Source organism: Tetrao urogallus (assembly GCF_951394365.1).
Source record: "Tetrao urogallus genome assembly, chromosome: 8".
In the NCBI taxonomy this organism is placed as follows: Eukaryota; Metazoa; Chordata; class Aves; order Galliformes; family Phasianidae; genus Tetrao; species Tetrao urogallus.
In genome coordinates this window covers 24,955,044-25,096,869 of record NC_136821.1, presented here as the reverse complement: position 1 = coordinate 25,096,869, position 141,826 = coordinate 24,955,044, and the positions used below count along the sequence as shown (strand labels likewise).

Below are 141,826 nucleotides of genomic sequence, written 5' to 3'. Positions count from 1 at the left end.
ATTAGCATTTGCTTCTGATGCTGAGCAGTGTGGGGACAAACTGACACTCACAGAGTGTCCAACCATCTTGTTCCTGATTGACACCCTTCATGCTGGTGAGATGGTGTCGTAGGGTGATCACATCAACTTAGATGTTTGGGGATGTTATATCATGGACAAATCTCATAACCCCTTAGATCTACCAGCCTTTTGGATTTTGTTGTTTCATGTTCTCTTTGCACTTCAAATGCTTTGCAATGGGTTGAGCCATGAATATTGGTCATCTCATTTCACCACCTGAGAAGGTGGTGAAAAGCATCTCAGATAATCAGGTGTCACAAGTAAAACCAGACAAATTCTCTAAGGCAAGGAGTAAATTTCAGCCATTGTAAGCATAGACAAATATAAACTTTGTCATTGGGGCTGCAAACATGCTAAACATCTGTTAATGTTTATAGTTTATAAACTCTCTGTTTTCTATATTGAGTCTGAGACATTGGCCTCAGATATTAAAAATGAAGTTATGAGGCTCATCTAGAAAGCAAGAGAAGTCAGATAATAGTTTGTGTTAAGGACTGAATTTTAGACTGACTTGAAAGTTCCCAGATCTTTATCGTATAAATATACAATATGATGTGCTTACAGGTGAATAGGAAGGAATTGCTAATAATGCTAAACATTGTTTAAATGTAAGAAAGTGCAAGTTACTGAGTGCGTAAGAAAGTAATAGATGTAATCAGTGTGCACGGAACAGTTCAGTCTAAATTGTTTTCATAGCATGAAAGGTTATAAATTAATCTCATCTGTGACATACCTGAAGTATAGTGATGAAAGCTTGAAATGTAATCAGTGTCTCTTCACTGAATTGTGCCTTGCACTGTTAAGTAATCCTGATTTCTGTGAGCCAAGGACAGTCCTGTGGGAGCAAGGTTAGGGTAGAGGAACTGAGAACCCAGCACCATTCTGTCATCAGACATTGGCAATTGCTTGCAACCCAATTGCTTGGGTGGATGTTGTTTGTTGTGTGCTTATTGCAAAATGTCCTGTTCTGGCTTGGACTCTGCACTTTTGAAGAATGTTCATCTGTGATTTAACAGATGGCATGATCGGTCCTTTAAGCGTATACAAGTTCCTCTGTCTTCGATGAAAGCTACAGTTTTGAAAGAACTAGACCTGAGTTTTCAGTGTTTAGAGATGCGAGCTGTAGCAGGTTTATAAAATTGGTGGATTACTTGTAAAATCTGCAGGACTGCATGTTGTGTTCAGCACAGAGTTAACCCTGGGTGATAGCAAGAAAGGAAGAGTGAAATTACAATAAAAGTATGGGTCTCTACTGCAGATATTTACACAGTATTGACATTGTTAGGTGTGCTTAGAAATTTATGTCAAGTGTTACTGCACTGTCATAAAACAATAAAGTACTTCTGTGAAGGGCTTAGGGCAAAGGGAAGGCAAAGAAGTCTCTATATAAGGCCCTCCTCCAGCTCCAGTGGTGATCTGTGAGAATGTTTCCATAGCTGTCGACAGGAGCTGTATGGAGGCCTGCTAGGGGAAAGAGCAGAAGTGGCACGTTTGCTATGTTCCGAGCAGGTAACCAATGGCTTTGTTTCAGGGAGAATATTTTACCACCCCCTGGTTTTAGGAACCTAATGAATCTGCCCTCCAGCCAGTGGAGATGAGGGTTTCTGCTGCAAGCAAGCTTGTGTCTGAGTTGAAATACCCTTTTGGGTTTCATAGAAATGCTAACAAGGCCCATAAAAGCTAACATTAAGAAAAATAAAGTGCTTAAGTTTGGCTATGAAACTAAAAAGAATGGGAGCCCAGAGTCCCAGGATTTCTGCATTGCACATCCTGAACTCAGCATACTTTCAGCTCTAGGGTGTCACAGCTCTGCTTCTCACCCTAGGCTCACAGTAGGCATCCTCTTAACATTTTTGCTGCAGGACCAGACTTTACAGCTGAACTCAGTGTTTACATGCAGTGGAAACTGAAATGCCAGTCCCAATCAGTCAGAGTGCTGAGGAGTTTGGATCTAGGCACAGTGCTTTGCCTGTTCATGGATCTGCAGCTTCACTTTGTAGCCCCTACCCATCTCTACCCTTCTGGAGTTGTGGCAACATTTATTCTCCAAGCCATGGTCGTACATGGGACCTGTTAGCCTTGCTGCAGGAAAGTACTACTGCAGAGAAGTATTGCTCTTCCACTAGATGTGGTTCTCCAGTTAGATCCTACTACATGGTAATGCATTTTGCTTTTATCTTCCAAATGAAGATCATTCTTTTCCACCAGATCATTTAGCAAAAGTGTTTCCTCCATAGCAGTCTCACAGCTGTCTGCTGAGGGTTGGGAGACTCTGTTTCCTGACCCTGCTCTGGATAATGCTTCTCCAAAACGAGCCAGCCGTAAGAATAAAAACACTTCTGTTGAGAAGGGAGTTTTTGGAGGCCTTTGTAAACTTTAGTGGTGATGCTGGCCCAGCTTGCCTTGCTTTCTCTGCTGGAAACCAGTGCTCCTCTGTTTTCTGGGAGGGCTGGTACAGACTGTTTGCAAAACATGAGTTGGCAGATGTTGAGCCCTTCAAGATCTGACCCTATGTTTCTAAACTGGCTGAGCTAATTTTCTGCCTAGGCAACTATATGAGCCTTGCTCTCCGTGGCCATAATTTTCATATCCTATGTCAGCAGTGTTGTCCATCCCATTTCCTGACTCAGACCATACCTTTACAGCTAGAGACTGAGGCTGAAATCTGTCTCTCACATCAGCTGTATCAGCTTCTGAACTGTGGAGCTGGCTCTATACACCAGCATGCTCCAGCTGAATCTGTCTTTAAGACTGGGAGGATCTGGTCCCTCCTCTGAGTCCTGGCAGGTGCCCAGTTCTGTGCCACCTGGTGCCCCGTGCAGTCCTCAGATCTCAGCTCCACTGGTGCTGACGGATGTGATCCGGGCGCACTCCCCCCTTCTCAACAGTACCACAGGCTCTGCACCTCAGGTCCTCCCCGCTGCATGGCAGGGAGCTGTAGCACGCCCTGACCTTGCATCACACCAGCCTCGTGCAGCAGCGAGGGCTTTGAAGCTCCGTTTTTTCAGGAGAGAGCACTCTCTTGCACGTGTGCCCCAACATGGAGTGCTGCAGCAACAGCACCCCCGGCTTTGTGTGTGATTCTTTCCCATGAATATCTCAGCGTTGTCCGCAGCACGTGAACTCAACGGCCACGGGATGGTGAGAAAGCCTCGGAGACTGAGGAGACCCGTTTAGTTCGTATGGATCTTTCTCCGCATAGCCACCCATTACAGTTGTTAGCTTTGCTGTTCTCTATAGGAATTTCGGGGGATCTGGGGTCTGGTAGAGGCGTGCGTGCTGGAGAGCCGGGAGCAGAGCGTGTCTTGCTCCTAACACTGCTTCTCTTCTTTCTATTGACCCAGCTTGCTGATTGGAAAAGACCCGTGTCCCCCCGGCCCCCTCTTCCTCCCCAGCCGCACGATTGTCACCGCCAATTAGTGCATTGTTAGGGAACACAATGGCGCCGTGGCCACTGGAATGGGCCGCTTTTGTGTGTCTCCAGTCGGCCGTAGGGGCAGTCAAGATTCATTTAGGGCCTTACACAACGTGGACAGAAAATACTATCAGAAAAGCAAAAGGGGGAAAGAAAAAGGGAGAGAGAGGTAGCAAGAGGAGAAGGGGGGGTAGCCTGCTATTCAGAGGTTAGCCCAGCTGCATGAAAGCCCAAGAAGCAGTGCCACATTGAAGACGCCCCTTGGAACACAAAAAGGAACAGGGCTTAATAGTAATTAGTGGGCAAACTGCAAGAGCGCCGTGGCTCTCCAGCGAATTGCTGGCTGCCACCGCTTCCCCTTCCCCCTTCCCTCCGGATCCGGCCGGGCCGGGAGCAGCACAGGGATGGGAACTGGCGATCCTCCCCTGCCCACCGTGCTCTGTGGAGGCCCCATCCAGCAGCTCTTTGTGGTTAGTTATTTGGACGGCAATCTCCAAAGCTCAGCCGAATGCAGGAGGTGTTTTGCAGGATGTAAGGGTATGGTTTCATACCATATTGGCGCTTTGCCTATTTCAAGGACCTTTAAAAGCAGCCCTGTTCCTTTTTGCAGCCTGACATGGTGCACCTTGCGGCTGGGCTGCATTTGTCCACAGCCTGGCCCTCTTCCTCCAGCAGAACCTCAGAGATCACCATTGTTCTTCTTGCCTGTGTCCGTTATTTCCCATGATCATCCTTACATTTTTTGTGGTATATGTAGGCAAAGCATATCTGTAAGCTCAGCAGCTATGTGGAATTTGCTCAGACCAAGTGCTAAACCTTGCTCTTGCTTCCCCACGAAAACCTGCATGGTGCAGATGACACCTGCATCCACCCCTTTCCGCTCATTTCTTTTTCAGGTCTTAAACATCCCAAGGTTTGCACTGGTATTTTTGGTATTTCTTCAAGCACATTTTGACCTAGCATGGCTTGGGCTTGTCTTGGGTGTCTGCATTAGCGCATAGTTGAATACATTTAATCTCTACTTCTGAAGATTGTTGCTCTTGCAGCTTGCTGCTGTTACCATTGTCAGCTGATACTGAATGCTAGGTTTAGTCAAGAGCTGATGAGCCAAACAATTAGCTGTGTCTCAGGAATATGCCAAGGTAATAGGTTCATAAAGCATGTTTTACCTCACATAAATATGCTTATGTATTAAAGAATTTGGGGCATCCTAGCTTAAGTGAAAAGTACACAGAGACACAAATTCAGGAATGGTACTTTTTATGTTTTTAGAGGTTCTAAAGAAAATCCATGGAACTAAACTGCAGGACACAGTGTAGGTTGTTCTCAGATATAATGGGTGCATATCTTGGTTTTCTTTGGATATAGGAAAACATAACTGTTCTCTTTTGGATTCATCTCTGTTTAAATTGACCAAGACACTAACCAACCAAATTTAGTAGTGTCTGCTGGGAATTTTCCCAAACTGGATTGTATAAAGCTGATACTCATGCACTTATACACAATTATGGACCGCAGCCTCACTTCACATTGAGGCTGAAAAAAACTCCCCATTTTCCCCGTTAGCTGCAGCTACAACACTGCTCTAAGATACCCAAGCAAGCCTGGGAAATGCAGTTGCTGCTCCAGTACTGGTCATTTTTTTAATGTGAGCTGGAAGACACAGCTACTCTGTACATCTATACAAAATCAGTTTGATTCTATCAGAACAGTGCAAATGGGATTCACAACCAAGACTTTTGGTCCATCCAGAATCCCATCACAGGTTTCTCACAGAGCCGAGGGGAGCACAGCAGGCATCAAGGACTCAGCTGACGTGGCTGGGATGGCTCCTGCAATGCAAACATGATCGGAAAGCTCTCAGTGTACATGTCTCACAGATAGGGCTGATTGAAGACACTGTCTCGCAATACAGAACATGTCTGTCTCACACCAGCCACGACACATCCTCACTCTGCTAATTAGCAACATCTCTGCCAGAATCTCAGCTGAAAGGAATAAAATCTTCTCACCTTATTCTGCTCCTTCCTCATCCAAGGGGAGATGTTTAGTCCTGGAGGGATATAGCTGTGCTGGCTCAGGTAAGGAGGCAACCTTGTTCCCCCGTGACTGCACTTCTTCCAGAGGGGAATTTTATCTTTAGGGCAGTCAGTCTGCCCTGACTGAAGAGACACCCAGCCTTGGATCCTTGCAGGACAGCATTGGAGGTGATCGGTCTAACCTGCTCTAGGGGAATGGAAACAGCGCTGTCTGCAGCAGGAGCTGGTCTTTCTCTAGCTCAGGACCAAAGGATTGATTTCCCAGATCAGTGTGGTAAATCACATTTTTCTGTCTGTAAAAGCAGGAGAATTATTTGTCCTTTCTCCCATTTATTGTTCCTTGGTTGCTTAGCCCGAATGTTGTTAATACTGCCCAGTATCTTGAGCAGCTGGCACAGTGAGAGGCAAATAATGAAGCTGTGTAGTGGAAGCTTGCACAGTAACTTTTCCAAGTGCACCCAGAGGGGTCCTGCCTGTTTTATGGCAATGTAACTGCTGGGGCCTGGCAGGCATGGGAAAGAGCTCCGCAGCTGCCTGCCCCACGTAGTGCACAATTAATTTCACCAATCTAGGGAAAATACAACAGAGTGAATTCTGCTGTAGACAGGTAGACTTCTCTGAGCAAAAAGCTGAATCAAGCTACTCCACTGTTTATAATGGCATAAAGAATGTGTCCCATCTTTGTAGATGTTGTGCTACTCTTTTTGTCAGCCTGCTGCGTATAGAAAATCTGTTTGATTGCATCAGTTCGGTAAAAAAAGAAAAAAGGCCTTGTAAGAGAAAAAGGCCTAATGACACAACTTGGTCATTAGAGATTTTTTGAAACCCTTTGCCAGCACTTGTGGAAAGATTGAATATATTTAGAGTACAATTTTGTGTCACCAGGACATAGCCCAAGCAAGGTAGCATCACCATGTGCTTGACAGTAATGCACATTGCAGTGTGGTATAGGATTTAGAGAACAAATGCCATGTTTTTTATCCCTGCAAATCTCTTGATGTGCTCCAATTCTGTAACACTAGTCCCTGGTAAAGCTACAGCTTTTTAAGGTCAGGATCCATAGATTTTTTGCATTTCTTAATTCTTCACATCTAACTAATATGCAGGTCAAATATGTTTTGACTTGTATATTAAATCATCCTATGAATAACTTGCAAAAGAAGGTAATCAAAATGTATATAGTTCCAATCAGTGCTAACTGCCTTCTCATTCAGTTTCTTGTATCTTTTTACTTGTGTCCAGTAAATGTTGATTATGCAGCGAATTAAATCTATTTCTCATCATAATTTGGTGCATTCACTGGGAGTGACATGACTCGCTAAGCCCTAGCTCCAGATATTTCTCCAGTCTGTGTCAAGCACTTCAAGGATGTCAGAAGCACATACTGGGAGTCCAGAGGGCCTGATCTTAGCAAGAATGCCTCAAGGTCAGAGAGAAGACGTGGTTTCATAGTACCTTTCTAGGGTACTGTAGATCATTGGGTCAGTACGGCACATCATGGAGGTGCTCAGACTCCAGAGTACAGGTATGAAGCAGTTTCTGTAAATAAAGACCCCTTACAGTTGCCTCAGAAAGGTCCAGAGTTAGTGCACCTGATGATCACCAGATCATCAGTGCATCCTGTGATCGATCCCAGCACTTGGAGAGGCTAATGAAAAAGAGCAGTCAGAGATGTTTTCTGATTGTGTGGTACTTAGTATTCTCAAGAAAGGCCAGGCTGAATTCCTTCTTAACAGCAACACTTTCCACCTATTGATAAACTTTCAAGGCCAGGAGAGACCACTGGTGTCGGCTTTGTTCATACAGATAGTAGCTTCTCTGTAAGGAACTGGTTCAGCATAGACTGAAAGTTTACTGGCAACATTTCTGTTCTTTCTCTACAAGCCGCTGGGGCCGGAGGCAGCTGACCATGCTCTGCTGCCTTCTGGCTGAAGGCTGCCTGCTTCCCAGCAAGCTCTTGGTGTGCCAGCATTTTTGTGTCCCTGCTCTAGGACAGAGGAGGGGACTTCTAGACCTTTTCCATGTTGGAACAGGAAACTTCTTTGCTTTTCCTGATGCTGCAGCATTTTTCAGAAGTACGATCAGCTTGCCCTATTTGGCACAAACTGGTATGTTTTGCATTGTTTTTTAATGCTGGAATTTTCCACAAAACAGCTTCACTGAAGGCTGCTTGAGCATTTGTTCCAGAGAATTCTCACCTTGACTTGCATCCTAGCCCTAATGTGTTCGTAACCTTTTCAGCCTCACCTTGCTGCTATAGCCTTGTCCATCTCTGCTGGATTAGGGAGCTACTTAGGACCTTTGTCCCCAGGATAAAGTACTGCAACTGTAACTGATTTTATTTGAATTTGGATGTAGAGCAAACAAATAGAAATAGGTTTCCAAAGGTTATGGCCTGAGGCAGGGCACAGAAGGCATTATGTCAAAGCTGAACTGCTCCAAGCAGTTTCACCCCATAGGCATCTCACAGGAAAGGAGAGGGCAGAGAAAGGAGAGGCAGAGGCCTGTTTAAAGATGACATAGATCAAAACAGGACTAATCTGAAGATAAAGCAAGCAATAATTAGTGTATGTTATTGTTATTTAACAGAGGCGTTTAATGGCTCCCACGTATTAGTTGGGGTTTTGTTTTGTTTTACTTCTGTAGAAGTTAGAAGCTGACTCTAGACTAAAAGCAGGCAGTGAAGCCTCGCTGCCAGGAGCCTGGCCAGGGAGCAGATCCTCAGCTCTGAGCCGGCACTGGTGGTTCTGCACTCTGGCTGCAGTGATGTGGTTGTGGTGGTGCAGGTTAGCTGTGCCAGGTGAAAACCATGGCTTCATGGCTGTTCTGATCACCATTCAGCTGAGACTGGGCAGAGCTCTGGTAGTTTGCAGGAAATGCACAGCTCTCTACTAGGAAACAGCCTGAGCTGCTCAGACCGCCAGAGGGGCCAGCGCTGGCCCCTTGGTCAAGAAAAAATCTCAGATTTCATGCTTCAGGGTTGTTCATTTGGCAGCTTTCCTGAGCGCTGGATTCATTTATAGCTGTAAGTATACAAATGGATGTGCAGTACAATCGCCCTGCTTGGAAATCCCAGCAGAGCAAAGTATTTACCTCTGAAAAATGTTTGGAGTAACTCCTTTGCAATATATAGAGCAGTGAGCATTTCAGAAACAGTCTATGTATTTAAACAGTCATTACTGCCTTCTGGGTAAATAACACATGTTTTTAAAATGGTCTCTATACACAATAGGCACTAACACAATAAATCCTAATTGCTCTGAAGGACCCATTAGGCTCTATCAGGTCAAGAAATGGTGGAGGTTTTTTGAAAGTCACTCACCATGTTGTTACATAAGCCACAATTTGAAAGTCCATAAATAAGTATTTGCCCAATGAAGAGTGAGGGCCTTGCCAGGGCCATACTAATTTATCATGTCAACTTCACTATGGGGACTGTTTTCTTTTCAAAGGCCAGTGTTAAAAAAGAGGGGGGGAGGGGTTGGAGTACTGTGCAGTGTGTTTCAAAACGTACATACTGAGAAGATTCAGGCTGTAATGTGCCCACCAGGAGAAGCAAATGTAATGTTCCCTGCCTCCTCCTTAGCTCGGTGCTGTGTGAATCATGGTGAGATCCAGAGAGCTGTGAAGCTGCACGTCTGGGGCTTTTCCTCCTCCTACTGCTCCCTAGGGCTGTGGCCCCGAGGCCCCTCTGCCTGATGTGGGCTGCAGGGCAGCCCCTCAGTGCAGTTGCACCCCCAGTCCCTGTGGGGACAGACAGAGGCCAGTTGTGTACATTGTATGTGCCATGATATGCACAGATAAGTCATAATGGAATTGTCGAGGTAAAGAATTGACACATCTAGCAAGATGAGCTTTAAGTGCAGCCACTCCTCCTGACATTGCTTTAGCTTTCCACGTGTAAAGTTTTGGTTGCATTTTGCAAAGTGTAGCACTTAGGTCAGCTGTTGGTGCCACCTATGTCACTGTTAGAAACCACGTTTCGTGTTAATTCACTTGGAATGTGTCTATTCCATGGAGCTTTTTGAATATGACTGTGAGTTGGCAGGGTTTTGTTTCCCACACTATTTTGAGATGTGTAATTGTCCAGGTATCTGTATAAACAAACAGCAGTGATGAAAGTTTGGGTTTTCCAGGGAATTTCAGTAAGGCATGCATGGTGAAAGTGTTGAAGTGATTTAAATCCAAATTCCTGTCCGCAGCCCAAAGCTTGTAGATCATTTTGCTCATGAGAAAGTGCTGGCCTGCTGCTGCTGCACTTTGTGGGACTGGGTGCCAGAGTCCTGCCATGCTGGCAGCAGCTCGCAGCCTGCCTGCCCCTGCTGTCTCTCTACCTGCTGGCCCCTAGTGTGCAGGGACTTTGTGTCTTATTTCGCACCCCCACTGGCTCTGGCAGTGAGGGGAGGTCTGTGTGGGTTCCAAGGCTTGCAGCACTGGCAGCCCACGGCGTTGTGGCTCAAGTGGGAGTGCAGAAACACCACTCACTAAGCCACTGGTAGGGGGTCACTGCACGTGTGAGCACCCCCCCGAGTGGGGTACCCACAGCTGCCTGCGGGCATCGGGAGCTCTTTGCAGATGTCTGCTGAGCTCCCTAATAAGGGCAATGGAAGTGACTGGTCTTTACAAAGGGATCTCCCTTAGTCCTTTCCTCAAGTCCTTTAGAGGTGACCATATCCCCCAGAAAGGCAGTTTGCCCAGGTAAAAATTGAAGGCTGACAACACAGAACCAAGCACAGAAACACTTAACCACCTTCTGACTTTCTGTTCCTGCAGGAACCACTGAACCCCCTTGCTGGAAGTGCACCTATGGGGAAAGGTACACATGAGTGGCCTTGCTCCTGCCCCTCTCCTTGGGGCTGCAGCCCAGTTCCCAGGCACAGCTGTCGGCGTGGGACAGCTTGAGGAACACCTCTGCATGAGGATTGAAGGTAACGCAATTTCTTAATAATGTGTAGAATTTATTAATGATGGTGGAAAGGTCTCAAGTGCGAGGAATGCTTTCTTGTTTGTCAGGATTCAGCGTGGTAGGTTTGAGGCAGGCACGGGGTGTTGCTAACGGCGCTGTGTATGCATGCAGTGATGTGCTCGTGCTGTGCAGTAGGGATGGGTAGCAGCTTACCGACTGCACTCGCTCTTACACCATATTTAATCCTACTCTGGTTGCTCTGCTGCATATTCATAACAACAAAAAGGAAACAGAAACACAGATGTCTACCTGGCTCTTAATTGGGTTTCATGTATCCCCAGTGTAGCAAATGCAGTGTTATTTATAGCCAGGCCCTAAGAATTAGGTGCATCTGGAGCAGTGGCAGAACCCACGCCAGGCTGCAGGCTGATGGATGGGGTGGAGCGAAGCGCTGCCTCGCTTTGCCCTTCCTGTGCCCCCCTGCCTACCTGTCCCCACTGTGTGTCAGACCAAACTGATACTGCCAGAGGGAATGCTTACAGAATTGAAATACATGGGAAAAAAGGAGAATTTCTGCTCTAATGCAGCCGCATCAGCATTTTCTAATTGCACAGCGATGATAACAAAAAGCTGCCCTCTACTCTCACTGTAATTGGGGTAATCAGCTGAGGGCCATAATGAAACTGTCTGTGATTTGCCTTCTGCTGGGCTGTGACTTCACAGAAACGCAGTCGGGCAGAATTAAAAGTTATGGCTCCTGCTGCAAGGCTGTGCTGCTGCACACCAGTGCCCTGTGCCCGTACTGCAGGCTGCCGAGTGCTGTGGGGACCGGAGCGCTTTTGGCCTTTTTTAAGTTGTTCGGCAGCGGAGGTGGCGGCGCCGAGCAGAGCTGCGCCCCGGTTCTTGTCTGTTGGCCTTCGGCTGCTGCCGCGGGGTTGGGATGACCCGGAGGGGGTGCGGAAGGAAGGCGGCCGTGACGCGCAGGGGTGCCGGCAGCGGGGATCTGTGCGCTCCGAGGGAGTCGGTATGGACGGACAAGAGGCAGCGCGCTATCTGAGAGCTTCGGGAAGGTCCGGGCCTGCTCCACGAACAGCGCCGCGTGCTCGCGGGGCGCTACCCGCCGCGGAGGCGGTGCCGAGCCGGGGGCGGGCGGAGCCGACGTTGGGGGCGGGGCCGTAGGCGGTCCGGGGGCGCGGTCCGGCGCGGCGCGGAGCCGGGGCGCCCGCCCGCCCCAGAGCGCAGGTGGCGGCGGCGGCGGCGGCACGGCCGGTCCCGGCGGGGCTCGCTCCCGGCCCCGCTCCCGGCTCGGCGGCGACAGGGCGGGGGCAGGCGCCCGGGGCATGCGGCGGCGGTAGGACGGGCGGCGGCAATGGGCGGCCGGGGGCTGCCGGTCCCGCTGCTGCTGGGGCTGCCGCTGCTGCTGGGGCTGCCGGCGGCGGGGCGCGCCGCCTCCAAGGCGCCGGTGTGCCAGGAGATCACGGTGCCGATGTGCAAGGGCATCGGCTACAACCTCACCTACATGCCCAACCAGTTCAACCACGACACTCAGGACGAGGCCGGGCTGGAGGTGCACCAGTTCTGGCCGCTGGTGGAGATCCAGTGCTCCCCGGACCTGCGCTTCTTCCTCTGCAGCATGTACACCCCCATCTGCCTGCCCGACTACACCAAGCCGCTGCCCCCCTGCCGCTCCGTCTGCGAGCGGGCCAAGGCGGGCTGCTCGCCCATCATGCAGCAGTATGGCTTTGCCTGGCCAGAGAGGATGAGTTGCGACAGCCTGCCGGTGCTGGGGGACGCCGAGGAGCTCTGCATGGGCTACAACCGCACGGAGGCCACCACCCTGCCGCCTTTCTTCGGGAAGCCCACGCGCCCAGCCAAGGACACAGCCAAAAGCCAGCTGCCGAGCGGTAGGCACCTGCCGGGCACCGACTGCGGCCGGACCTGCAAGTGCAAGGCGCCGCTGGTGCCCATCTCCAAGGAGTCCCATCCGCTGTATAACCGCATCCGGACCGGGCAGGTGCCCAACTGCGCCATGCCCTGCTACCAGCCCTACTTCACCCAGGACGAGAAGACCTTTGCCACTTTCTGGATCGGCCTCTGGTCCATCCTTTGTTTCCTCTCCACTTCCACCACTGTGGCTACTTTCCTCATTGACATGGAACGTTTCAAGTACCCCGAGCGCCCCATCATCTTCCTCTCTGCGTGCTACCTCTTCGTCTCTGTGGGCTACATTGTACGGCTGGTAGCGGGACATGCCAATGTGGCTTGCGACCCCGAGCACCACCACATCCACTATGAGACCACGGGCCCCGCACTCTGCACTGTGGTTTTTCTGCTCCTCTACTTCTTTGGTATGGCCAGCTCCATCTGGTGGGTCATCCTGTCCCTCACCTGGTTCCTGGCAGCTGGCATGAAGTGGGGCAACGAGGCTATCGCGAGCTATGCGCAGTACTTCCACCTGGCTGCCTGGCTCATCCCCAGTGCCAAGTCAATTACTGTGCTGGCGCTCAGCTCCGTGGATGGGGACTCGGTAGCTGGGGTTTGCTACGTGGGCAACCAGAGCCTGGAGAATCTGCGTGGCTTTGTGCTGGCACCGCTGGTCGTGTATCTCTTCACTGGCAGTCTCTTCCTGCTGGCCGGCTTCGTCTCGCTGTTCCGCATCCGCAGCGTGATCAAGCAGGGCGGCACCAAGACTGACAAGCTGGAGAAGCTGATGATCCGCATCGGTATCTTCACCGTGCTCTACACTGTGCCTGCCACCATTGTCATTGCCTGCTACATCTATGAGCAGCACAACCGTGAGGCGTGGGAGCAGGCGCAGAACTGTTCCTGCCCAGGGGACCCCCACCGCCCCAAGCCTGACTATGCTGTATTCATGCTCAAGTACTTCATGTGCCTCGTGGTGGGCATCACTTCTGGCGTCTGGATCTGGTCTGGCAAAACTCTCGAGTCCTGGCGGCGCTTCACAGCCCGCTGCTGCCGGCCAAAGAAGCCAGCAGGTGCTGCTGCATACGGTGAGGTCAGCCCAGCACTGGTGGGCAGGACGGTGCTGCCCAGCATGGCCTCCTACCACAAGCAGGTCCCGCTGTCCCATGTGTGATTGGAAGGAGCCGTGGTGACCCCAGCATGGAGGGAGGAGAGGGTTGCAAAGACCCAATGCTGCAGCACAGGGAGTGGCAGCAGAGCCACCCTGCCACCCCAGTCCCACAGCAGAGCGGAGCAGCTCAGGACCAAGCGTAGCCCCAGTCAGGGCAAGAGAGGTGCCACCAGCAACATGGGGACAGAGGGTCGGTGCTGGGAGCCCAGCGCTACCATGAGCTGGGACACATCATGAAGTGATGTGTGGGCTGGGTAGGTGGCAGCAGCCCCACAGCCTCTGGATGGGTTGTGCTGGTACTGGGACGAGGGGGAGAGCTGCAGCAGGCATGGCTAGTGGCAGCCCTATCTCTAGTGATCCCCAGCACCAGAACTGAGCTGCTTGCCAGAGCTGGGAAGCATGAGAGGAGTTGGGATAGCAGGTCGGGGACATCCCACGTATCACCAGGCAGAGAGCTGGTGGCCCTGGCACAGGCTAAGAGGCAGGGGTTGAGCTGCACGGGTGCTGGCAGAACAGGAGGATGGGGCTCAACAAAGTCCTGCTGCCAGCCCACACAGAGCCCGGCATGCTGCCAAGAAGCCTGGGGCCCAGGAGCCCTGAGCCCCCAGCAAGCACACGCCAGCTCCCTGACAGGGCTGGTGCTTTGCACTGCTAGCTCTGGCACTTTGGAAAGCGGTTGGCAATGCTCTACACCTCTGTGTCAGGCAAGTTTGTAGCATCTCCCCCGTGCTGTGCAGCTGCCTGGGGCAAGGCAGGGGTCGTGTCATAGACTGAAATGCACTGTGTGTGTGTGTATCGGCAGCAGGAGGTGTGTGCGTGGGGTCTGTGAGGCAGGCGGTAGCTGCTAGTGCTGGGAAGCAGTGGGGTCAGCAGCCAGCCGGCTCCAGCCCTCCTTGCTGCTTTTTTGGAAGCTGCACCTCTGTCAGACAGCACCAGGCTCAGGACTGAGCAGGTAATTCAGGAATAGTCAGCAGAGCGCTCACACTTTCTCCCGCATCGCAGCCTCTTCCCAGGGTTGGGCAGCAGCAGGGCACTGACAGAAGCGGTGCAAGGCGTTACACTCTGGGGACATCTGGGCCTAGGTTGGTAGCACATGGGTGCTGTGTCAGCCCCTTGAGTGGGACAAGGGAGTGGCAGCAGGGATGGGCTGCTGAGAGGCAGCTGCAGCCAGCTCCTGCCTGCTTTTGAAAGAACCCAGGTGTTTAGTCTGGTTTCCCTGCCCCAAATGGGATCACATATGTAACTTTGCAGAAATGATTACGGGAGTCCTTTTGTCCCCTTCCAACCATGGCGCCACGACCCAGCTGCATTGCTCTTGCGGGACTGCCAGGGCCCCAGGTTGTTCAAGATGCCCTCAGAACACTTCACAGTCAAGGAGGTTTCCAAGCCTTTTAAAACCAAAGTCTGGGAAGCAGGGGACCCTCTGGTGGCACAGCTGGTGATACAGATGGTGCCAGGATGTGGCATGTGTGCAGAGCGGTGCAGGGCCAGAGTGCTCCGTGGGACCCTCTCACAGCTGCAGGGCACTGTTGCGACAGAGGTTGGCTCGCTTTGGTGTGTTGCAGTACTTCACCTTGGGCAGCATTGCACCATGTTCTGTTACAAACTGTAAATAGCTGTATATAGTTGTTTTGTACTTTCAGGAGCTGGGGTGAACTTTGATACAGGTTTGGGGCAGGTGTGTGCTCAGTGTGGGGCAGGTCAGGCGCGGCACTGTGGGCATATGTGTGTTGTAATCCTGGGCATTAAATAGCTCCAACCTGATCCAACCCACGCCTTGCTGGACTTGTCTCTTTCTATAGTGCCTTCTGTAGATACAGCTAAGCACACCATGCAATACAATGAACAAAACCATGGCAAAGGTGGTGTTTTTCTGTTTGTTTGCTTCTTTTTTTAAGTCTAACTGACTGTGTAAAACTTTTTTTTTTAAGGAAAAAAAGAAATCCAAACTCAAGTGCAGGCTTGCCTATTGAAAAGTTTCCGGGAGGCCACTCTGTTCTGACCTAAGGACAGGTTGGTGCCAGCAGCCTGGGGCTGACCCTAGCCTCAGCACTGCCCTGCAGGCAGGGCAAGGTGTGGAGCCAGTGCCCCTGTGCTGTGGGTAACTGACATGTTGTTTTGGCATTGTTGTTTAGTGGTGCTCTTCAACTTTTGTTTATATAACCATATTATATTTTGTGAAAAGCTGAAGAAATTTTATTCAAAGAGAAGTATAGAGATTAGTTATTTATGAGGAAAAAGATGTGTGTGCTGTTTTCTTTGCTTGTATGCTTATGCTAACCTGATAATTACCACAAAAAGCTTACTGTGGGGAAAGGGGAGGAGTGTGCGGGAGGGCTGTGCTGTCTTCTTATCGGCAGGGATCAGCGGGGACTTGGGAGGCAACCGCAGCAGCCCTGTGCAGATGTGCTGCCGAGAGCACCAAGCCCTGCGCAGCTCTGCCCTCAGTGTGAGGCTGTGCGCCCTGGCCCATGGCAGCAGCCCACCCAGCTCGGGAGTGAGTTTGGGTCTGCAGGGTGTTGGCAGCAGGTACTGCTGGCACCACCCCTGGCTTTGCTGACAGAGCTCCTGGGCAGGCCAAGGTCACACCTTCCTCGTGGAAGACAGTTAACGATCAACTTTTATTGGTGTTCTTGCAGTTTGCACGGTATCGGTCCCTCACTCTGCCTCGAGATCGAGCGCCAAAGAGTTGCCCTTTGGTACTTAGCAGGTGCCAGCTCTTGGCCAGGGAGGATGTTGTGTGCTGATTTAAGTGTCCTTGTTGCCATCTGCTGTACACTCTCCTGTGGTGGGAAGAGTGCGAAGGGAGGACAATGAGGGGTTAAGTTGGCTGTGCTGTGACTAATGGTGCAGGACTCTGCTATCTAGTTAGGTGTGTAGGCACACATGGGTCCCACTAGATAGGATCTCTTACCTGAAAGCAGCATTCCAGTGCCCCACGATAAAACTGATGGAGCCAGCAATGCACTGACTCACCCGAGCCCTCTGTGGTTAGGTACAGACAAAGGACACCCAGCAGCTGAGCCTGCCCTGTGCAGGGCAGCTGCTGTGCGGCTGTGTGGGCATGCCCCACCTCAGCATGAGGACTTACCTGGGTGCTGAAGGCACCTTGCCTGTTTCCAGCTGTAAAGCCTGCTTGGCAGCAGGGTTACTGCCAAAGCTTCCTGAGAAGCTTCTGTGTTCTCAGTGCCTCAGTAAGCAGGAGTTTGGCAAAGCTGCCATCCGCTGCCACCTTGAGATCGATTTTGATCAAGAGAAGGGCCATGGCTGCAGTCATTTGTTGGTGAACCACTACCAAAGGCTGCAGGACTTTGCACAGCTACACGCAGCCCACCCTGATGGTGCGGTGTCACACACCTGTGCTCTGTGTCCCATTGGGCCCATTCAGGCTGCCCTCAAGGCAAGAGCAGGCTCTCTTGGTATCAACTAGTGCAATGCACTTTGTGTGGGGAAAAGTAGTATCTGGCAGAACAGGGATCTGGCCCTGCAAATGGGGTTTTATGTGACAGGGGCAGGAGGCAAAGTGGTGATTTTGTTCCTGGAAATGCCTTGCTCCCTAAGGCTGCAAACTGGCCCATTTTCAGCGATGTGCTTTACCCAGCTATTAAACTGCATATATGTATGTGTGCATGGTAGCACAACAGTGCACTATATTCACTGCTACAGCACGACAGCACATATTTTGCCTCTTTCTCAGAGAACACTGTGAACAGTCAGGCATAAGCCCTGCTGCACTATGGGAATTAGCAGCTTGGGCCATAGGCAGCAGCCCGCCTTGTTCTGGGCTCTGACCCATCAGCCAACAGCACCCACACAGCTGCTACCCCCCCCTGCAAACTCTGACCTCAATTGCTCTTGTGCCCTCTTCTGCTTGTCAGGTTATTCCTGATGCGTATATTCTTACCCAGAAGCAATGTTCTTGACATTTATTCAGTCTCTGAAGTGCCTGTCCTCTTAACTGCCAAACCCACGCTGAAGTAGCTCTCGTAAAGTTCCCTTAGAAACAAAATGCACACAGTCCCCATACACAAACAGAAAGGCCTTCTGACTCCCAAAGGCATCATGTAGCCCAGAAACACATCAGTGAGTTGCTGCCCATATGGACCTGTAGCACACACTGCTCGCGTTACTCTTGATGGGTCACGATATAGCTATTGTCTAGGGAAGCCGTTAAGTGGAACCACCCTGGGACTGAATGCAACCGAAGGTCACCTCACCTTAGATTTACTCTTCACAAATGAGCATTCTCATCGCAGGCTGTTGTTGCTGGGTATTCTTCTAAGGCAACAGAGGTAGGTACACTCACTGTAATGCTAGTGTTCTAGAGATGATTCTATTATTTTTCATTTTGCCTTTGTACGAAAAATACTGCCAACAAATAAAGCACAGCTCAGCTCCCCGCAGAACCCACCCCCCAAATGCAGTTCCCTCTGAAATTGTATCTATCTTTGTTCTTCAACTGCACTCTTTTAAAAGTTTTACTTCCCACTGATTACCTAAGAAATGCTGTAGGTATGTTTTCCTGGATCTCTTTCATATGGCCCAGAATGTTAAGGGCAATTGCTATTTTCCCCTCTATTAAGAAATCATGATTCTATTGACAAAGTGCTCTGGGCTAAGCTACAGAAAAACTAAAACCAGTTAAAGTTTAGGCAAAATTAAGTTGGGAGCATCAGGTTCCTGGACAAGAGTACAGCTGTCTGAGTTGACACCCACCTGACAGGCAGATCAGCAGGACGAGCCTCGCTCTACTTTGGCCAAAAGGTGAGTGAATGCCACAAGTTCCTGCTGAGCACCTTAGAGCTGAACGGCTGCAGCTACAGAAACCATGTGCCAGCCCACAGTGAAGCGAATCCAGGCCCCATCACACAAAGTAAATGGTACCCAGTCGCTTGTAGATTCCTATTGAGTGCTCAAGGGAGGATTTAAAAACTTCCAGTTAGCACCAGACATACTGTAGAGGGCTGAGTCAAATTCCAAACTAAAACAAGTGGAAATAGCCAGGCTACAGAAGGCTTCTGCTGCTCATCCAGCTGAGGGCCCTGGCCCATCCTGCAGAGCAAGCAGCACACAGTTGCCCAATGACCTCTGCTGTGGGCTTCAGAGAATTCCTGAGTAATCTCAGCAAAATGAACACGAGGGGAAGGTACAGAGACAGGGGAGGCCTTAATGCACATTGATTCCACAGCCCCCCGCTTCCTCTCAAACACGAAAGAAGCTGTACAGCAGCAAATAGAGAGGGAATTAAATCAGAAAACTGTACAGAATGCACAATTTACCTTTAACTTTAATTAAAATAGAGTTTATTAGCTTTTCTTTTAATACAAACATGAGAAAGGAAAACCACCTGAAGATGTAGCATTATTTCCAAAATTCAGTTGTGATCAATACCTGAAGTGCCAAGTTCCATGGATCTGAGAGCCAGGGGCAGGCATATTTGCATACCACAAAAGACAAAATGCATCATTTTAACAGCTGAGTGTAGCCAGACTGATTGTTACACTCAGACCCCCACTCCCTACCCTCCACTCTCAAAAGCATGTGGACTCACCGTTTAGTGTGAGTTTCTGGACCTTGGCTAGATGAAGTGCACAGAAACTGTGCCATTTGGAGGGAGATCTGCTCCTAGACAAACAGCCTAGAATCTATTTGGATCCAAGAAGGGAAGATATTACAAAGGCATGTAACAGGAAGAGTCTAGTAATACTTATCCTGCTCAGAGTTCAGTTTCAGAGCCTGAAAGTAAGGTCCATTCCAAAGTCTCAGAAGGAACAAAAACCCAAGCCTTAAAAGCAGTTGCACAAAATAAAATTCACTTTGGAGGAAAAAGGAAAAAAAAAAGTTTTACAGAAATATTTTTGATAATTTTCAATTAATTTTTTTTTTTCAATCTACCTGGTTAGGTAGTCCAAGATTCTCAAACTCTATCTTATCATGATTGTAAATCCCTCCCAAGAAACAAAGCCTCAATGGGAGCCAAAAGGATGCACAATATCAGCTTTAGGAACTCCACTGTATATAGCACAAGAGATCTGCAGTAGAACTCGAGAAGCGGTGCTGCACACATGCCGTTCACCACTGGATTGCTATGCTGTTTGGGATGGTGATGATATTTCCAGACCAACTTTCTCATTCAATGCCTCAAAAAAATATACAGCTTGCGTCTCTTCCAGAGCAATAACAAGTATTAGAAAATGAGAGAAGCACCATAATTCACAAGAAATGCAGCATGGACCCTATATATTTTAACAATACAGAAAACCATCTCTCTGCCACCACTCAAAACATACTAAGTCCTTTGACAGTCTACTGGAGTGAAGTTGTTGGTGCAGAGTTGGGATTCCTTCCTGCTGTGCAGCTTCTTGGTTATGAACAGATCACCAATAATAGCAGCTTTTAGTAGCCAAACCAGGGAAAAACCATCAACACAAGTCAAGGCTGTTTGTTGTTTTCAGCTCCAGAATAGTTTGATACTTTAAAGAGTCCCACGTTCTGTTTTGTTTTTAACACCGCACTGACCTGAAGTACAAATGCGGCGGGACTCTGTAGGACAGGGGAGAGGAGGGAAGAACGTTGTAACTATAGTCATGTGGTTAGTGTTTAAATTCTAAAATTTAAAACTACTTGTTATTAAAAACCTCAAGAGTTCACAGCTATAGGCCTACATAGTAAGCAAACATCTGTGGGAAAAAGATGGAGAGAAGTTTGTTTTTGCATCTCTGGATAAATTAAAGAGGAGAGAGTGGATTTGACAAAGATCTTGTCTTGCACCAAGTATGCTCCTCAAGCTCTGGGCTCCCTTGGCTAATTTTACCCCTCCTCTCCTTTTGCTGGAAGACACCATCACCGCTGGCTTGTGTGCATGGAGTGGTGGTATTCCTCCAATTCATGTGGACGCTGGTTCATGGTGCTGCACCTTTCTCTCTCCTCAGGAGAGGATGGCATTAGAACGGCGGATACCAACTAAATTATCAGCACTGAAAGATCGTCTCATAGCAGCTTTTGACAAGTCTTTGTATTTATCTTCACACAGCCGGGAGATAGCCTGGGTATCACGTTCAGAAACAAAAGTACACATTAGAAAAGCTGGAACATTTCAAGGAAGTTTTTACAAAGCATCATACGAACAGCACAGGCACTCTGCAGCTGTGGTACTATTGGGTTTCTTACGTACAAAGTCAGAAAAGAACTACCCTTTGGCAGAAAAGTATTAAGGGGGTCTCTCCTCATGCTATCAAGAACCTTATCCATTAGGAATCAAGACGCTGAAAAGGTGAGTCTCATTACCTAATGGAAAACTTGGATCCATTTCAGACTTACGAGTTCATGTAAGTTATGTTCCAAATTGTACCTAGTAGTTAGGTCTGGTGTTTGGGCTTCTAACAGCACTAAAATGCACATAGGCATTTATGAGAGAAAAGGCTCAAGCCAAAATGGTTTCTGCAGTCCCACAAGAACCCTGCCCTTGGTCACTTGGTACAAGTGAGCGCAGAAAACAGAGGTGTACGAGAGGGCTCTATTTTCCCTTTACCATCTCTACACCTTCTCCTCCAGGCTGCTTTTTCCACCAAAGACCACTCATGTAGTCAGGTCAAGAAGGGAGGGCAGCTCTCTGCTCAATGGCACAGCAATAGCTGGGGCATTAATACAGCTATTACATATCCACACATGTGGACAACTTCGTATTTAACCGTTTTTTCAGCCACTTACTGGCTTACCTCTGCTCTGCTCTCCTTATTTAGCTAGTCAAGCTGCCATTATTCTGGTGCAGCCTTTTTAGTGCCAGCATAATTATTTCCCATATAACACACGATTGTGCAGAAAACGGTGCGTGTCCTCTCCTGCAGAGCCCATTTCTGACTGAAGCTTTCAGACACAATCAATGCAAATAAATAAGGATACCAGTAATAAAAGGCTGAACTGAATTTCAGTCCTGAACATTTACTGCCATTAATAATTTACCACCTATCAGGAGACAAACTTTCAGAGTGCTACAATCAGCTACAAGTCTACACCTTCCCTTTAAGGCAGCACCCATTCAGCACAACCCAGTGTTCTGGAAGTTCAAGAGGTGAAAAAGCACTCTGAGCATGAATAAACCCCTAAGTGTATTTTAAAATAATTATTTACATTTATTTCTGCCGACCTTCTGGAGGCATGCATTTGGCTCAAGAGTGGCATTCTTTAAGACACTGGCTGTATGAGCTCCCGGTGCAAGACCAGACAGACTCTCCATCCTGTTTTAATGCTAGCACATCAATCATAAGGCAACCTGTGTTGACATATTTAGCCCCAGTCACCCATATGTTATAAATCAGTTTTCAGCCCCTGGAATACTAATTCACTGCTTCACAGAGGTGCCTATCTGCTCCTCAAATACTTCTAACAGAAAGGTAGAATTAAAAAGTTTAGCAAACGGTTTAAATATTTATCACGTTTTAGAATTAAAAACCAAAGTGTCCTATGTATGCACATCAGTGAGTGTGTTACAGCAAATCGCATGCTGTAGGGAAAATGACTCTGCTTTTAAACACCAAGCCCCCAAATGTTAGCAAAGAAACAGGCTTACAACCTGTAAATCATCCACTTATGCCACAGGCTCTGAGCAGTTCAGTAAACAATTTCCAGTGGAATACGAACTGCCCTACAACCACATTTACAATTAGTGACAGTGTTAGCTTAAAGTGTGAGTAACAAGGGTGAAACAAAGCAGAAGAGCTGCGTTGCTTCACTTTAAATAGAGGAATTTGTAGGCATATCATACCTATCATTCCAAAGGACAAGGGGGGATAAGGCTTATTACCAAAGTTCAACCACCTCTGGGTGGAAATAGAAAAACTGGCGCTTGGCAGAATTACTGGAGGTGGGCAGCAGAACAATATAAGCCAATAATCCTGCAGAACATCCCTGTCTGAATGGGGCATCAGTGTACATGGGGCCCATGTTTAATGTCTTTGTTGAAAGGTCAACAAAAACACGTATGCACGGCTGTCAACTGACAGTTGAAAGGCTGCGTGAGTCAAGAGGAAAGTTTTGCCTAGGAACCCAGGTAATTTAGCTATTTTCAAAATGTCTTATGTGTCTCCACCAACTAGCAAGAAAGTTCAACGCTGCTTAAGTTCTTTAACATGAAGCCTCCACGTGAAAGAACGCCGTGGGGACTTGCACCAAGGCAGCCTTCTCCATTTAGCAAAAAGGGCCAGTCATCTGTATTTACGCTCCTCTGGGCATGCTGAAGCATTCCTAAGAAGCAACTATTCTAAAAGTTTGTCTCAAAATAACATTTCTTTGGAAAGGTGAGTTCTGAAGATTGTGAAAAGTAACATTAATTCTGCAGCTGTCCCCCTAACAAATGGTTTATTAAACCGTGAGAGCAGCAAGAGCACTCCCTCTAGATTTAAAAGCAGCTGTGCAGTGGGATGCAGTGGGAAACCTTCAGCTGGTAGTATTTAGAAAGGTCCAAGTGTGACTGTCTCTCAGTGCTCGGAATACAGACTGTGAGCAGGGAAAGACAGACAATCCATTACATATGACACTATTCTTTCAATCTTCAGTAGCCTAGCTGAACTATAGTTCCTCATATAACACCCACTTTATGCAGTGATCTGCTAGACTTCCACTCCTTCCTCAGAGAACTAACTGAGCCTAGGCATGGTTTTAGAAGTGCTAGCTGCAGCCAGAAAGGGGTTCAATCAGCCCGTAATACACTAATCTAAAAGCTTTTTGGTTTTTCTAACTGCCACTTAATATGATTAGCAACAGACGCTCCTAGTACACACACACACACACACATACACACACATGCAACAGTCCCCTGCTCAGGCAACCTCAGACCATTACCTCCAGTTTCTGTGCTCTCTCTTTACTAAGAGGCTCCAGCAGAAAGCTCAGGTTATTGTCATCTGCTAGGGAGCGAAGATCGAAGTAGTATTTGGCGTAAACACTGGCAGGAACATTGATATTAAACTGCAGTAGCTCCAAGAAGTGTCTTTCCATCTCGTTCCTAGGAGGGACAGAGAACAAAAGAAAAAAAATACTGCTTTAGCTGGGAAAAAAAAAAACCAACAACAAAAAAACCAACAGAACAACTGGAGACCTCTAGGCTATTTATAAAGCCAGCAACTTTGAACTAGTCATCGAGGGGCCTGTATTATTCATTTCAAGAGATGGTTCATTCACTGGTGCTCGAAACAAGGTGCAGCTTTTGGGTCCTGGCACTTTTAGCTGGGAGAGAAAGGTAGTGCCCTGTCGTGCACTCGCAGGGCTGACCAGGAGGCTCATTCTTCAGAGTTCCATTAGTGCAGCTGTACAATTCATGCGCCATTCTCACTCTCTCATACAGCCCCACGCTATAGTGATCAGATGAAAGGAATGATGTATGCTGTTTATTAGCTCTGAAGAACTTACAGACATTTTCACCAGGCTGATAACAGGAAGGGGGTTTATTGAAGTAGAGTTGGACTAACAAAAGCAGTAGGCAGATCACCACGGCAACAAATGGATCTATGAAGAGCTGCTGCTATTATCTCACAGAAAAAAGCCTCTTGAAGCAACATGGATTCATCTCCAATAAATAAATAAATAAGCAGCATTAGGTGGCAGAAGGAATTTTCTCCTCAATAGCATTAGGCAGGATAACAAAGTACTGTGTTAAAGGGTGCCATTCGGTTTTTACTCACTCGTCTGTTTTCACAGGGCAAAATATTTGGAGGAAAGTGAGGAAAACGCTGTGCCACAAAAAAAGGCCATTTCAGCTACTGTACTGTGGTCAGCTAAAAAAAGTTTTTCCTGATGTAAATAAAATCAACCTGGAAGAAATGAGTGGTACCCAAACCACTGGGAACAGACCTTCACCTACAGAATCTGACGACTCTGTAAGCTGGTCAACTGCAAATACACGAGGGAGTAAGGGACACTGATTCAGTGGGAGCTTTTAAAATGGATGTTTTACCTGTCAGAAGAGGGAAATAAATCAAAGAACCATCCAGGTTGTGTCCTGTACTGGATGATGGGTGTCAGTATCAATAGCAGCTTTGTGCTTGTTTCTAGTATAGTGGACTTGAGTACCATTGAACCTAGTGCCAAAATTAATTTCCTGTTCATATGGTCATAAGCCTATAGAAATGTAAATCAGATAATGTTTTGATGATCAGCTGATCAGAGCTTGATTTATCTGTGAATAAATGCTCTTCACTGCACCTTTTGTACTCACTACACTAGTTTAATTGTATAAAAATACAATTCTTCATTGGATTAACAATTCTATTTATAGTGGTTTAAAACCTGGGAAAGCATAATTCCCATGTGTTTCCTGTGCTTTATTTACAAATATATGTGTCTGAAAGAATGAACAGCATGTGTCCCCTTAACAAGCAATCATAGCAAGATTAGCAGCTGCACAGTTAATTTTTCAGTGATTATGGATTCATTCTCATCAAAGCAAGCAAGTTTTGACAAAGGATGACTTCCAAATATCAGTTTAATTTCCTTCTTTTTCTTCCCATTGGAATATGCAAATAAAACCAAGCCAAAAACCCTTTTCAGTAAAAACAAACAAACAAACAAAAACAAACCCAAAAACCCAAAAACCCACTGCAAAACTACAACTACAAAAGCTGGCAATTAAGCACAGTGCCAACCATTAATTGGAGGTAGTATTATAAGCTTAAAACTCAGTTTTGCTGAGTATTTATTCTAAGCAGTTTTCCAGGGTTCTGTCTGTGGCAAAATTATCCAATCTGAGATGCGTGAACTCTGCCCTGCTGCAGCAGTGCAGGCCTGGCTGGGCACCCCGGACACTGTCAGAAGGGGTTGTGCAGTTTCTGGACAAACCTAAACTCAAAGGTCGAAACCATTTCAAATTAGATGGGATCACAGAAAAAAAAAAATCCAAACTGAGGAGAAGCAGCAGCCTCAAGTCTTTTTTTTCCCTACCACCACCACTGCTTTGAAAACGTAAGTACCAACAATTTCAGGAGACCCAGCACCAGCAATAGACAATAAGCATCCTGCTTATTACAGATGTTTCAGTGCTATCAGTTTGATTTATTCCAAGGAGGACTAGAAGAAGACACATCAAAAAGAGCAAGATGTATACCCTGGCACTCCCAGCATCGCTGACCTCACTTCAGCCATCTCAGAGCTATTTGCAACAACGCTTCAAGTGTGTTCCTCAGAGAGATAAGCACTTGAGCCAGGTTGAGGGAAGATACACATTGTATAAAATCACTAATTATGCTTTCCTGAAAGCATGGCTGCACAGCCCTGGTTTTGGAGACAAAGAACTCCCAGACAAGGGGTACCTATAAAACAAGATGCTATGTTTCTTGTTGCTGTTTGCAAAGCAAAATAATTTGAAAAACCAAGAACTCTTTTGGAAACTAAAAATGGAAGAGTTTTCTGTATTTCCTTCATCCCTGAAAACTAGAAGGAAGAGCACGTTCCTCTTACTAAGGAGTCCTAGATAAATGCTGTATTTTAAACGTTAGCTCTAAGCTGAATCTAGAGAAGAAAACTTTGGGCAAGAGCAGAATATCTGACATAGGGAGCCTACCAGTGCTATGTGCAAATTGCTACTGCCTGTTTGCTCCTGTACTAGAACTGACTTGTACAGTGTAGGCCTGGACACACAGTCAATCACAGTGTGATAAAACTCAGAAACACACAGGGTATTTAATGAAGTTTAATAAAGCCAGAATGAATGATACCAAGTTAACCTAGTATTTCTACCACCGTCATAAAAGAAATACAGAAGGAAGCAGAGAGAGGGAGAGAGCTTCACAAAAAGGAATTTAACTGAAAATATTATGGGCCAAATCTACTCCCCACAAACATGCTTCTAGCCATAGCACTTGGCACAGAGCCACCATGATGCACACCCTCTGAACATCCTCTGAAACTGCAGAAACTATAGGACTTAACGCTGACTTCATAAAGAAAAAGAGTGGATTCCAAAGTTATCAAAAACTGGAACCTGTGTCTGAGACAAGAATATGTACAAGAAACAGCTCTACTTGAATAAGCAGTACTAAGATTGAGCATTTTGTTCCCAGCATTGTAGGCAAGTCTAAGAACACACCTGACAAAGAGGACCTGTCGCAGTAGTTGGATGCAAGACACACAGCCACAGATACTAACAGAAATGACACTTGTCTTCCAAGAGCACCAGCTAAGAATTCAGACCTTGAAATATTTATGCATTGGCTGGATGTAGGAGCAGACACTTAAGTCACAAGTTTCAGCTTACCTTGCAATTTTTCTAATTCTAAGCAAAAACACATGAAATGATAATTTTTATTTTCCAAAAAGATTTTTGATAAGACTTAAAAACTGGGCTCTTAAAGAGTTCTGCCAATGCAAAGCTGCAAGTCCCACGGCTCATCACTGGGGGAACGATGTTAACAAAAACTAACTTTGAAGTTGCTCACCTCAGTAGTTAGAAACGATAATAAAGATTTGTCTCAAAGACAGCTGAAGCATAGTTCCCTAGGTTAAAAAGAGGCAATGAAGCCTGGCACCAGAGATGCACTGTGTGTATCCTGTAGCACCAGAGAGAGGCATTCAACATAGCACTATCAGGACAACTGCTGTTTAGAAAACATCGTAGATTTGTAAAAACTTGCAACTTACATGTCCTCAACAGTAATGTCCTTTAATATTTGGCAGTAATCCACATTCCAAACAGCCTGATCATCCCAGACTTTAGAAGCCAGTAGAATAGCTCCTAAGACTATCCTCTTCCAGTTACTAGGGCAGATGTCAATCTCTGCATAGGTTAAAAGCCTTTCCAAGTAAACCTGTTAAAAAAAAAAAAAAACAAAACAGTTTTACATGTGGAATCAAGAGTTGAAGCTGATTTCTGAACAAACACTCCAGTCAAATATAACCATGTTATCCCATTATCATTAACTGTCTAAAAGAAATTATTGGTGATAACTACATAGGTTGTTTTGAAAATAATGCCTCCTATTCATTTCCAAGGAAACTACAAAAGATACAAAGGGCACAACAACGCTGTTTGATAGAGCAAATTCTCAGCTACAAGATACTATTTTTCAATACAGTCAGCACCATGAGCTATGTGTCTTCTCCAGCAATTAACAGGAGGCTGTGTGCTGTGCTTGTGAAAATCTGCACCAGCAGATGTGACCCAGTGTTGCTACTGCTGAAACGCACCACCCACTGCCTCACTGTGCTCACATCCACTGTTTGGTCTCCATAAATGCTCAGTGAGCACTGAGGATCGCCAGTGGGTGGTGTTTTTTCCGCATGGAGCAATTCAGTAACACATCTTTGCTCCATTCACACTTCCCTGTCAGATGCCATTTGGTCAGACTGCCCCTCTGTGGCTGTATGTCACACACAGCATGCAATGGAATATCGGTGGGAAGCTTCAGCCTCTAATGCCATACCTCTAAGATTTGCCTCTGATGTCATGGGCCAACAGAATAAAACAGCAGGCATTGCTTTTGGAGCAGTCGTTGTATTTACACTTCAGAATCACAACTTTCAAGAGCAACAGGTTCCTAGTTTTGTTGTTCTGTTACCTAAACCAGGTCAAAGGTCCCAGTGAAACCTCAGATAACCTGGTGGGTACAGGAAGCTGTTGTGCCCTTAGGTCTATGGGCAGCATCAACCCCTACTTACCAGGGTTTCCCTATGCTTTCTTCCCATCTTTTGCTTACAGTCTTCGAGAGGATTGAAAGCGTTCCCGTAATAACAGAGCCATCTAGTGGTAAAGACCACTTTAAAAAACAACTCCATTTTTAAAATACTTTAGATGTCAAGATTGCCTGGGACCATCATCCCATTCTGTCAAATTGCTCGCATGTCATTGGAAAAGCAGAAGGTGAGCCTGCTTAATCGCCACACTGTCTTTTGGTGATAGTTCTTTTCTGTTCTTTTCAGACTGTTCTGCAGACAAGCCACAATGAAGACTGAAGTCTAGTATGCAACAAAGCACAGTTTAAGAGACCTTCTAATGCAGTGATTGTATCGGCTGTGTTTTTTCCCTTTCCCTTCAGGTATTTATGTGCATGTGTGTGTGTGTGTATACGTGCAGGCATATAAACACATGTGTCTGCATAAAGATCAGTACTTTTTAAACTCATCTTGCTTTTGGAAAGCAAACAACACACTCTGGTGAGATGATTTTCTCTTACTACTATTCTCAATTTCCACGCACCTCCAGTCACATGGGGAAAATGGTCCAAAAAGGAAAAAAAAGAAAAAAGAAAAAGAAAAAGGGAGCAGACAGAAAGGTGTCTGTGACTGAAGGACATAATAGTAAGAAAAGTTAATCTCCTGGAATTCCTGCGCTATTGACTCTCAGCTCTTAGGGCATGCTATTTGCACTGTTCCAGTTAATACAAATTGTAACGTGCACCTTGTACCACAGAAATAAAACATGACTTTGTGTGTGATCTTAATACACCCCACTGTTTATGGTATCTCATGTTCTGCCTCTCTCAAGCTTCTTCAGTGAGTTATATATATTATGAATTTAATAAATATCTGATTGGACAAGTAATTATGTATTACACATTCAAATACAGGAAAGCTAAGATCCTTTTAAGTTATCCACTTCTGTAACTACTTGGAAATATTTTCTAATGAACTTGTCATATGGCGTCTTCATTATTAACATGGTTTCATAAGATAGTGTAATATCTCAGTCCAGCCCAGTTCATTCACTGAGGGGAAAGGTGTTTTCCAACAGCTTAAGAGTCAGTAATCAAGCATCTCTTACCAGCGTCACTATTGCACATTCAGCTGTCAGCTGTGCAGCGCTGAAAAGCGTCCGAACAAAGCGGTAGATGTGCTTGTGATCAGGGTCATGCTTGTAGTAGTCATCCGGAACTTCTTCCCGCTGAAATAAAGTCCTCTGAATTACTGAAAGTTTGTCTTACTACTAACCGAGAAGAGCAGTCACACACAGTTACTCCTACTGAACAAACAGAAGCTTATGCAATCTTTCCCATCTAAGTGGCAAAACAAAATCATACACTGAAAGAAACAAATAGCATTGCAATGTTATGAATGTTAGAAATGAACCTAAAAACACAATAGCTTTGGCTGATATATTTGTTGTCAACACTATTTGGATATGTAAGGCTAATGGGAAAGAGCATGAAAAGTCTTCACAGGACATTTTCTTGAGATATTCCAGAGAGATAACAAAGGTAACGAACAGCTAAATTCAATTCTGATGTGATGCTAAGCTGCTTCTAAATACAGCAAAGAATACAAGCTTAGAAATACATTAGTCTGTAAAAGCAATGCTAAAATGACTATTAAGCAATATCAAGGCCCCAGAAAGAAAGATTGTGCTCTCTCCAGAAATCTAATAGTGATCTTAGACCTAAAAACCTGTCAGAAAAAGAGACGAGAACAAGATACTGAAATTGAATCATAGAATTGTTCAGGTTGGAGAAGACCTTAAAGATCATCAAGTACCTAAGTTACATCTAGTAACCAGAACCTAACCATACTACCCTAACTCTTAACAACCTTCCACTAAATCATGTCCCTGAGCACCACATCCAAATGGTTTTTAAACACATCCAGGGATGGTGACTCAACCACCTCCCTGGGGAGCCTATTCCAGTGCTTAAACAACCCTTTCTGTGAAGAAGTTTTTCCTGATATTCAACCTCTACCTCCCCTGGCGTTGCGCCATTGAGGTTGGCGTTGAGGCCATTTCCCCTTGTTCTGTCACCAGTGAGAAGAGACCAACCCCATTCTCACCGCAATCACCTTTCAGATACTGGAAGAGAGCAATAAGGTCTCCCCTCAGCCTCCTCTTCCCCAGACTAAACAGCCCCAGTTCCCTTGTAGGCCGCATTCTCCAAGCCCTTCACCAGCCTTGCTGCCCTTCTTTGGACCTGCTCCAGCACCTCAATGTCCTTTCTGTACTGAGGCACCCAAAACTGAACACAGTACTCAAGATGAGGCCTCACCAGTGCTGAGTACAGGGGCAGGATGACTTCCCTGGTCCTGCTCACCATACCACTCCTGATACAAGCCAGGATGCCACTGGCCTTCTTGGCCACCAGAGCACACTGCTGGCTCATATTCAGCCGACTGTCCATCAGTACACCAAGGTCCCTTTCCATCAGGCAGCTCTCCAGCCACTCCTCCCCAAGCCTGTAGGGTTGTCTGGGGTTGCTGTGACCAAAATGCAGGACCTGAAACACTTGGCCCTATTGAAACTCATACAGTTTGCCTTGGCCCATGATCTAGTCTATCCAGGTCCCTCTGTAGTGCCTCCCCTCCCGCAGATCAAAACTCTCTCCCAACTTGGTGTCGTTTGTGAACTTACCGAGGGTGCACTCAATCCCCTCATCAAGATAATTAATAAAGATGTTACATAGGCGTCCCCCCAGTATTGACCCCTGGGGGACACCACTCATGACCAGCAGCCAACTGGATTTAACTCCACTGACCACAACTCTTTGGGTCCAGCCATCCAGCCAGTGTTTCACCCAGCAGAGTATAAGCCCATCCACACCATGTGCAGCCAGCTTCTCCATTAGGATGCTGCTGGGGACAGTGTCAAAGGCTTTTCTGAAGTCCAGGTAGACCACATCGACCTTACCTTCATCCACTAAGCAGGTCACCTTGTCATAAAATGAAGTCAGGTTTGTCAAACAGGATCTACCATTTGTAAACCCATGCTGACTGGGCCTGATCCCCAGGTTGACCTTTAATTGATCCACGATAGATCCCGAGATTATCCATTCCATAACCTTCCCTGGCACTGATATGAAATGATAGGTCTGTAGCTACCAGGATCATCTTTCTGGACAAAACTGACCACAAAAGTTGACCGGCCAAAATTGACCACAAGGTAGAAGTACCTGCACATGAAAGTGCATTTTTGCCGTCTGAAAGTGGGAGGAAAAGACTGAGAACATTATTTGTGATTAAGCTCTATGATGCTACTAACACAAAAGTTTGTTACTTCTGCAGTGAGGCACAGCAGAGGCAGGACAGTTACCTGGATTTGGACTTCCTTGTGACGGAATCTTTAGAGGACAACACGTGCAGCTAATTATTAAAGGAAGAACGGGTACTAGGCCCCAAACCCTATTGCTGGAGACACTGTAATTATTTCTTTTCCCCTCATAAGCATGATGCATGATCTCTACTGTATTTCTGTCTGTATACTGAACTATGATAGAAGAAGCCTTTAAGTGTTCCCTAAAGGATACAGTGATTTCCCTTTATTCATACTCACTAAAGAGGAGGTAAGCAATAGATCATAAGATGTTAAATAAATGCTAAATAAAAGAAATAGACTGTCTGAATGATGATATGACATTGTCTTCCATTAACAGTTCTCAAAGCAAATCAGCTGATACAGACAGTTTGGGACCAGACATTTCTGCTGACGTGCAACAGTGTACAAGAAACCTTCCATAAAGCTCTTCTCCTGAAGTTCATTACTTTCATTAGGTTACATTTATTATGTATAATTCCTTGCACAACGGGTCCAGTTTATGGATGAACCTCTATCAAAACTTTAAACATATAACTGTTTATTAACAACTGCTTATTAAAAAGTGAAGGAGGAGAGTCAAGTTAAGCTGCTTTCACTCTGGTAAGTCACAGAACAAACAACTTTTAAAGCTCTGTCAAATTCATTACAAGCGATAGACAAAATAAAGTAAGCAGTCCTGCAGTGCTCACATGGACACAAGGCACGCACTGCACTCCTGAGCTAGCTGTAGTGTCAGGCTTTGCATCCTAGAGACCATCTACAAAAGCCCCAACACCAGTCACGTTAGAATCACATACAGGATGCTCCTAGGTGTTAGTGCAAGCAGCATTACCATGCTGGTTTTAAAATTTTGCCTTTTAAGGCCTACTGTCTTGTACAAATACTACTTGTAAATATTCCATTTACAGTCTAAACGGCTAGGCACGTGCCTACTGTATTTTTCCCACACAAATGGGAAAGACTTTTAACTAATTAAAATATTGTTAAAAGAGGAAAACAGACAAGCAGTTTTCATTTGAAATATACATGAGTTAGTATGTGCTTGCTCTAAATACACCTATTTTTATTTCAGATAATGCATAGAAAAACATATATTGTACTATTGAGAAAGAGTGGTATAGCTGATAGCAGAAATCCACAGGACACCATCTCCACTGTACCTTCTATATAAAGATGTAATTTTAAATAATTTGCTTCTGATCTGGTGCTAATACATTTTTGTAACTTCTACAAATCCAGATAAAAAAAAAAAACGCATACACAGAGGCTCAAAAAAAAAAAACTTACTGTGAGAGGATGAGATTTTTCATCAAAAATATCCAATGATCTGTCTGAATCTCTGCAAAGCAAAGATCTGTTTTAACACCAAGACTTCATTGGCAATGCTATGCTCCACTAAAAAGTGTTATCCATTGAAGAATAAAGGAACATTTTGTATAGCTTTTCCTAGAACAACAGATAAAACTATACTGCATTTTTGCAAAGCATTTAATGATGAGATCTTACAACCGAATATTTAACAAGATAAACAATGAACCCATGTTCTCACCAGTAAGTCCAACCACATTTCCAAATACAGAAGCCGTCGCTTATACTATACTCAGCGCACTTCTCCGTTAAAATGTGACACCATATCATTCAATTATTTATTATTTTAGAAAGGCAGCTGCAATTTTGAAGTGTGTGCTGTAATTAGCTGTAATGGCAGTGGTTATTTGTACACAGGACATGGGGTTCCTTCAAACATCAAAACTAATCTGTCCCTCTGTACTCAGGTAAAGCGAAACCAAATCTAAAGGCTGGTTTGCAGTGAGTTAAGTGTATCTCCCTCACTCTCTCTGCTGTCTCACGCTTCTCTGCTGAAGAAGCATGTGCCTTTGGACAGGCATTTCACTGACCATTATGTATCAGCTCAAGAGGGGTACAAAGAGAAGGCAGATACATCATCAAGTTTCCAGATTTTTTCAACTCCCTTAAGTTACAACTAGTTGTTACTGAAACACCATGGCCATAACCCTGGCTCAAAAATAAAATTGATAAGTTTCAGAATAAAGCAACCCTGGAGTTTACTCACCTGTTCTTTATATGGTAGAATATTGCTAACGTTACGCTAAAAAGAAAAAGAGAGAAAAAGTCTTAAAGCACATTCTGTGCAGACTATTCCACTGCAGAAACTGTTGTTCAGGGCAAACTGTTCAAAATCTGTTAAGTCTTCTCACTCTCTTCTAATTACCCCAAGGCACATTTCCGTTCTTCACCGCCTGAACAGCATCTACCCAAATCAGATTTGCTAGCCAAACTGCTTTTAAATGTGGTACAGACATTTGTGCCATGAAAGAATTACACCAAATTTTAAGCACGTACCTTCACTGTGATTAAGTGACATTTATTGAAAACACAGACTATTCACAACTGAAGTATGGTAACAGTTCTATTTGAGGTTACATAAAGCCTTGTAGAGGCTCTGCTGGTATTTTAACTTTGCATCTCTGGCTATGTAGTTTAGGATATGTCTAAGTCTAAAAACAGAGCAAAATAAAGAATGCCAGCATAATCCAAGGAGGATTCAGTCTGTGCTGAGTCAACTCAGACAATAAAGCTGACACTCATCTAATGTGGCCTGATTTCCTATTTTTGTAGTGACAACAGGAATACTGCCATCAAAGAAAGCCATCATGGACAAGCACTGATCAATTGCCAGCTACGCAACACTTAAAAATGGCAATGGCACCAAAGGACAAGTGGCATGCTCAATACTTGTTTGAAATCTATTTGAAAGCAGCAAATCATCTTCGGTGTTTCCAATCTCTATTAAACTGTTAAGACAGTAAAGCTTTCTGGGCCTGAAGCTGCTGTTCTTCCTTTCACTGAGTACTTCTCATTTCTCACCTGGTATAGTTTACATGAAAAGAACAGTTTCTGTAGTATCCAACAGATAAAACAGTCATTTCCACTGGAGAACCAAAAAGGCTAAATAATTCTTTTAACTACCCAAAGTAACAATCATACCAGGAAAATGTAGACAGGCTGGAAGTAAAAATAAAACCAAAGCCAACAACCTACCTTTATCCACAACTAGAGGGCAGACTAACACCACTGGCAAGCAGCAACCAGTCCTATATTTTCTTCCTGAGACTTCCTACAAAATCCATTTCAAGTTTTCCCAGATGTACAATTTGATCACTGAACTCCTCCCAGTACGTACTTTAGAACCCAAAATGCCGACACATTTCTGCACTGGTTCTGGTTCTCAAGTGTATGGAAACTCATCTGAAATACACATTAGCTCTGTAGCTTTAAAAAAACCACCAACAACCCTGTTTCAGTAGTCTGCAATTACCCAGACTCCTACACCCCTTCCACAAGTAACCTGAACAAGCAAAGCTGTGTTCCTATCGCTCAGCTGTATGGCTAGCTTTGAAACAGACAACGCCACAAAATCCCAAACAGATGTTGCTTAGTCCCTGTCGATAACAAATGGTTCTTACCACTTTATTGTGCTTCTAAGATTAGGTTGACTGACTGTACTGTCATCTATAAATATTGTTGAGCACGAGCTGTATTTTTTTGTAAGCTGTCCTGGAGAAACCTAAGAGAGAAGAACAGGAAAGAAATTCATGAAGATTGATTATGTAAGCTTGGTTTACCACACTGAATATTGGCTTTAAAGCTACAGCAGCTACTGAGATCTTTGAAGATGACTGTCCTGATGTGCATGTGACCTCATAGCCATCAGGTTGCTTAGTATAACTTTGTATAACATAGGCTAAGTCATCTCTTGCAATACACATTTTCAGATGATTACTTTTCAGCAGAAATAGCTGCAGCTAAAGCAGCAAGTCCTCTGGTTTTCTCAGTTCTCCTCTACTCCATTCTTGTCAGATCTGAGGTCTCTGTCTTTCCATTATATATTTTCTTATAATTCCCTCTATCTCTATTTTTTCCCTTCATCATTCCATACCCTACACCCTTACATTTTCTGGTTATCCAGCATCTCTCCCTGCAAAGAAACAACTTTGCTTTTGGGGCTATGTTTTATTCCATTTTAGAAAAACAATAAAACTTTTCCTAATGTTGCTCTCTTCAATCATGTCTTGCTAAGCACCTGGAGTCTGGAAATAAAGACTGTCATGTTCCATCACCTACACTAATGCATAGATTTAATACTTGAAGAAATTTTCCTACCTTATTGTAACACTAACTCACAGGCTTCCTTGAGCAGTTTTAGCCTGGAACTCAGGCTAGAACACTGTAACTGAGGGAAGACCTTTAATCTAGCAATTGAAGTTTAATTGGTTTTGCCATCATCGTTTTAAATGCCCTTGTCTAAAAACATGAAGGACTTCCATATGAAAAGGCTGACACCCTTCAAAGCATAATGGCTGCCTGGGAGCATCTCCCACTTCAGTGGAAGTCTGCCAGCAAAAATGAACCAAACACAGTTCACCTTGGTGCTGGGAGACCAAAGCTGGAGTTGTAAGGGAAGAAGTTGGGGGGGGACACAACCTCACACTTGTACTCAATACAATAGTCGTGAAATAGTGCTATCTTACCAGTAACTTATCAGTAGACACTTCTGCTTGGCAATGTTTTTAAACTTTGTTTAGTAACTTTCACTCTTAGCCTTACTCATCAAAAATGTCTGTATCCACTTATTAATGACATTCCATCTTTTATATCTTCTTAAATCATGTCAAAGAAAAATATCTAATGTGTGCAGAAGAAGCTTGGAGCACGTATTCAGCTACTGGTTTATCATTTGTTCATGCTAATGATACCATTTATTCATTATTCTCTCAGTGCTGAACACATTTCTTACAATAAGCCTTGCAGTGACGCTCAAAGAGCAAGTTGTTTAAACTTGGCATCTCATCTAAAAAATTAACTCAGTTTTATTCCTGCTTCAAATACTAACAGAGGTGGTTTGACTTTATTTTATTCTGTACTGTTTTGGAATGCTCAGGAATGATATGACAGAATCCATTACTATTCATTCTTTTGCCATCAGCCGCTCTATGCTCTGTAATACTATGCTTGTTTCTTTTTTGTAAAGACAGGCAAAGACAATTCAGTTTTATCTTGCTAACAAGGATTTAGAATGAATGCATGACTACACTACAGCTGTTTCTGCAATTTGTCTTTATCTCATGTACTCAACATTACCTAAATGGCACACTACCTCAGAGTTTTACTCACGTGGTTGATGTGGTTACTCTTCCTCTTCTCTCGTACTAGAAAAATGGAGAAAGAATATCAACTGAGAAGTTTCTAAAATGTAATCCTGATACATTCCATTAATCTAGTCTTCTCAAGTACGTGAGCATTAAAAGTTTCTAATTTCACTGCTAGGTCTCTGGAAGAGTGAATTTTTAGCAAAAACGCCAAGTTTTATCAAGCTAATAAATGATGTACTACTTCCAGCTATCCACACGTATGCTCTGGAAAACTACCTGCTGCACTGAGAGAAAAGCATCTCAGCGCTGAAAAAGATATTACACATCATGGAAAAACTGGATTAAAGATAGTTTGGATAGACAATGTCTAATGCCAAACAGCACTTAGCAAACAGAAGTGAAAGCATCACACTGTGACTCTGCCAAAGACACACAAAGAAAGTGAGATGCCCAGCATAATACACGTGCTCTCCCCTATTAGACAGCATAAGGTAAAAAGGTGTTTCACTACAGAGAAGGTGCAGGAACAAGCAGTATTATCAGGTAACTGCAGCCCCTTTATCTGACCATCTCAAATTGTGTCAGACTTCCCCCCCAAACAAAGAGATGAAGGTTAACTTTCAGCCGCTGTAAGAGCATCAGAAAGCAGAACAGCGCTGTTAAGGAGAGCTGAGAGTTGCAGGCATGGAGTTTGAGGAGTGCAACAAGCTGTACGTGTGACCAGTCTGGGCAGGTGACAGACCCTCTGCACAAAGGACTGCCCTTAGACAGTCACCACCCGTAAGCAGGGCACATTCTCACACATTAGAAGCCACCCCAGAAGAGGCCTGCACTTCTTCTGTACCGTCTCCTCTGGGGAGTCAGACCACTGCCCCTTTCCTCTGCTCAGAGATTACCTGAGCGCTGCAGAGCTGATACAAGTGATGATTTCACCACTGGCAGTATTAGCAGCACTGAAGTGACAGACTGCCAAAACAACACTACTGCCCTGTGGGGAAGCTCCTACAAGGTAGAAGATTCTGTGGCTTTCCATCACCCCAAGTGCAACACTAGCTTAGAAAAAATGCTTCAAACAAGAATTAACTAAAAAAGGCACAGAAGCATAATCTTAAGCTCCTTTTTTGTTGCAGCTTCAAGTCCTAGTATTGTCAGAATTATTTTTTATTTATGCAATATGAAAACACCTCTACTAATAAAAGTTTTTTGAGTATGTAGCTATGGTAATTGCTTACAATTGACTTTCTGATTTAAATAAGGACTCTGCAAAGAAACTGAAAATCCCAGTATATCCATGTAATTAAAACAGGATTCAAGAATAATTATGCTGCTGAAGTTATTCATATTGCTTCAAACAACACATGCGGAAGCAATTGATTAGGACTGATGGCTTAGGCTTACAATTCCCCACATAAAACTTTTTTTTTTTTAAACTAAAACTATTTTTTTTTAAACTTTAACTTAAAAAAAAAATGTTTTTAAGAGTCCTTGGACATAAAAGCAAAAATGAAACAAAACCCCCCAACATTACTGCACGAAGCTTGAGTTCCACTTGTGAAGCACAAACACCTTGCTCACAAATCTCCTAATATCTAAGTCTTTATAATCACAAGTGTTTTTAAGCATTACATAAATAGCCTACAGATGCATTTCTGTGCTAACATGGAAATTATTAATCCCTATGCCTTGAAAAAATTAAATTAATTCAAATGCTCTCATGGTATGTAAATAAAACAGGCAATTTTTTTTCTGTTTTCCTCCCCATTTTTTAATTGGAAAAAACCTTTGCTTACCATCTGTTTGAGATTTGCTCAGGAAAATTGTGCTTGCTCTGGGATGATCAGACGGATTGGATTCCAAAGCTAAATCTGAAAGAGAAAGGACAGAAAAGGAGAGGCTGTCAGCAGAGGACTAAGATTACTGCAAGGTTCTCATCCAGCCTTAAAATGCTCGAGTGCAGTGATGGAATCAAGATCAGAAACACACAAAATGAGCTCTCTAAAGCAAAATCTCTTTTTTGCCAAGACAAACAAGAATCTGAAATTTCCTCTCAGAAAAAGGCCTGCGGGCTCATTCCTACCACCACGCTGCTCTCTGAAGTAACGCACGGTGTCCATCAGAACCAAGGCAGGGCAGGCAGCTGGAAGCAGAGCCTGGGCTCAGTACCAGGCAGAAAGCCAGAACCTCACTGAGGCCTGAATTTACGGACACGGACACTGCAAGCCTTACTCTTCCTCTATGCTTTATGTATCCAGTTGGTCAGTAAATAATCTTAGTGATCTTATAAAGAGTTCAGTAAGCAACATAGTGTGCTGATAAGTACCAAAACATGGATCTAATACTAGTCCTCTGGAATTTCAAGTAAAACTCAATGTAGCTAACACATAGCTAGATAAAAATAAAATGATGGCTTTACTCCTTTGCTGCAACAAACTAGTGGTGGCACTAGATAAAGATACAGTGTTCCCTTAGATTAAGATAGAAATGAACTACTAAAAACACCACAATGAATTTTGATCTGCATTAGCATAACTTCTGCAAGCTGCTGTTTTTGCTGTTGTTTTTGCACACACTAACTTCTGTAAGCACATAAGCAGAAACATCACTCGAACAGTAGGATCCTGGAAGGAGCAAATTCTCAGCAACTTACATTCTCATCTTCATGTGTGCTATTTATGCCATGCTAACCATCAAAGCAAGCAAGTTCACAAACCTGCATCAGTGTTCCAAGGCAGTATGTCAGTGTTTTTCTAAGAGCGTGACAACTGCAAAGTTATCAAAGAATCACCATCAACTTTTCATGGGAAAAAAACAACTTCAGAGCTTTTTATGCACGTGACAAAAGAGCGCTGAGTGAACAGCCAAGCACACACAAACCATCTTGCTGCTGCAATCCTTAGTGACAGGAATCCACAGCACAGCCACAGCCTCACGTGTCAGCGACAGAACGTAACTGTGAGAGAGCGTGTGTGCCCGAGAGAGTTCTTGTTCCACGTTCCCACTGTAACACGACATCAGTACCGAGGCCTGGATATTCTCCAGGTACTTGGCTTACATCACTGATGTCAGTCCAACAGCATCGTTCTGACACCAGTCCAGGATGCAGACCACCATAACCTTGAATCTCTAATACACAAATACAGCAGCCAGCGTCCATTAAGGAATGTGACAATTTTTTATCCAGGAGTTTTCCCTCTCAAAAAAGGCCACTGTCAGCTATGAAAGAAAATCATCTTGAGTAGGTTTTAAAAGCTAATGGGAAGTCAAGTCTAACCACCATGGGTTTGTGAAGGGTAGGTCCTGCTTGACCAACCATCCTCTCCTTCCACAATCTAGTGTTCTGCCTGTTGGATGAGGGAAAGGCTGTTGATGTGGTCTACCCTGACTTCAGCAAAGCCTTTGACACTGCCTTCCAAAGTATTCTCTTGGAGAAGCTGGCAGCCTGCGGCTTGGATAGGTACACTCTTTGCTGTGTAAAGAACTGGTTGGAAGGCCGGGCCCAGAAAGTGATGATGAATTAAATCCAGCTGGCGACCGATCACGAGTGGTGCTCCCCAGGAATTGGTACTGGGGCCTGTCCTCTTCAATATCTTTATTGATGACCTGGATGAGGGCATTGAGCGTACCCTCAGTAAGTTTGCAGATGACACCACGTTGGCTGGAAATGTCGATCTGCCTGGGGATTGCAAGGCCCTGCAGAGGGATCTGGACAAGCTGGATAGCTGGGCTGAAGCTAATAGGATGAGATTCAACAAGACCAAGCTCTAGGTCCCGCACTTCGGTCACAACAACCCTAGGCAATGCTACAGGCTTGGGGCAGAGAGGCTGGAAGACTGCATAGAGGAAATGGACCTGGGGGTATTTGTCAACGTTCAGCTAAACATGAGCCAGCAGTGTGCACAGGTGGCCAAGAAGGCCAATGGCATCCTGGCTTGCATCAGAAATAGTCTTGCAAGCAGAAGCAGGGAAGTAATTGTCCCTCTGTACTCAGCACTGGTGAGGACACACCTCAATACTATGTTTGATTTTGGGCCCCTCACCACAAGAAAGCCATTGATGCCATGGAACGTGTTCAGAAAAGGCCAAACAAGTTGCTCCAGAGGAGATTCAAGCTGGATGTTAGGAAATACGCTTTTCCAAAAGAGTGGCCAGGCACTGGACTGGGCTGTCCAGGGAGGTGGTAGAGTCACCAACCCTGGAAGTGTTCAAGGAACATTCAGACATCGTGTTGAGAGACATGGTTTAGTGAGAACTCCAGGTGACAGGTGGACAGTTGGACTGGATCATCTTGTAGGGCTCTTCCAACTTCAGCGATTCTATGATTCTAACACAAAAGCAGTGTTTCTATTTCCACTTTACTGTGCTCGCTCATGGCATACGGTAAGCATGTAAATGCAGTAAGGCATCATGTACTTAAAAATGTTAAGAGGTCCAGAAGTCCTAGAACAGAATTTGCCTTACTGCTTACACATAAAGTACCACTTGCACATATCTGGTTATCTGAAAAAAAATTCAGCATGTAATAGCATGCCACACTAGCACAGTCTAACTACTATTTGTAATATCTCAACAAATAGCATAACCTGTTTAAAACTTGTCCATAGTGTACTAAAATGAATTTGGCAAAATCATTTTACAAAGATAATATGGAGACCAAGTCTAGCTTTCCGTGTTAGCACCCTACCAAAAATAAAAATAAAAAAGGCCGATATAAATCAAAGAATTTGCTGATGACGGTAAATTTCAAGTAACTTCCTGAATTTGAAAGAGAGATTATTCAGAAATGGAAGTATTTAATAGATTGAGTTCAGTTTTGGGCCCCCCATTACAAGAAAGATATCGAGGCCTTGGAGTGCATCCAGAGAAGGGCAACAAAGCTGTGAAGGTCTGGAGCACAAATCTGATGAGGAACAGCTGAGGGAACTAGGATTGTTCAGTCTGGAGGAGACTCAAGGGAGACCTCATCACTCCCTACAACTCCCTGAAAAGGAGGCTGTGGTAAGGTGGGGGCTAGCCTCTTCTGCCAGATAGCAACAGGATGAGAGGGAATGGCCTCAAGTTGTGTCAGGGGATTAAAAAGGATTCCTTCTCAGAAAGAGCAGTGAGGCACCGGCACAAGCTGCTCAGGGAAACGGTGGAGTCACTGTCTCTGAAGGTGTTCAAGATCTGTGGAGACGTGGCACTGAGGGCCATGGTTAGTGGGCATGGTGGGGCGGGTTGGGGTTGGACTGGGTGATCTCAGAGGACTTTACAACCTTTATGATTCTGTGAGAACACCAAATGACCGAAGTGTTGCCAACACGCAGAGCACGATTGCAAAATGCATAATTAAAATACAGATCATTACTAGCAAGTCATGATGTTAACAGAGGAAATAATCTGCTATTTATTTATAGTTTAACTTCCAGAAGAACAGACAAAGTCAGGAGGGAACAGATCTCAGGAGGTCCCCATTCCAACCTCTTGCTCAAACAGGGTCAGATGCAAGGTGGAACAAGGCTGCTTGGGGCTTCAGCCAGCTGAATCTTAAAAGCTTCCAATGGTTTTAAGGCTGCACAGCCACTCTGAGCAAACTTATTCCAATGCTCAACCATAGTCACAGGAGAAGATGCTTCGTTATAACCAGTTGGAACTTCTTGTTTCAATTTATATCTCCTCATGTGTCACCTCCCTGCCACACACCAGTGAAAAAAGCCTGGCTATGTCACTCCAGCATACCTTGTAGGTACAGACAAACTCCTATTAGACATGCCTGAAAAATGCGGCTTTTTCTTCAGGCCAGCTCCCTCAGCTTCTCTTCACCAGTCACTTGTTCCAGGCCCTAGAGAATGCTGAACTCCCTCCAGTTTATCAGCATCTCTCTCTCGTACTGGGGGCCCAAACCTGCATGCAGTTTCTAATACAGTCCGGATACAGTCTAATAATAGCTGAGAAAAAGGGGACAATTGCTTCTTTCAAACTGCTTGCTCTCTCTGCTAACACAAGCCAGGATGCTGCTGGCCTCCTTTCTGCAGGGGCACACAGCTAGCTCAGGGTCAGTGTGCCATCCACCAGCACCCAGCTCCTTCTCCATAGAGCTGCTCCCCTGCCAGCCTGTCCCCAGCTGTGCTGCTGCTAGTTCTGCCCTCCAGGGGCAGGAGGTTAGGCTGCATGATTAAAGGCTCATCCTCTGCCCCAGGGAGATGTGAAGCCCAGTAACACAACGAGTGTGCATAGAGAACCCCAACCAGACTACTCTCCTGGTTACCAAAGAGGACGGTCAGCCCATTACCTGTGTACAGGAAGGGAGTCAACTCTGCTCAAACCACCTTACCCATTGAGGGACATGGATGCCTACAGGGCTCACTAAGGAATGACACAGAAGAGTATTAGGGAACTGTACAAGATCTATGTCATATTTAAGGGGAACACCAAAAGCTGGGAAAAGGAGGGAGCAAAGTACACTGGGGAGGAACAAGCACAGGGAAATAAAAGGGTCAAACACCTGTAAACAGGTTGTTGGTCAGCATGCTTCTCTGGCCAGCCCGTGAGCCCAATAACTACAGTCTGTCCTGTCTGTGCAGGTCTGAGCACCAGCACTTGGAGCTCGTGCCCTGGTGTCATTAACTGGGGAGGTACTGGACAGACAGTATGTCTGAGACCAGCAGGGTCCCATACCACATAAATGCGTCTGAAAAGGTAACAGGCTTTCAGCTAACAAGCTTTCACCCTGATCAGCCACAGAGGGGAACAGGATGAGGTAGCTGGCATTGATATGTCTGCATGTTGTGTTTTCTGTCTGCGTTGACCCGTATGCCAGCTGTGTAATTGTGCGTATGAATGCCTTTTGGGAAAGCACGCACAGACCTACAGCTGCAGAAGCCTCTCTTCTACAGGGCTGCTGAACGTGGTAGCTTCTAACATGGTGCTTTCTGCATTTCTCTCTGCAGAACTCCGCAGGACTCTTGCTGGCCCAGCCCTCCAGCTCAGCCCCTCTGAATAAGCAGCCTCCAGCATATTGACTGCTGCCCAGTAGGGCATCACCTGGGATTTGAGCGCCCTCCACTGCCTCCTCCAGCTCACTGATGAATACATCTAACAGGAATTCTTTTACTTCTTGGGAAGAGACAGTAAGATGTAAATAACACCCATCCTCCTTTACCCACAGAAAAATACACTGTTACCACTCGATTTCCCTGGGGTTTTGATTTACTTTGAAATGACGCTTCTTAAAAAAGTTTTCTTCTTGTGCTTTCCCTGAATCCATCTTTTGTAAGATGTTAGAAATCCGGTCTAATGCAAAAAGCGCAAGAAAAACACATACAAATATGACCAATTTTCACCCTGCAGAAGAAGGGTGTACAAATGGCATGCATCAAGGAACACAACACTGACATGGTCACATAAGGAAGATGAGCCCTCCTGAACCCAAGCAGATACACACTTCTGAAGAGGAACAGCAGAGAAAGGAAAATATTCTGCCAGGCACAAGATGCATTCTGCTGGACAAAGACAGCTGTACTAGCACCCATAACACACCAAGTCCACAACATCACACAACCAGGTAAGGTACAGCAGCAATCAACCCCAAAGTACACCATGTGGTTCCTGGTACAACATGCTGCAAAACGTGACCCAGACCAAATGTAACCAGGCTTCTTACCCCAGAATACTGCAGCATTAACAGAAGCAGCACAGCTAATCTGTCTTACAAGAGACAGCAACGAAAGACAGATGTATTTTGTAGGCTGCCTCCCTGTAGCATCCCTTTCCATAGCAGCCTGAGAATTTTAGCCCTCCTGTCTGTACTGTTCTCTCTGGACAATGCTTTCCCCCAAGCAATAGAGAAGTAAGTCACATGGTTTGCTCTTTCCAAAGTGCCAGTTTTGCTCATGAAATACCAAAAAGGAATAGCAATATGAAGGATGCATAAGACAAGAAGCAAATAATGATATGAGAATAGGCAAAATGCAATGGGAAATGCAGCAGAAGAAAAGCCCTACAAAGAGATTATCATCTGCAACGAATGTGACTCACAACAAAATACAACTCCTAATACATTATCACAGTAGAAGTCCAAACCCAAGATATTTACTATGAAAAGTAAGGACAAGTCTTGTTCAGGAGCAAAAGACGTATGACAGAGCACTCAGGCCACACAGGTAAGTATGGGATGCTACCAGATGAACAGAAGTTATGGGAATTAAAGCATGCAGAACAGGAATGAGAGAAGTGACAGAAGCAACAGGGTGATAATAATAGTAAAAAAAAGAGAAAACTCCAAAACATCTTAGTGGTTACCAATTCAGTAAGAGTAAACCCGCATTTTTCTATCAAAACCTGACACCTAGTGATAGAGAGGTGAGAGGTGAATATCCCAGCAGAAATGCTGTCTGTGGGAGCGGCACAGCAATGCCATGCTGCAATGGCCCTCCACCTCTCTGAGAACTGTATACCAGAACAGCCTTCCCCTCTATTTCTCCACATCCCTCAGTGCCATCTATCACAGGTGCTATCAACCTTGTCAGATGAACCCTAGAGAAGCCTGGGCTCACTCTCCCCTCACACCATTCCTCTTTCAAAGAACCTGCTGCAGTACACTTGCCCCCCAGGCAATCTCAGCCGCCCCTGCTGCACACTGATAAGGGCACACGGCCCCACGGGGCAGATCACCTTGCTAGTAAAAGCAAACCTCTGCTCTCAGCTCAAGTCCTCATGTCTTCCCTTGACATGGAGTTGGCATTACAGAGTACTTTTACTTATCAAAGTCATACAAGACCACGAGTAGGTTTGAACAACTCATGTTAGCTCACCTATTGTTTGATACACCCCCGCAGGTGATCTCTATGTAGGGAGAGCGCCCTTTACACTCTGCTGTCTTACTTGCTATCTCCTGAATAAAGCTGACAGTCAAAGAGGTTGCTGTTACTAAGACGTAGCAATACAAGCAACTTTGAATATATAAAGGACTAGAACTGTTGCGCAACAAAATCCAATTAAGCACAACCAGTTCTCAGACAGGACTCTATTTTGAGGGGAAATTCTTGGTAAGGACATAACCTTAACCAATACCTTCCTATGCATAGGTCTTTTAAAAACACCTCTAACTCTATAGGGTCCAAAGGAAACCAACTATTTATTTAAGCAGAAAAACAAATGAAAACAACCCACACAGCTGGTGCTTGTTCACTGAATGACAGGAAGGCTGAGGCCAGCAGGGACCCCTTTGCCATTGCCTAGTCCTGTGCCCAGCTCCAGCAGGAACAGCCAGAGCAGGCTGCCCAAGCCTGAGCCAGCTGCGTGGGGCTATCTCCTCCTGACAGAGACCTCACAGCCCCTCTGGGCAGCAGGCTCCAATCTCTGAATACACTCCTTGTTACCTGAGTGTTTCTAAGGTTCACAAATTTGGCATTTAAACTGCAGGAGGATCCACACTATGGTGGCCAGCCCCTGCACAATCCTATGGCATGCAGCTCACAGCCCCCACCACGGAAGCACAATAAAAGAACTATCACACTGCGTGCAGTGTCTGGCCTTTCTGAATTGAAGGAAATCAAGCAGGATTTCATGCACTACACTGGATACCTGTGAGTGTTGTAATCACTTATACCTGTTTCAGCTAGGGAGCAAGATGCCAAGAACACTCACAATTCCACAGTAGGCAGGACCAGTTACAAGGGAGGAAAACTACACAACTCTAGAAAGTAGATATTGGAACTAGAAGGAAAACTGTAGTTCGCAAGTTAAATCTTGAAAGTAGCTAACGTTTGGTTAGAAACGTCTTTGCAGACAGCACCCAAAGTGGGACCATTCAAATAGACAAGGAGAAAGATTCAGTTCCATGCTGCCCACTTTTCATTGCCCAAACAGACCTTTACATCCATCACAATTCACTGCCACGGGAACACAGAGCAGAACTCCACAGCCATCACCTTTTCACAGTCAGACAGAATACAAGCTTCTAATTACACACTGAGTGAGATCAATGCAATTTTACACCCCTAGATCCATGCTGTTAACTGTAAGTATGTAGGTAGCTTCAAAAGTAATGCCTCATTTATTTCCATGGAAATTACAACAGATACAGATACAAAGAGCACAACAACACTATTTCATAGAGCAAATTTTCAGCTACAAAACATGTTCTCAACTTTGCCACCACCATTAGCCAATTTGCATGGATCAGCTGATCAAGATGCTCTTCATTTCATTTCTTCATTGGCTATGCACAGCCATCTAGAACATGGCTTGTCTTTCACATCCCTGCCCCACTGCTGAAATGCAGCATCCACATCAACTGTTTGGACCCCATAAACACTCAGCAACCATGGATGAATGTCAGTGGGAACCATTTTTTCCGCACGGAAGAATTCAGTGACACACCTTTGCTTCATTTGCACTTCTGTGTCAGACTGCCCCTCTGCTGACAACTGTCACATGGCAACAACCCGTAATGGGATACTGGTGGGAAGGTTCACCCTCCACAGCCATACCACCAACATCCACGTCTGATGTCCCTGGCCAACATGATAAAATAGGAGGCAACACATTCAAAGCAGCTCCCATATACGGCAAGTTTTTCCTCTAGCTACACTTTGCGTGCACATTGCCTTACTTCTTACAAGACATGGTTGAAAAAGAAAAACAAATGAGTATCAGAAATCCCAACCTCTCTGCACATCTTCAGGTAATACAGTATGACACAGTGTGCTGCCTCTTACGCCACTCCATTGGGTGGTATATGCTTTTTCTCCTCTTCCAAATGAAAGCTTCACCTGAAGCTCTTATTACAGTTAACTGGGCTTCATTATATTTTTTGTGCCATTTTAGGCACAAACTAAAGCACAATCACTCTTTACTGTGGCTGTAGGAATTTCAATTTACCTGCATTTTGTTCAGTAAGAAAAAACAACAGCTTACAAACCATGCCTGGCATTTTGGACAAAAGCTTTTTTTGGCTTTGAAAGCAGCTCTCATTCAGCAATTTATTACCTAAGTCTGACCGACATGTCTGATGACAAGCTGGCGTTATTTTTCACACTGGAAAGAGAAAAAAAAACCCACGTTTGATCAGTAATGACTGAAGGCCCCTTCAGAACTCCAAATACAAGCAAAAGCTGCAGACACACAGCTCATCAGACACTGCGGAATGCTGCGGAGCTCTGTACACACTGTCAAGGTAACCCTGACACCTGCATTCCCCACACGTGGAACCTTCAGTTTTATTCATCTGGCTTTACTACACATTTAAATAAATACTATTGAGCTATTTTAGCACAGATGCATCTTGTTTTATTCCCTGAAGTGGAAACATTCAGAGCTTACTGCTGAAAACATGATTTTCATAGTGAAATATAAGCATACATTTGAACTCTTAATTGTAACAAAGACTAAACAACATAGATTGAGAAATTTCAACATTAGCTTGCTGGCAAAGGTCTACAGATCCCAGGTCTTAATGTTTGGTAGTGGCTTCTTCCTGCCTCGTGCCTCATTGAGTAACACCCTCCTTTTTCCTAGATGTGGAAGAAACCTTGTTAGAAGTCCTAATTTAATGCAACATGAATTTCTGGGAGGGAGTTTTCTTGCTTTTTGTTACCTCACACAAAAGAAATGGATAGAGGATTCCTGAGGTGTTAGCAGTACCCATTGAGAAAAGCAGACATAGAGACACGGCAATGTGTTTTCCTCTACTCCCAATTCCCAAATGCATAGGGCCCTTTCAGCAATGTTTGTAAAGAACTTCTATTCCATCACTGCCACTATGTGCACTTTTCAGGTCACTTCATAAAGGCTGTACCATTGGGCATCCTAAGGCAACAAGACTGAAGGTGTTTCAGGCTTGCGGATGGGCCAATTCTTTCACATTCGTTATGGCCACATTTTACTTGTAAGCACTACTGTATGGGAACTGTTGAGTCACAGCCTGAACCACTGAGCGAGTACCTGGGGAAAGGAGCCAGTCAGCCCTAGGAGCACAGGTGAAGGCAATTCGTCTGTATGACTGGAAGGGGTGGCTTCCACCCCTCCTGGACCTCATTTAAGGGCTGACTGCCATTGAGGAAGGATTCCTTGTTGGAGATCCCTCCTCTGTGGAGTTTGTTCTGCGAGCCTAGATCCTCAGAGACTGGTGAGCATGTCTCTTCTTTCTTTTGAAATATCTTCCTATTGCACTGGTCCTCCTGCTGTTACACTTCTACAACATCTTCCCATTGCACTGGTCTCTCTGCCCTTACAACTACAAACACCTTTCTAAATAGTTCCTGGTCACCAGTAAAAAAAAAATAGCAAGAGCACTTGGGGAAGAAGGGTGAGATTAAATTAAAAAGACAACAGTGGAAATAACAGAACAGGAGCAAAGGTGTCTATTGGTTTTCATCCCAAATTTCACATGTATCTAAATAGACAGCTAAGCATTCCTATAGGAAAAAGGTGATTCCTTGCCTTAACTTTTTCCCCCTCTCTCTTACTACGATTTTAGCCAGGATTAAAAAAAAGCAAAAATCACAACAGCCAAATGCTTATATAAGGGACAGACAGATTTTTTAGCCCTCTACAGGAAGACTCATAGACAAGTTGGTGAAATGACATCACAGATGAACAGATAATGGAATATACTGATTATCTCCAAACACTAGTAAGTGTGGCATGCAGACATCTTGCAGTTTGCCCCTTCAGCATGAGGCAGCTTCTGGAGAGCCAGACACTACCAACAAGAGAGAAAGGTAAGTTTACTGGTGCTTGAAGAGTTAAGGTAGGTGCTAGACTGACCTGTTAAAGCAGAGATCACTTCACTCTCTATTAACGCTCCCCTCTAAAGTCCTCTTATATTTGTTTTCCCATCAAAGTCCTGTGTGATTACCATAGTCCTCTGGACACCTGTGCTGGTCCTTACTTGCTTTGCCTCCTCATTCCCCACCTCCCAGCTCTTTGGGGGAGGTACCATGCAATGCTGTCCCATCAGATCAGCATGTCAGCAATTCTCTGCCTGGCTCTGGTGCATCAGGCAAGTCCCACCAAAACCACTGTGCTCAGCAAGCAGCAGAGGTGGACAGAAATCATATTTTCAAGAGCAAATGAGAGAAGACTGCCAGCAAGGCCTTCTGGTTTATTCAAAGAATCCACAAAGAACTAGACATATGTATGACACTGAGATCTGGAGAGCAAGTATCAACTGCAAGTTGTTACTCACTTGGAAGAAACAGTAATCAGCACAAACTATCCCAAATGGAACATTAACACCAAAGAGCTGCTGCTTCTGAAACCAGAGAAGAAAGCCTTCTGCTCAACCCCAGCTGCACAAAGAAGCAAGGAACACGGCACACAGCTGAGCAGCCAACGAGCAGCTCTAGGCTCACTTCAGCTCCTGATATTCAACATTAACAGAAGACAAAAACCTACTGAGAAGCTTTCAGTTCTCAAAAGTTGCATCTGTTCCACTTACTTAACACAACCTCTCCTTTGAACATCAAACTGTAAATGCAGAGTTTGCTCAACCAGAAAAGCTATGAGCAGAACAAGTTATATACCTCAGGATCTCGATAATAGCATTTAAATAAATCCTTCAGACTCTCACAACAAAGCCAACAACCTCTTCCCCTTTGAACCAACTTTTTTGAAACATTACATTTTCAGTGTATCAGCTTTATCTCCCTCCCTCTTACCCTTCCTCTTTTTTTTTTTAAACCTTAAATAAACATCTTTGTTTTAAAAAAAATACAAGATTTTTCTGGTTTAACCTGGGTTTGCTATGGACAATCCAGGCAGCTGTGACCAAAAGCCTTCTGGAGCCAGCTGGCCATCATCAACTGTACTTCACCCCCTGGGGTGTACTTCAGATAAGGATGCTGTTTCCAATTTTTCCATAGCCACTACTTTTCAGATTAATTTAGTTTAAGTAAACCTTAGAATTTGAACAATATAGCAATATATGTTAGTTTCTGCTGAAAACTGAACTGCAGAATTTAGTGCTTTAATTCCTGACCCTAGAACACAGTTAACTGCACTGCTTGAAGTGCTACTTCACTAAAGAAATTCATTTCACATTTACATTTCTGATAATAGTGGCAGCTGGCATGTTTGTAGCAATAAGACACAACCTCAGTCCTTAGATTTATACACTGTATTTCACAGTGTATTTGTCGTTTTCTACCCCCAAAATAAATAAGTTCAGAAGCTAAAAGTTATGAACTACAGAGCCTGCTAAGCAGCAAGCTGGAGAAGCATCACAAAGTATCCCAACAGCCCCTGTGTAACAGCTCAGACCTGTAAGGACTGTGCTGTACTTGCTTTTATACATATATATAAAAGATGCAAAGCACAGCTGGTAGCTTCTGCATTCCTGGTATAACCAAAACATTCAATTTTAGCAAAACAAGTGGAAAAGAATTATGACTTAGGAACAACAAACTTCAAGGACAGAGATGTAAGTTGTATTGTCATAAAGCTGTCAAACTTCGATGCTTTCTGCAGCCCTAAATAGTTCTATCAGCCAGAAAGCTGCATACAAGTAGCATTCACCAGCTGCAGCTTCCATCATGCACAGCACACCATGTACTGTGATCTTTGAAGCCATCTCACACCCAAACCATCTAAGCTCAGCCAGTCTGGGGGTCAGCTCTGGCCTCAAGATCAAACCTTCCACTGCCGCAAACTATGGTTTGAGGTAGACAGGCATCGCCTTGTGCTTGGGTTATACTCTTTCATTCAAATAAAAAATATCAGTACTTCCCTACTTTGAGGAAATTCTGATGTCTGGCTGATTTCAAAGTTAAGCCTAATTACTTAGACCCACCCACATGATCACGTAGTGAGGGTTCAATCAGGTATAACCCCTACTCCTGAGAACATTCATTTAGCTTAGGCATTTCTGCTTGACTCATTAGAATCGTTTAGTTCCTTTCTGCTTAACGAGTATGGGAGAGTTCTGACATTTCTGCAATATCTTTCCACAGGAATGAAATTTTATTTCTCCTGACGGGCAAATATAATTTCTCCTGCAGTGCTGCATGGCTGTCTCAGAGATGAGGGAGCCGACTGTTCTGCTGCACTTCGGTCACGGCTGCAGCACAGCGGCTGTGCAGAACGGGGCACAAGCGGTAACTCCGTTCCTCAGGCTCACCCACGGCTTCTCTCCAGTCACCAAAAATCTGTTCGTGCCCTCAGGATGAGCTCAGAGGGATGGCGCTAACCGTCACTGCGCCCACCCTACGCTAAGGATGTCAGACAGCTGTTTTCTCCCACTCGTTTCTTGTAGGTGTGGTTATACTCGGCGCAGCACCGAATTAAGCCAAGTTCCAACAGCAGAGCGGTGACCCCGCGCCACTGCAGCACCGACAGCCGCCGGCAGCGGACGGCGCGGCCCCACCTGTTGTGCGCCGGGCACGCCTGGGAGCAGCGGGCCGGGCCGGGCGGAACCGTGAGGCGCCATGGGCTCACGGAGGGCGGCGCGCCGCACGAAGGAGCGCATAAGGCACACGGCCCTCGCCAAGGGCCCGCACGCCGGGCTATAAATTACCGCGTCTAGGGTTGATGTCACGGCCCTCAACCTCCCCAGCGCCCCGCCGCCCGTTCCCACACACCCTTCCTTCCTCCCGCCCCGCAGCGATGGAAGCGCCGCTCGGCACGCCGATACGGCGCCCGGCCCGGAGCCACCCCCGCCCTCCGGGACCCCATGGCCGCCCGCTCCGCTCGGGGCACAGCGCCGCCGGGACAAAGGGGAGCGGCGGGCGGGACGGCTCCCCTCCGCTCCGCTCCCCTCCGCGCCGCCCGGGCAGCCCCGCCGCCCGCCGCTCACCATCCGGGAACTCGCGGTCGCTGATGTGCTGGAGGTGCGGGCCGCCGCCGCCGCCGCCGCCGCCGGGCTCCGAGTCCCCCGAGTCGGCCTCCGCCGAGCCCGAGCCGCCGCCGCTCGGCGCCGCCTGGTACGCGTCCGCCCAGCGCTCGGGCCCGGCCGCCGCCCCGCCGGCGCCGCCGCGGGCCCGGCCGAGCTTGGGGCTGGCGTCCGGCGACACGCAGCAGGTGACGGTGTTGCCCATGGAGCTCGGCGCTCCCCCGCCGGGCCCCGGCTAACGCGGCCGCCGGGTGGGGCGGGGGAGGGGGCGCGGAGGCACCGGGCTGAGGGAGGGAGGGAGGCGGACGGGCGTCAGCGCTCAGCGCAGCATCACCGTCGCCTCCGCCCCGGCGAGGCGCGGCCCACGCCCGCCCCAACGGCCGCGCGCGAGCCGCCGCCTCCTCCGCGCGGCGACCGACGGCCCTGGCGGAGCGGCCACCTTCCCCCGGGCCGGGGGAGGGGGAGAGGCGCGGCCCCGCCTCGCCGCCGGCCAATCGCCCGCCGCCGGCCCGCCGCGTGACGCCGCTCCGCCAACGGCCGCCACCGCCGTCACGCTCCGCCATCGCGCTCCGCCTCCCGCCCTCCCTGAGTGCACGCGCGCGCGCGGCACCGCCTCTCGCACCTCCCCGGGCTCGCGCCCCGCCCTCGAGCCCTTTCGCGGGGTCGCGGAGCTCGGGCCGCGCGGTCGGCAGGTGCGGATGGCTGCGGCGCTACTCGGCGGCCGGGTGCGGGCGGGGGTGCGGCTCCCAAGGCTCGCGAGCCGCTGCTCCGCGCTCCCTAGCGCCGTCTCGGGCGGGGATCCGTGGCTCGCGGAGAGCCGCCTTCCTCTACGCTCTGAGCGTCTTGGCAGTCTCACAGCTCTCGTGCAGAGCTGCCGCGGCAGAGCAGCGCGGGACCCGTTGCCGGGTGCTTTGCCTAGAGCGGTGATGGCGCTGGGCGCCCAGAGCGGCACTCGATGGAGGTGGCACCACGCCTGGCCTGCACGGCCCCGCGTGTATTCCCCACGACTCGGTGTCGTGGCCGCATTCCCAACGCCGCTCGCTGCGATTTACTGCCAGTCCCATCCTCCTCCCGTGCCGTCCTTCTGCCATCTCGCTTGACCCCTGTGAGTCAGCAGTTCCCATCGCACAAATGTCCATCGATGTGCTGGGGGCGCGGCCCTCCCGCTGCACGCCGGGCCGAGGGGAGTGCAGCAGCCTTGGGATGTTCTGCGTTGGCAGGGCCTTTCAAACCTGAACCTCGCTTTATGAGGATAAAAAGTACTTCATTCCCTTCCATTGGTGTTCATGGAGAAAATATGACCTAAGCAGAACACACAAGAAGCAGCCGAGGGTTTTGGCTGGCACTCACACCCTGGCTGGCGTTAACGCCGCACAGGAACCCTCCTGAGCTGGATGCTCACCATCAGCACACAGGCTGCTCTACAGGCCTTCAGTTCTGCTCCCAGAGATCACCTTTGGCTTTTCATGGTGCACGGTGGGGAGAGTGTGCTCACTTCACTTTCCATGAATGAGAAAGTTACTTTCCACAATCTGGGAAATGAACCCAAACAGAGGCCCTCTGGGGAAGTGTCTGTAACTGCCAGGAGATCTTCAGGCAGCCCCAGGGCCACATAGGGTTGCAAGATGAAGTCAGATCACAGTCACAGCAGTAGTCTGTATTCCCTAAACATGGAGATGGAACAGAGCCATGGTTTATTCTGAAAACACAAAGCACCAGATTCCCTCTTTGCTGAACGCGTGGGGAGCCCAAAGGGCTCACGCACTGGAGCCTACCCTGCTGCTGCTGAGCCGTGAGCCCCGCTACCTGTGTCATTGCACGTGGGGGGCACAACAAGGGAAGGCTGCCAGACCTGGCAGGGCACTGCAGGTGCTGTGCTCCTGCTCACAGGCTCACGGGGAGGCGGTTCTGCTCTGCACTTGGCCTGCTTGCCCCACACACGTGAGTTGCTGCCTACTGGCACTGTTTGCAGACAAGCCCTTGCACTGCCCAGCCCAGGCCTTCCCCACCACAGTTCCTTGCCAGCAGATCCATGCACATTTGTGTTTGACTGCTGCCGAAGCCAAGTGCTGGAGCGCATGGCCACGCAGCTCTCCAGCCCAGGCTCCACCACACAGAGCCATGAGAAGCTTTATCCCTGAGAGCAGAGCTGGAAGCCATCACTACCAGCTCCTGTCTGAACAACTCTTGGGAAACTCCAATATCCATGGGCAGTATAGTCCACACCAATGGCATCGAGCAGCCAGGAGTCTCCCTAAATGTTTGGAGGGACACTGCAGGCCCTTAAGCCATTGGCTTGGCAATCAGCCTCAATCCCAAGAACAGAGACTAGCTCTTTGCAGATGCTTGTTGTGCTTCACAGGGCCAAGAATTTTAAATCCTGTACATTCTGCTCTTATCTGCACCTTGATTCTGTGCTGCATGTGCTTTCCCAAGGCTGTGTCCCTCCTTTCTTGTTTGCTGGGAGATAACGCAGTCCACACCTGAGGCCTCGTCCCCTCATCTCTTCTTAGAAAGTATCTCAGCTGCAGGCACAGGAGCACTCTCCAGCTCAAGCCTCCAGCAATCTGCGGGTGACTTGGAGAGGGGCCACAGTATTGTCTTTTCCTGGAAACATGGCTGCAGGAAGAATGAATCACACGTTGGACCGTGTAACCAACTGGAAACAAAAGCTCAGGATTCTGCATCTCACTGCTGTGAATAATGGGGGGAAAAGTGGGCATCCTGTTTTGAAATCCAGCACCAGCTGACAGGATGAAAATACTGCAGGCATGATTGTCTTCTGAGGCTCAGCAGTAACATAAGGCTGTGGCCATTTAAGGGAAAAAAAACTGAAACAAAAAAAGTACGTAGGGAAATAGATCCAGTGCTTCCGCTAGGGTGTCAGTAAAAAAAGAAACCAGTGAGGTTGTTCAGAACACACAGGGTCACAGGGTGAGGTTTAGTAGCCCTAATGTTCTCAGTTTTCAGATCACCTCCTGTACTACTGACGAGCGGTGAGCAGTGCCAGCAGGGCTGGGAGCTGTGCCTCGCAGCACACAGACTCCAGCATGGCTGTAATTGATCCCACCTGTACCTCTGTGTCTCTGCGGCAATCCTGGATGTCAGCACAGGCAGTGCAGAGGTTCTTAGCATGCGAGCACCTGGATCACTGCAGTGATGCCAACAGCACAAGCATATGGCAGTAAATGTTTTTTGATCTTGGAGTCTTTTTTTGGATCTTGTCTTCATTTTGTCCTAAGAAAACATAAAACTAGCATTTGCAGGTATTGGAGTCTCAAGAGAATGGACTGCAGCAGTGGAGTTATGGAGACCTTACACCTGAGAAGAGAATCTCAGATGCGCTGAAATCAAGGAGGCTGTGCTCTGTGCTGCTGGGCAGAGCTGGCACAGCTCCTCTTCCTGAGGAGCCAAGCATTGGAAATAGCTGTACTCCAGGTCATGTATGCAGTTTTCCTATGAGGAAAAGGGAAACGCTTTCCAGTATTTTAACACAAACATGAACATGGCATGCGTGACTTCATTCAGAAACAGCAAACTGTATGTGTAAGCCCAGCCATAGCTTTAAGAAAAACTTCTGAAGGCTTAGTTCCATCATGGGCCATGAAAAGCCTGGAAGGAGGCCCTGAGGAGCCCTTCTTGTGAGGTCTGAGGCACCAGAAATTGCCTACGGGTGCCTAGTGCTTCTTCTCCTTTGTCTGAAGGGTTTTGTTTCTAAAGAGTGGAGAAAAGCTGCCTAATACTATCTCAAATAAATAAACAAATAAACCAACCAACAAAAAAACATTTTTCTTGGTTTCTATTTGTTGAAAAAGGGAACTTGATGCATCTACCTGCATGCTCTAGCTGCTGTCTGCTTGCCTATAGAACTGTTTTCAAACTGCCCTTAGTTGTTGTTAACTAGTTGTAAATTAATACAGTACACGGCTTGCACTGTAATTTTCCCTCCAGTTACATAACTCTGCACCTATGGAACACATTAGAAATGCGAGCACTTAAAATTAACCCTCTGGATCTACATTCAGCCTCCGCCAAAGAGTGTTTTTGCAGCACATTTCCCAGTACAGCAGCATCCCACAGGCAGACACCTGAGCCAGGTGCTTTGCAGCCCCCAGCCAGGCACCCTGCACATGAGAGCTGCGGGAGAGCAGCAGCATCTGCACTGCAACCCGCCTCCCTGCCTCCCATGGCCCTGCAGCACAGCACTGTCTGCTTCCCATCAGAGGGCCAGCACGGCCCAGTGCCCAGCTGCTGGCACACAATGTGAGGCTGTAGGTCAGATCTGCAAAGTGCATTAGCAAGAGCTGGAGGTTTCCAGCAACCAAAGTGCCATTGTCACTTACAGGGAGAAGAGCTGGCTTGTTTTGCTTTTTGTTGGTTAATTAAGATTTCAGAACAATGCCAACTTTCAGAACTGTGTGGCCTTTGAGAGATCAGTCACGTAACTCCACTAGAAGTGATGTGATTTTTCTGTATCAAGAGATTGTAATAAGTGCCATGATTATATCTGACAGTTGATCAAGATATGAGGTTTATGGAGTGATTGTAATAGTGCTGATGGGAACTATTCCTTTACACCAAAACTTCCTGCATTTCAGCCCCTGCACTTCTGAAATTAAGCATCTTCATGATTTTTTTCATCACTTCCATTGCTTAACATAACTGTGTTTGTATAAAGAAAATGACACAGTAGCTCATGCCATACATTATTTTCTTATTTAACACTTCTTGCAGAACCAGCAAGTTATAATGTCTGCAGATAACCTGTTAGCTTCTGCAGAAACTTAGGTTTTCATTTTTAATTCATCCTGTTGGTTTCAAAGGTGGTTCAGATCAATCAGGCTTTATTCTGTAACTGCAAGCAGCGATGAGCAGAATTAATCTCTGGCTTACTCCCTTTTGTTTAACAGAAAGCAATTCAGTGCCCCATCTATCTCTCTGGTGCCAAGTGTGTGGAAGCTACCAGTGAACACGTAAAAACTCTTCATCACTTCACTGCTAGTCACTTGAATGGCCGCTGCTGGTGGTAGCTGAGGAGAAACCTTTTTTTTCCAAGTTCCCCACCATGCCTGGTGTTAGTTAGCATTTGTTTGATTGGAGGAAGTTTTTAGCAAAACAGACATTTGTCAAAACTTTCCTTCACAGATAGTTCTTGTGTTCCAGTGGAAGGACAAGCAGAAATAGCTGATATTTGCTTAGACAGAAAGGATTAAACACATAGGCTCAGAAGTCTCCAGGCAAATAGTCACTGCGGCCATTTGGGATAAGGCGTTGCTGTCAGACAGTTACCAACAACGCATGTTCCCTGATACAGTTTTTAAAAAGTGTATCAGATTGTTTCTATTTATACCTGTCTTTGCCGTGGCAACCAGAGACTGTGAGATGGATGCAGTATTTTCCTCGCGTTGTGCATGTCTCCAAGATCCATTTGGTATATGCAGTGTCTGCAGAACCATCACAAGAACTGCTGTATTCATTTCAAAGGAAGGATTTTAAACATTTAGCAGCCAAGAGAAGATTTCTGTAAGAGATGTGTACCAGTATAGTCTTAAAAGAATTTGCTCTCATTTTCATGACATCTACTTGATTCTTTGATTTTCTGAGCATTAAAAGAACCACTGCTCTGAAACACTTCTTTAAATTACCCCACAAAGCTTACTGGCATCAGAGGGAGCAGGATTTACAGTTGGACATACTGCACCTCTGTTCTATCAAGTAGTTGAGTGAGATAAGAATGGATTGAAAGCAGTGTTTCTTTTTGCTTTAACTCACCCTTGCTTACCTTACAATGAGCAGTTTCCTACTTTGCAAGTTTATCTGCAGCTCAGATATCCATATTGCCTTCTGCAGCATTTAAAGGCGAACCGAGTTACATTTCTCCCAACTTCATTGCTGTGCTAAGCTCTCACCCTGCTGAGAGGAAAAGTACTTCAGTTTTGGACAACTGTCCTATGCATAGAATTCTTTGTTGTTACATTTTCCTTGCCATTTTACTGTCAGGAAAGGTGAGGAAAAAAGTATGTCTCTTACTCTGCCATTATAATACTTGAGTACTGCAACTTGGAAAACAGATTTGTAGAGAGGAAAAAAAGTTAGATGTAGGGCCCTTTAATAGCCTTTAATTGCCTTTCTAATAGCTTCACTACCAAGTTATGCTCTGGAAAGTAATTCCTGGCCTTCTGTCTAAGGCGTGTGAAAGTCAGTGCCAAAGTAATATTAGCAAGGAAGAAAGGGAAATACTTCTGAGGAGAAGAGCAGGATTCGTAGAGCCTGCTGAGCTGCTGAGATACTCTGGGATATATGTCTTAGAAAAACACACTATTGAGAAAAGACTATTCGCTGCATTATTGTCAAGTAGGAGTAGTGGCAAGGAACCAGTGCTTTAGACATAAAACCACAGTAAGCTGAATCATCACACCTGCTCTGGCCTGCTTAGGAAAAGAAGTCTGAGTTGCCATAAGACAAGTATGAACCGGTCTGGGGCAAGTGGAATTCTGCTTTCCATTCCACTACAGTAGCAGAACCCTACAAACAAACTTTGTTTCCTGCTCCCCTATGCAGCCTGTAATGCTCTTCCACAAAGGTGTTAACGAATCTAAAGCCGCTCTGTTGAAATCAACAGCTTTCACATATAACAACATTTGCTTTCTTCTGCCAGCCAGATTTGCTGTTTCCTGTGGGAGGGCAGGGCTGTGTTCTGAAGTTGGTTGTGCTCCCTGAGTTTGAGGGCTGGCACCGGGAGCCGCTGAGCGGTGCAGCCCCCGGAGATGGGCGCAGGTCGCCCAGGCGCTTCTCCTGTGACCCGTGCACGCCTGCTCTGGCCCCGTGCAGGGAACGAGGAGCATGGCCGGCACTGCCCTCCTGCTGCCGGAGTCTTTGCCGAGCGCCTCCGGGAAGACAGGACGGCTGCCCGGCCCTCCCACGGCCTTTAGCAGGCTTTGGAGCAGGTTCAAGGAACTGGGTAGGGAGACAAAGGAGAGGCGCGCTGTGTTGTTTTGCCAAACAAGAGATTAAACGGAGCCAAAGGTGACGAGAGCCGTGCACAAACAAGGCAGTGGGAGCACCGGTACCACACCTCCGCCGCTGAGCGGCTCGGCCCTGCGGCCGCGCTCGGCGCCGCGACCCAGCCGTACCGGGAGCGGCGTCCGACGTTATCCGGCCGCGCGATGACCGCTTCCAGCCCGACACCGCTCATCGGCACGGGCCCCTCCGCCCGGCCCAGCCCCGCCGCCGCCCGCCCCTCCCGCGCCCCGGCCCCTGTTCTGCACGGTTCCGCCGCGGCCGGAGCGAGGGAGGGAGCGGGCGGCTCGGCCGCGCCCCGCCGCGTTTCCGCCGTTCCGCCGGAGGCGGCCGCGATGGCGCTGGTGCCCTACGAGGAAGGCCGGGCGCTGCAGGGCCTGCGCAGGCCGACGGCCACGTACCGCTTCGCGGGGCGCACCGTCCGCATCCGGCAGGACTGGGAGCGGCGCGGTGTGGCGGCCGTGGTGTGGGACGCGGTAGGTGCGGGCCGGGCGGCGGCCGGGCACTTCGGATCGCGCGGAGAAGCGACCGAGCGCCAAATTGGGGATCGGCGGATTAAAGAAAGTTCGCTTCCGTAAGAGGCCCCTCACGTGCGCGAGGGCAGCGGGCGCCCCGGGCCCCGCACAGGCGGCGCGCAGCACGGAAGCACGCGGGGCCCACTGCCTGCAGCGGCCGCGAGGACCGCCGGCAGCCTCGTCGGGGCCGTGGCCCTCCCGGACGGCCCGGCTTTGGGACCGGCCCGAGGCTGCGGGGCGCTGGCATCGGGAGAGATGCGGTGCCCGAGCGGCCGCGTCGGTTCCGGCAGAAGCCGCCCCGCGGAACGCTCCTCGGCGCTGCACGTTAGGTAGCGGGGCCGTTATCGCATTCTGCCTCTAAGGGTCTTCCGTAAAGCTCACGACGAGACCGCACGCCGCTCACGGGCCCTCCACGGAAGGGCTGACCGGAGCCTTGCTGCAGACCCTCCTCATAACGTGCTTCTTCCGTGTAAATCAGAAGCACTGTGATTCAGTATGACTGAGGTGCACTTAACTGACCTTGTCTCCTGGCTCAGGCTGTCGTCCTGTCTGCTTATCTGGAGATGGGAGGCATCGATCTCAGGGATCGGTCGGTGATTGAGCTGGGAGCTGGAACTGGATTGCTGGGAATAGTGGCCACACTGTTGGGTAAGGGTTGTTTTGTTTGCCGTAAGCAATTTACAGCTGTAGTAAAACTGGCATTTTTATATCCACATGCAGAAGTTCATATGAAAGCCACACATGTGAACTGTGATATATCCTGAGTCATCTTCCTCCCTCATCAGACTTCAGAGCCTGCTGTGTTATTTACTGTACTGATAGTGCCACCACAGTTTACTTTATGGTGGGACCTTGCTAAGACTGATGCTGTTACCATGGCAGTCTGCTTCGCAACACTGAGCTTTGCAGATCTCCTCCCCCAGGGAGCAAGAGCTGTGCTTGATGTCTTTCAATTCTCCTGAAATGCAGCACAGATAAAGCTGCAGACAGAGAGCACACAAAGCCACATTAGCCTATCTTGCAGACAGGGAAACCAAGGTCTGGAGGAATGATTTGCCTCACATATTACTGTGGCCGAGACAGGGGCTGAGCACTGTTTGATCTGTGCTAAGTGTCGCAGATTATCATGTAATTCAGGGCTGTACTGACAGTGGAAAGTGCCTGTTAAAATAATAAAAAGAAAGCAGTTTGACAAAATGTGGCAATGCCATAGGAAATCACACAGGCATAAATTTTCTCGGACCTCTTCAGTTGCTTCTCTTCTAAGGAGGAATCAGAGCAAGTTAATGGTGACAATCTTTTTAAAATTGTTGTCACATACCAGAAAATAATTATTCTCATGCACTGAGAAAAAGCGCCAGAAAACCTTTTTGTTTAACCTGATTTAATCTTCGTGTGGAATATATGAATATATTTTATATTCTTAAGTGACTAATGAAGAATGGGATGTGTCCAAACAGTGGGATTTCTGCTTGTTTTGTTCTTTTGTTTTTAATCAAGCATCTCAGCAGTTATTAGGACTGCTTACCTTGAAGCTTTGTATTCCAGATGCTCTATTTATGGACATCAAGCATTTATCTGAGACGTATATTCCTGTACCACTTAGGTGCTCGCGTTACCATCACAGACAGGGAGCCAGCACTAGAATTCCTGGAGTTGAACGTGTGGGCTAACTTACCTTCTGAACTACACCCAAAGGCTGTGGTGAAGGAATTAACTTGGGGAAAAAACCTAGGCAACTTCTCTCCGGGAGCATTTGACTTCATCCTGGGGGCAGACATCATTTATCTCGAAGAAACTTTTGAGGAACTGCTTCAGACATTGGAGCACCTGTGCTCAGAGCAAACTGTGATTCTTCTTTCCTGCCGTATCCGCTATGAACGGGATAGCAACTTCTTGAAGATGCTGAAAGGCCGTTTCTCTGTAAATGAGGTCCACTATGATTACAGTAAGGATGTTCATATCTACAAAGCACAGAGGCGTGGTCACAAAGATGACTTTTGACTGTATACTTTGTTAATAAACTGCTGATCCTTTTCAAACCTCTCCTTGTTCCTACTAAATACACTTGTTCCTAAGCATATAATTATGGAGGTTGTGTTATTTCACTGGCTTCTTTTTCCACTCAGTCTGAACCAGCAGGGAAAGTTCCTATCCTCCTTCTGCATATTGATTTTCCACTTCATTCCCCAGTAAGAAATACATAAGGTCTTCCAACGACTTTTTATCAAATAATTTTTGAAGTTGATTTATGTTGCAGAAATTGTCATGCATGAAAAATGTAATCAAAAGATCTGTGGTTTAAAAATCTTAATTTTCCCACTTAATTTTCACAGGAAACTTATATTAGCAATTAGATTAGATGGGATTTTTCCCTTTTATCACTTCTTCAACTTTAGAAAAGTGGAATAAACTAAGACTTCAGTTCAAAGTGTTTTAACTCCTCAGACCTGCATTTTTAACGCTGTGGTAAAAGCAGCCATGCAAAGGGCACACCCAACAAAGGCAGATGCCATAAATCTGTTCTATTGCTACCACTACTGAACTGAAGAAGAGCAGGGAAAACAGGGCTGGGGTGGTAGGAGGGGGATCAACAGTTCAAAGCAAGCTGACTTAGAAATTAGTGGTTGTATCTAACTTGCAAGTGTGGAGGCCATACCTGCTTCCATCAGACTTCCTAATGAGAAGATGCTGAGGGTCTGTGATCCAGAAGTGACATGCATACCGTATTCTGGAAATAACGTGTCATTATAGCTTCCACCAACAAGGTCTGAAGGCCTTGCATTTTGCCACTGGAGAATCTGTTGTCTGTTTTCAGCTTTAGTTCTCTGCTTGGCTCTGAATTCCGCCTGAGGGCGGATGCTTTGTAATACACTTGCTTACCACTCTATACTTAGAAGCCACACGGTGTCACTAAAACAGTACTTACTGGGAATTTGCAGTTTCAAACTAGTGTTGAAGTCTTTTGAGGAAAGGAAGACAGCACCTTTAATTAAAAGCAGAACATGGTATGAGCTGTAATGTGCCATACTGTCTTTTCTGTCCTACCAATTGGGTGAGCAACATCTGGAAAAAAATCACAAGCTCTCCCAATTCTGTTTCTGGCTGTAATGTTTGGAATGGGACTCCAGTTCTCAATGCTCCTCTTCCTCCCCCCTAGTGCTTCCTTCTCTCAGCTCATCTGTGATCACTGCATGTTTTGGTTCCCCTGGGGCTGGGGCTGGCAGAAAGCAGAATGCTGCAGCTTGTGCCTGCCTGTGCGTGTGACTTGGCCCCTGGGGAAGGTCTGCTACCTGGCCGTGCTCAGCCCCTGCAAGAGGCTGCAGCTGCACTGCTTCCTTAGCAGGAACCTGCTTAAAAAGCATACTTAAACAGCACAGAATAAAACCTAGAAGTTTAACAACCTGTATGACGTTAAAAAGGGAATCTTTGCTCCATGGCGTGCTATGATGAGAAGTTTTGAATTTTTAAAACAGATCAATCTAATTGCATTGCTTTCTAATTGTTTAGCAGCTCCCATTGTGTGTTCTCTTGTAGCTGCTTTTACAATCAGCAACCTTTCTGAGAGCAGGAAGAAAAGATCAGCCTTGGCTGCTTCTAGACTCAGGAGTGAACCACACCAGCTGTGTAGGGCAGGAGGACGGGAGCAATGGCCCCATTGGGTAAGTACTGAGAGCAGCTCTCTGCAATGACATCTGTAAGCCTGAGGCAAAACCAAATGCTCCTGTCCCGACTGATTGGTCCCAGGCAAGCTTCTGATCTAGAATGAGATGACGTACATTAATGGTTCAGCAGCTGCATGGCAATTACACTAACACCCTGCCCAGGCACTTTCTGCCACTGTGTTTATCCTAAACTTGAAAAAATCAGTGAGATTCTCTTTTGGGTGGTTCCACTGCATCACTCCTGGTTTGCAATATCATGTGAACTCAACTGGATGGAGGACTTGTTGGTGCAGTTGTCCCAGAGTAGTGATGCAGTGCATAAACAGACTTTTGACAGTAAAAAAACCACTCACCCTAGGGGGAGGATCCAAGACACAGAGAAGTGATCGGGTAGACGTGAACATACTGTGATTTTCTGCAACCGTCTCTGAAATGTGCCATTCTGTGAGGGAACAAACTGCAGTGTCATTGCAAAACCGGTGCTTTATTATTACGAAGACAGAGTACAAAATTCAGCTCTGTATCTTACAGACAAAGAGCTTCAAGGTGCCTCAGCACCAGAAGTATCAGGTTTACTGGATGATGTACTGACTGCAGAGGGACCTGTGTTACCTGATTCTTTCAGTGTGAAGTTCAAGACAAACTGCATTTTTATCTTACAAACTAACCTGCCTGGGATTCCCCTCATTGCAGAGATGTGGATTTTGTGAACAAATATAGGAACAGCACTATGAAAGTGCTTAGTTATGAAAACCACAAAATCCCACTCATAATGAGTCGACCTTTCTTCTTTCCCTTGGTGCATTGCAGCAGTGATGGATTTGTTCTGGCTTTTGTCCCGTGGTTTGATCCAACCTTGCAGATTACATAATCAATTTGTGATCTTTGTAATGTTTGCTGCCTTCTCTTCTGTTCTCAGAATCAGCAGTACATGGCTTAAGAGGAATGCTTGAAAGTGGGAAAGATAGCATATTTAAACTGTGAAAGGAAAAAAATCTTTCACACATTATTAAACAACAGAACTAAGTACCACCAAAACAGATACAAGAAAGGAAGTTTAAAAATAAGTATCAGAAGTGGAAGATTGGAACTTTGGAAGAATGGAACTTTGTCTTCAGGATTTACCCTCTAATTAATTCAAATTGATTGAGATTTTAAAAGCACTCTGTTTGGGAAAATACTCATGAATACTTACAGCACGCCATGTCATGAGGATACCATCGACTGCTTAAAATGTGCCCTTTCCTGCATTCCTATCTAGCTCTGCCTCTCGATTAGTGCAAAGGGAAAATCCTGCTCAAAAAAGAGACTTTTTAGAGTTTTTTAAAGCATGTTTATGTGACTGCACATAAATGTTTGTGTAAAAAGGGAATTATGACAGTTTATACCACAAAGGTTACAGTAAGAAAAAGCACGTCTTTATGACAATAATTCACAAATTCACAAGAATCACTTTAATATACAAAGCAATTACTACCATTCTGAAAACATAAAGCAGCTAATATGTACATAGTGTTAATAAAATGCATTATAACCCAGTACAGCTTTTTTTTTTTTCCTTTTTTTTAAACACAGATAAAGCACAAAAAAATAAGTAAAAAAAATAAACACAACAGGGATGTTTTTAGATCTTTGGGGAAAGGTAAAAAAAGGATTCATTTTCCCCCAACAATGGATTTTCTTTCAGTCTTTTAACTTCCACAGGTACGTGGGAGTTGAGCTCAAATACCCTGTTCTGCGCTAACATGGTTTGGGTAAAGAACCAGAAATGCAGATGAGGTGAACTTGCCCTTTCCAGCATACATTACAAAGGGAGAAAAATAACTCTTGCTCTGGAAGCTTCCCTGAAAAACACTGTTCCAAAACAATTTTAAATTATAAATCCAGACAACCAGAAACTCATTTTTGAAGTGAACAACTGATCTGTGGACAAGCCTGTGGAGGGGCTGGCTGCCAACGAGCACCTCTTTTTGCCCTGTTCCCCATCGCATCCATAGAAGTCCATATCAGCAGCACAGCATTGAATCTCATACAAAGTCGCAGTTCAGAATTTTTAAACTTTATGTTTTAATATAAATAAATGTTATTACACACACACACAAAAAAAAATAAAAAATAAAATGGAGTGGCACCTGGATAAAACACAGCTTGTGGAGAGCATCCATTTACCCTCAGTTCTTAACAGTGGCCATTTCCAGACAACTGACCAGCTCAAGACCTTCCCCTTGCTCTCACTCAGCTATTCCCTAATTTAGAGAAATAGATTGCTGAAGCTGAGACTGAGTGAACTGACTGCTCCCAAGCAATGAGAACAGCAAGTGCTCAGCTCATGGAGGAGCGCTAACCACAGATCACTATGGCTGCTCTCTGACCCTTTCCCTGTCAGCACACAGCTCCCGAGGACAGCTGGCTTTCCTCCTCCTTGTTGGTGAAAGTGAGACCTAGACTCACTGCTGTGGACCACAGGCCAAGAACTGCACTTGTAGCACCAGAACAGGTCGGTGTCTTCAATTTGTGCTACAAAAAATAGCCAGAGCAAGTCTCTTTGTAGGACAGAGCTTAAGTACATGTAAAAAGTACATTCCAAGACAAAACACTTAAAATGCAACCCCCGTTACCACCTGGATCTGGTCCCTTTCCCTAAAAGATGCACAGATTTAAGCCATGTCTATCCACAATCCCGAACCTGCCACCAGCACACAGCAGAAAGGACTTCAGCTGAGCTTCACGATACATTCAGGTTTCTGCAAAATCAGTCTTATCCAGCCAGCAAATACAAAAGCTCAGGGAAATGAGTTCCCAGGCACAGTACATGAGAACCATGAAAGTACTGTATGCTTTTAAAACCTGCTTACTGTGACAGATTTCAGGATTATAGCTAAATTATCATTTCTGCACAAATAAGTTAGTTGTGCTTTTTTTCTTTTAAAGCAAAGTGACACACTGTCAGCATACCTTTAATTCCCGGTGTCAAAAATTTATAAAGCGTTTTGATTTATTTTCTTGGAATGCAGCTTTTAAAATGCGCAGCTAAATCTCAAATTAAGGGGAATAAAGAGGCTGAGAAAGAGTTGGGCTTTCTTTCTGAGTTATCTCCCTTTCTCACCTGGGATCACTGAACCTGTTCTGTCTAAAAATAATGCCACATCCATCCTGTACCTACTGCTCTGAGACACCACACACTTAATTCTTTGCCATCTTCAGTACCACCCACTCACATCTCCTGCCAGTCTGAAGCAGTGCCTGCTGGAAGCCAGGTGCTGATCAGCAAGTTACACTGGTGAAAGAGCCAACTGCTGTGGGGAGAGGAGTGAATTGTGTGCAGGCAGCGGGATCGCAGCAATTGTGCCCGGGAGCTTCTTAAGCAAACCCAATTTTTCTTTTTTTTTTTTTCTATGCTTTTTTATTATTATTATTATTTTTATTTAAAAAGTGCACATTTTAATTAAACATTTACAAAGGATATCGTGTAACAAAAATAAATACATGACCTTTTGGTTAGATCATTGGCAAATGTGACATCACTAACCATCTTCAGGGTAAAAAATGACAATAAAAACAGGGTCTTAGAAAACCAATGACATCCCCTATGAATTGTCATGCATTTGCAACCACTGATAATGAACTTGCTGTGATGCAGAGACCAGTCTTTAGCCCACAGAAAGCACTGGCTCTCTGTCTAACATGATAAAAAGGCAGAGGCTAGTCTTTGCTCAGATGACTACTTGCAGCTGCTGTCTACTGGAAGCCCAGATTTAAAAAACAAAACAAGACTGTAGTACAAATTTTGATCAGAAACTATCAGGGCTGTTTTCCTTATTAAATCTAACTTTTTTTTTCCTGAGCCTCTTAATGATTCCAAACGCCCCTCCGATTTTCTGATCAATGTAAAGTACCAGAGAAGATAGTGGTCTGCGACACAAACACGACCTACAGAAGAGCCAGAACCTACAGGAGTCTGTACAGTCCTGACAGCGTGACAGGCTACAATTGTGCTTTCAGATACAAGCAACTACCTGCTTCTGGTGAAATCGCTGCTTACATACAAATGCACTGCTGCTACTCTAGGAGGAAAACAGAAGTCTTACCAGTGGTTCCTTTAAAAAGCAACACCTCAACAACCATTCCAATTGTTTTGCCTTTGATATATAGCTGCCAAAGAGAAAAAGCACAAAAGTGAGTTATTCTGGGGGGTGGTGGCTGTTGTAAAACAACTGTTTACATCATTTCAAAAATCTCCGTCAAAAAAAAATAAAGATAAAAACAAACCAACTCACAAAAGCCATGAAAAATGAAATACAATTCTCAAAAATGGATAACTGAGAAACAGCACAAAACAAATCAGTAATAAGCGCTAAATAATGCAGCCCAGAAGGACTGGGCAGGGGGAGGCTTTCACACACACACACACACACGCACACACCCAGACGCACACAGAAGTAAAAATTTTTTCTGACCTCCATATACTATAATACTCAGCATTCCTGACTTAAAAGCTCTCAGAGCTGTAGATTATATACTGTGTGTATATATATATATGTACATATATTATACATATGTATTTTCCAAGAATATCTAAATTAAAAGAGCACCTCTGACAATATCTTAACTGCCTGACTGGTGCTGTAGTTTTGCAAAATAATGACATTACAAAAATTATATTTCAAATCAATCCTCGTTTATTATGAACGTAATGGATCTAGCCCTTTCTAACCCTCTCCTCAGGTAAAACAGGCTATCGGTTCAAGAAAACTCACGATCGTGAGATATAAAACTAACCTTCCCCCCCGCCAGCACTACTGCTGTCCTGTTTCCAAATGGCCTTAGTTTATAGAAGCTGATTACCCCAATCTCACTGCTTGGTAAGTAACACATCAGCAAATGTCTGAATCGTATTCCTTCCCCTTTTGGGTCACTATGAATAGTAAAGCATGTATGGGTAACCCTAGTCAGACCTGTACTCTGCCTAACACATTTTTTATCATTGTCATTAAAAATTTCTGTTTAAGAAATTCAAGTCCTTGAATCCTCAGTGCAGCATAAATAAAAATAAAGATTCTTGGAGATGCCTATGTACTTTAAAATAACATTCTTTTTCTCAGTGAAATGTTTGTTGCTACTGCAGTCTACAGTAATGACACGATAGACTACTCACAGACCACACACAGACAGACAGGTAATGCAGTTCTCCTCTCACTGCCACACAGATTTGGTTCAGCCGTGTAACAGAAGAAACAGGTCCAGGTCCAGCTGTAGGCTCCTGGTCCATGCACTGCCAGGCTCTGTGCTGGGACTGCCCACGGCCATGGCTAGAAGCATCCCCCAGCTCCCAGCTAGTCTCACAGAGGTGCAGTACAGAACCTCAAGCTTTTGCACACAGGTGGTTCTGCAAAACAAACAGCCTTAATGCAGGCACTCAGGGCCTTTTACACAATTCTCAAAGCCGGAGGAACCATTCCGTGTAACTCTGTCAATTAAGCCATCATAAGCTTACATATTTGATGAGAACTACGCCTGCATCATCAACATTTCTAGTGTTAGTTCTGAAGAACTGGAAACCGTCAAAAATGCGTGTGTTTTCTGTCTTTAAGAATCAGACAATTTTTAGGTAGGCGAGGCTGAGAATTTAGGGTCTTCTTTAAATTTCCATTGCTAAACTAATAAATTCATATTCTGTTAAATAAAAACATGAAAATCAGTTTTCTATGGCAGACAAAAATAGACCATTTATAAACCCCCTCAAAACTTATTTTGAAAATGAATTCTTTCATAATTCTGATACTCATGATCTCTTATTTGAAATACAATCTGAAATTATTGATAACTCTAGATTTAAAAATAATGCTACAAGTTTAACCCTGCTCCTTTAAAAGTCTCTTGGAAACTGAATGCCCTCTCAAATGAGAAAACTACAACTTTTAATACTGCTTAGTTGTTTGAGACTCAACTGCCAAGAGTCTTGCAAATGTTCTTGCAACGTCACACTGATTGTATAACCTCTTAGAAATTCATCTTTGAAATTTATCTTAAGAACAGATAGAGAGAATGGGAAAAAAATATGGGCTAACACTTTACTAGGCAAGGTGTTGGTACAGACCGGAGTCTTATTCATATGTCTCTAAACGTAGAAGTTGGACCAAAAGCCCAAAGTTACTCCATCAAATCACTCAAGTTAATATGAAGAGCCTGGCTGCAGGGGGCCAGGAAACGAACAGAGCGTGATTCTTTTTGACACGTAATGGAAGTCCTAATGCTGATTACAGTATTATTTTTAACATTATCTACTTTTTTAACAATGCAAATCCAGAAACGTTTCCTTAGTACACACAAGAAGTCTGATCTTGCAAAAATCTGAGGCAGATAAGTAGTTCTACTTACATTAATAACTTGATAAATCTGACCCTCTGCATGAAAAAAAAAATTAAGAATCTATTTAGCCTGGGCAAGTTCAAATAATTAATATTGTCTCTTGAGAAGCAGAAGCCGGTTGGAATATTTGTGTCTGAGGTCCCCTTCAATATTTGAGGTTGTCCTGGCAGTTACCATACTGCAATTTAATTTATGCATGGAAAACATCCTCCAAATTTGAAAAATAATCCAGTAAACCAGGACAATGCTTCTATCAAGTTCAATAATTTCCTTTACATATAATAGTGGTAGGGAAATAGAAATACATGATTGCTTAAGAGGACATCAGACAAACTATACTGTCATCAGGGAGTATGTATGTGGAGTTGGCCACGCTTCAACTGCTTAGTTGTTCTGCATATAAATAGGCAGTGCTTTCATGTGTTAGCCTTATTATCTGACTGTTTACTAAGCATCACTGCTGTACCTTTTTCATTCTGATTCCTTTCCCATTCAAATCTTGTTTGCCAACCAGTAACATATGAAGTCAATGGGTTTTTTTTGTGCATTCGGAATGCTGCACACATTTGCACACACTATGCTTCAAGAAGCAACAACTGAACAGTGAAGCTTATTTCGATCCATTTGTGTCTGAGGCATGGAGTTTTCACTAGTTCAGGAGGGACTAGTGATGTAGATTACATATAACAACTCCTCCTGGGCTAGTTTGAAAAGGTATTTTAGCTCCACACTCAGAATGTGACTGTGAAGTGCCTTTCATTTGGCATGCCACCTAGACACATATTTTTATAGCTTAAAATAAGTATGAGAAACCACTTTGGCAACCACTGCTTCTTCATTGCACCATGTGTGCTTCACATATGCGGCCCACAGCTCTCTGGGCCAAGAGGCTGGGGTAGTTCTGTCTCTAAGGCAATGGAAAGAGCTCAGCACAAATTCTGGACGTCATTACAAAAGGACCCTCCCCCGCAGTAACTTCCCAAGTGACCATTTTAACTCCTTGAAGAGGATGGGAGATGAGAAAGAAGCCTGTTCTTCTTCACGCTGAGATTATTTGACGATGAAAATAATCTTGTAGGGGGAGAAGTGGAGGCAAATATTTGAACATTCACAGTTTGATGCAAAGCACAGACGAAGTATATTCTGTAGTTGCTTCAGGCAGTTTTGCGCATAGAAAAAAAAGAAATGTTTAGAAAATAAAAAGTTTACTTTGTCTTTCTGGGTATAGCCAGAACCAGTCTCTCATCCCACCTGGACAAGTGAAAATGGGAATCCAAAATTAATCTGATTTGTGGCAGTAAAGGTCTTTAAGTGCTTTCAACTCCTCAATCAGTGTCTTGTTTTGGTTTTCAAGCACAGCCACTCGATTTTCTAGACATTTCACATACTCCTTTTTCTTCCTGCGACATTCACGTGCTGCCTCTCTGCAAAGCAAAAGAGGACATTCAAATCCAGAACAATTACTTGCAGACTGGAAGTACGACTACTTAATTGTTTAGGTCAAACCCTATGTCATTTTTAGAATATGCAGGTACTCTAACACTCACAGATTAGGAGAAAAGGCTGAGCTCATAACAATTTATCAAGATCTAAGGTTCATTTCAATATCCAGTTCCCAATTTGCCAGCACCAATAGAAATCTGCTGCTGTGAGAAAAGGAGCCTACTCAAACATAAATATCTGTTTGCAGGATTTAACTTGGAGCTATTAGTCTGAGTGGAATGCTGGTAATAATTAGATTGCTTTTATTATAATAAATAGATGAATAATAAAAACATGGATAAAAGTGGTGTTCATCTACTGATCTTCTTATAGTCACAACTCTACCTTTTACTGCAGTCCAACCACATACTAATAGTCAGGAAGTTCAAGCAGTGCAAAAAATGCTGCACTTAGATCATTCATATATTTGCCCTTGAGCAACACTTTCATTTTCTTAGTAATGTCTGCATCACTGCAGTGATAATGTATACCACTCAAATAAGAAAAAACAACACAGTCACTAGCAACAGTTCTTTAGCCTTCATCTGCTGTGCAGAGAACACGGCATTGTAAATCTGCTGAAGCAGGTCTTGGGACAATCAAACTCTCCTGTAAAGACTGAGCTGCCTGCAAGTAACTCAGATGGCAATATATTAAGGATACCACTGAAAAATACCTCAAAGGAGCTAATGTGCAGCTGAGCATCCTGAAGGCAGCAACACCAAGGCAGAAGGTGTCCTGCAGAGCAACAGTAATGGTACTGACTTGTGAAGTGAGCACAAGGATAGATGCTGAAGGTGGACATGCTTGCAGGAGGTTCTCCTGCAACATGGCTTGTCAATGCAGTATGCTGCAGAAACATGTAACATACATTTGTTTGACCTGAATTGATAAGTGCAATGCAGAACAGCTTCAGAAGATGAGTGAGTGTCCTATTATGCAAATACTGCATAAAATGGTGATAATGCCAGTGTTCTGGGAAATTAGAAGATGATAAGTTTGAAGATAGCTCTTCTTCTCACTACGTAAGTAATAACTTGTATGAAATAAAAAAAAGAGCATCTGTTCCAGGATCTATCTGGTAAGTCAACACGAAAAGCGACTGCTGATATTCTGCTTTGTAAATGAGGCAGAAAGAAGAAAATCTAATTTGTAATCCCTGAAAGGACTCAAGTATCCACTGTTCACTCCTACAAATACAGCTTTATATGCTTGTAGCACTTCAGTGGGCCATATGCAACATGTGGAATTTTGTGTCATTTTGGGCTACTACTTGTGTCACCAAATATCAACTTCTACTGGATTAGGAAAGAGTTGTGCCTCTCAGAGGAGAGCTTCTAAGGTGCCTTCTTGGGTGACAGCTTCTTGCTTACGGTGACACTCTTACTTAAGGTTTCACAGTCAATACATGGCATAAGCAGGTGTGTTTCTTTGCTTCGCACCCTTAATGACTTAAGAAAGATCAGGATTCTCAGTGCTTAACACTCTATTTCTGTGCAGAGCTATTTGGGATAAAAAAGTGATCTAAATGTACGTGCCTGTTCTTCATTAGACGCACTTCTCTCTTCCGTGCGGCCTCTTCTGCTGGCTGGGTTGGAAGTGCTGGAGATGATGCCATGACTACTCCAGGTGCAATGGTGCTGGTAGGGGCGGTGCGAATCTGGTAGGTCTGCACATCTCCTGAGGCAGCTGCATGATGAAAAACGTAGGGGTCATATTGTACTTCAACAATTGTGTGCAAGTTAGGTGCACAACTTAATATTTCTCTAGAATAGAGAATGGGGTCTTTGGTTTCCGTTATTTGTTTTAACAAGTGTGTTATACTTGCCTGAGATCATAAAAAATTTGATATCACCTAAAGAGGCTACATGTGGTTAAGAATGCAAAATCCAGAAAATCAATGCAACAATAGTATTTTTTGCACCCATATATTTTTTTACTGGTGCCTAGAGACCTCTCCTCCGGATAACTTTGAATTATCTGACTTAGAATCATAAAAGCAGGCATATAGTTTTCTGTTACTTTGATAAATATTTTTAAAACTCTCCCTCTTACTCCCAATTAATCAAAACAAGAATTTTAATAAAATAAAAAGTAACTTGGTCTAAGTCTGAAGTAGTCCTGCTCTAAGTGGAGGTCTTGATCAAATGACATCTTAAGGCACAATCCTTAAGTATTCTATTACTATATTCTATTCTAAAACTTCAATGACTAAATACCTGGTGACTAGTTACAATCCCACAATAAAAAGGTATTACGACTTCCAATTGAAAAGGGAGAGAACTTACCAATAAATAAAAGTGTCCTTATGGAAAGAACTTATTAAACAAGTTTCTTTCCTAACTTTAACACTTTGCTTTAAATTCACTATTGTTGCAGATGACTCTGGCTGAATTTTGAAATGGAGTGTAGCATCAGTTTTTGTGAACGTGTAATAAAAATCATGTTAAAACAATTAATACTGTTTCAAGAAGTAAATATCTATAAAGGTATTGAACTGAAGAGAAAGGCTCCAAGAAAATGTGACAGCTTTGCTCAGAATTTCCTTTTATTTTGGAGACTGATCTGTGTTAAAGCTGTTAATTCTGTCTCCTGACACATTTGAGGACTTTAGGTTGGCAAGATGAATCTGTGTGGAGAAAATGTTATACAGAATGACTGGTTGTGAGGCATCTCACCTTGTACAACAACTTGGTTGCTGGGTACAAGTATCTGTTGTCCATCTGTGGTCTGTGCATATTGTAAAATGGTAGTGCCAGGTTGTGTTGCAGCTGCATTGGTCATTGTCAATGTCTGGAGACCTTGTACTCCATCTGTGCCATTGTTAGACAACTGAATTGCTCCTCCTTGCGTAATAGCAACTGCAGACAAGGAAAAGGGATACAGTATTTAAGACATTGATTTACTCATTAATATAAAGTAATTAACCCATACATAGAAGACTACCAGACCAAGTTAGAGCCGTTGAACCCTTATAAGCCCTCAAATCAGATCCAAGGCTTTCAAGTAGGTTTAAAGTAAACATACTTTGACAGTAAGGTTTTAATTTTTCCTGAGATTCATATTTTGAATCACACCCACAACTTAAAATACAACTTAAAATACAAATTAAACTACAAATTAGTTTCTCTGATAAAACAATATCACACAGAGGAGCTACAATCCTCCCCTGGGAAATACTTTCTATTAGTTAGTATTCTTCCGGTTGGTTTAGGTCTTTTCCTTGCCTTTTTCTCCTCATCTGAAATTCTTTGCCTCTTCCATGCTTTACTCCCTTCAGTCTCCTCTGCTGCTACTGCTATCCATCTTGTGTTTCACTTTCTTCTTGCTTTGGCTTTTTTCTCTTCTGATTGTATCTCCCCTTCTCTACTACTTCCTCAGCACCTTCCTAGCAGTGTTTTCGCTCACACAGGTCCAGTTTCACACATTTTTCTTTCCTTGATGCAGTCTTTGTTGCTTTTTTTCCTTTCTCTCCCTCTATGCTGTGTACTGAGGTGTACTGAGATGTCACTTCTCCTTTCTACTTCCACAGAATTTCACTGTATTGTTATATATAGACATATCAAAATCTGAGGTGTCCACATGACCAGTTTATTTTAGTTATAGTAGAAAAGCAGAATTAACATCATTTCAATATTTAGGTGGGATATTGTCAAAGTGGCTAAGGAGTAAACAGAGAAACAACATTTTAAAGACACTTTAAGAGAAAGACATGAACTGAGAGTTCTTTCTTCCTCTTGAATATTTAATACTGAGTATATTTGTTTGAGCAGCATGTGAATTCTAGTTTTAGTGTTATATCCTCAACCCTTCAAGTCAAAGTACTGTAGATATAAAATTTAATGAGTAAAGACAATGAAAACACAGAAACTCTTTTATAACGTGCTTCAAATAAGCTTGCTGAAGTCCTTATATTTCAGAACTTTCTAAAAAGTGCAATGGCAGACTAATGCATCTTCCATTAACTAGGTAATGATTTAGCCTGGATTAATAGTCTGCCAGGAAAAATTGAAACTACTGAATTACCTCATCTGATTCCTGAAGTTAGAAAGTTTATAACAGCATTATGTTTAACTCATATTTTGCCTCTGGAAGCAGCAGCTGCACTAGCTGGCAAACAATCCCAGAATGTTAATTGAAGATTTCAAATATTAATAAGAAGAATACGTTTAAAAGGTACAGCTGTCAAATAAAGTAATCTTAGTTTTACCTCCTGCTTTACCCTAGCCCACACAGTTATACAAATAATAGTTCTTCATCTTCTCATCCCCACTTACTAGCACCACTGAGAAATTCAGACTACATACTGTACTGCCCACTGCTGGTTTGGTAAATGGGAGTTGGCACCGTAACAGTGGCGATGGCAGGTGCAGCTGTTTCCTCTTCAGACTTTTCCTCTTCAATCCTTGGCACTCCTGGGGCGTCTGAGGACAAGTCATTCAAAATTTTTCTGGCAAAGACAGTGTGTTGTAGAGATTTTAGTAAAAGGTGAGAAAACGTCTTTTTGATGCATAATTATTGGGAAGTACAGTGATCCAGCACTGCAAATATGGGTGTAAAATGAAAAACCCAGACTACCTTCGAATTCTTATTGGAGAAAGTTGTTCAGAGCGCTATGCACAGATGAGTAAGGCAGCTAGCAAAGAGCAGCACAGGTGCTTCTCAACAATTGCGATATTTCCTTTTTCTTAAAAACATGTTTGTGTCTCATGCATTTTGACTTGTTTCCTGCTTTCATCCACAAAATATCTGAAGAAAGCAATGTATGCAAAACCTCATCATTCACATCAGAGGAACTGCTCCCTTTCAGAGACCATCATGTCCTCAGCCAGAGAGACAAGTATAAAGGAGGTTTGCAGAAATGCCTGTACAGGGCCACCAGCTTTTAATGGAACAGCTGCCTGGGAGACAGTGCTGAGTTTTAAGCAGCACAATTATGCGTACAGGGGAGCTAAAAACTCTGCCTTAGAAATGCTGTAAGATTAGCATGTATAAAGAAAAAGCAGTTTGTTAACTATTTACACAGGCTAATTCTCCACAGCCCAAACAGCTGAAACATCCCAGCTACAGGTCCTATTGACTGTGACTGTAGGACTGAACACAACCAGTTGCTGCCATTTGCAACATTTAGACTAAGCACTGTCCCACAGAGAGTGGACTGTCAAGCCTTTTTTAGTGCAGGCACTGTATTACCTCACTGCAAAATGCTACTTGGGTGTAAAGGAACTTTCTTTGTAATTCTGTTTTCCTGTAGACTGTCTCTAGAATTCAAAGTGTGATGAAGTGAACACCGTTGTAGATCCTAAGCTCCAACATGACACGCGTTACCTTTCCAAAGCTTTGGGAACCAGAACATCTGTGCTCAGCTATGTGGTCACTCTGCTAGGCAACTTGACAAACAGTGCTTTGCTGTTACTATTTCAGCTCTGCATATGAACAGGAACCCCAGCACTGCACAAGCGTTCCACAGTGCCAAGTACCACTTGGACAGATAACCAATTCCCTTCTAGAGAACTTGAATTCTAGGTATTAGATGAGAAAAAGTAGTGGACAAAACAGAGAGATTTCAATAAATCTGAACAGAATTATAGAATCCCACCATTTGGCATCCCACATGAAGAACACATCCAACAAGCAAAATGCTTCTGCTTTTGACCTGCTTACCTGTAGGAGGGTCGTCTGGAAAGAATTTCTCTCCGTTTCTGTGAGTCTGTGACACTGTCCACTGATTCCTGTGAGTCTTCACTTTCTGCTATAGTTGAGATCTGAAAATAAGAACAGCAATCAAATTTAACAGGACACTTCCAATGCCTTTATTTTAAGGAATAGCTGATGTGATGCATGTGTTATACACTACTACTATCTATGCAATGAAAAGAAAGGGCAGGCTGCTTAAAAGTAACAGATACAATGAAGAAGGACCAGAGCCAGGTATCTACCCATGAGAATGTCTCTTAGAACTTAAATATTACAGTAAGAGAATACAAAAATTAGTCCCAAACAGTTTTTGGCTTTCATGATTTCTTCCTTGTTTCCATCCATTCTGAGGGAACAAATGAGGAAGTCAGTCAGATTTAGGGAGAGAAAAAATTCAAAGCAAATTAAGAAAGGACGCAGAAGGGTTGGAAAGAGCAAAATAATGAAATTGAGAAACAACAATTTATAAATCACTGTATGGATTTATTACACAAAGACTGCTTTTTCTTTTGGGAAATCGTCAGGAAAATGTCATGCCTGAAGATGCTAAAAAATAATGCAGTGCTGCAAGTCTGAAAATTGGAGCTAAAAAAAAACTTTAAAAGATTCATAAGGGAAAGTTAAAATGTTTCAAACTAGTTCCACAGTTTTACGTTCAAAGTGTCCCAAAAATATTTTAAAAACCTCAAATACAAAAACTCTTGAGGTTGTTTTTCAAATGGCCATATTCATGTTATAAATCTACAAAGCTCATTATGGTGAGCAGCAAAATGTTTACGTGAGAAACACAGCTCTCAGCATGATTTTTTAAGCACCGTAGGGAAGATCCTTAAAGGATCCAAAAGCTTGCTGGCGCCTAAATCTCAGTTATCAGATAGAGGGCCTGGACAGGTCCGAGGCTGACGTTGAAATACCATGCTATGTGTATCACAGCATTCCATACACATTTGTGCTTTGCACTGAGCCAGGTGAATTCCATCCAGGATTTCACTGTCAGTCTCTTATCTCCCACCCCTGTGCTAGTAAAGTGCACTTATCTGAAAACTGCTTGCTTCCAATAGATTACAATTCCGAACTTCTGACTCTCAGCTGAAGAGGGCAGAGACTGCCAGAAACTCATCATTAAAGCTGGGAGTATTTTACAAGGAGTAAATAAAGACCATTATCAGAATGGCCTAGTTTTACGTTATGCATGTCTTATTATTTTTACAAGAATACCCAGCTAGGTATCTATCAGTCTAACTCTGTGTAGCTGCCCAAAAGTAATTCCTGTGCTCAGTAACACTGGACTTGAAATTGCTCCAAAGAAAAATGAAATAAATGGTTATGGGTTTCAAGATTTCAGATTACTTTTCTCCTAAGTCTTCAAGCTCTCTCTTCACCCATGTTGCATTATCTTTCTTGTTTTATGGAAGAAAAACAACATTCTGCTGGTAAATTTAAATATTATTTTTACGAGAAGACCAATAAGTATATTTGAAGGGCCATAAACATACAGATGTGTTTTGTAAACCAATACAAATGTTTCCTGAAGTGGCAAAGGCTCTCATCCCAGAATATCGGGCTCAAACGATTAACAGATTACATTATAAGAAAAACTGTTCTTGTTCACCTTAGGACAATATTAACTCTTACACTCTCACTGTGCAAAAATAAAGTAGAGGGAAAAAATTAAAAAATACTGAAAGGTAAAACAGTGACCTGTTAAGCTCCCCAATCAAGTTCTAGAGGGAAATGAAACTCAGTGATGAATTAAAGTCAAAAGTGGTTAAACCAGAAGAGAAAAAAGTCACAGAGGAGCAAATACTGTACAGATTTTGTTTTTAAATTAATTTAAGCAAAAACATAATCAAGGACACAAGCTCAATAAAAACCAACAAATTGGCAGGACCATTCAGAAGGTGCAATTCGCATATTAGGAAGTTCTTCAGCAAGTACCTGAACTGTCTGGACCTGTGGAGACTGAATAACTGATGGCTGGGCAGCCTGAATTACGCCGTGCACTTGAACTGTCTGCCCATTGGGCAGCTGAACTAAGGTCACCGTGGGTGCAGAAGACGTTGCGTGAGCTGCTGGCATAGATACCTGCAATGTAGAGACAGTGAATAAAAGTTAGGTTATTGCAGAATCTTATTTCACTATCAGGAACACCTTCTGGTGAACAAATTACATCTAATCTAGACACCAGCTAGATGACCCAAATGTTTCAAAGTAATACAAAAAACCCTGAATTGTCTATGCCCAACATTTGACCTACTTTCCAAATTAATCTAATGCAGCGCTTCTGCAGGCTCAAAATATTACCTCTAAAACCATTAACAAGATTGAGAAAAACACAACTGCTTCTATTTTGAGTAACCTAATAAAAACATATTAACCTTCAGTTACTTCAGTTACACACTGCTAAGATTTGGGTGTACTCCTACTAACACCTCTGAGTCAAAGGCAGAAATGTATGGGAGTGGAACTATTTTTGTTCTCACTCAGGAAAATGCACAGTTACTTGCCAGATGTAAGATGTTAGAATTTGTAGAGTCATATCTTTCAGACTTATTAGAGACTAAACCTTACTGAGTAGCTGGCAAAATCAACCACGTGTTCAGATAGAAAAAAACCAGGGGGTTGCTGAGGACCAAAAGATATGCACTCACTTATTTTCATCCAGCCTAGCCAGTAAACACAAACTCTGCTCTTACAGCTATTTCATGTCTGAGGAAAAATGGCCCAAGTCTTTAAAATCTCAGTTTGTACACACACATTCATTTCTAAAGCACAGAGCTGCAGGCAGTGGCTATGCCCACAGTGACGTGCCAACTGTGCAGCGCTGGGCATGGCAGTGTGCGTGCAGCCACACGGCCTGTACAGGACATGGCCCCAAGGACAGCGCTCCACAAGCACAGCTGCTCATGGCAGAATGGAGAAGTCTCGCTTCTTTGCTGTGCCGAGTGACATGGACCACGATCATGGGTAATGGGCAAGCAGTGGGCTGTGCACTGGGGCTGCTTCATGGCTGGGCAGGCACCCCAGGACTCAGTCGTGCTCATCCCTGGTCCGGTGACGCAGTGCATGAGGTCACGCCTGGGCTCCTGGCAGGCAGAGCACTGACAGGGCTGCCACACCGTGCCAGGGCCTCAGAGATGCTCCTTACTTGCCATCACAGGCCTTGGCCATCGCAGGCCATGCCAGTGAGGGCTCACTCACTAGCCATCCTGCACCTGCATACCTACATTTGGACAAATGGAGTCTTCTGGTATGCAATGGCTTTTTTAAGAAATGCAATCCATTTAGCTACAGTGGGAGTAGGAGTTCTACTGCCGTCCTGCCTAATCCCAGAGAACTGCTGTATGCAGACTGCAAATTCTCCGCTGTCCTCATGGACACGTGGTTCTCAAAATGCTACAACAGCTCATCTGTGAATCTCCATAAACATCCATCATTTACAAAGAAATCTTGCTCAACAACAGAATTAGGGGGAATTTCATGTAGATCTCTCTCCTCCACAGCTGTCCCTCCCTAATCCACAATCTGTGCTTGCTGTTACCTTCCTTTTTTTATGAAAATGGCTGCAGCATTACATGGCCGTACTTAGCTTGCAGGAGAGAAACTGGGACTGGGATTAGCGTGACCATGCTTCCCTCTGGCAAATCATATTCCTTCACCAAGTGACCTTTTATAATACTGCACGTCTGACTAAACAGTCCTTGGCAGTGACAGCAACGCCGATCAACTGGAGGCTACGCCACGGCTGCACAAAGCCAACAGCAGAATGCAACTTCCGCAGATGCCTCTGACTCATACCTTGTGGAAGTGGAACGAGTTTCCTTTTGACTCCAAAAACTACCCTGAGCTAGCTAAAAACACAGAATTTAGACTAAGCTCATAAGGGGGTGACTTACAAGAAGTAATGAAAGATTAAATTAACATAATTAGTTATTTAGACTTGCCTGAGCCTCTGAGGGCACTCTCTAATGCCAAGCTCTGCCACATGACACATTAAAAACGTCATATTAATGAAACACTGCCAATCAGAATCAGACAAGGAATTGTGTTTGGACTGTTCAGTCCCCTCCATGAGGATTATAAAGTTTGGGAAATAGCCAAGGTGCAAATAATACAGTGAATGACAATAGGGGAATTAGGGAAACTTACATATTTGCTTGTGCTTCACAAGGGTTTTAATAATAACTGCATAGCCTTTTCTTACTCAAAAAGAAAAAAAAAAAAAAAAAAGTCTCATTCAAGTGCCAGGGTAATTTTACCCTAGTGAAGTACATTCAGTCCACTCTGTACTGCAAGTTTATCTACCTGGAAGTGAGTATGTCAGCACATAAATGTAAAACATGCTTGCTTCTCCATACGAAATGTTAACACATACCAAGAGGGAAGCAGCTTACTGGTTTTGCAAGAGAAATAAACGACTTTCACTTAGTTGACACTGAAGTGTTATTCACACCACCTACATTCCGTGCCTAAGTTAGACAGTGAGAAAACTGCCCAAAGAGGCAAGCTGGTGCAGGGCAGCTCGTGGTCTGAAAATTCACACTACAGCTCACTGAACAAAAAGCGCCCTGTGCATTTTAACAGCTTGGACCCCTGTGCTATCACTTGAATGGAAGTGTACTGAGTTTACTGAGAGGTGAAAAGACTTCTTAGAGATACTAACCACCTATAAAATTGTACATCATTCAACACATGCGCCTCTTAAAAGACATCAAATTCCCCACACTATGTGATCTAAAGAACATGCCAGCTCTTTGCAGACTGCAAGTACTTCTAAAATGAAATTGTTCAAGGAGAGAGATGAGAGATTCTGTATTCATTTTACACAATGGAGTTACTTCTGCCAGCCATCATGCATCCACTAATGACACTAGATTCCAGAATTAGAGATGTAGCTGGAATTGCGTAATTTCTTGCCTCTCCAAAATAATTTGGGGATAATGAATGATCTACTTCTGTCTCTCTATGTGATGAACAATTCTGTGAAATTCCATAGGACAAGACAAGCTGTCAGATGCCAGGTTGTCCCATTTACTTGATCCTAATGTTTACAAGGTTCATCCCATCTGATATGATGTTGTATTTTCTGTATTATTTAACTGGATTTTCAATTTGTTTCCTTCAGAATAAAGTTAATTGTTATAGACAAGTTTCTAACAGAAAATACAACAGCGAAACAATCTGGTCAACATCAAAAAAGACAATAAATTACATAATTTGAAAACAACCCAACCTTTCAGTGTTACGGTTGTGGTAAAGAATGATATAAATAATTCAATTAATATTAAATATTCTGTTAAAATTACAAAGTTTACATACATACAGTTCTTCAGAATTAACAGGTGATGTGAAGTTGAAAATTTCTAATGCTACAAAAATCTGAAGACAAACATTAATGGAACCATACACAGCAGCTGTTTCAGAGTTGTATCAATCGGACCTTAACTCAGGCCCGCGAGCAGACATTATCCCTCTTAAAAAAGTTACCCAGTAGGTAAAGCTACTATACCATATTATTTTATACCTGGGCTAACGTTGCAATCTGTGGTTGTGCCTGTACTGTCATCTGTTGGGTTTCTGCCTCTGTAACGGCTGCATCTCCACTCTGCTGGTTCTCTGCTCCAGATTCCATGGTCATTTAGTTACCTACAATCACAATATTTGTCGTAAGTCTGTGTTGGTATGCAATTCCATTACTCTTAGTGGATCTGGTAGCAATCACTGCATCTGAATTCCCATTACTACATACTAGTTTCATTTACATATTAAAATTGTGCCAAACTATTAGCATTCAGGCAAAATTTTGCATGCTATATGTCTGCCTCAGGTTCATTTTCCTATGTGTAATGCTCCTGAAAAACTGGTCCAGTTTCCTCCAAAAATTGAGATCAGAAAAAAAATGTGTTTTGCTCATGTTAAAATAATTGCTTGGGTGATTGTACTACGATGATCTACTACCTCCGTAGTTTGGAACAGTGACCCACAATTTCTCAGGAAACCTCAGTGCCAAGGTGAAAATATGCCATAATTAAGTCATAAAAGCATTCCTGCTACAGTCCTCCCTCTCCCCATCACTACAGTTTGCAAGTAACCAACAGCAATTTCTGTGTTGGGTACTTAGCTTTCAGTCTTCTATCTGAGCTAAATGTGCAACAGCTCCATACACACTTTTTCCACAGCCAGACTGTGCATGGATCTACATCACAGCAACTAAAGCTTTTCCACTCTGCAGGATTCAGATCAGTATACATAATGATAGAAGCCAGCGCTTGAAGAACCTTAATGCAATTGATTATTTTTAAATTAAGAGGTACACAGTAATTCATCATGACCTATGTTTTGTATCCTACACATTTTCCAACACACTTGTATTTTAGAGAAATAGCTGAGTTAAGTTTGGATCACTAGAAAACACAACTCTATAGAAAGAGGTTGTGTAACTCCCAATCCCCAGCATGTAGGCAGAACATAATGAATGTGAAATTCTGCACTGATCTCCGAGAATTACTTTTCAGTTCTTTAAATACTGGTAAGTAAATATTTAAAATCTGACAAAGAACTTCAAAATACAAGGAAACCTTTCCAACAGGGATACAGTAATACAAAATTGAAATGCAGAACCCCCAATACTAAGTAAGAGGAATGGCCATTACCTCCACAGCCACAATACCAATCTTGTGTACCGCTCTGTGCTGCCCAGTTACTCTGGCCTCTCTCTACCCAGCGGCACCACAGCTCTCCAGAGCAGGAGCAAAACCACCAGTTGAGCATTTCTGCTTTCGAGAGGGCCTGGAGGCAGAGGATGCTCAGATCAGTAGGCAGGTGGAAAGAAGGAGAAATCCCCCTCTCCCTCCAGAATTTTACTGGTCCTGGAGAAAGAGACTTAGAATATGTAGCGGTACCACAACCCCTTTCCAAATACTTCATTTTAAACCTAATCTCAGAGAGATTTTAATGCCAACTAGGCTTCAGTATTACAGCAATGAGAACATGCTAGGAGACACATTGCCTAAAGCCATAGGATCACAATTCAAACCCCAGAATAATACAAAATTTCCATCTCTTAGAAAATGATGAAATGGCATTTCAAACTAGTAGCTGCATCTAGCACAAAAAGAAAGCAAGTAAATGTATATAAAGCAAAATCTGTATACTTATTATTGAAAAAGATTGCTCAGACTGTGTGTGTGTGTGTGTGTGAAAATAATGAAATGTGGTTGTGCGTACTAAAAAATTAGCTCCAACAAGAAGCAGTCATTAAACTTGATTTTCCTTAAAAATAAACAATGAAAAAACCATTTTTAGAAAATGAAAGTTAAAGACTTCTAAGCACCGGAATTTTGTTCCACCTCTCCTTCTTGTCATGGTTTTACATTCCACTTTATGTGACACCAGTCTGACAAATGCCTACAGATAAAAAAAACACTTTAACTATAGGTATATAGCTGTAAACTAGTCATGAAAGAAATTCATTGTGAACTCACTGCTTTGAAGTAGTCTACATTGCCATTTTTACAAGAATGTCAAGGACAGCCTGTATCCACACAAATACTGCAAGCCCATTCTTCCCAACAGCACCCACTCTCTCTCACTGCATTTCATGCTCCAGAAAGCACGAAGGAAAACCCCTGCACTATTACTATTTATAATACACATTACTGTTCTTAAAGGTGTCATTAATTATATTTTAAGTGGTTTTCTCTAACACATAAGTTTTTTATTGTGATCGTTTTAGTCCTCCATGTCACACCTCCTTTCTATTTTAGTATTGTTTCAAATCAGAGTACTACTAAAAGTTTCTCTTTGATTTTTATCATTTTTATGGAGGTGTCTAGTTTGGTCCCTTTTTTGTGTCCGTACCAGCCATTCTGCCTAGGATAAGCAAATCAACATCTTCCTCTCAAATCCTATGTAAGTATCACAGTGACTGCACCAAAAGCCCACTCCACCAGAGCCACTTAGGAGAATGGGCAGATCACACACAGCAGCAGCATCTCCCAGGCAAATGTTTTCATAGAACTTAAGAAGATACAGTTTCCCAGCTATGTATTCAAATATGTTGCAAAACTAACAATGGCTTTGCGTGGGGATAGAAATTGTGACTCCAGCATGGAGTCAATTGCTATGTAAAGGGGATTAGAAATAGATAAAATGCAGAAAGTTTCTTGAATCAGGGCCTGACCAATGTTCACAAAGGCAAATGTTGCCAAGTTCCTGTTGATACACGTTTTTGTAGGAAGAATTCTCAGTCTTCTCATATGTTGTGAAGGAAAAGAGTTGTGGTTTTACAAGCATGGTTTCTACAGTTGTGTCATCTTTGTATATATTACAGTAAGTTTTAACTGTTTGAGGTGCACTCTCCTCTGAAATACCAACATTTTAGAAACCAAATTCTTAACTTGACTTGTAAACACCTAAAAGGAAGCTCCTCATAACATACAGTAAGGACTGAGCAATGCAGGAAGCTGCCAGCAAGATTTGCATCTTGACACTGGAGTTGGAACAAATTTCAAGGGTGACTTATAGGGGCTTTTTGACAAGCTTCGTCATAGATTACTTACAGGTTCTAAGTAATCTTGAATTTGGCTAATTTAGAATGCTCTTCCACCTCAGAGTATTTGTATTCTAACTTCTTCACTACTACCTTTTACAATAAATTGTGAGAAAAAGAGGGAATTATATCAGTGAGCACTGTGGCTTCACACTCAAGATACACTGACCGTTTTGTTGTTTTACATCTGTTCTAACAGCACAGTATTAAAAGATTGCCAAGGCACACAAGACAAGACACTTAGAATGTAAATACTTAATAAAAATGCATATCACTGTATCAGGCATGACACATTTCAGAAATGTTCTTTCAAAAATATTTGTTAAATATATCTATCTAAATAAAATTGCCTTCTTACGTCTTCACATAATGCAGTCATCAGTTTATCGACTGTGTGGTTGAGCGTATAACTATAATGGCTGTAAGACTATAAGGTTATCAATCCCTATTAATTCTTGCAGTTCACAATTCTTCCCTGCTTCCAGGCTGCTTTCCAACTTGTCAAAAAAGGACTCACACTTCCACTTTCAGAAAAATAGCTCTTGGTTCATCTTGAACTAAACATTCCTAGATTAAACTAAAGGAAGAAAAAAAACAAACAGCTGTAACAACCAGAGTCAGGACTCTGCTTGTCTGAGACACTCTGGGAATGAACTCTGAACACAGGTAAGAAAGCTGATATGATTGCCTGGTTAGGTATGCTCTAACTCAATACTTATATTTAATAGATAACTATATTCATTTTAAAAAAAACTAGCATTATTTAATGTACTTACTGACAAACCGAAATTCTAGAGATGAACAGCTAAACAGCAAAACATGTGGCTGACACCCAGTAATTCATTTTAATCAAATCAGTAGAGGGAGAAAGAAGTTCAGCAGAAACTAACTGTGCTAAACAAAGCTGCAATATCACAGCACTAAGACATTAAGCACAGAATTATGATAATGAACACAAACAGTTGCAAAATGCCTAAGAAATTCTGAACTACATACACTGCAAAAACAATCCAAATAATTCTGTCTTGTTCATAGCATAAGCCAAGGGAAGGGCTCTGGGCACTACTGCTTTTAGCTCATCTCAAGTTTCTGCTTGACATGCACCTATGACAACAAAAGCTAAAATGTTAGAATGCAACAGTAATAAGGTACTGAGTAGACTTAAAAAATTCTGTTTGTGTAAGTGGGCCCTATCAGCTGGATTGCAGTGCAGAGGATGGCAGCACACTGTGGAAATGGGGTTTATGGAATTCAGGTGTTCAGAGAAAGCAAGCATTTGGGGAATGAAAGTTTGTAGCTGTATCAGGAGGCTGCAAAAAAACTGTTATATACCTCAGAAAGATGTCCAAACATTTCAGTAACACAGAAAATAAGCCAGAAATATTCACTGCCTGAATATAAAACAGCAAAGCTAAAGGCCTGCAAGTTTAAGAGTATAAAAATAAAAATTTTAAAATATTTACTAAAAAAAAAGGTGAAAATTGGTACTTTTATGTACGACACAAAAAAGCCACTGACGCTGATAAGCAATTTATCAGGATTAAAATAGGGTTAGACATGCATAAGGATAACAAGAATATCCATGATTAAGCAGATTATTTCATACAAAAAAAAAAAAAGAAGTGTAAAACTGAAAGGAAGATAATAATGAGTCAAGATGTAAATTAATTTTGAATCCTTAAAAAATCAAATACTTTCATGAGGGGGCAGATTATATTGTGTTTAATTCTACAGTTCCCAGTACTGTCGTGAGGTACCCACTGATCACTAGTATCTTAGACAGGATGCTGACTGAGGTGACCTGCAGATAAGATTTATCTCTGAGCTCCAATGCTGTACATTCAGAGCACGAGTACAGCCACCTCCCTTCCTGTCTTTAAACTCAGGAAGATATAACTGTCTTCTTACATATTTCCTATCTTCTTCAATCCACAGTACTCACCTATTGCCAGTTATTCAGCCTCCCTGATACATCCGCTTTCTTATTCCTTGTATCTCTTACCCCAGATACCCCTACAAACTCCTACAGCTTCTCTCCCAGATGCAATGTCCCACCCCTTGGTCCCTGCCCACCCCTTGGCACCAGACCTTGGCTCGCAGCTACTACAGAGCTTTCCTGCTCTGCAAAGATGGCGTGTCACCATGCAGGAGCAGACCGAAGGAAAGAAGACGGAGCCCACTTCCCAACCGCCGCTAAGTCCAAGAAGCAAAGCACCAGTGCTGTGGCAGCTGTAGCAGATACAACCTTCCGGAGTGCCGCAAAGCTGTGAGGCAGCACGGATCAGCGTACAGCCAGCAGCCACAGCCACAGCCTGCTCACAGCAGCCATGGCCGTCACCTGGAACTTACCAGGCCACACACTTCACAACTTTGAAAGGCCTCTTTCTCCTCCACAGCTAAGGGATGGCTTTTGGTTTCACTTTATTCAAGCACTCAACCAGATGCACCACAATGGCTTCCAACGCCAGCAGGGAGCAGATCTGACAGACCCACGCCCAGCCCGGCACACGCCCTGTCCAGTCAGGGGTCCATCCAGTCATCCTGCCACTGTCACCGCCATGGCCATGCTGCTCCAGGCCTGCCCAGCACCCAGCCACTGAGCTGTGTGCGGCAGCGCAGGGCCACAACAGTAGCTACACACAGAGAGGCCTACGTGTATTAAAATGAATAAACTGTTTCACAAGGCATGTTCCTTTTACAGATATTGCTTACAGCTTCTTGTCCCAAATGTGAATGAAGCCTGTTTTGCCTCCTTCTGCATTCCCTTCATTTCGTTATCTTCAGCAACCTTTAGCATGAAACAGATTTGAGGATGTTCAGACAAGAGAATAAGTATGGTAACAGTTTTGTATGGTGTTTTAACGTGAATGCTGTTGCGTATTTGCCAGTCCTGATTTCAGCAGCTGTCCTGAGTTCTGGAAAGCTCCTCCAAAGTAAGCACGTCAAGCCTGCCCCTCAAGCAGTGCTCACTATGGCCTATATTCCATTTTGTTCATAGCAGGCATACCAGCACCGTTGTTCAGAAAGCACATACATCTCCTTAGTCCACAGTTCCAGAAATTAAATAAAGCCACATGTATTTTTTACACGTGGCTTTGTTAAGCCACAGATCCACCATGAAAGCACTGAAAAGTCATCAAACATCACTGCTGTGTGCTATTATTTGTTTTCACCTTTTCAGTGTAATTACTGAGGACATTCACTTGCAATCTATAAACATTTCCACTGTTACTTCACAGTGTGGCAGCCTTTTCAACTGCTGAGCAGCTGCTCTGTGAATTCTATTCAATCTCTGTCAGACTGAAAATGTTCAGAGAAAAATAATTTTATTTACTGCTAACATGAGACTTCAAATAACCACTAGTAAACACGCAACACGACAAAACATGCCCATAATTATCTCTCTCTGTCACTAATGACTACACACAAATTGCAGTTTTTATCTGAGCTTCACTGCCATCCTAAGCTGTCACTGCCACTGCCCTCAAATGCTTGTTCCTGTCCTGCGCTCTCCTTCGGGTGACAGAAGACTGTGCACAATGCTGTGAACACAACTTAGTTTGCTGATTCTTTTAAAACTACTTTCTACCACTCCTCCGATGTGGATGGTATGTTCACCATACAGCCACTCCCAATTAGGCTGGCTACAGGTCAGGGCAGTACAGGGGTGTGGGAATCAAATGTTGTTTCTGCATTAGAATTGTATAATATTATTTTTATTTCATGATCTCCGCTATCATAGTTCTTTTTGGGAGTCCTTCTACTTAACTTGGGGAAGATCTCTGATAAGTTTACATCACTTATCCTCTAGACGAACCTTCCCAGGAACGCACACTCTGTATATAGGTGTATAGATGTATATTTTGTCATACACACTGCAAGAATATCCTGCACGAGAGCAAACCAGAGAACTAGTCATGGCCTGCCCGAGGAAGCACCTGAAACGACATCGGAAGGCCTGGCATCATCCCCAGTGCTCTTTGTTTAACATGACTTCAAAGAAAATCACCATATCACCATATCAATCATATCAATATCAATAGGACAAGGAGAGCACTGAGACCTGCTGATTTTAGCGGTCCTGTCTGGGTGCTGAGGTGACTCCTTGGTACGGCCGATAAAAAATCGAGACTGTTACATAAGGACGGGCTCTGTGAAAGCCAAGGGGCAGGTAGGCATGGGTGTTGGCCATTGCGACCCGGTAACTTCGTGCACGGACCAAGGTAAGGGGATTTAACTCTTTCCTTGGGGGTCAGTTGGGACTCTTGAGTGTGTGTGACTGAGACGCGCTGTCAGTGCAAAGCGAGTGCTGAGTCCCGACCTGCGGTTCCACTGTCCCGCGAGGGGCACGGCCAAGGACAGAGGGAGTGGCTGTGTTGGTGAAAGGAAGAGTCTCAGGAGGGAGCTGTTGGTGTGCGGTACCCTGTGCACTTGACAGCAGAACACCCCTATTAATCCGAGATAGGAGTATAGTACTCCTGAGGGATTGGGCCCAAAATCCGATAATTAGAATGTGGTAACCTGTGAGCTGGGGAGTTTACGGTAGCATTCTGGAGGGATGGGTAATAGGAGTTCTGAGAGCAGGGGAAAGAGGTCTCCGGAATGGTGCCTAGAGATAGCCAGCCCCTTGGGAGAAGTGTTTCAAAATTGGAAAATGATCCCAAAACTAGGAAAAGAACAGGGAAAAGATGTTTAAATACTGTATACAGTAGGGAGCCACTACAGGGAAAATCATTATTTTGACCAAAGTAGGAGTCTGACGAAGATTGGGCCTGCCAGACTTTGTATTTATATGTAAACAGTAAGACTCCTCTTTCTGAAACAGAATTGGCTTAGGTCGCTTAATGAGTGCAAGAAGTAAAGAAATGTTCCCCGCGAGGAGTCGAAGCTCAAAGGAAATAGGAAAGAGAAGCAGAAAGATCATAAATGAGATAACTTCCCCCCCCTTCAATTTCTAAAGCAGTGCAAGTGGCAGTGACCTCTCCAGAGGAGGAGAGTGGCCGTGCTGCTGATCTGTGCAGGGTCCTGGAGAAATTACTGAGGGAGTTGGAGTAATGCTAATGGGACCTGGAGAGTTTTCCTTTCTCTGATACTAACCTTACTAATACTTCACTTTATCCTCTTAGGCAGTCTTAGGTCAAAGGGAAATAGGGTATGGTAATGCCTGCTGTTTTTACTAGAAGAGAAGTTAGGAGTTCCAAGAAGAATTCCTTAACTGAGGATCCTATAAGTGTAGCACAACAATTAGATCAATTTCTAGGGCCTAATTTCTACTCATGGATGGAAATGATGTTTATTATTGATATGTTGATTATTGGAGAAGGAGGTTGGCAGCTACGCAAGTGTGGGAAATGAATACAGAGGGAAGGTTGGGCTCTGGAGGGAGGCAGAGAGAGGATCCTGAGGATAAATTGTACTGATTATTGTCACTGTCTGTGTGATTGTTAAATGTTTATGTCGTGAAAGTGTTATGCTATGTTATGTCATGTACGAGGCTGTTATGGAACAAGGGGTGTCTAAAGCAATACAAGAAGACCCCCTGGGTTGTATTTTGGCTCACTGGAGAAAGGTTGGTGAGCCAGGGGGAATACTGAATAAGAAACCAGGAATGTAAATGGAGTAATGGGACCAGTTTTATAATTGAGTATCCTAATCATGAGACCAAGTGCTGGGTGTTTGTGGAAGTTGAGGAATTGTGTTGTTTGATTTGTGGATTTTGAAGGCACTGGGAGGAACTTAAGTCTTAATGGTATGTGGAAATGCAGTTGTTAATGGATGTGGAAATGCAGTTTTTAATGGTATGTGGAAATGATGTGGAAATGCCAAAAATGCAGCCCACTGAAAGTTAAGTTAGATGGGAGCCAGCCCAACCAGGGTAAAGCAATGCCCTTTGAGGATACGAGATTGTACGAGGATAAGAGAAATAATAAATAACTTTTTGGATTTTGGGTTATTAATTGGATAGAAATCCAAATACAACACCCAATCTTGCAAATGAAAAATTGGATGGCAAGAGCTGTAGTTTGGTACAAGATTTGAGGACAATTAATAGAAATGTTGAATATACAACCCATGGTGTATATCTTTATTAACCAAGTTAAGGAATAAGTAGGTGGGGTTTACTGTTCTGGATTGAAGTACACCTTTTTCTGCCTTGTTTTGCCAAAGAAAGTCTAAAATTATTTGCCTTTGAATAGAAAAACTCAAATAAGGAGAGAAGAAAAAAATAATAATTAAAATAATAATAATAATTCAGTTAACCTGCACAGTGTTACCCAGAGTTGTGAGAACAGCCCAATGATTTTTGAGAACTGGTCAACTCGTGAGCCTGATATTTGGGTTTGCCATCTCACAGTGGAACTTTACTGCAGTACGTGGATGCTACAGTAACAAAGGGCTGTGTATAATGAACCGTGAGTTTGCTGAATTTCTTGATTTAAATGGCTATCAAGTTTCTCAACAGAAAGCACAACTGATCAAAGAGAAGGAAGCAATTTGCTGAACACCCAGAACACCAATGCAGAGCTGCCTCCAAGCCAGCAGTGTGCGACTGCATGGAGACTGTCTGTGCCAGCTGGTCAGACCTACAGGAGGAACCGTTGGGTGCTGAGGATTCCTGGATTCATTGACGGAAGCAGTTTTGTGAAGACAAGGAACTGTAAGGCAGGACATGCAGTAACTGCTACTGACAAGGTAATTGAAGCAAAGCCATTACCTGTGGGGACTTCCACTCAGAAGGCTGAAATAATTGCCTTGACAAGAATCTTAAATATATGGATGGATGCTAAATATGCTTTTGGGGTGGTACCCACTCGTGGTACCATCTGGAAATAGCAAGGATTGCTTACACACAAGGAAAACAAATTCAGCATGATGTAAATCTACCAAAGAACATCATGGCTGTTACACATTGTAAAAGACATCAAAAGAGTGATACTGTAAACTGGGAAACTGGGAATATGATGGTGGATCAGGTGGCAAAACAGGCAGCTGAAGGAAAAGAAATTGTAGAACTGGCTTTAAGTCCAGACAGTAAACTTAAAATATCTGAACCTTAGTCAGAATCTATAAGGTACTCTAGAAAGGATAGGAATCTAATTAATGAAGGGAAGAGAGCAAGCTGACAGATGGGTGCAGACCCAGATGGACACATTGTTGTGCCCCTTAGTATTTATAAGAATTTGGTCCTAAGGGAACATAATAAAAGATACGGGGGGTCCAGACACCAGAAAGTAACTGTACAATCCTAGTACCAGGAACAGGGTACAAGTGGGGCTTGTTGGAAAGGGAACCTTCCGGGGCAACAATCGCAAATTGATTTTTTTTTTAACTGCCAGGAAAAAGGAGGGTTTCGATATATACTGGTTCTAACCAATACCCTCTCAGGGAGACCAGAAGCATTCCCTTGCAGGACCAGTAGAGCCAAGGAAGTAACCAAGGTGCTTTTGCAGGAGATTATTCCAAGGTTTGGGTGTTCTGCAACAATACCCTTCAACCAGGGAACTCATTTTATTGCAGAGATTGTCCAACAGGGCAGCAAGCGTTGGGAATAAATTGGCAATTGCACATAGCACACAGACCACAGGCGAGTGGTCAGGGGGAAAAGATGAACTGTCTAATTAAATCACAGGTTGTAAAACTGGGCAGGAAGCTGGACTATCCTGACTACAGTTGTTGCCTTTGGCTCTCCTTAGCACCAGAACAAAACCTAGAGCCAAAGAGGGGTTAAGTCCTTTCAAAATACTGTACAAAAGGACTTATGTTGTACAAACGGGGATCTCTACCCAAGTAGGGAGCGAAATACTAACTGAGCATGAGATAAGTCTACAGGAATAGCTTTGAGAAAAAGAGAAACTGGTTCTAGGAACTAGAGCCTAAGGCCTTGATATGGCTCAATATGTATATCACAAATCTCTTTAAGATTCGCCCTGGAACCAAGCTGGGTAGGTCTGTTCCAGGTGCTGCTAACATCCCACACAACAGTAAAAGCACTGTGGATACATCATACTAGAGTTAAGAAGGTCCATCGAACACAATGAGAACTGAAATCAGCTGGACCCTTAAAACTGTGAATCCAAAGATAGAAATGTGGGCTTTTATAATTGTTAGAAGTGTTGATTTGATGAGTGCAGCATTTAATGTAAATACTTATGTATCTCTTGTGACAAACATCATTGCATATCAGTATTGTTTGGTATGTGGGCAAGCTAAGGATTTAAACTTTTCACTTCTTGTTGTCCTTGACGATTTTAAGGTGAGAAATCAAACTGTTGCAGGGTTTGAGTCACTGTCCTGGTGGGTGAATGATCAACAAGAATGTAGATTGGATTAACTACATCTGTTATAATCAATGGAGATTTGCAAGTTATACAAAGAGTGCAATAAGGAGAATTGCAGGACAGTTAGATGCCACAAGTAGGATGGCCTGAGAAAATAGCATCTCCTAAGATATGATACAAGAGTGTATATGTACTGCTGGGTACCCGTTGTTGCACCTTCATCCCAATAACACAGCTCTGGATGACATAATAACGAAGGCATTGCAAGGGCTTGGTACCACCCTAGTCAATGAAGTGGCAGAAAAATCAGGAATAGATACTTCTGTCACTGGATGGTTGGAGTCCTGGTTTGGTGAATGGAAAGCGGTGACTGTATCCACATTTACTTCTTTGATAGTAGTAGCAGGAGCCCTGATGGCCATTGGTTGCTGTGTTTGTGAGGGGACTAGTAGAGTGATTGATCAAGACAGCACTATTGAAACAAACACCAATGGAGCTATTACACTGGGATAAAATGATGGTATTGGAGGAGATGGGAGATAAAGAAAGTGAAGACGAGGGAGATGTCTATAAAAGTGAACCTTAAAAAAAAAAAAAGGGATTGCAAAAATCAACAGTGTATAAAAAAAGAAAAAGGGGGTAATTGTGGGAATCAAATGTTGTTTCTGCATTAGAATTGTATAATATTATTTTTATTTCATGATCTCCGCTATCATAGTTCTTTTTGGGAGTCCTTCTACTCAACTTGGGGAAGATCTCTGATAAGTTTACATCACTTATCCTCTAGACGAACCTTCCCAGGAACGCACACTCTGTATATAGGTGTATAGATGTATATTTTGTCATACACACTGCAAGAATATCCTGCACGAGAGCAAACCAGAGAACTAGTCATGGCCTGCCCGAGGAAGCGCCTGAAGAGACATCGGAAGGCCTGGCATCATCCCCAGTGCTCTTTGTTTAACATGACTTCAAAGAAAATCACCATATCAATCATATCAATATCAATATCAATAGGACAAGGAGAGCACCGAGACATCTTGGAAACAACAGGATGACTACTGACTGACACCAGATAACAAATAAATTAACAACTAAATAACAAATGTAAACCTTCCGATAAGATTGTGAACCTGGAGTACCCAGCCAGTGGGGAAACAGGGGAGGGAGGGAGGCAACGGGGAGCAAACAGGGTCTAAAGGCTGTCATGTTGTGTCCATAGGCGCGCTCCTGCTTGCGGGACGCCGCCACTGCAATCGAGACTAAAATCTGCTTTTATCAGGGATACCGTCCTGACAAAAATTACTTGGATATTTCCAACAAGGGGCCAGGCAAGTAAACTGGAAGTGTGAGTACCAGAACGGCCCCAATCACCACCTGTAAAAAATGCAAAAAATGGCAAAGATCCTCCAGACATTTGCATTCAAGCACAGAAATTTGTGAGGCAAATGCAATAAAAAGCAGGAAAAACTCTTGACACTGAAGATAAAATATTTCATCCTGAACTTACAAGAAAAAATTATTCTCAATTTAAAGCGATCCTGCACAAAGTGGAATCATACTATCAGCTGAACATGATAGCCATGGTCCCACTTCTGTTTACATCAGTGTGACACAAGGGGATGCCTGAAAACACTCTGCTGATTGAACGCAGCAGCCAAAGTAAGTGAGATGAAAATATAGCATTTTCATATAGGCCACTGAAAAATGCAACCAGGGACCTTGGTTATGCTTCACAAACTTTTTTGGCTCACGATTTTCCAAGTAGCCTTCTAATGCGGTTGTAGCTGCGTTTTCAAAGTCAGTGAAAATTTCTCATACTTAACAGATTTAGATCTCTAAATGACTGCTGTATTGGAACAAAATATTTGGTTTGTATGCTCTATTTCCCTCGCACTGGGGAAAAAGCTATGAGATTTTTTAAAAAGGTGGAAGATCTAAAACTGAACTCACAGCTATGGAGCAGAGCACCCAAATGAGCCATCAATTCTAGATTCCATTTTATTGTGTTTGCATAACACAATGAAGCTGACATTTACCAGGCAGAGGTGAATGAAAATGCACTTGTATGATGTGTGAGTGAATGGTGCTTATGCATTCTTCAGTGCTGGATTGTCTTGATTTGCCTTTACATTCTTGGTATTGTACTAGTATCCAGAGTCTGTCTTCAGGCTTGCTAAAAGGAAATAAGACTCGACAATAATTAACTGAAATTTATTTCTTACATCAAAAAGCCACGGGAGTATCCAGCAAGCATTTGTACACATGCACAATTTATTGTCAATGTATACTGCCTTTTCTTGCTCAATATAACATCATCAAGGGACCTAACTGAACTACAAACTTTCCCATTCAGAATAGAAATCAGGCACTAAAGGTAAAGGTGAACTCTCCTGATCATCTTAAAAAACAAACAACTCCAATATATTTACATTCAACTGATAATGTGAAAAAAAAAATCTATGTAAGTTGAAAACCTTATCTAGTAGAAGGGATAGATCTTGTATGAATGCACCAGTTTTGCCAAGGCCTTTCTAGAAGCTTGGGGGAAGAGATGAGAGTAAGTGCTTCCTAAGACATTCACAATGAAAAGATACCAAATGCCTCACTGCTATCTCATACCTGCCTGTCAGAAATCCCCCTCAAAACTGTTAGGCTTCACTTAACAAAAGAAAATGCCAACACAAATTACGGACAGGTTATAAAGTCATTTGGTGTCTATTATTACTATTATTTAATATTTAATCCATAAAGATGTTTTATTTATAAATGTTCAGTCCTCATACTCAGTGCACATAGTATATTAGAAGATTAATTCATATGCCTTATGCCTGTGATCCTAATGGTAAGATAGAATCATGATAAATATTTATGAACAGCTTTAGCCAATATGTGCAGGGAAAAAAATCCTCCAAAAGGTGTCTGCAAACTGAAACTGTAGAGAAAGCAGATTAAGGATGACCTGGGCAGTATATTCTATCTATTCACAAAGACTTCAGGAGAACTTGCTTGTTTCTAAGAATTCGACACATCTTGCAGTTCTCATACATTTGTTGCCAATGTTATTTATACAGTGCATTTACATACTAACGGACTGCAGCTTACCGCAGCTTACCATCTTTTCTCTGAGATTATTTTTAGAGTATAAAAAGCACCTAATTTTCAACCTGCACTGATTTCTTGTAATTCCTGCAAGCAGAAGAAAGTTTTCCTCTCACAAAGGTGCAACTATGTATAAATATCAATTGACACAGATCTTATCTACGTGTGCCTACTGAAAGTACTGTGGAGAACTCCGCAACTTGTGGCTGTTGGTAAAAGTCATCACAGCAACATATCTGAATGGTATCATTTGTATGAAGACATCTTCAAGATGACACAAGGGCAACAAACGATTTTTGTTACGGTGTTTGTGAGCCAATGCTCTTGCTGAGCATATCATGAACTCGAGAAGCAAGCTCTTACCAATCGGTACAGGTCTAGAAAACTAACAATAAGCATAGCTGTTTGTAAGCAGGCTTAACTTATTTCTTAACTGCAGGTGGAGAACTGAAAATTACAGAGCCCACGAGATCTGAAGCTGACTGATGTAACGACACCAGACAATTCTTTTCACTTTAAGAGTGCTAACTGTGACCAGACACTATTCAAATGACAGTTTTTTAAGAAAAAAGGAACAGACCTTTACACTAACGTTAGTGAAATCTTTCCCTTTTTGTTACTTCAAAGGCCTCTGTGACATTGCTGGATGCTGCAGATCATACTCCCTTCTGCAAACAGGGATATCCAACAGAAGGTGTGGTCTGCATCTGCTGAGTCCATGGTGAGTTTGCTGGACACAAACATCTAAAAGCCATGTGTTGTATTAATGCAGCCTGAACTCAAGTACTGTGACTACAACAGTAAATACAATGAACTAACATCTCTGTCCTGCTCATGACACCCTGCGTCCAAGCTGGAACACCCTACCTACTCTTAACAGGGGTTATTAGTTTGGGCTCAGCATCACATGAAAGCAGCTGCATGATTCCTGCACAAGGAGGAAGGTTGCGCCTGCTGACACAATGAGCAATTCAGAACATGTGTTCTGGTACCACTCAGCCAGAGATGCTCAATAAATAACGAAATCTGCCATGCTGCTCAACAGGAGCCAGGATGCTTCCTGCCTCCCTTCACTGCAAACATCAGCATGTGAAGGTGTTCCAGCAGAAGAGCTAAGGCACTCCAGAATGACAGAAAGGAAAACTCATTCTGCAAGCAGACAGATACCTCCTCTTTCCCCAGAGAGAGGGAGGAAACAGGAGGAGGTGTTACAGAGACCTGTGTCCACACCAATGATGAAAGCAGTATTCACAGCAGAAAGTGATGCAAAGATAGCAAGGTTAAGACTCATCTAAGAAAGTGCATGTGTTCTTTTTTCCCCGCTCTGCAGACCTGTCAGGACTTGACCTGCCACTGTAATTCAAACAAAAGACATTTGTTTTCCTCTGTATGCATTTTTGTGTCTTGTAGCCTTAAAGTGCCCCACCAGTCATCCTGCAGAGCAAGACCAATCTAACTGCTGTGGGTCATATTAGAAAACATTTGGATGTGTATAGTTAGGCTCTTTGTCTATACGCAAGGCAACCTTTAAATGTCCCAGCTCAGAGGCACCAGCTGGAGGAACTGTGGTAGTCCCAAGCCTGCAGCTGCACAGAACTCTGCAAGGAGAGACTCTACACATACTGGCACTCAGCGCAGGGCTATCTCTGTAGTGGAGTTCTTGGCAAACAATTATGGAGCAATGGCTGGCAGCTCAACAGAGAACTCTCCCAGAAAAAGTTCAGACTACGAGGTCCCCAGGTGAACACAAGGGCATTTAATAACAGGCCCTCCTGCACGGGCTTTGCTCTAAACGCACGGAAGAGATTTGCACGTGTCCAATCACTGGCACCAAAACAAACACTGAAGTGAACAAGACTGAGGCTCCTTTGAAATTACATAAACATCACCCAGCTCTTTCAGTGCTCAGAGCAGATCAGGAATGACACACTAAAAAAAGCTGAGTGTTACACAGAGTCACAGCAGTCTGGTGAACCTGAGTGCTCCAGGGCCAAAGATCAGGAATGCAACAAATAAGTGATCTGCTGCTGTAGCAGAGAATGGTATCGTCTCACTACAGGTGTTTCTTTCAGTGTAGTAATTTGCATTATATACCAGGTATGACTTAACAGAAGCATATGTAGGAATGTGATCAAGACAGATACCCACAGAGACATGTTTATTATTACTCAAAATCTTTCACTTTCAAAGTAACTCATTTCCAGAGTAAGTGGGTTAATTTTTTCGTGTGAAAATATTAATAGGCACTTCACATTCATCAGGACAGCGTACCATTAGACTAGACTCAAGCTGCTTAGAGATTACACTGATTAAAGATGACGTCTAATGTAATATGAATGTAACTTTATATTACAGAACTTCATCTGCTGGAAAGTCCCAGAAATTCAGGGTACTTCCCCATGAATAAAGTAAATGTTTCCCACCCTGTAACGATGGAGGGCAGCTGTCAGTATTTAAAGTTCTTTATTTGGTCACCCAAAACATTAAATTAGACACCTGAATTTCATCATCCATTTGAGGTTTATTTTTCATATAAAAATGTGAGAAAAAGCCTGAGGTTTAAATCTTGTCACCTTTGTTGAAGTCACCTCAGCAGAATACTGCAAACTGAAAAGGGCCAGATGTTGAAAATCACAGTCCAAAGACTACTGTCTTTTTCTCATCATTCTTCTGTCTCAGAGAACTGTCAGATCAGTTAAGAAACTGAGGGCAAGCATGGAGAGTTTTAGGTATTATCAACATACCACTGAACTTGACAAAAGAATTTTATGTCACAGTTTGTGTCTGTGCTGAGATTCTGTTTGTTGGTGAAAACAGACTGCTCCATTCCAAACGTTTCTAACCCTCCTCTGAATGTCAGTGGCTAAATAGCTCGTTGAAAATGCTACTTCTGACAGTGAGGCTGCAAGTTCTATAGGGATGAACAATTAAAAAAAATACATTGTTCTGTTTGATGCTTGTAACACATGTAGTAACCATAGAGTTCAACCCACTGTGCAACACAAAGTTCTGTAACTTGGTAAACTCTAGGAAGTTTTGTTTAGAAAACACCACCACTTTTAATGAGTTCAGAAAGAAAACACAACAAAACCGATGTTTCAGACCAATGTTTTCACTGTTTTATTAACAGAATATAATTAGAACTAGTCATCTGAAAGCAAGATCGAATGATTTATACAGAGCTGATAGTTAACAGATATAAAGCCAAGTGTCTGAAACAACTTCAAAATAACCTGTATCTGCAGATGCAACACAGATTTTGCTGTAATAGCTTTGTTTCCTTCTTCAGGGACAGGATAGAGTAACTTTTGCTCTGATGCTGCTCTGAAGTGAAAACCTGAATTTTCTACAGTTGGAGTGTTGCAGTAGAATATGCCCAGGAATTCACAAGAAAAACAACACTTCCCTACAGACCTTGCCCTTGTCCAATTTCTGAATGCTTCCAATTCACAGAATGTATTGAAACATTAAAACTGAAAGGCTTGGGGCTCATGCCACGGCTCAGCTCGGAAATACTTTAAATCCTGAAATTGCTCTGGCTGAGTTACATTGAAATTGTTGCTGCTTGGTCAGTTAGCACTGCTCTTGAAGCAACAGAAGATATCTTACTTAGCGTACCAAAATTAAATCTATGACCCACCCTCCCTAAACACCAACTGAAACTAAACCACGACCAAATTCTATAACAAGTTGATCAACTGTGTGGGTTCTGTCTTATTTTTCATGAGTTTTTGGATTTGCATGGACAGTACAGGAAAACTAAAATGAGCAAGGTCTTTCATATGCTTGCCAGGCAGATCTGCTCTGCTTAATATCGTCTCCATAACCAACAATCTTGGTTCTCAAATATTTGTGTGGATTAAAGACCTGTATTACCAGTGAGCACCACAACTTTCTGGATGGAACAGAGATGTGACCTGCTGGTAACTCTGATTTGAGAACGGTGGACCTGAATAAGCAGCAGGAGCCAGTGATGAACCAGAAAGGGCCAGAGAAGGAAACAGAATCCATGCCTTGCTTTAGTATATAAAACTGTATGAGCACAGAAAAGAAAACCTCTGTTTTGCTTTCTGCAACTAGTCATAGCTGGCAGCACTGCTCCAGCTCAGCTTTTCTTCTCGTTTCTGTTTATTTCTACCCTTACAGCTGCCTGTGAAGCTGTGCAGTAAATGGGACTGGGGACCAATTTGGACTACATACAAAGCAGAAAATACAACTTATCTTTAATCTGGACTTGTTTTCTGATAATTTCACAATCCCACAAGCAGTTGTACAGGTCCTGCTGCCATGGGACCAAGAACAGAGAAGGTGAAGTAGAGTTTACCCTGCTGAAGCCTGGCCTGCCCATGGGAGCAAAGTAGATCAGATCATGGATAGGTGTCGTAAGACTGCAGGAAATAACAAAGCTGCTGAAGAAAACACACATTCTGTAACATGAATATTAATGTTTTATTAATAACTTTCCTTAAGAATGGGAGGCTAAAAGCAGATTTTTTTTTTCCAAGGAGGGCTTGCTGAGGACTGGGTAGAGCGCCATGTACTTCAGACTGCTCCACCTCTGAGAAAGCAGCTGTCTGCTGCTCCTCTGCCCACCTCAGGATACTGTGCACTAGTGTGCAATCCACAGAAACCTTTTGCTACAACTTTCCTGCTACAAGTTTCAACCACCGTTGTTATTTTAAAACCCAGAGGAGAGGCTGCAGCAGTTACATGCAGTAACAGTGTAGCTAAAGGCAGCCCAGCACTCGCTCTAGCCCAGGTGCCTCGGATGGCTGACAGGACTTAAACTGACCTGTTGGGCCTGGACAACTTCGGGAGCTTTGTCTTTCCAGTGAGGCTTCATTAAAAGCTATCAAATGCAATTTTCCTCACGTGACTGGGCTCCTCACAACCAGAGGTAGTCAACTGTCACACCAATCCAATCTCTTGAGAAGACTGAAACCCACCTTTGATGAGGAGGAGCTAGTTCAACCACGCAAGTGTCACCAGGCATTCCAAAAGAAGGAAACTTTCAATTTTCTTTTCATTTAATTCAGCTGAAACACTTGCTGTGTTACAACTTTCCTAGACACACAGACAGAGCCCAGGTCCTCCTGTGGCTCACAAACAAGGATGTGCTGCAGCTCCGTGGGACAGGCTGTGGTCCAGCTCTGCTGCTGAAGGGATATAGTTGTCTTCCTCCTTCCTATGGTCTCACTGTGGATTTGCACCACGCTGGTACTAGCAGGATCTCAATCGCCAACCGACTCAGCTCACTCATGCAGAAGAAAACTGACCTGACAACAGTTTTCTCTCATATCAATGATTTGAACAGGCTTACTAAATTGTACAACCGACACTACAACCTACGCCAGGGATGGGCACACAACATGCAACAAAAAGCAGGAGAAAGGGAAGGAGAAAGATGTCTGTCTGTTGAGAGCCACACACAGTCGTGTCAGCTCAGATGAAATGAGGCCAGCAGGCTCCTGCTGGTACCACACTGCAGTGTTTCTGCACACTGCCCTTTTCCACACCTTCCCTCCCTCAGTATTGCCCAGAATGTTCCTATCAGTACAAAAGAGAATAATTTGGATGAGTTTCACGAGGGTCAGAAGCCCTGCTTTTGTCTAACACCCTAGAATTTACTCAAGAGAAGGCTCTCCACAACATATGAAGGCTTTAATTTACAAACCCTGTGTATATTCCAAGTCTCTTGGAGGAGCGGACAGGCACCAGCAGAGTTTGAGATGGGGCCAACTATACAGAGCCAGAGAAAGAGCCATCAGGGAAAGGCAAGAAAATACTGCTTCCCATCCATCTTTCTAAGGGGTATAAAAGATCAGTTGGATGGGAGAAGATTCCGCATTCATCCCTAGGAAAGGTGCAAGGGAAAGCAAAACTGGACTATTTGAATAGCCGTCAAGAAAGAGAAGGATTGGGGCAGTATCTACCAGAAAAATGCATGCAATACTGGAGCCAAAACGCGACAGGAGGTTGTACTGTAGCTGGAGAGATGGTTAAAAACATTGCAGCAAGGCATTGCAGGGAACAGGGACAGGAGGTTAGGAGTTAGAGCAGATGATCAACAAAGAACAGTGCTGAAGAAGAGAATACAGTAGTCTTTAAACACACAGAAGGTGCTTAAGCGAAGTAAATAAGTAGTGTTACAAACAGTATGTGTATTACAGTTTGGAAGCAGCTGCTGCTCACATTCATTTACTCCTACTATCTGACACATACAAAAACTTAAACTTAGTGAAATGATTGAGTGCCGCAGCTAAAAGGACAAGAACCATGTGATCCAACTTGGCTATAAACACAGCAATAATCTCAGAACTTCGTGCAGGCTTCATTTCCTCATCTAGCAGCACTGCTGCTCAGGCTGCCCCTCTCCTGCTTCTCCCAGTCCTGTCCCTTCCCCTGATGTGCTGGCACAGCCACCGTGCAGCCCTGCAGCAACTAGGGCAGGGTGCCGGCGTGGGGAAATACAACCCAGCCTGACAGAAAAGGAAAACACAACCCAGACTTACAGTTCTTGCAAATGAAGGAGAGAAAGGTTTTACTGATAGCCTCTCTGACCAACCGAGCTGCCGATGGGATAACACTTACAGGGTCAAAGGCATTTCTACACATCACTTCAACTCTCTCCTCCAAAAAGTGTGAAAATCTCAAGGGCAGACATTTCAGTTTCATGCTCCTGCACGAAGGCAGCTTTAAAATAGCACACGGCAAGGCCTTCTGCAGCTTTGGGGCTGCCTGGTCTGCCTTCTGATGGTAACAGAAGAGCAACTGGAACGACTCACATCTTTGGAACTATTGCTACATTTTTTCACCCAACGGTCTCAGATTCATAACAAGGAACAAATCTCAAAACATTCTCATGTATGCTTATAATCTCAGGGGGCATCTCTTCAGGGGTGAAAGAATCACTGAAACTATCTAACAGGCATCTGTGCTGCTTTAAAACTACTTGTATGTAAGTTTATAAAGCACAGACTAACAGACCTCCTCAAAATGCTTTACTCTCTGAATCCTGTGGATTCTCTGGTCTCAGTGGTACCACAAAGAGATGGTAGCAGCATCCCTGTCTGTTTGCAAACGCTGCTTTCCCTGGCAAACCCCAGAGAACAAGCAGAGCCAGGGGCATTTCATCTGCACAGCGCACATGGCAGTTCTAGAAGCATGCAAAACCAAAAAGTGTTGTGCTTTCTCTCACCTTTTAACCTCAGTACTACCAAGCAGCTGACAAGTTTTGAAGAATAAAATAGGTGTCAGTGCCTTAGTGGGCACTGGGAGAAGTGCAAAGAAAATCACTAACCACGAGGTGGTCAGGTTTTCATCATCACCGTGAAGTGTGACCGCACAGACTGCAGATGAGGCCACGCCATTTTTGATTTAGAGAAAAACCAGGGTATTGCCATAAATCTCCAGCTGCAAGCAGGCAAGGAAGCAGTGAGCTCCAGCCCAACTCAGCGGGGCTGTTTTTCTCGCTGAGGATTACTGTCTTTTTCATGAAGCTGACTTTAGATTACAAGCAGAAAGCTGGCAAGGCCTTCTCACTGCAGCAAAGCCTTGAGAAGTGTGGCATGAGTAACCCATCTCCACTTGCTAAGAGATCTTAAAATAGAGGTGAAGTGTGAATATCCCATTTGTTGCACAAGGGTGTCAACAGAAATTCCCTATCAGGGCCTCAGCTGCTAGCAAAGCCTGCACCCAGAGGGCTGCAGCTGCACACAGGCAAGAAGTGCTCACCTCTGAGCACGGTTGAACTGCTACTTTCCAGAACATTTTATATTTGATCTCAGGACCAGCAATAGTGACAACAGCTCACACTTCCATGAAACAGGCTGATGACTTAACAGCCTAAATTAGATGCTTCTAAATTTTCTGTATCAACAGATCACTCTCCCTGTCAGACCATTCCTTGCACGCAAGGCAGCAGGCACCTTACATCAAAGCCATGGGGAGGATCAGATGCAAACAAGTCATGGGAGATCCAGATACAAAGCTGGGAAAATTATTTTTAACACTTGTACTCTATCAATGAAATTTTAAAAATTATTATATTCTTCTTTCCTGCACTGAAATATCTGATCTTGGGTCACCTGACAGTGATGCATAGCAAACACAATCTCCTGCCTGCTGCTCTTCCCAACCTGCCCTGCGAGGATGGATATACAGAGCTCATGCGAATACAGCGTATGGGTTAGAAAACACGGATCTGAGAGTCCTCTGCCATTATGAAACCATGTTTGGGGGGATAAATAAAGTGCCGTGTTTCTGAAGCGACAGAAAGTACTACAAGGACTTACTGTCACATTTTTGTATTTAAAATGTAGTGCATACCCCCATCAAACCAAGAATGAATGAAATACATCAGCCACTACAAATCATTTAATCACCACCAACAGCTCTGCTGCCCGCTGACACCCACAGATGTCCCATTGTTCAGTTACAGCTTTAGGAACCCCTCTATCATAGAGAGTGACAAGCGACGTGGAACATCCTTGGCATTTATGTCAACAGTGGTGTAAGCAACAGAACACAGCAATTTGCACAGAAGGAAGGACAGGCTATCCACATGCTCCTGTGAATCGCTAATATCTGTCTTGACCAAAAAAATTGTTTTGGTGACTTCCATTTTACTCCACAAACAAAGCCAAACATATTTGCTGGTGATGGGGAAGGGAATAAGTACAGATGCTGTATTTCAAAAGAGAGTGCTTGGTGCTCACAGTGGGTCTACAGTTGCTTAATGATTGTAGGTCAGTTTCTAGTCCTTTATTTGAGAAACAGGAAAATTGTTTCTAACCCCAGGAAGAGATGTTTTTCATAACAGTGTTACTCCAAAAGCACTGCAATACTTAAAAGGGTAACTAAAAAAAAAAAAAAAAAAAAAAAAAAAAATCTGGAAAAGACATATAGTCTGCAAAAATAAAATAAATCTACCTCCTTGCGTGTACTCGAGAGGTGTAATAACCTTCGTGTAAAATACATTTTTAAGAAGATCCGATTGCCACGTCACTTTGAGTTATTGCTGAGCACAGAGATGTGGATATCCAGGTTTGGAAGCGGGAATAGAGTCCTCTATCCTAGGGAACAAGGCGGGAACGGCCCGCAGCTGCGGCACCGGCGGCGGGCGAGCCGGCGTGGCGTGGGAAGGCGCCGTCGTTGACATTTGCGATTAAGGGACGGGCAGAGGTCGGATCCCGCCGGTCGTGCGGCACCCGGAGCCGCGGGGAGCTGGCACCGGCGGTTCCCGAGCGAAGGCTGGCCGCCGCGGCCGGGCTCGGGTTCGCTGCGGGTTAAAAATACCGCCGGGGCGCCCGGCTCCGCTCGGAGGCGTCGGGTGCCGGCGCGGGGACCTCCAGCAGGCGGGCCGGGCTCGAGCCGTGCCGCCGACGGCGCCCTGCGGGACGCGGCGGTGGCTCTCGGCTGTCGGGCGGCGGGGCCGCGGCCCGGCCCGGGGAGGAGAGCGGGGCAGCGCCGCCGGAGCCCGGCAGCGGCGGAGGGCGTCCCGCGCCGCGGGCGAGCGGCCGCCCCGCGCCCCCGTCCTCGTCCTCCCGCCGCGGGGCCGGGCCCTCCCCGCCGCGCCGAGCGCCGCCGCTGGCTGCCGCCGGAGCGGCCCGGCCGAGCGGCCGCCGCCGGGCCGGCTCCCATCCGCCATTATCCTTTGTTCGCGGCGCGGCGGCGGCGGGGACGGTGCGGGGCTCGGCTCCATCTTTGAGGCGGGCGCCCCTCCCGCGGGCGGTGCGAGGCCGGGCCCCCGCGTCCCGCCGGCCGCCGGCCGCCCCGGTCCCCGCCGGGCTCCATTTCCTTCCCTCCCCCCCGCCCCTGTTCGCTGGGCGCCGTCCTCCTCTTACCGGTTGCGGGCTGCTCCGTCACTGCTTTCGTTCGCGCCTGGGATCTCGCCGCAGTTTTATTCTCTCCCCCACGTAACACACCGCGTCAAACTACACCTCCGCCGCGTCACTCACACACACACAGGCGCTCCCAGCCCGGCGACAGGCAGGCAGCGGCCGACTGAGGAGCGCCAGCCAGGGAGCAAGCGCCGAGCGCGCCGCGGCCCGCACGGAAACCGCCGAGCGCTCACGGAAACCGCCGAGCGCGCGGCGAGCGGCGGGAACGGCCGAGCGCGCCGCCGGCCCCCTCGGAAAGAGCCGAGCGGCCGCGGAAACGAACGAAGCGCCCCGGAGGGCTGGCGGAAAGAGCCGAGCGGCCGCGGGAAGGCGCGAACGGCGCTTCCGCCCGAGGCGGCCCGCGGGGCGGGCGGCGGGGCAGGCGCGGAAACCTCCGGGCGCTCGCGGAAACGGCCGAACCGCCCTGAGCCGAGGGGGTCCCGCGGGCGGGCCGCCGCCTCCCCGCAGAGCGCGCCCGGGGCGTCGGGACGGCGGGTTCGCCGAGCGCGCGTCGGCCGCCGCCCCGCGGGGCCGCGCGTCCCAGGGTTCCCCCCTCGCTGACCCGCTGATCTCGAGGCCTGGAGGCCTCGGTCCGCGGGGACCCCCATACCCAACGTCTCTACAAGCACGGCACGGCGGCGCGGAGCCCCGGCCCTCCTCGCGGCGCAGATCCGCCCGCGAAGCTTTGTGTTGCCGGCCGCCGCTAGGCCGGGGGGGCAGAGAGGAGCAGGCGCCGGGCCGGGAAGGAGGAAACCGGAGCGCCGGCGGCGGCACCGGGCCACGCGGCCATTTGCACCCGGCAGCGCCGTGCTCCGGCACCCCGGGGAGGGACGGAGCTCGGACGGGCTCCTTCGAGCGCTGAACGGGCAGAGCCTTGCCAGGGGCGGCTCTTCGAGGAGCCGGTGCTGCCTCGGGGCGGGGTGCGCTGCCAGAGTGCGCCTCCTGCATAGCCTGCACAGCCTGCACCTCCTGCACGCCCTGCACCTCCTGCACGCCCTGCACCTCCTGCACACCCTGCGCCTTCTGCACACCCTGCACCTCCTGCATACCCTGCACCTCCTGCATACCCTGCACCTCCTGCACATCCTGCACCTCCTGGACCGTCATGTCAGGGCTAAAGGGCGCACCACGTCCCGTAGAGACGAGGGCCGACTGTACCAACTCTTACAGCCCGATAAAAGCCCAACGCGCTCTCGTAGAAAGCACTTTTGTCTCACGAAACCTCAAGATGGCACTGCAGAATAAGATTTGAAGCTCCGTGTCAGGTACATCCCCAGCGCACAGTGCTGTGATCGCCAGCTCTGCCACTCAGTGACACCGCGCTCCTGTCCAGCCTTGTTTTCTCAGGGACGCCCAATGGATTTCATTTAGACTATCTCAGGTAAATCCATCCAAAATTAAAAGGCGGTGCAGAGAATAATTGCAGCCACATCTCATTTTTCACTGTGCTGTACTTGTCCCCTTTGGCCTGTCTGCAGGCAAGGAGATTCAAGGCTATGAGAACCTATGTGACAAAATGCCTGCAATGAGCAGAACAGACTTGGTGATCTGAGTGTCTCCTTTCAATTGCTGCATTTCTTTATCTGTTTTCTCAATCCTCTTCCCTCCTTGTGTTGATCTTGGTGTTACATCATCTTTGTTTGCTCCCTGTGACCAGCATGGTGGATGTTCTCTACACATGCCGGTTTCCCAGACCTGCCTTGCTCACCATGGGGCAGCAACCTTGAAGGATCAGTAAGCCTTTAAGAATAAATTCCAGTCCTTGAAAGGCAACCAAAAGGCACAGACCAGGCCTTAGACAGCGACTCCCACTAGTAGCCCCAGCTGCACACTCAGGCGGAGTAGCAGCAGTACTGCTAACAGGGCTGGGTTACAGCCGGGCCCTGAGCTATATACACAGGTGGGCAGCTCCTTGCACGGCTCTGATCCTGCTGCCCATTTAAGGTCTGGATAATCCTCTGGCAATCCCGCTGGCCTTCCCCAGCCCTGCACTCACTTGGGGCTTTCAGCAGTGTTCTCAAAAGTCCGTCAGCTCAGCTGCAAAGGACATCTTGCAGTGGTGGCTGCTCCTTTGCCTGCCAGCGTAGGCTCCTCTTAGCGCACACAGCTCAAGAGTGCAGTTTATCTCAAACTAAAACAGATGCCTCGGGTAGGTCACATGCCTGGAGTCATTTGAGATTGTGCCAATGTTTTGTTTCTGTGGTATTTTCATCTCTTGCCCATGGCTGAGGCTAAGACCATATGTGGACTGGAGTTGGCTTCAGCCCTGACTCACACTGATTCAGTGGCAAGACTGGGAGATCATCTCGTGTGCAGCTGCTCTGAAACTTTCTGGCAGCTGTTTTGCACATTCTTCTTTCCCTTCCAGGGTACTTGTTTTTCTCCTCTCAGTCAGCATCCTGACCAAAATCAGGACTCTAAGTAAAACTGGAACTTCTTCAGGAGTGGGAGTCTGAGCCGCAAAAACCCCTTCCCTCACTAGCATCTGCATTCCTTTCACTGTGGTCTCTTGGGGAATTTGGATAAAATGGGATGGTAATGATGTACCAATTACCCACAAAGTCCAAAAGGGAGAGGTTGACTTGGGGAGCAAACTGGAAAGCTCAGCAGTTTTCAATTCATCAGTGAAAGTTTGCTTGATGATGAGTGAAACCCAGCAAGATTAATTACTTTTCTTACAGTTAAGCCTCAGGGGCAAATTCATTAGCTCTGCAGCTGCCAGGCTGATTATCCTGGGCAGTGGTTCCTCATTCTGGCTTTGCAGGTTGATTCCCCCAGACCCAGGGTCTGTGGAGGCTAAGAAATAGCACAGAGATCCAGAAAGGTTGGCACCTGGCTGTGAGGTGTGGCAGAGCCATAGACCACAAGTGGCAATCTGGAGTAGTCAGAACTGCTGACGCTGGTCACACATAAGGCAATATTTATTGCGGAAACACAGAGAAATGTGCGTTTTAAGCACTCTGGTCTACACACCACTGAGCAGAATGCAACACAAAGAGTTTCTGAAGCCACCTCAGGGACTGATGTATAACAAAAACATCTTTCAACATCACATACTCTCTGTCAGTTCCCATAAGACCATTGTGGTCTGGCAGTGCAGGGATAGAGAGAGGGTGTTTGCTGTACGTGTATGACTTAACGTACAGCACAAGTATTGCTGGGAAGAAAAGAAGGTAGGGTGTGCTCCAGGGCTTCACAACCACATTCACTAATGGATATTCTCCTCAGGAAAGAAAGAGACAGAAGCAGATTGTTTGCAAGTAATGAATGTGGAGGAAGGCAGATGTTACATTAGATGGTTAGCAAAGTGTCCAGTACATTTCAGTATAACAAGCATTGCATTGCACTGTTTTTGAAACAGATGCAGAGGGAGGCAGGAGTACCTCCATGTCTCTGTAATGGACGTTGCTGTTCGTAGCAGACTGATCTAGTGGTGACTGGTCGGGCAAAAAATGAAAGATGTTCTTCTGAAATCCAATGGCAAGTCCTCCATTTTGGTCTCTGCATCTGAAATAGATGGAGGCTTAGCTACAAACTCCCATGCAGAGCAGTCTTCAATCATTTTATAGCCTCTCAGGATGAGCTAAAACTGCTTACTCATCAGGAGGAGAAAACCCTACAGGTTTAGTACCTGCCAGGGAGAAGAAGATTCACTGGGCTCCCTGAGCTCTATATTACAGAAGTAGGTCTAAATTCACAGGTACCTTAGAACAAAGTAACCAAAAATAGAAATGGTTTTCCAACATCATCCCACTTAAAGTTAATGAACTGCAGCTCAGGTCTGCCCTCCCTGCTCTTGGACATTAATCATTGCTAAAAGCAATAAATCTTCCAGGCCAAATACAGGCTTTACAAGCAGGCAGTTTGCATGCTCAATTAGCCCAAGGAAATTGGTGACTTGGCTTAACCCCCATTGTTTGAAATACAAAATCCTGCTGCTGCATTGGTCATATTTTTCCTGTGAAAGCAGCAGCCCAGGAGGGGAAATCCCTGTCCCTTGGTGGGGACACGCTACTTCCCTTTCTGCAAAGCTGCAGCCTTTGCCCTCACCTCAGTGCCACTCAGTGATACAGCAAAGGTGGGATTTTGACAGCAGTGCAGCAGTGAAGGTGCAGGTATGCTCTGTGCTGCTTTTCTTGCTTTGGGACCTACGGGGAAATGGCCTGACAGCACCTTGGTTATCAGTGTCATTGTACTGACAGCACCTCCCTTGTACCAAAACATGGGGACATTTTTCTTGTCTATCAGCTCTTTTACCACATACTTCATAATTTGTGGGTATACCCAAAACCCTTCTGTTGCTTTAAGAACTACAAAAAACTGATTAATGATATTGGCAGTGCTTTATTGAAGAGTCAGGCACAGCAAATGCTAAGAGGACAGGCCTGCAGCTGAGATACCATGTACTGGGACGTGACTGCAGGGTGAGAAAGGCCAGCCCAACGCAGGGGAGAGATCTCTTGGTGGGAACTTTTCATTCCCTGTGGGAAATGGAATTTATCTGTGGCACATGGAGAAAAAATTGATGTAGAAGACCTGGTGGAAGTCAATGCTGAAATGAAAAAACACACTAAACCCAATGACTGCTTTCAGACTGAAAATGGGGTGGTGGGGGAGAAATTTTCAGGGAGTAATTTTGAGATTTGGCCAGCTTTAGCTCAGAGTGCCTGCATTGTAGTCTGAGGTTGGCTGCCAGGGATAATCACTCTGATGGTAAATACTGCATTTCTATCTGCACATCCTGCTGGTTTGGAGTCAGCTCCCATCATATAGAAAACATTATTTAGAGTTACTTCCATACTTTGAAAAAATAAAAATAAATCTTACACCTCTCTATCTGTCTTTCTGTCATGTGAAAACCAAGCAAACATTCATCTGGTGAATAATTTTGGTGGTGGCAGGAAGCTGGGAGTCCATGCGTGTGGTGTTTGGTTTCAAGATCGGGATCTCATCGTCTCGCTTTAGCTAATGTCTGTGTATGTTGAGCTGCTCCTGTTTTCAGCATGTCCATTTGATACAAAGCTGGGTTGTTGGAGCTGTGGGAAGAAGGGGGAAAATACTGGTAGAAACATCTGGAGGGTAGGCTTATTGGAACAAAGCAGGAAAAAAAGAAGGTGGAAGAGCAGAGGAACTCTTAATGCTGACTTCCTTAGTTTTCCATTGCAAGTGTATGCTATCCATTGCTAATTTAGCTGCACAAGGGGACCATGATTCTTTTAATGTAAGCCGGGGCTCTGATCTTTCTCTCAGCTTGTGATACCCAAACAGCAAATTGGGTCCCTGTTGAGTTGTATTTATCAGCTCAAAAGAAACGGAATTTTTCCCTTCCACAGTCAGGAGGAAAGCCTTGTCAGACAACATGACATGCTCTCCCAAACTCCTTGTAGGTGGTCAGTTTCAACCATTAGATTGGCACATCCTCACTGTCCATCATGCATCCCCATCTTCTCTTCCTATCCCCACTGCCCATCATCCATGCCCATCTCCCATGCCCATCCCCATCCACCTCCATCCCCACCACTAATCTGTGTGGTCTCCATCACCACCTTTCATCCCACACCATCATCTTTTGCACAACTAACTGCTTTGAGCTCTCACCACATGCACTGATTGACGTGAAGATGACTACAAGCTGGTTTGAATGGCAATTTAAACAGGCAAGCAGGAAGCTTGGATTTAAATAACGAGGTTTAGCCTTCTTTTGGATTTGTTTTTGCTTATTGTCTTTCAGGTCGATTCTCATGGATTGCTAACTATTAAAATGTGGTGATTTATACAACACCTCCCCTGGCTTTGCTATTATATGTAGGTGAGAATGAGATACTGTATCTAATCACAGGTATTTATTTATCCAATTACATAACATATTTACCTGTGTGGCTATATAACATATAATTTAATTTGTTCAATGAAAATAGTGTGCCTTCCTTACTAGATTTGTGTCAAACCATCTGAACATAAATTGGAATTCAAATAAAAAAATCACATTACTTTAAAGTATTCTTATTTAACTATTGATAAAATAGCTCAAATGGGCACAGTGTAAATGACAGTAAAATTGGCATTTACAACAGACCTATTAGACAGAGGGGAATTGGACTGAGGAAAACAAATTGATTTTTTTCTACACTGCACTTGAAGACTGCACATATGGAAGGGATCTGCTGATTTAGAAAATCCTAATCATGGACAAATGCTCATTTCTTTCCTTCTGCCTCTCACTTTGGGGTTGATCTCCAGGGGCTGGGGGGCTCCTGATGCTGCAGTGCATATCTTGTGTCTGCTCCCAGTGAGCTCCTACGAGATCTTGGGAAATGGCCCAGGGCCTGCTGCTGTCGGCATGCAAATCTGCACAAGCAACAAGTGCCTGAAGACCAGATCCAGCTGTACAACTTGAATAAATACTATTCTGTGTTTTTTTGAAAGCTCCTGCTTTTGCATCTGTGGCATGATACCCTCCTGCTCTGCTTTTGGGGGTCTGTGGGCACACAAGGCCATGGCCAGGCCAACAAGAGGAAGTGACCTTTGTTTATTGATAACACTGGATGTCAGGAGGAAGTTCTTTACAGAGAAAGTGGTGAGGTGCTGGAACAGGCTGCCAGAGAGGCTGTGGATGCCCTGTCCCTGGAGGCATTCAAGGCCAGGTTGGATGGGGCCCTTGGCAGCCTGGTCTAGTTCAGATCTGGAGGTTCGTGATCGTGCCTGAGGCAGGGAGGTTGGAATTTGATGATTCTTGAAGTCCCTTCCAACAGAAGCCATTCTATGATTCTATGATAACAGATGGTTCTGCCACAAACTGGGAATAAAACCAGAGGGGTTGATGCTCAGCTGATAGAAAACATCAATGTATTGACTTTGTATCTCTTTGTCAAGATAAAGATTGATTACTTCTCTTCTCCTCTCCCTTAACTGGTAAAATTTGATATATAAGTGAGCTGCCATGCAGAGCTATGTACAAAAGGATATTATACGGAAGGGGAAAGCCAAAATCAAGCATTTGGCTGAGTTTAAGCTGCTAAAATTGACAGTATTATCTCTGTGTGTGGCCTAGCACTTTTGGAAGGCTAATGGTGTCAAAACGGCAAAATAAAATGAGAGTAGGTTTGGGAGGACAGCAGACATTACCCCTAGAAGAGATTTGTGGTTTAATGTGAATGGCTTCACATTAGAAGGACTCTGCCCTGGCTGACAGGTGCTTCCTGAGAAAGGCACCACCTTGCCTGCTCCCCTCTGTAAGATGGGATTATGGAGGACAGCAGCAAGGAGGCTGATGGAGAGGTTCATTAGTGGAGAATATTTTCTCGCTCGTATTTAGCTCTGGCACCTGGGCAGTGTCCAGCCCACTGCCCACCACACCAGTCCCAAGCTGCCCAATGTAGCTAGTTCCTGTGCCAGCAGGAGGAAATAAAACGTTGTAAGGATCTGTGGCAATAGTTTTGTTTCATTTATGGATTCTTTAGCAGAGGAGTAAATCCCACAACATCCATTCAGCCTTCCCCCTGCGATCTGGAGTTCTGGGTGAAACACATCTAGACAGATCTTGATTTTTGGAAAATGGGCATAGAGTAGGAGAACTGTGGCTTGCAAAACAACAACCAGGTCTCCCACTGAAGCCTCCAAGTTACAGCAGGTCTTCTGCTCCCAAGTAGCGGATTTCATCCTCCTCCTGGGGGGCTGCCTTCAGCACCACTTCCACTATGGCTACAGCATCAACAACAGTATGTCAAACGGGAAGGTGGGATAACATCCCAGAGCTGCTGCTGGCTTCAGGAAGGCTTAGCAGCCTTTGGGTTAGTGTCATTTCTTGTGAACAGGAGGGATCAAGAGCTATATAATGAGAAAACACTGACCACAGCCCAATCTCATTTCAGTGCTAAATTTTCATGGCTTGTCTGACACAAATATCTCAGCAAGGAAGAAGATCAAGAGCTGTGGAAGACCAGAAACTGCAGAAGAAAGCACAATGCTGCAGCATGAATTCCTGGGGCCCACTGTTTCTTTAAGCACAGCACAGGGCTGTGCTCTGTCCAGGAGGAACAATCCTGGGTGAAAGGGCTGCAGCTTCCCTGCAACCCGCTGGGGCTGTGGGAAGGCAGCAGCGCACCAAAGAGGTGGAGCCATGCAGAGGGTGAGTGCCACACCTGGGGCATGGGACAGCACCTGGCAGAATGGGATCTTTCTATGGCTTTATTTTTCCTTGTAAATCTTCACAACAAGAACTTATGTGCAGCCTAAGCAAAAAGTTCCAGGGCAGCCGCTAGGAGGGAAAAGAGATATGACTGTGTATAGCTAATGGCAGATCGTAAATGACTGGTGGTGTCAGACAGAGGTCTTCAGCAGAGAAAGACTTGAAATGGTAGCTGCCATTTGTTATCTGCAAAGAAACAAATGGAAGTACTTTTGCCTGATGCCTCTTTTATGTCCAGGTCTGGAGCTTTTCCTTGTTGCTGCAAAGCAGATTACACTGATGGAAGGGAAACCACCGGCAGCCATCTGCTGCGAGGCAGCTCGTGCTGGGAGTGCAGCCGGGATGCCCCCAGGGTACTTCTTAGGGGCTGCTCTTGGCTCAGTGTGAGATCAGAAAAGATGAAACCCTTATGACAGTGGCAACCTCCTCTTCTTCTTGTTCCTTCCTCACTGCTGGTATGGACAGTTCGATCCCAGGAGAAAGGACTGCCTATGCGTGCTTTAGCCACATGTGGGTGCTGGCAATGCCACTTCTTGGTCAGACCAGGTTGCCTCTGTTCTCTTTATTTGCTTTCCCACCATGGACTTCTCCATCTAGTGCTGTGCTCATAAAGAAAAGAGTAATTTCTTGCTGTGTTTTCCCTTCTGTGGTCCGCAGAGTCATATAAACAGTGCATTTTCTGACCGAGTCAGGGAAAAAGATGCAGCAGCCTATGCCAGATTGTGCTGGCTGATACAAACCTTTCTGGCTTTGACTATTTTCATCCTTTCTAAAAAAAAAATCCATCTATATACACTACCACAACAACAAAAAAATCTGTTTTGAAGAAAAAATCATCATATTTTCATGCTTTCCCATTTGCTCTGTCACTGTGGATGCTGGCTAGGCACCATTAAAGCACCTCGAGACCCTTGACACTCATTTCTCAGGGCTGATTTCAGGGCCGAGCCCATTTGGCATAGCTCCCTGGTTCTTGGCACAGCACTGAATTCTCTTCCTGCTGCAGCCAGGGAGGCTTTGGGATGGGGGCTACTTCAGCATGTCTGCTCCATGGCTTGTGCATTCTTGGGGTAGAGCTGAAGATGACAGCAGGAATTTGGTTTCACTCCACCACCTTTCTTCTACACAGGAAGTGCAGCTGGGCAGGAGATTGCTGCAGAGCACAAGTGGGGCCTTTTTGGATCAGCAGAGGCTGGGGAGAGGGCACCACTGTCAGTGCTGGGCGCTGAGCTCTGCCTGCCCACTGGGTGGGGGAGGTCTGCTGCTCCACCTAGCACAGCTCTTGAGCCGACAAGACAGAGGCCAAGGAAGGCAGCAGGAACTTTATTATGCATCTTAATTTATAGATGCTTCCTTAAACCAGTCACAGACCTCATCTGTTTGAGAAATCAGGTTCATATGTCAGCTGTAATGCCTTCTTCCAGGCAAATAGCACCACAGCATCTGCAATTTCCATAAGTATGTAGCACTTTGAAGACGGAGATACATGAGACACTTCAGTGTAGGTTGCCTTTAAGTGCCTCAGGATTTGTCTCATCAACATAAAGGTCTATTCACTGCTCAGTGTGTGCTTGTGTTAGCCTGAAGTTGCTCAGGAGGAAAGGGAAGGGAAGGGAAGGGAAGGGAAGGGAAGGGAAGGGAAGGGAAGGGAAGGGAAGGGAAGGGAAGGGAAGGGAAGGGAAGGGAAGGGAAGGGAAGGGAAGGGAAGGGAAGGGAAGGGAAGGGAAGGGAAGGGAAGGGAAGGGAAGGGAAGGGAAGGGAAGGGAAGGGAAGGGAAGGGAAGGGAAGGGAAGGGAAGGGAAGGGAAGGGAAGGGAAGGGAAGGGAAGGGAAGGGAAGGGAAGGGAAGGGAAGGGAAGGGAAGGGAAGGGAAGGGAAGGGAAGGGAAGGGAAGGGAAGGGAAGGGAAGGGAAGGGAAGGGAAGGGAAGGGAAGGGAAGGGAAGGGAAGGGAAGGGAAGGGAAGGAAAGGAAAGGAAAGGAAAGGAAAGGAAAGGAAAGGAAAGGAAAGGAAAGGAAAGGAAAGGAAAGGAAAGGAAAGGAAAGGAAAGGAAAGGAAAGGAAAGGAAAGGAAAGGAAAGGAAAGGAAAGGAAAGGAAAGGAAAAAGAAAAGAAAAAGAATTAAAAAACCAATCCATAAACTTTACATAATTTCCTGAATTTCATTCATTTTTCTGTAATTTTACACGTCTTCACATTAAGTGCTTATGTTGTCAGAAAAGCACTCAGGATAAGTAATATCACTCTGTGAGTCACAAATGGAAGCCATGTCGGCTGGCGTTGTGAAATGGATCTATAACTGGCTTTTTGTCCCTCGATTTGAGATGATCTAATTTGATTTCTGTGATTTACGGTGAGGAGGAGAACACTTGCTGTCCTCCTGCTCCCTCTGTGTGCCCTCACTCCATTTCTTCCCCTTTCTGAATATGTTGAGTTTCAGAAGTCGTTAGTCTCTGGAAGGAGACTGAGCATACTTCTTGCCCAAACCGTTTTGTATACCAATCACTGGAAGAGCGATTTTTTTTCTCCTGCCCTCGCTGACAGCCTGTGATAGCACGTATCATTCATGCCAGTCCTGAATTTGGAGATCATGGTAAAACTGCATTTGTAAAAGAAATGAGTGAGGCATTTGGGTGAATTATGGAGACCTGCAAGGATTTACTGCTACAGCATGGCGCTGCCCATTTCAGTGCCAGTGCTGCAGCGTGAGAACCCACTCACTGCACCAGCAGCTTGATTCCTGACCACAGGGCTGGCACAGCATCTCCGTGCCTGGGGGCTCCCACAGCACTTAGTGAGTCAAAGTTGAGATGTGTAAAAATGAGCCATCTATGCGATCTCGCTAGCTGTTTCTTGGACAAGGAAAAACTCAGGCTTAATGCAATACAGTTTAGCAAAAAAAAAAAAGCTGCTGCAGCTCAACATCAAATAGGTTAATGCTGGGATTGCCATGGACATGCGGCACAGGGCCAATATGTTGATCTTTGTGGACATAGTTTCTGAATGTTGCTGCAACCTGCAGTCCACTCCCATGCCCACACCAGTCACTGCACCTTTCCTTCCCCTCCAGTGTGGCTGCAAGCACCATATTGACCAAGATGCATGGAAAGAAAAATGCCTGTGCTCTGCTCCCCCAAAACTGAGGAAAGAATGGTGGTGGCAGGATGGGCCCAGTGGGTCACTCCTGGCTGCCTGGCACCCTCTGCCCTCACTGCATCTCCAGCTCAAGTCATGAATAAACGCAGTAGCCACACAATATTCTTAAGCAAACGTCTATCTTGCAGAGCAGTGGCTGCTGTTACAGGCTGTGGATGGAAGTGTAGGAAAACAAGTCCATTGGAGCACAGCACTGGAAATGAGGACATTCTCACAATAATTTTTTCTTCAAGTTAACAGTTTCCAAATAAGCAGGTGAAACGGTCTGAGGTGATTAAAGCAATAGAGAAGATTAGTTTTGTTAAATATAATCACCTTTTGCTTCTCTTTTATGCATGGAGTGATTTTCTCAGCAGGATGTGTTATCTATTTTAGTGAATGCCTGACTTTTTTTTTTTTTTAATGTAAATCAGGTTTTTAATCTTTTTGTGTCAATTTGATCGACTGTAATAGCAATTCTACTTGGTAGTAGTTCCCTCCTTCCCAAGTACTTCTGCGCATTTAATTGCCTTAATTGTTCTAATTTGAATAAATGTGGGATCATACCTCGGCTTTCTGAACCTTGCTGAGGACCCAAGGTGTGGGCCTGGACCCCTCTGCTGGCAGAGATGGGGTGAGGAGCTCCCATGCTCACCTTGTCTCCACGGAGCCAGGACTGAGTTGCCACGTGCTTTGGGTTAAAGCCAGAAAGAAAGGAAGGTGCAATTTGGCATCCTCATGTCCTTTATTAGTGTGTGATAGGGAGAGGAAGTCAACATGGCCTTTCTAACTGGGGAGACAAGGAGCAAGCAGATGGCCCCAGTTACCTATTTATTTCACAGTGACCACTGATCCATTTTCTGCAGAGAGATGAGGATGTAAGGAAGGTGCTGCAGCATCTGGGGATAAATGCTCACAACCTGGGTGCTGGGTTTGCTGTAGCTGGCAGCCCCCTGGGAGTGCTGCTCCCTGCAACACACCCACCAGCAGCATCCCAGCATCCGCGCTGGCTGCTCACATGGGAAAGTTAAGTCCCGGTGTTACTGGGAAATAAAGAGGAAAGAGCTGGATCATTGTCGAGGAGGAAAAAAAGGCTATAGTAGAAAAGGAATTAAGAGAAAAAAATAACAAGTTGACCATTATTAGGAAGGGAGATGCAAAGAGATAAGAGATAGGGGGACACAAACATCTTGTACAGTATATTAAACTTTGGCGCGGATGTAAGTATAAAATGCTCCACAAGTCCTGTAATTGAGAAAATCCATCAACTGTCCTGACAGCTGTTCCAGCATTTCCAGAAGCGATAAAACTTGGATTTATTTCACTTCTGGAAAGAGGGCAGTATCACCTTCTGGCGGCTTTAATGAAATGCCATAAAATTCGAGGAAAAACTGTGCTGTAAAGTAATAAAAAAGGGCGTTTGGCCGCGGATTGTTTGCTGAAGCACAGTCGGAGGGGACGTGGTGGCCCTGCTCCCCTTGGCACTGTCCCTGGGGGATTCCCACAGTCTGCTCTCAGTCCCCGTGCCACGTCCCTGATATCCTTGGTGCCAGTGACAAGCAGTCGCCCCAGGGGGTTTTTACAGGCAAAAGTCCTAAGTAAAGACTGACCCCTTGGTGGTGGCTTGTGCTTGCTGGGACAGGGACAGATCAGTGCTCTGCAGGGGGAATAAAAGAGCATTCTTAAACATTCCTTAGGGTCCTGTAGAATTTGTCAACATATCTTTTTGGTATTGGCTTCAGAGGCTTTTCCAGTGACTGCTTCCTTCTATGCTATTCTAAGTGGCACACTAAGTTCTCTCTCAGCATAAGGGAAGGTGAGCTGCCACCTCTCCCCACCACAGTAGGCAGCAGGCACAAATCTCCGGCTGCTCACAGTGCCCGAGCCAGTGCAGGGCTGGGCAGGCTGAGCTCGGAGCAGGAGCAGGGACACGGAGTGGGGCTGCAAGTGTGGACACACTGATAACTGCATCTATACTGTTTTCAGCCACTCTGTATGGTGTCAGGAGAAAAGGTCATTGCTGCAAAATACCTCCTGTTTCACAATAGCTGCTAGGCAGCGAGCTTGCTTTTCTATTTAATTTGTGAATTGAAACTAAATTTGTAATAGCTTTTAACTTATTTGAAGAATCCCAGACTGTAATTTAGATTTAATTTGTTGGCAAAAGAGTGTACCTTTTGCACACATTTTTCTTTTTGGCTAACTACCATCTCTCACACAACTGCTGACATGATTTCCTTGCCATCACCTCATTTTGTGCAGTGCTGCGGGCACCCTGGGATCCAGTCCTAAGCATGGTGTGTTCCAACGGCAGTGGGGAAAAGCCTCAGAGCAGCTGAGGGGGACAGAGCGGCGCTGCTGCTGGCAGGGAGAGGAGCCACAAACCTCCTGGGGCACTGGGCAGAGTTCTGTGCTGGGCACTGTGGGTCTGCCAAGGTCCTGGGAGAGACTGCTGCCTGCAGCCAGAACCCAGGAGTGTCCTAGGACACTAAACGAGAATTATTTGAGTATTGGGAAGGGGATTTCCTGAGAATTTGGTGAGTGCACATCAGGAGCTGATACCCAATGACCTGCCTGGGGCAATGCTGACCCAGCAGCAGGGGGACATCCTGCTGCCACATTCCTGTAAGAAGAACCTTCCAAATTAACCCAAAGTCAAGATTTCTGTGTGAAGGTTCCCATGGCAACTGGGCTGCAAAGATTAAATATTTAAAAATATGGAAGTGCTGCTGGCTTGCAAGGCAAACACAAGCGTGGGTCACACCGTGCCTGCAGTGAGGAAGTGCCGGTGTGCTGCACCAGATGGGATGGGGCTGTGGGGTAACAGGATTTCCAGCCTTCACACCCCAGCCCACCAGGCACTTCTCCTTCCCCAGGCTCCTTGTTCCCCTTTCTGGCTTCCCACGTCACCAGGAACCACCACCATGGCCGCAGTCCAGACAAGCAGAGGGGTGAGGCCTGCCTCAGGCTGGGAGGAGGGCTCCAGCTCCAGGGGCTTCATCCAGCACCAGCAAACACTCAAGAAACCCCGAATAAGGAAACTCTCCCCACGTCTGATCCCTGCGGAGCATCATCACTGTCCACAGCCCACACAGACCATCTCCTCATCCCCAAACCACAACAAAGTGCAGAGCATGAGGCCAGCCCTTCTGGCAGCCACCCCTTAGCCTACTCTGAGCAGAGGAGCAGGGAAAACCAGTTTAAAGAAAAGAGCAAGTCTTCCTCATGCCAGAGGAATGTGATCTGTGGAGAATGTCAAAGCTGTTCCCAGCAATTTGGGTAGAGAGGAGCAGACCAGGCAGCACTGTTGGTTTGCCTTGTTTTTTCTGCACTGCTCTTTTGTTCAAAAGCACTGAGCAGAGAAAAACAAGTGTTCCGGAGGAAGTTATCAGCTCCGTATACTGATGGAAAGCTACTAATTCACCAGAAATCAGTGATCTGTTTTGACTGCCTTGTTTTGGTTCTGGCGTGCTTCTCCTAGAATACATTGTTTGGGTGGCACAGATGCTCCTTATTTCAGTAAGACCATTTCTGCTGTTTCTGAATCAAAATGTCAGAGAATTTCACTGCCTGTGTCAGAGCAAGGAGGCCCCAGCATCCTGCTCCACGAACCTGCTTGGAAGCACATGGCATTTTTCACACACTGAGCAGGGGTGCCACAGGACAGGGCAGGGATCAGGCACTGGGGATCAGGTATTAGAGACTGGGGATCAGGGACAAGGGCAGGGCAGCACTCGGTTCGGGTGGGATGGGCCACATATCCTGGTTATTGTGATGGTGCCAGCAGTACTAAGCACGGCGGTGCAAGCACTGGGATATCTGCAGAACGGCACAGATGGCCCTTCCTGACACGATAGAGATTTAATGGCATCAAAACTCCAACTCTTTTCTCTGGAAAAGAGATATCTCATCTTCGAAATCACCGACAAGTTACAAAAGTTGAGCTTTTAATGGCACCCACCATACCTATATTGATGTCTAACATTTCAGCCTTGACTCTAAGGTAAGGAAAAGTGATGCTCATTAGAACCCTTCTTCTAATTAGCTGCTGCAAACAGATTTTCTTTTATAAATGCCTGAATGTAAGGTTATTTGTGCACCTAATTTCTTTTTTATGTTACATTTATTTTTAAGTGTAATTCACTAAGGCTTAACATTTGTAATTCTTGCAGGGGCATTACAATGAAAGATGCACATTTATTACAACCCCTTAAATTGCTGCATTTTATTTCCATATGCTCTTAAATTGCTATTGAGCTTGTTTTGTGCTCTTCCCACCGTTAAAGCGTATTTTTTTATCGTACATAAATGGTAAATAATTGATACCTGCCATCTGGTGCTAATCATCCCGCCAGCCCTGTGTCTCCACCCTGTCCCTTTATTCCTCATTGCTTCTCCCCGACCAGCTCTTCCCCTCCCTCCCTCTGCCAGGTTTCTGCAGCTCCACACTCCCGGAGCTCTCGGTGCAATGCCCACAGTCATGCTCACATTACTTTCTATGCCCAAGAGCCCAGCTCCACCAGTCCCATCCCACAGGGCCCTCCCTGCCTGGAGATGCTGGACCCAGGCACTGCAGGGCTGTGCTCCACAGCCCTGGGCTCGTTACTTCTAAATAGATGGTATCGCTGCAAGCATTTTCTGCTGTGTTAGCAGCAGAGTGTAGGGATCCGTGTGAGATATGAACAGCGAAGTGCAGAGTTGGCTTTCTCTCAGTGCTGGAGAAAAGCAGCCGTACATTTCAGCATTTAATGGCAGCAAACCCCAAGGCCTGGTGGCTCCAGAGGGAAGCACTGAAGGCCCAGATGCAAGATGATGTGACTGCTGTCCAATCCGCCAAGGAACAAAATGAAGTCTCTCTGATTTCCTAGGACTCTCACTGAGCTACTATGCTTACACACACTAAAAAACAATGACAAAGTATCCCATTGCCATATTGACATAGGAAAATCTTGGGTTTGACTGGAACCAACGTGTGACTTGGATGAGCAGAGCAACCTTTTGCTCTCAGCCTGAATTACATCCTTCCATAAAAACGAAGAACCACAAACCAGGGCAGATTCTTAGGATGGAGAATTTCTCTCTAAACGGTTAAAGTTGAGCAAGGCTGTGGGTGACCAAAAGCAAGATTTTATGGTGGGAAATGCCAGGGAAATACAGCCAGAATTACTACTAGCCTAGCCCATAATGACAGCCTGTGCTGTGCAGAAATGCAACCAGCCATGCTGAGCTAATTGCTGGTAAGGAGCCAGGAGTAGTAATGAGCCCCAGTGGGACTTCTCTCATTTGGGGATGACAGCCTGGGGGGAGCTGGGCACTGCAGGATGCAGCCATGGGTGCAGGACACGCTGGGGCCATGGGATGCTTCACTGGGCCCAATATAAGTGAGCTGGCACTTCAGTCCTTATCTTCCTTCCACCTTACAGCAATTTTGCTTCACTGGTGAACCCAGCAATCAGTATTTAACGCACAGGAGGAAGATCTGGTGAAGATCTCCTGTGAGATGCGTTGGCCACATTCAACCCCAGCTTCCTGCTGCCCTTGCAGTGTTGGAGCTGTCAAATCTCAGTGTCACCCATGGACATGGCAAAGTGCATCAGCCCAGAGCATGCTCCCCTGCAGAGCCCTGTCCAGGGGCTTCTTCCCAGGCTGGTCCAGGCTGGCCTCTGAAACACTTAACTAATGGCATTCATGACCATGAGGAAATTTCTATAAGGAGAAAGCCCTGTACTGTGTCAGGCAGCACCAGTGTGTGATTGACAGCACGCGGTGGGGTATGCAGGTACCAGCAGGGGGGCAGAAATGTTATTTTCTTCCCGCATGCTTTTGGTACAAGAACTGGCAGCTCTTTCAAAGCTTTTCCTGAAAGCTGGCTGTCTTGTGGGATTAAAAAATAATGCTGTGTCAACAGATGCACTTGCACGGAGCAGGTGAAGCAGCAGTGAGTGAGGGAAACCTGCAGAGAACCATGGGAGAGCAGAAATCCTCAAGGCCTGGACCCACCCCCCTAGCCACAGCCTGGTGGCATGCAGGAATTGATGGAGGTGAAGGCATCCTATGCTGCTGCAAGGCCCAGGGCTATGCTCAGCCAGGTGCAGCCACTTCCCATCCTGTGCTTCCCTGCACAGATCTGACAGGCTCATTAGCACTGATTGGCATTTCTGGAGTTTTCAGGGTACTTAGGAGGAAGTGCAGAGAGTGGGAAGAGGAATATGTTAACAACATTTTCACATAAGCCTTTCCAGCCCCCTCATTTTCCAGTTAGCCGTGGAATGAGTCCAACTATCTGGGATTTTAACGTAATTAAAAGCAATTGGGCCCAAAAAACCCTGAAAAACACTAGAAAAGTCACAAACGTTCAATCCTCTCCCAACCATCCCCCAAGCCACATGGGATGGGATGCTAAGAGCATATGGTGGTGGTGGGGGGTGGCTGTCTCCATCCCCACCACCACCCCACACCAAGTGGCCACCCTGGTCATGTGTGCACGATATTCATCATAAACTCATTCTGCAGGTGAAGTGGGAGCGGGTGTTTGGTGCTGAGCAGCCTGGGGCACTGCAAAAATGCCAAGGTAGCTGGTGTGTGTTCATAGTGAGCACAGAGCAAAACTCAGCCCTGAGCTGCACCCAGGCACAGCATCCCCATAGGGACTCTGGAAAATCTGCCACAGGGAACTAAAGCTCTTTGTGTTAATAAATGGATAAAGACGGAAACTTGCTGCTGGTTTCAATGCTTGCACTCTCTGATGATCTTTGCAAACCAGTGCATTGTAAACTCTTAACTAGCACGTTGGATTTTCCCTGGGACTGGCAGCACAATGAGCTGTGAAGCTGGGAGTCACTATTGCACTGCAGCTTCCCCAGCTGCTCATGCTGAGCAGAACTGGACATCCACATCCCTAAAAGATGTTCTTATTCTGTGCAATGTGGAAAAGGTATAATCCAGATACATCCGGAGCACTGCCTGATACAAGGTATTCACATCTCAGCATGCAAATACACAGTCTGTATTTTCCACAGGCATCCTGCTTAGCCTTTAGATTTCCTGGGATTTGACTTGTGAGTGGGAGTTCTAAGAGGAAATAGCTAGTAGAAAGCAAAAGAGCAGGCTGTACTTAATAACTACCTGATTTAAGGCGAATGTGAGGTATATCTAGTAGTGAAGGCAAAGCCTCTGCTTTGCGAACTGAGCAGCAGCAGCCAGCAGCATGTGCTAAGCACGGGTCCCTGTGCCTGCTGCCATGGGTTTAAGATTAATGTTCCTTAAACTAAACAAGAATGGATGGGAGGATTTTCCACCAGCGCAGCTTAGTGAGTCAGGAGAAAACCAACATTTAGCAGAAATAATCTCAGTCATTTCCATTGGGGTTAGATTTTCACACTGAATCTCAGCTGCCAATTTGCATGGATAATCTCAGATTAGTTTTAGTCTGTGGCTTATTTTTTGCTTTGCTGCTTTCTCCGGCTCCTTAACAGTACACTTCTGCAGCCACAAAGGCAAAGAACGGTTACGACATCTAAATAACAATGATAAGAATGTCCATCTAAACGTGAGCGGCTCAGCGCTTTTGCCCCCCCACCCCTTCACTATGCATTATTCATAGCAGACAACAGGACCAAATGTGTCCATTCCCTGTGCAATTACCAGGAGAACACAAACGCAAAGAAGTGCTAGCGCCTCATAGTGAAAGGAGATGTGCAAGCACCGATTATTTGCAAGGCATTGTTACAAAACCTCCAAGTCAGACCTCCTGGCAGCTCTCATTACACATCCCTGCAAGCCGTGTGAGAGCGTGGTCGTGGCTTTGTGTGCTTACAGTATGCTGCTGCTTTAGCACACTCCAGCTGGAGCTGTTGTCTTATCAAAATGCCTGCGTCTGAATGACAGGGCATTGGCAAAGCAAGACATGGGCAAGGCACTCCAACCAGTGGTCACCGAGGTCTCCAGCACTGCCACCACGGCTGCTCTGTGCTCCCCAGCACAGGAGCTTTGAGAAAGATCACCTGCTTGGCATCCTTTGGAGATGCATGCTCCTTTGCAAGCAACTTGCAGTTGGACTAGATGATCTTAGTGGTCTTTTCCAATCTCGATGATTCTATGATTCCATTCAGTTAGAATCATAAAATTCTAAGGCACCACCAAGAGCATCCGCTGCCCCAAAGCTCCATTCCCAGCCTGCGAGCATCCCCATGTAGCTGCCCTGTGCATGGGCTGGCAAAGAGGGGATACTGGGAGCCTAAGCCCAGCCACCCTGTCCCAGACCTCGTTAGGGACAGATTCACCATGCCACAGTTTGGGGCATTTTGGCTGAAGCCAATAGATACAGCTGATGGAACTTCTCTGAGTAATGGATTGATGCTAACAGGTGCCACCAGCAATGGGACTAAAATGAGAAAGAGCAGCAAAGCTCTTGTTTCTGCTGTGCCAGGCACTGGCAGGAATTAGGCAGCCATTTGGGCCACAGAGGGGCTCAGCAGTTCAGAGAATACACCCTTCTTACTTTCTTGTTTTGTTGATAAATACTTCTTGCAGTGCTTTGGGCAGTAAGTCTTTTCTTCCAGGTTGGCAGGCCTGGGAGGGCTGACACGGGCAAAGATGTGTGGTTTCCATGTGGATCCTTAATGTAGACATGCTGCAGCACTGCAAAGGGAATTGACTTGAGCACAAATCAAGCAGGGCCTTAAGTGCTTTGTTGAACAGCAGCCGAGCTCTTCGGTAACGAACACGACTGACAAAAGAAATACAGAAACAAGACGTGATAGTCTAATGTGGTTGCAGCAGGGTAACTGTTGTGATGTTTTCTGCGGTGTAAGGCGACACGTGAACACCATCCATCAGTGCACGCTGCTGCCATCTTTCACCAGAGGCTAGCTTAAAAACCTTGAAGGCTTGGCAATTAAGGGGACTTCTAATTGAAACAGAACAACGGTAGCATTTTAATTGCCACGCAGCTCCCCTTCAGAGTGCCACAGTCTAAAAGAAATCCATGTTTCTACATGAGGGTTTAAAAGCATGTTTTAAGAATCATACAGAAATTCTGTCATGCATATGTTTTGTCCCAGGAGTGATTTGCATAGATGTGGATGGCCCCATTACTACACGGTACTAAAGGTGCATGCAGGGATAGAAAACACACTGCTTCAATGGGCTGTGTTTGCCCATCATGTTGGAGGAAAGGGAGACAAAATTCTGCAAGAGGAGATGCTGGCAGTGATAGTACCCAGGCCTGCACTGGGCAGGAGTTGCTAGCAAATAGAGGATGTAATTTATTAATATACATTTATAATTCTTTCATTTATGAGAGCCCTAAGGCATGCTGCAGCAGACAATTCTGCTGATCAGCTGAATAAAAGCTTTTTGAGCAAAGATTGCACACCATGTAGGGAGCTGTGCAATACAAAATCAATGTGTTAGATGGGAACTTTTCTGCAGCAAGCGGTTGAGGGTGCTGCTGCTTCACAGCCCTGATATTTGCCCATATCAAGGCAGATGACCACCAAAGATCAGTGTGTTGCTGGGTTTTGTTGCTAATTAACTGCTGGATGCCACTCGAGATGCAGAAGATGTGACCCATGCCCATGCTCTGTGCAGAGCCCATGCAGCCCCAGTCCTGCAGGGGCCCTGCTGGTTCCCTTGGTCTCAGCCCCTCACCTCACCAAGTCTCTATAGTGGGAAGTTAAGGAGTAAAAGGCTCCATCTGCTGCTGAGGTGTAGCTAAGTCTGCAGACAGAGATTGTAGCAGATAAACACACTGATCTTGCTCTCAGAAGAAAAAAAAAAAAAAAAAAAAAAAAAAAAAAAAAAAAAAAAGGCCACTGGAGGACTTTTTTTAACCCGCAAAGTAAAAGCTTTATAGCTAGTATTAATAGGTTTTATCTGATGAAAACATTGCTTTCATCAGGGATGGGCTTCCCTCTTTCCCTGCACCAAACATTTGAGGAGATGCTTTAATTTTTTTAAGCTGTCATTGATTTTTCAGAAGCAAAAATGGACACGATCAAGCAGAAAAAATCCATTTTGTTGCAAACTGATTTTCATTTGGGAAAACACTTCACTATGTAGTTTTCAGCTTGGCCTCCTAGCTTGCTCCTTGACCCACTCTTCTGTGGGTCAAAAGGTTACGGGAGGCTGATAAACATTGCAGATAAGTGAAATTGCTTTAATCGTAATCAGAATGTTAATATTCCTTCCCAGACAGCAATGTCCCGCTGCTTTCTGCAGGTTGGCCAGAGCTGCTGCTGCTGCACCAGGGAGCTGCATGGGCGTGGAAGCCGACGTACAACGGACCGGGGACCCGCAGCAGCCAGGAGCTGGGAGCGATGCCCCATGCCCCTTCCCTCTCGGTATTTGCAGCTCAACATCCCACGGCCGACGGCCTTGGATGCGTTTTGCAATCGTCTCCGCTTCGTACCAACTCGAGGAAAACCGGGAAAAGGTGAAAAGCAACGAAGCTGGCACCCACATTGTTCGTTTCCAAATGAGATAGCAAAGCTGCTGCTCCAGTCCGCAGGGGCACCGTCTGCCATGAGTCAGCAAGCAGCCAGATTTACTGCCGATTGATTAAATTAGCATTTGTTACAAGGCAGAGAGGGAGGCAGAGGGAGAAATCCTCTACACGGCTCTTGAATTATTTATACCCTAGAAGCCTCCGGCGCAGGCTGCAGTGTACCCACACAGGGACGTGCTGGGACCTTGTAGTACCTCGTGTCCCCCGACAAAGTTCGGCAATGGGGCTGCCCTGTGTGCATGGGTCCATCACTGCCGCGCCGCTCCAGAGGGCGTCTTGCTCGCCTTGCTTTGGCGACGGGCTTTGTTTTCCCCATAATGGCGTGATGGATGGAAGGGAAGCACCACTGTATTTTAAACGCCCTGCATCCACTGAGTCTTTTTTTAATTGTGTCAGAGTGACTGTAGGCTTCTGCAAGGAAGGGAAGGCAGCGCTGGTTTTGCTCTGCTCCCTTGGCAGAAGGCCAAACATGGGGAAAACAAAGCTGAATTCCCACCAATTTGACGTGAGATCTTTTTCCTAGGCACTGATAATTAATCTGGATGGAGTCAGCCAGGCGCACTGAAATCTCAGTACAGCCTGTCTCCAAGTGCAGCACTCAAGACATGACACAGTGGGCTCAGGACACAGAGGGTGCTGGAGCACATGCGTCCTCTTGCAGGGGCTGCTAGGCTGGGCTGTGAGTGGCTACTTGGATGAGAGAACACAGGGATGCTGAGAAACATGTCTTACAGGCAGGCTGCTGAGCAGGTAGGTTGTGCTGCACAAGAAAATCTATGCAAATCTGGGCATACAAATAGCCAGAGAGGAGCAGGACCACAGGTCTTTCATTCTTGCTGCTCTGCCTTATTTAAGAGCAAGCCAGACCTGATCCAGACAATAGCACTGACAACAATGTCCATTTATTTGCAGAGTTGGCAGCTGGCTTGAGTAAGAAATAAGGAAACTCTTCCTTTTCTCCTATAGACCAATATCCACTGTGACACCATTAGGATGTGTTTCTGTGCTTCCTGGTTTGACCATGTGTGAGATCCGCAGCCTCTTGCAGGGGAGAGGAGGGTAGAGCAGAGTAGAACAGTGCTGTCCCTGGGCAGGGGACTGCTAGCATGCCTGTCCTGGAGAAAGAACTTAAGTATTTACATTCCATGTTAGTCAGCCATCAGATATTCACAGCAAGAGATAAATGAGGAGAGGAGGGGTGGTTTGACTGCACAAGGGCTGAAAAGGGAAATAACTTTTTACAGCCAGCCAATTAAGTTATAAATCTTGTTGCATCCAGGATTTATTTAATTTGTTCTCTGGACGTAAGTAAGGGGGAGGCATGCACTTGGCCAGGCTGGCCAGGCTTTGAGAAGCAGTGCTGGCATTCTGTGGGAGCAACATTTAGTCCTGCACCCTGGGTGTTCACCATGGTCCCACTTGCCTCAGGCTTGCAACAGCATGGCTTGAAATTTTGCAGGGAAAAAGAGAAGTCTTTGGGGGATATGAAAAGATTGGCTTGGCCAGGGCAAAATCCTCATGCCAAAATAAGACTTCTGAGCCTGGGCTGACCATGTGGTAGCTCCCACCTCATGATGCATGGAGACAGGGCACAGGGACAGCTTAGGCATCTTCCAGATGCTGCCAGCAGCCAGGCACCAGAAGACACAAGGTCAGCCCCCATGCTGGCCATCCTGGTGCCCCTCATCATTCCTTCGTGTCAAGAACAGGGCTTTTTCCTTGCAAGGGTCATGGTGCATCTCCTCAGTACAGTGAGTCCGTAGTGATGAATGGGTGTTCGGAGCCCTTTCCCAGCCAGCCCATGCAAATTCCTGGACAACATTGTGCTGTGAAGCTCCAGGTCTTTGCTGTCACGGGTCGGAGGAATGCCAAGGTGAGCACAGCCACTGATGAAGTTTCCAGTCATATTCTATTTTAATAATGAGATCCTCCATTTGTTCAATTCCTAAAGGTGACCCACAAAGGAAAGTAAAAATCTGGGCTCGTGCCCAGTGTTCACTTCCCTGTGCTGAAAAAAAGAAAAAAAAAGAAAAAAAAAGATCTGGACGTATGTATTTTTACAAAGCTTTGTTTCACGCATTAGGAATTTGGATCCCTGCTTAACTTTAAGACTCTAGGGGGACAAAATAACTCATAAACAGTTTGGTTACAATGGTTTGGCTGAGCATTGGAAAGGTGACCAGAACATGCTGGTCTGTGTTCCTGTTTGGTTTGTTACTAACACCATTAACATTTGCTATTGCTATTGCTAAAGAGGACAGATTCCTGCAGTAACTCCTGTAACACCCACATCTCCCTGCCACGTGTCCTCCAGCCACTTCATGACAGGGAGGTCCTGGGAAGGCAGAAGGAGGGCAGCACAAATGTGGATGCTGCAGATCTTTGCTCATCCTCACCAGGATGTGGGCAAAACCATGTGGGATGCCCCTGCTTCTGCCTGGAAGCAGGACAGAGGCACTTGTGATGATGCCTGTGTTTAAAGTTTGAGATTCCCAGATGCTTAGGCAGCTGGGGACACACAGACCTCTCGGTTTGAGCCACTTTTTGATACTTGTGTACGAGGGATGGGCCCAAGCCAACTTGATCAGACTCTGCTGGGGCCAGGCTCCTTGCTGACATCAGGAGGATCTGGACCATCTTTCAGAGGAGGCAAATTCTCAACTTGAACTGCTTCCACACTCAGAGATGAGGCAGCATGAAGCACTGCCTCTCTGTCCTGGTTTTCTATTCATCCGTGCACAGCTCTTCAGCCCATTTTGCAGATGCTGGGCAAATCTCCATCAGGCAGTAAGCTCTCTGCAGAGAAGTATGCTGCTTCTGGCTCTGGGGTCTTGCATGGCAGCATAAAAGCTGCTGAGTTTCCTTCTCTCTCCTAGCTGTTCAGCTCTACAAGAGCTCCCTGCCACTTCCTTCTGAGCATTTCATTGGCTCTTTGATCCTTTCCACTCGCCCTCTGCCAAAACCAGGGCTGCTCTCCAAACCCACCAAAAGTGTTTATTGGGTTTTACGCTAAGTTTAGTAAAGGCTCTGTCTTACACTGGGGATTTCGCTAGTGTCCCTGTCAACTCTGCCTTTGAAAGCTTTCCTACTCATGCTCACTAATAATTTATTGCTTGGCTTGTGCTTGGCTTCCTACTGTTCTCTTGGCTCCACCAGTCTCCCTCCCTGTTCGCTCATCTTCCTCATGCAGGTCTGGGAGCAGGAACCAGTTAATATTTGATTTCTTCCCTGCAGGCCACGTCTGGCAGGAATCAGGGGACCAGCCGCAGCCGCCCCCAGAAGCAGCGTGAGCCCTGGAGCCAGGCACAGCCCTCCCACGTCTCACTTGGCCGCCTTTGTGCCTCAGGACGCCCGGCCCTGCTCCCCGCCCCGCACCCACCCCCCAAGGGCTCTTTCCCTGTTGATAATCCATTATCTACATTTAATGCCTCGCTGACGTCCTTCCCTTTGTCTGATGGTGAAACCTCGACCAGATGTGAGGCTTCTTCTGTTACTAATGGCAAATCCTTTTGCAATAGCTGGTCGGAAAATGGGGAAACTGTTTTCATGAAGTGAAAATTGAAACACTGGAGTAATTTTCATTCTGCAAGCCTCACAAAGGAGCGGTTTTTATTTGAGGTCATTTCTATATATATATTTTCTTTTCCCAGAAAAAAACCTGTAGTTCAGAAGACGAGTTTGTGTCAGCGCTCTCACCACTAAACATCTCTGCTGTTCCACTGTAGTTCCTATTACTCTCATGTTTCACTTCTGAAAAAAAATGAACCGGTGGAAGGGAGGTGGCACAGCCCAGGTCTGCAGGCTGATTTACGCCTGGCTGGAGCAGCTTAAGGCCTGGGATAAAGCCTGCCCTGGGCAGAGCCATGAAGCTAGAGCAATGAGCCCTTGCCCTGCTGACAACTTGAAGAGGGCCAGCCACAGCCCCCCTATAAAGCAGAGGTGGTAAGGTGTGGCTGAGGATGGTTCAATCGTTAGCCGCCTCCCTGAGCAGTAAACTACACAGTGGGAACACATGAGTGAAGAGCAGGAGGCACTCCTTGGTACAGTGCGTGTTGGTGGGAGAGCAGACTGGCACAGCAGAACTCAAAGCCCTCAAGGTTAGGGCTTTGCTATGCTCGCTAGGATCTGCAGGCTAGATCTAAACTGAGACTCCCAAGCTATGGGTGTGCAGGTAACACAGCACACAGCCCCTTTCTGGGGAGCAACTGCACTAGCCCAGCACTTTGCTTTTGCACTTGAGCCTTGTGTGCTGGGATCTGCATCACCTTTTTTGATGAGACAGATGGTAAGAGGAAATCCTGGACCACGGGAGCCCTGAGCCCTGTCAGCAAGGCTGGGAAAGAACTGTCCTCCCGACCAAATGCTCATTCTCATCACTACAGATATGTCCATCGATGTTTTTCCTTCACATGCAAGCATTAATTTCTGCAGCTAATCAAAAAGTCATTGAAAAATGTCAGTCTGAGAGATGTAATCTCTCCTGTTCGACAAACTGTCACTGAAGGCCCCCCAGAAAGACCTGTAAGGACATGACTGTGTTCTGGTGTACGTGCCCAGAGCCAGGAGCTGAAGAGCCTCCAAGCCTTACTCACAACATTCATCCAGTTCAGAGGAAACAGCTACTTTTTCAGCTTTGGTCTAATTCAGGAGGATTTTTTGTTTTTAATTTATGAGTACAATGACATACCTGTGAACTGGAGAGGTTTGTGTTAGAGCTGTGGAAGATCTTGTGTCCAGTCACTTTGGAGAAAAAAGATTATAAACTCATTTGATACTCCAAATAGTTGAAACAATGGATGGAATATGTGAAATGAACACACGCAAGGCAGTGTGAGCACAAGACAAACTAATGCCTGAGAGATTTAACAGGAGGTGGTACAGCAAATGCACAGGATTACAACCACAGCATGGTCCAGGAAAGGAAGAGCAGGCAGTAAAATAAGCTGTGAAGGATGGCTGCTGGGAAAGCAAAGGAAGAAACGAAACAGTGAGATGTCGGATCAGCAAAAGCCATCCTGGAGCTGTGAGCTATTTTCCTCACGTGATTTTTCCCATGGAAGCAACATGGAAGCTGGCAGCAGGACATAGGACACACAGATAAGGGCTGAATGTTTCCAAGTGGATGTTCCAGCACCCACAGGTTTTGCAGCTGCTAGCTGCACTCACCTGCTTGATAACTGAAGCAGGCTCCCCATCCCAGAGCAAAGGCAGTAATTGCAAACAAACACTGCCTCTGCTGGAGTGGCTCCAGGGCAGGGGAACAGAAATCAGGCAGACCCACTGCTGGCACACAACTGTAGGGAAAACTGGTGCTGCTTCAGAGAGAGAAACAGAGGCACAACAGGGTGCCTAGTGAAACCACTGCCTCGGCTATGCACTTCCTACTGGATCCCTCCCGTGGGATCCCTTCCAGTAGGGCTGTGTCTGGGCACCTCTTTGGGTTTCCTCAGAATTGCTGTGAGGTATCTGGCTGTGCCTGCCCTGCCCTGCTGGGGAGGAGGGTGCAGCACCAGCATAGGGCTGAAGTCCCTGAGCAAGAGGTTCCCTGCTGGTCATCACACTGCAGGAGATGGATGCGGTGCTGCTGGCCGGCACTGGAGAAAGATGACACCATTGCCGTGTCAGGGGAAAGCTTATCCCACTTCTCCGTCAACCTGCACCTACAATTTTCCCTTGCAATCTCTCTCCAATCTTGCTGCTCCCACATGGGTTAGTAATATAGGGCACGCAACGGGGCTTCTCCCTGCCTGGCCTATCCTCATCTATTCAGCTAATTAGATTGGTTTTGCTGGAGGGGGATGTGGGGAAAAGGGAGGGAGAAGTAATGAAAGGGGAGGGGGAGATCTTGTCCAAAATCCGCACTTTTGCTCCATTTTCCCTAATCCCAGGCTGGTCCCAGCTTTAATGCCATATGCAATGCTCTGCAAAATGGGGGGCACACTACTGCTCGCAGCAGCAGCAGGTGTTTGAGCAGTATTGCTCCTGCCCTAGGGAAATAACAGCTCCCAGCTGGCCAGCGAGGTGCCACAGAGCAAGCAGCAAAGGATTTGTGTCTGTTTACCCCCCACCCCTCTTGCAGAGAGGGCACAGAGTGGGCCAGACACAGACAAGTGGTTTAGGGGCGAATCACCCCCTGAGAGCACCCACCAGCACCAAAAATACCCACAGCCAGACCAGTGTCACACAAGCAGCTTTATGACTCCTTTAGTGGGGAATGAGTGGTTAATTACCATGTGCCACTGCTGTTAACCTCTGCAAATAAAGTCTAATTATCGCAGATTAATGAACAGAGCAGAGGCACATCCAACAAGCCACTGCTGAGGGTCTTGCAGGGCCACACTTCATCGTCTGTCTGAGTACTGTCATCCTGCCTGCCTCACACTGTGCTCCCCTTTGAGCAGCTCCCTTCCATATTTGGCCTTGCCACCCCTGGGCGGCTGAACCCATGGAGAACCTGCAGCTGGCCAGCACTGCTTTGTACTGTTCCTTGTTTAGGAATAGGAGGTACTCAGCAAAATCCAATTTTGAATAACAGTTTTGAATGTTCTGCCTTTCAATGTAGGTTATCCAGTTATCCATCTCCTTTTCTAGGTTCAGTGGAATGAGAGGTGTCACTTGTGCCTGGCTCCATCCAGCCATATTGAACGACTGGATTGCATACATTTGATTGCAAATATCTAACTGAAAAATGAGATGTGCACAGGCAAAAGCAGAGAGATATCAGCACTTCAGAGCACTACCAAGATAGAAGGGAGCTTCTTTGGGAGGCTGAAGCCCCATATAGGTGCAGGGATGGTCCTACAAGGACAGTCAGACATCATGGCCCATCTCTTCCCATGGTTTCACCAGGAACTCCTGCAGGCCAAAAATCATCCAAATCTCCCATCTCTGGGAAAGAAAAAAACTATAAGCACGCAGGTAGCTCTCGTAGTTGGAGGGAATAGCTCAAGAGAGTCTCACAGACTGAAAAAGCAGACAAAGAGAAAAGAGAGCACAGTTATTGATTATTTTTAAACCCACACCATCTTGAGAGTCCCATGCCCAGAAGGACTGGAGCTCTGACAACCACAAGCGTTGGACTGGCATGGCAGTGCTCCAGCAGTGCTTGTCAGAGCTGCATGGCAGGATTGGGCCCAAGCTGAGGCTTGGGGGGGATGGGTGTAGCTTCAAAGAGAGAAGCGTTAATAGATTACAAGATTTTATGGTCATGTCAAAAAAGCCTACACTTCAAGCACCAGTATAAATAATGAAACATTTTTTTGCTATTCTGGCTTATTTTCAGCACTTCTGAGGGGCTGATGCTTTGTCTCTTACCCAGTGACCAAAAGTATCCTTTCAGATTTAAATAAATCATCTCACACTCTCCCCGATGAGCATCACTACTACACACACATGAGATTGCTGCACAAAGGCTCCCGTGTTGCCAAATTACTGGAGCCTCTTCTCGTTATTCAGCCTGAATTTAAGTTGCTAGTCCCAACTTCCCATGCTCTGAAGCCAAGAGGGATGCGCCAGCAGAGAAAGGAAATCCATACCCAGGGATGCACTGCTGCTGCAACCGATGCCTAACAGCCCTCGTGGCAGAGCTCTGGCTGCCTCAGCTGTACCAGACTGAACATTTCCCATTGTCTCCCTCGTGGAGATGTTGCTGCTGAATAGCATAGAAACGTCCCTGGCCAGGCTGTGTGCGAGCGCTCCGACACGCTGCTGCACCAAGAAACCAGCAGATGTAGAGGAAGCTGAATGGGCAAATGAATGTTAAAATAATTGGAGCCACCATTTCCGACTTGATGAATATGTTGCTCAAATTACAGCTCTGCCTTGAAAACATAACAAAACAAAAACTCCAATGAATGTAACATTAATTTAATAACAGCAGAACTTGTAAATAATGTAACATTCATTTAAATGGTTGCTCATGCAAGATCTCTTGAGAGGAGTGCAAAGGATGTTATAATTTTGGGGATGGGATGACGAGCTCTGTAGAATGCCATGTTTTATTTGTGGGCTCCCAGCAGCATGTGGCTGAGGAGCGGGCAGCCCCCAGCCCTGCTGATCAGGACCTCCTCCTGCTGAGGGAGCACACTGGGGGTGGTGGCTGTGCTGCATACTTTGTGAACAAATGGGGCACGCTTTCCTTCCTGCAGCAATCAATGTGACCACTCCCACAAGCCATGTGCACGCAGCTCTCAATACCCAATTCCTCTCTTCCTCCTTCACACTGTACATAATTAAGATAAAATCCCACTATTTTGGTTCCTGATATACACCAGTCACTCTCCCCAACCCACAACAGTTACAGCGAACTCACCTCACTTTATTTTTTTCGCTTAAGGAAATGCTTTGCCCCACACAATGACAACCCCGTCTGCAAAATGATTTCTCACAAGGAAGCTCCTTCCTCCTGCACACACCCATGGGGTTGTGACCAGGAGGGCTGGCACTCAGGTGAGCCATCCATCCAAGCCAATTGGTGACAGCCACTACAAACACAGTACGCTGCTATGGACTGTGCAAAATCCACACGGCTGCAGCCTCGCACATCCCATGCTCCGTGGACGAGCATCTCTGGGGACTGACCTTTTCCTTCCTCTTCCTTTTCCTCTCCTCGTTGCTCAGCTGTGTTGCAGGCTAAAACTCTCTGGAAAGGTGCATGCATGCCTCCTCCTCGCTGGTCCCCAGCTCTCTCCCCAGCACTGCCCCATGCCTGGCTGCAGGGCGCTGGTGGCTCCCACCCCACAGACACAGCCCAGCTGTCCCCCCTCCACTTCAGCTTCTATTCAAGTATTCCACTTCTCTTTCACCCTCAAGGGTGAAATTAAAGGTGGAATTAAATTCACAGGAACACAAGAAAAGCAGTCCAGGGCCTAGCTCGTAATTACCATCCAACCCAGAGAAAAGCAGAGCACAGATATTCGATCCAACTCTTTGTCCTTTACACTTTTTTTTTTTTTAAGTTGCCCCCCCTTTCATTTTTTCTCTTTTTCTTTCCTGCTGTAACAGCCTATTGCCAGCATCCACAGCCTCCTTTTGCCAAGGACCTCTGGGTTTTTTCCCTGCCTGCTTCCTCTGCTTTATTTATTGACATATTCAATAATTCAGAGGAATCTTATTTTAAATGCACAGGGCAGAACTCGCCCCCAGGTTTAAAAAACAAATCCTGTCACGTTTGGCAAACAGCTGCACACAAAGACAGACATCAAACATATGTACCCAAGTATGCAAATTCAAAGAATCAATAGGTGGAGAGCATTCTCTATTTCCATTTTTCATTTGGAAATAAAAGCTCGTGCGTAACATCATAATAATATTGCAGTGCCGGTGTCCTTGGGGTGAAGACTATCCTACAGAACGCACCCCATGAATAAGCTTTTCTTCCACAGTGAAGGTCAGCCTGCTGCCACAGGGACTGTTCCTACACAACCAAAAATACTTCATGGAGAACCGATCTGCAGGGCTGGGCTCTAACTTAACACGACAGCCTCCTCCTCCTCAACCCAGGCATTGCTCTGTGCCAGCTGTGGATGGCCCCAAAGCAGTGGGCACTGAGCTCTGGCCAACTCACCTCCGTGCTCCCTGGCTGAGCACCTTGCCCAGCTGGGATGGTGACACGTGGACTGAATGTGGATGGATGCCTGGTGCTCGTTTGCCCTCTGGTCTGCAGCTCCCTTTGCAGCACCCGGAGTGCATTTGTTTATTTTTCACTTCTCCCGTGCCCACCACGCTGCACAATCTCACAGTTGACCAGCTCACTCCAGCCATCACCTGTCATGTAATTGCCACGGTTTGTTTATAGATAATTGAGAAAGAATTGTAAATGCGCTGAGATGATTAAGATATACACAGCTGGTGTCACCAGAAACCAGGAAAAATGAGTATCGAGGCTGGATGAAAGAGTAGCCTGTGCTGCTTCACAGTGACTCATCTAAGACCGTTATCCTCCAAAGGATGCCAAAGGCAAAGAGCCTGCATTGCAAAACCGCCGGTCTGTGCCTCTGGGATTTTTTCATACATTATCATTTTCATCTCGCTGCTGTCAGTCGTACAATAAATGTGTGCATCAATATAGTAGGGGCAAGCAGGAGTCTGTTTTGAAGAGACATTGGCATTGTCTTATAAATGTCAGCAGCTGAACAACGCAGGGCTCTGTCACCCGCTACCGCTTCTATCACTTCCCTTTTATTAAAAATACATATTGACAATAAAAGCTCCAGCTAAGAAAAAAAAGCCCCTCCCCCCAGCAGGAAGACCTTGCTCCGCTCTTCTTGGAAAATCTTTAAAATGTGCCCTGATAAGTGACCTTACACATCTCCTCACCTCCTGTGAGTGCCATTGAAGTATGCTTTTAAAATCTGGCAGCAAAAAGGGAGGCTCCTGCAAGCATTTGAATAGCCAGGCTTCCCAGAGCCGCCGCAGGAGCAAATGTTGGAGCTTTCTACAATACTGCCTCTTGTCCAACCAAACGCTGCTGCCCCGCAGGGTCTCCACACCCAGCCCGGGGAGTTGGAGTGGCAGGAGCAGGGCTGGAGCTGCTGGGCAGTGCAAAGAGCCATTGAGCTGGGAGCCTGGCAGGTCTGGAGGGGATTTATCCCACCCGGCTCAAGTACTGCAGGTGGTACTGGCATAGCTTTCCTATGATGGCAGTTTAAATGATAGTCTTTTTGGTAGACAGGTAATTTTCTAATTGAAAATTATCTTCCAAGGTGGAAAACCCTTTTCTAAGTAATGCAGGACAGAGGAAAAATTCAAAAAGAATCCTATGAAAACAAAGGAGCTTTATTTTAGCAGTCACTGCCCAAAACCTCAGTATGCCCCAAACCTCACACTCGGACTACATGATCTTATTGGTCTTTTCCAACCTTAAAGACTCTGTGAATTTGTCTCTTTCTTACCACTTTCCTTAACCAGGAATGGTGGGGACAGAGTGCTGGTGATGCTTAGGAGCAACACTCGCTGTACGCAGCCTGCTGTGCACTGCAAACTCCCTCCTATCTCCATTATGTCCTAGAGATGCTGTTAGGCAACTACTATGCCTTCAGTTTACACCTGCTTACACGTCTTTATCAGCAAACAAAAAGCTGCAGGTCCCGATTCCTTCACAGAAGCTCCAAAGGAAATATGTTGCTCAAACACAAAAATGTAAACATTGCCACATAAACGTCAATCATCATGAATCTTAACCGTTGGCCATTTCTAAACTATCTGACTGCAAGTCTAATTGTTTTATGGTTAGAGGAGCGTTTAATATACTATGAACAGTTAAAAGTTAGCAGTTTGTATTCAAAGTGATTAATGGCACCATATTGTATTTCAATTACTATGAGATACTTCCCCGTAATAAACGATGGCAATAATATTCACATTAAGTCAATAAAGAGCATCTTCAAAGCGTGATGTATAAATGCCATTATCGCAGCGTAATTTGAAAGCATCACACAAGTTAGCAGCACTGGTAACAGAGATCCCAGCACCCAGAGGTAGTTGTTTGTCCCAACGCCTAAAGAGTTTCTCCCCTCCCAGGTGCCTCATAGCCGTGTGCCCTTGGCACTTTGTGACCCAAGTATGAGGCAGAGCTCACACCCTCTCATGTGGGAAGCAATAGCAAGTTCTCATCGCTTTCAGCTACAAGTTCATAAACACCAGAGATCTTTCTACAGCCTCACACCCTGGAATATTGATGCATTCCCCACCAGGAAGAGAAAAAATTAAAAAACAGGTGGTTCTTTTTCCTTTCTTTCTTTCTTTCTTTTTTTCTTTCTTTCTTTCTTTTTTTTTTTTGATTAAGAAACAAGAAAATTAATTTCAACAAACAGTGAGTTGTTTTGTATAGCATCTTAATTTCATTTCATTTCACTAAAAACACACTTGGCTTAGATGTCAAAAAAATTGCACGTATCAAAATCAGATACAGTATTAAATATCATCTGAAGATAATGATAAATTAATAACTTAAGAACAGTATATTTACAGTTAGTAGAAAATGAAATAAAATGAGCAGGAGCTAGTAAGACATTTTGATATCACAGAAATGACAATTCTGTCTCTATCAAAACAAGACATTTTGACATTAATGAAACAGAACAGAAAAACCCAAATGATTCACTTTGCCTTTCCTGTTGAAAATAATGCTCAAATTGACATATTCTCACAAAATGCCTCAATTTCAAAAGAAAAGCCACATGTAATGAAGGAAACTCACTCCAGCTGAAAACCTCTGCAGCCCTTTCTGCTGAGGGACTGGACCCCTGGTCATTCTTTGGCAACTCTGCCCCTCTGGTAGGATTTGGACCCCCTGCCCTGAGACTCATACATTTCCTTCACTCTGTGTACGTGGGACTTGATGGTTCTCCTATTTCTAAAGTGAAAAGGAAGCAGTTTGTATTCCCACATCATAATGTCATAATGGCATCTCCAAGAAAAAAACAATGCACCAAAAATAGTGGCACATCATAGAAATCTACGAAGCCTTTTTAAGAAAAATGAAACATCCTTCTTTGCAGGTCAGTTTTAATGTATCCAGTATGAGGATCACGGGAAAGTGTGAAAATCTCGGAGGAAGCCATTATCTGTAGATCACTGCCACAGCAGACCATAAAGGCCTCTCCTGAGCTATTAGAGGCAGTTGCTTCAATAAGCATTCATCCTGCAATCAATGCCAAGAAAAACAGTAGTGTCCTTTCAGACTCCCTCTGCTTCAGCAGATATGAGGTGGCCCTTGGGGGACAGGTCCCCAGTGATATCACTGCTAGCTCCACCACAGTGTTCTGTCTGGAGCTTCAAAATCCACCTGTTCCCAAAGTACCTGTCATCTTGGCAGCAAAAGCACCCTGTCCAGTGCTGACATTGGTTGATAGTCCTGACCTGCACACACTGTGTGGGGAGAAAAGGGTTGTGTGAGCAGTGACAGCTTCCTCCCCAGACAGGGCCACGGGAGCGCTGTC

General features: G+C 45.3%; 4 protein-coding genes across 7 annotated transcripts; 2 read left to right on the top strand and 2 right to left on the bottom strand.

The window, feature by feature from the left end:
• Positions 1–11,789: 11,789 nt before the first annotated feature.
• FZD5 (frizzled class receptor 5) lies at positions 11,790–13,517 on the top strand (the record flags this gene model as incomplete). The annotated part of the gene is made up of 1 exon (XM_079538837.1): positions 11,790–13,517. The coding sequence occupies one exon, from the start codon at positions 11,790–11,792 to the stop codon at positions 13,515–13,517; it is 1,728 nt and encodes a 575-aa protein (XP_079394963.1).
• Positions 13,518–20,442: 6,925 nt separating this feature from the next.
• On the bottom strand, positions 20,443–52,702 carry CCNYL1 (cyclin Y like 1; the record flags this gene model as incomplete). 2 transcript variants are annotated; one of them, XM_079538866.1, is made up of 10 exons in its annotated part: positions 20,443–20,559; positions 23,355–23,517; positions 27,144–27,310; positions 29,263–29,382; positions 32,803–32,854; positions 33,590–33,625; positions 35,004–35,104; positions 36,712–36,746; positions 38,480–38,554; positions 52,462–52,702. In XM_079538866.1, 10 exons carry the CDS (start codon positions 52,700–52,702, stop codon positions 20,443–20,445), a joined length of 1,107 nt encoding a protein of 368 aa, XP_079394992.1. The 2 variants fall into 2 exon arrangements, with proteins under 2 accessions (XP_079394992.1, XP_079394993.1); XM_079538867.1 differs by lacking the exons at positions 32,803–32,854; positions 35,004–35,104.
• A 7,150-nt stretch (positions 52,703–59,852) lies between these two features.
• METTL21A (methyltransferase 21A, HSPA lysine) lies at positions 59,853–62,036 on the top strand (the record flags this gene model as incomplete). Of its 2 annotated transcripts, none has more annotated exons than XM_079539413.1 (3): positions 59,853–59,993; positions 60,569–60,680; positions 61,639–62,036. In XM_079539413.1, 3 exons carry the CDS (start codon positions 59,853–59,855, stop codon positions 62,034–62,036), a joined length of 651 nt encoding a protein of 216 aa, XP_079395539.1. The 2 variants fall into 2 exon arrangements, with proteins under 2 accessions (XP_079395539.1, XP_079395540.1); XM_079539414.1 differs by having other exon boundaries at positions 61,581–61,705.
• Positions 62,037–71,345: 9,309 nt separating this feature from the next.
• CREB1 (cAMP responsive element binding protein 1) lies at positions 71,346–82,883 on the bottom strand (the record flags this gene model as incomplete). 2 transcript variants are annotated; one of them, XM_079539196.1, is made up of 7 exons in its annotated part: positions 71,346–71,486; positions 73,083–73,237; positions 74,227–74,409; positions 75,856–75,998; positions 77,213–77,349; positions 79,184–79,330; positions 82,770–82,883. In XM_079539196.1, the coding sequence occupies 7 exons, from the start codon at positions 82,881–82,883 to the stop codon at positions 71,346–71,348; spliced, it is 1,020 nt and encodes a 339-aa protein (XP_079395322.1). The 2 variants fall into 2 exon arrangements, with proteins under 2 accessions (XP_079395322.1, XP_079395323.1); XM_079539197.1 differs by having other exon boundaries at positions 77,213–77,313.
• Positions 82,884–141,826: the final 58,943 nt, after the last annotated feature.